This window comes from Phyllobates terribilis, unplaced genomic scaffold, assembly GCF_046119375.1.
Source record: "Phyllobates terribilis strain yellow unplaced genomic scaffold, ASM4611937v1 Scaffold_1__5_contigs__length_1240528914, whole genome shotgun sequence".
Taxonomy (NCBI): Eukaryota; Metazoa; Chordata; class Amphibia; order Anura; family Dendrobatidae; genus Phyllobates; species Phyllobates terribilis.
In genome coordinates, this window is record NW_027362761.1 from 736,893,090 (window position 1) to 737,037,268 (window position 144,179).

Sequence of the window (144,179 nt, forward strand, 5' to 3'; positions counted from 1 at the left end):
GTGGTGAATAAATAATGATATGTGCCATATACTGTATATGCACTATTAATTGTAATGGGTTGCTGTTCAACTTCGACTATATAGTATGGTCATGGTATGGATATATAGTGCCATCTGTTGTGTACATCTGTCCTGCCTATTTAAATCCCGGGTTGGATTGTTGTTACATGAGAAGAAGGACAGACGTATAGACATGGACCGGTCTTGAATTTAGGCTGTTTTTATATAGGCATAGACCCGTCATATCTATATACATGGGATATGGGAATGTGGTGTAGAAATATCCTTACAGTATAAGATGGGTATGTGTTGCCCACAGGGTGATCGTGTGGTAGTATTCCTTATATGCCCCTTTCATAGACATGCATATGAATTACCTTGGGTTGTGACCTGTTATTCATGTAGGTGTCGTATGGGTCTCCTATGTCCCTCATTAGCATAGTATGAGCGTCGCTACATCCATTGGTTAGGTCTGTTTAATTTAAACCAGGATGAGATACCTCTATCAGGCCATGGCGTTGTGTTCCTGGTGGCGCACACTACGCATGCGCTGCCTCGGTAGCGGCAGGGCTGAGCTCTAGAGTTGTTACGCGTCGCCGTGGTTACGGCACGGGTCAGCTGTCCTGCGCACGTGACCCGATGACGTAGGCACAGTGTGCCGGCCCCGCTGTGACAAGCCAACATGGCAAGCGCGCCAACATACAGGAACAGGGCATGCATCGGCACTGGGCGGGCACAACAAATAGAACACATGGGTGAGAGTTATTTGGGGACATATATAAATGGTGCTAGCCATGTGGTTACTTACCTCCTGATGAAACAGATGGTTGCAGTGAAACGCGTCGAGGTTTAGTGGAAATCACCTATCGGCTACCACACAGAGTTCCACCATGGCTTCATTTATAGTGACTGTTACCTGCTGCATCATAACTATACTAGCTATTGAACCCGTTCTATGCCCGGGTGGCGAGCATTTTTATTGGTATATGCTGCCCCCATCCTGCACCTCCATCCTCTTTTGTGCTGCGCCCCATCCTCATTTGTGCTGCCCCCATCCAGAGGCCGGGTGAGGATTGCGGCGCCGGAGTACGCGCATGCCCATAACACGCTGTCCAGCGTCATTTTGATGAAGACACACTGCAAATGCGTCTTCACTAAAATGGTGCCGGACAATGCGCATGCGCCAATTCCAGCGCTGCAATCCTCCCCCGGCCCGAACAGAGGCGCCGCGGCAGCACTCTTCCTGGTCAGTTATGTAGTTATGGTGCCGGAGAACGCGGTATCCATTCAGTGTCTATGCATACCGCGATCTACGGCGCTATACATTCCTCTTACCTGTAACGGCTGGATGTGTTCTTCTGTCTGGAGCTAGACTGCGCAGAAGCATCGAGCATGTGCAGTCTATAGAGGCTTCGGACAGAAGGACACCTCCCTGATTATATTATATTATAGATGTTCCCCAATTCTGTTAATATCCCCCATACTGGTATATATGCCCCCCTTCTTATATGCGGCTCTCATCCCCAACTCTGGTATGCATGGCCCCCCTCATCCCCAACTCTGGTATGCATGACCCCCCTCATCCCCAACTCTGGTATGCATGGCCCCCCTCATCCCCAACTCTGGTATGCATGGCCCCCCTCATCCCCAACTCTGGTATGCATGGCCCCCCTCATCCCCAACTCTGGTATGCATGGCCCCCCTCATCCCCAACTCTGGTATGCATGGCCCCCCTCATCCCCAACTCTGGTATGCATGGCCCCCCTCATCCCCAACTCTGGTATGCATGGCCCCCCTCATCCCCAACTCTGGTATGCATGGCCCCCCTCATCCCCAATTCTGGTATGTATGGCCCCCTCATCCCTATCCTGGTATGCATGGCACCCCTCAGCCCTATGCTGGTATGCACGGTACCCCATCCCTCATATGCACGGCACCCCTCATCCCTATCCTGGTATGCATGGCATCCCTATCCTGGTGTGCATGGCACCCCTCATCCTGGTATGCAAAGCACCCCTCATCCCCAATCCTGGTATGCATGGCCCCCTCATCCCTATCCTGGTATGCATTACACCCCTCATCCCTTCTTTTGATGCCCACACAGTCAGACTCTACCGGCCCTTCTCCCTGCGAGTGGCGGTTGTCTATCGCCCTCCAGGTCCCTCCCGTCAGTTCCTGGATCATTTTGCTGCCTGGCTCCCCATCTGCCGCTCATATTTTATAGCCAACCTCCTCCTTCGGCCTTTCACCGCTTGCTAATTCTCCTACACACGAAGACGGGAACACATTGGACCTGATCCTCTCCCGGCTTTGCTCAGTACATGACTTTACTAACTCTCCCCTTCCACTCTCTGACCATAATCTTCTTTCATTCCCTGTCAAGAACTGTGGCTACTCAAGAAACCCCCACTTTCCACACTTATAGAAATATACGCGCCGTTAACACCCAGAGATTTATGAAAAAGTTGCAATCATCATTTACCCAAATCTCCTCCCTCTCATGTCCCAACTCTGCATTGAAGCATTATAACGAAATATTGCTATGCGCCCTGGATGAAGCCGCACCTCCTACACAAAGAACAATTCGGGAAAGACGGCGACAACCCTGTCACACGCCGCAAACACGTTTTCTCCAGCGGTGCTCCACGTGCGCTGAACGGCTGTGGAGAAAATCTAATTTGCCCGAAGATTTCCTCCATTATAAATTTATGCTGAAAACATATAACTCTGCCCTTCACCTCTGCAAACAAACTTACTTTAACAACCTCATCATCTCACTTTCCAATAATCCTAAACGCCTCTTTGACACGTTTCACTCTCTCCTCAAACAGCACAGGCCCCAACCACCAACCTCAGCGCAGATGATCTGGCCAATTATTTCAAAGAAAAAATTTGCCATATCCGACAGGAAATTTTCTCCCAATCCCCAAATGTTATGCATGCTCCCCCCCCCCCCCACATTGTATCTTGCTCACTTTCTGACTTTGAACCAGTCTCGGAAGATGAAGTGATCAGGCTCCTTGCATCTTCTCGCCCTACCACCTGCACCAGTGATCCTATTCCCTCACATCTCCTTCAGTCCCTTTCTCCAGCTGTCACCACTCACCTAACTAAAATTTTCAACCTCTCCCTCTCATCTGGTATCTTTCTCTCTTCTTTTAAACACGCCAGCGTACATCCATTACTTAAAAAAACATCCCACGACCAGAACTGCACGGCCAATTACAGAAATGTTTCCAATCTTCCCTTCATCTCTAAACTCCTGGAATGTCTAGTCCATTCCCGTCTAATCCGCTATCTTTCAGACAACTCTTTTCTTGACCCTTTACAATCTGGTTTCCGCTCTTTACATTCTACTGAAACTGCCCTCACTAAAGTCTCAAATGATCTACTAACAGCTAAATCTAATGGTTACTATTCCCTGCTGATTCTCCTGGATCTCTCTGCAGCATTCGACACGGTGGATCACCAGCTCCTCCTCACTATGCTCCGCACTATTGGCCTCAAGGACACTGTTCTCTCCTGGTTCTCCTCCTATCTCTCTGACCGCTCCTTCTCTGTGTCTTTCGCCGGCTCCTCCTCCTCTCTCCTCCCCCTTACTGTCTGGGTTCCTCAAGGATCAGTCCTTGGCCCCCTTCTTTTCTCCTTATACACCGCTCCCACTGGACAAACAATCAGCAGATTCGGTTTCCAGTACCATCTCTAAGCTGATGACACCCAATTATACACCTCTGCTCCGGACATCACCCCTGCATTACTACAAAAGACCAGTGATTGTCTTTCTGCTGTGTCTAACATTATGTCCTCCCTCTGCCTAAAACTGAATCTGTCAAAAACTGAACTACTCGTATTTCCTCCCTCCGTTAACCTACCTGTGCCTGATATTGCCATTTCCGTTAGCGGGCTTGTTGCTGGGGAGTAATGGTTGAGCCGCAGTCTTGGGGTCATTTTTGACTCCGATCTTTCCTTCACTCCTCACATCACTCGCTCGTTCATGTCATCTACACCTCAAAAACATCTCAAGAATCAGGACTTTTCTCACCTTTGACTCGGCAAAAACTCTTACCGTAGCTCTTATTCATTCCCGTCTGGACTACTTCAACTCTCTACTTATCGGGCTCCCTCTTACTAAACTCTCCCCTCTCCAATCAGTCCTTAATGCAGCAGCCAGGATCATATTCCTCGCCAACCGCTACACCGATGCCTCTTCCCTGTGCCAGTCATTGCATTGGTTACCCATCCAATATAGAATTCAATTTAAACTTATCACGCTTACCCACAAAGCGCTCCATGCTTCAGTACCCCCCTACATCTCCTCCCTTGTCTCAGTCTACCACCCTACACGTGCCCTCCGTTCTGCCAGTGACTTAAAACTAAAATCCTCCATAATCCGAACTTCCCACTCCCGTCTCCAAGATTTCTTGCGTGCTGCGCCAATTCTTTGGAATGCACTACCCAGGACATTTCGATTAATTCCCAATACCCACAGTTTCAAGCGGACCCTAAAAATCCATTTCTTCAGACTGGCGTATCGCCTCCACACACTACCAGTCCATCCCAGTAGTCTGTCCCAGTTTTCCCCCATATTAAAATCTTCTTCAATTTCAGGTTCCTACCAATCATGCACATAATAGCCTCGGTCAGGACTGCACACATACTGGCAGGCGACCAGTCCATGTATTATTTATCCTATTTAGTATATTAAGGCTGCATTATACAATATATGTACATTCTACCTTTTGTGTCTACCCCATTTCCTCATAGACTGTAAGCTTGCGAGCAGGGCCCTCACTCCTTCCGATATGAGATATGCTTATCTTGTATTGTCTGGATAAGTCCCCCCTAAAATTTGTAAAGTGCTGCGGAATATGTTGGCGCTATAAAAATAAACATTATTATTATTATTATTATTATTATTATTAATAATCCGCTATCTCTCAGATAACTCTCTTCTTGACCCTTTACAATCTGGTTTCCGCTCTTTACATTCTACCGAAACTGCCTTCACTAAAGTCTCTAATGATCTACTAACAGCTAAATCTAATGGTCACTACTCCCTGCTGATTCTCCTGGATCTCTCTGCAGCATTCGACACTGTGGATCATCAGCTCCTCCTCACTATGCTCCGCTCTATTGGCCTCAAGGACACTGTTCTCTCTTGGTTCTCATTCTACCTCTCTGACCGCTCCTTCTCTGTGTCTTTTGCCAGCTCCTCCTCCTCTTTCCTTCCCCTTACCGTTGGGGTTCCTCAAGGATCAGTCCTAGGCCCCCTTCTTTTCTCCTTATACACCGCTCCTATTGGACAAACAATCAGCAGATTCGGTTTTCAGTACCTTCTCTATGCTGATGACACCCAATTATACACCTCTGCTCCGGACATCACCTCTGCATTATTACAAAAGACCAGTGATGGTCTTTCTGCTATGTCTAACATTACATCCTCCCTCTATCTAAAACTGAATCTGTCAAAAACTGAACTACTCGTATTTCCTCCCTCCACTAACCTACCTATGTCCGATATTGCCATTTCCGTTTGTGGCTCAACCATTACTCCCCAGCAACAAGCCCGCTGTCTTGGGGTCAGTTTTGATTCAGATCTTTCCTTCATTCCTTACATCACTCGCTCGTTCATGTCATCTACACCTCAAAAACATCTCAAGAATCAGGACTTTTCTTACCTTTGACTCGGCAAAAACTTTTACTGTAGCTTATTCATTCTCGTCTCGACTATTGCAATCTTTACTTATCGGTCTCCCTCTTACTAAACTCTCCCCTCTCCAATCCATCCTTAAGGCAGCAGCCAGGATCATATTCCTCTTCCCTGTGCCATTCATTGCATTGGTTACCCATCCAATATAGAGTTCAATTTAAACTTATCACGCTTACCCACAAAGCACTCCATGCTTCGGCACCCCCCTACATCTCCTCCCTTGTCTCAGTCTACCATCCTACCAATGACTTAAAAACTAAAATCCTCCATAATCCGAACTTCCCACTTCCGTCTCCAAGATTTCTCGCGTGCTGCGCCAATTCTTTGGAATGCACTACCCAGGACAGTTCGATTAATTCCCAATACCCACAGTTTCAAGCGGACCCTAAAAACCCATTTCTTTAGACTGGCCTATCGCCTCAACACACTATCTAACTGTCTCAGTTTTGGCCCATATTAAAATATTCTTCAATTTCAGGTTTATACCATCCATGCACTTAATAGCCTCGGTCTGGACTGTACACATACTGGCTGGTGACCAATTCATTATTTATCCTTTTTAGTATATCAAGGCTGCATTATACAATATATGTACATGTTACCTTTTGTGTCTCCCCCATTTCCTCATAGACTGTAAGCTTGCGAGCAGGGCCCTCACTCCTTCCGATATGAGATATGCTTATTCTGTATTGTCTGTATAAGTCCCCCCTAAAATTGTAAAGTGCTGCGGAATATGTTGGTGCTATAAAAATAAAAATTATTATTATTATATTATCCCTATCCTGGTATGCATGGCACCCCTCATCCCTATCCTTGTATGCATGGTACCCCCCCCTCCTCCCTATCCTAGTATGCAAGGCAACCCTCAGCCCCAATCCTGGTATGTATGGCCCCCTCATCCCTCATATGCACGGCACCCCTCATCCCTATCTTGGTATGCATGGCACCCCTCATCCTGGTACGCACGGCACCCCCCTCAGCCCTCATCCTAGTACGCACGGCACCCCCCCCCCCTCAGCCTGGTACGCACGGCACCCCCCCCCCCTCATCCTGGTACGCACGGCACCCCCCCCCCTCAGCCCTCATCCTGGTACGCACGGCACACCCCCCCCCCCTCAGCCCTCATCCTGGTACGCACGGCACCCCCCCCCCCCCCCCTCAGCCCTCATCCTGGTACGCACGGCACCCCCCTCAGCCCTCATCCTGGTATGCACGGCACCCCCCTCGGCCCTCATCCTGGTACGCACGGCACCCCCCTCGGCCCTCATCCTGGTACGCACGGCACCCCCTCGGCCCTCATCCTGGTACGCACGGCACCCCCTCGGCCCGGTCCGCACGGCACCCCTTCAGCCCTCATCCTGGTCCGCACGGCACCCAATCAGCCCGGTACGCACGGTACCCCCTCATCCCCAATCCTGATATGCATGGTACCCCCTCATCCCTATCCTGGTATGCATGGTACCCCATCACTCATCCTGATATGCATGGTACCCCTCATTCCTATCCTGGTATGCATGGCATCCCATGCCTCATCATTATATGCATGGTACCCCTCATCACTATCCTGGTATGTATGGTACCCCCTCACCCCTATTCTGGTATGCATGGTACCCCCTCATCCCTATCCTGGTATGTATGGCACCCCCTCATCGCTATCACGCTGCACACACACAAAAAAATAAACCCCAATACTCACCTTTCTTCCCTGTGCCCCAGTGCTGCGTCCCGTTCTGCTGGAGGCTGGGGGAGGAGTGTGGCGCTGGAGTACGCACGTGCCCATACCGCGCTGTCCGGCGCCATTTTGTTGAAGACACACTGCAAATGTGTCTTCAGTAAAATGGCGTCGGATAGTGCGGTATGCGCATGCGCCGATTCTGACGCCGTACTCCTGCCCCGGCCTCCGGCCAAAACACGGGAGCCGCGGCCTCCTCCCGATCAGGTAAGTATGCCCTTAATGAGCCGGAGATCGTAGTATGCGCTCAGTGACTACGCATATCGCGATCTCCGGAGCCATACACTCCTCTTACCTGTAACGGCTGGATGCGGTCTTCTTTCTGGAGCCAGACTGCGCAGGCTTTATAGAGGCTTCGGACAGAGGGACGCATCTAGCGTTATATTATAGATAGGGTTGCTTCCAGTTTGGTGACAATATAGAGTGGGTACTGTCCATTGTGCTATGGCACCTTAGTATCATCTAGCATACATGTCAAAACTCTCTATGCCATACATTATATGGGTCATTACTGTTATATCTGTGTCATCTCTGCATGAGAGTAGAATATACATGAGTGTATATTTTTGAGTGCTCCGAGAGACCGTTACATGAAACGGGTCCTTGTCTTTATTGTGATATTGGTGGTATCACTAATGATCATTATATGTGTGGTAAACATAGGGATGAGTTTCCATGAATATTCTTTTGTCTGTAGTCTGTCCTAATTATATCTTTGTACTATTCTCTGTTTTAAATTTTGGTGAATAAAGATTTATATATTTATACATATTTTATGGGTCATATACTCCTTCCTTGTTCTCTGTAGTGTACATGATGTATTTATGAAGGGATCCTCCGACTATACTGAGAGGACTACTATGGTGATCTTATGAAAAATGGGGCTGTCAGGAAGGTTAAAGGGGGGAGATAAAAACTTTTTGCACTGTCCCCACCCTCATACATTAGAAAGATGAGATGATCTGTGCACGTTAATGATCTTTATAACCCTTGTAATTCCGTGTGACAGGAGCTGCTCCTCACGGCTCCTCCCTCCCATCTGGGTCATTACATCATACACCAAGCGCTGCTCCCCCCCTGTAAGGAACAGCCAGCCTGAGAAGAGGGGGCGTGGTTTGCTTTCTGCTAGCAGCCCTGCAGACAGGAAGCGATTATCAGGGGCCTAATGAGACAGGAGCTGGTTTTCACTGGACTGCTTTGATCACTCCATCTGGGACATTACAGCAGTGTGCAGCTCCTCGCTGTTATCAGCCAGTCTCCTGATAATAGCCGATTCTCTGCAGAGAACATTGGGAGTGGCCACACCCCCTCTTCTCATGCTGGCTGTTCCTTTCAGGGGGGAGCTGAACACTTGTGTGTGATGTAATGACCCAGATGGGAGAGAGGAGCAGTGAGGGAGCAGATTCCAGCACACTGAATTACAAGTGTTATAAAGATCTGCACTGACCATCTTATCTTTATAGTGTATGAGTGCAGGAACAGTACAAAACTATTTTCTATCTCCCTGGAGTATCCCTTTAAGGCAACGGTCACACCATCAGTATTTGGTCAATATATTACCTCAGTATTTATAAGCCCAAACCAGGAGTGGAACAATCAGAGGAAAAGTATAATAGAAACACGTCACCACTTCTGTATTTATCACCCACTCCTGGTTTTTGCTTAAAAATACTGATGTGAAATACTGACCGAATACTGATAGTGTGACCATAGCCTAATACTGATTACCACGAGACAGGGTTAAGAAACATGTAATGATAATGTGCAGTACATACCAATGTTTGAAATGGCAGCATTCTCGCCCTCAGATTTCTCGTCTCGATTCCTGTATAGTAATGAAACACTTATTAGTCAGGGTGAAAATACAATAATATATATATATTCCATGCTCACCATAAAGGAGTAGAAGCCATTTGAAAAGTCATTGAATACAAGAACAATTTCAAACATTTTGACAAGACTTTGCTTCATAGAACATTTTTTTTTAACCCAAAACAAGAAAGTAAAGTTAATACTATAACTTTCATTACAAAATCTTCAGTTGTACTCAAATTAATTGATGCAAAAATGAGTACACCCCGCATAAAAACCCACAACATCTAGTCTTTTGTATGACCTTCATGATTTCTCTAGACAGCACCAAGGTTTCTAGGAGAGGAATGAAGACGTTACATGTTGATCAATATTAATTTGGGTTCACATTAGGAGACCTAGTTAGTGAATCATTTTCAATCTGTTCTTGAGAAACGCAACACGTGTGTTTTGGATCATAGCCAGGTTTGAACAGTGCATGTCAAGCAAGAACTTGAGGTAGCATCTTTTTCAATATAGACCAGTGCTGCATGTATTCATGATACCTACAATGAAAGGTAGCTCCCCCACACTAGCCGCACTTATGCAGACATACATAAGGACACTGCTGCCATCACCATGTTTCACTGTAGACATCATACATTTTTCTAAATTCATATTTCTAAATGCATAACGCCTACAGTAAAATATGGTGGCAGCAGTGTCCTTATGTATTGCTTCATAAGTACTGTGGTGTCGAGAGCTACATTTCATTGAAGGTATCATGAGTTCAAAGATGTACTGCTCTATAATGAAAGAAAAGATGCAACCATCACTCTGTGCCATTAGTAGACATTCAAGTTTCCAACATGACAACGATCCAAAACACACATACAAGGGGGTGCTACTAGATACTAACCATGCAGGGTTTTTTGCTTAAAATACAAAGGAAATGTGTGATCTTTAACTTTAGGCCTTTTAGAGATAATGTCATCTTCAACTTGCTTAACTGTTCACAAAAAGAGTAATTATGATCAGGGGTGCCCAAACTTTTACATACTACTGTATGTTGAATTTTTGATGAAGAAAAGGGTAAAATAGATTCAGTGGCCAAGAATTAATATGAACTCAACCAAAACACATGGGGAACTCTGAAGAGACAAGTTAAAGGGATTGTCCGGTCCAAATTGATAAGTCTGCAGTCACTCTGTGTGACTGCAGACTTATGAATGCCCCCACAGCACGCACTGTGAACTGCAAGAATTCGCTGGTTTCTGAGTCGGGACCAGAGGGTACGCATGAGCTTTACATACTTCCAGACAGAAGCCGTCTAGTGCGAGTGGCATCGCTCCATACACTTGTATTAAGAGAGGCCGAGCGGCTTTGCTCCATACAAGTGTGTGGAAGCGAGACCGCACCCACTAGCAGAGAGTACGCATAACTCATATATACCCTCTGGTCACGGGTCACAAACCAGCGGATCCCCACAGATTCATAAGTCTGCAATCACACATAGTGGCTGCAGACTTACCGATTTGGAGTGGACAACTCCTTTAACCCCTTCGCAACCTTGGGTTTTGTCGTTTTTGCTTTTTCGTTTTTTGCTCCCCTTGTTCCCAGAGCCATAGCGTCTTTATTTTTTGGACAATATGGCCGTGTGAGGGCTTATTTTTTGCGGGACAAGTTGTACTTTTCAACGCCATTACTAGTTTTACCATATCGTGTACGGGAAAAAAATTCCAAGTGCAGTAAAATTGCAAAAAAAGTGCAATACCACAGTTGTTTTTTATTTATTTTTTTTACCACGTTCACTGAATGCTAAAACTGACCTGCCATTCTTATTCTCCAGGTCATTACGAGTTCGTAGACACCAAACATGTATAGGTTATTTTATACTTAAGTGGTGAAAAAAAATTCCAAAATTTGGTAAAAGAAATTAAAAAAAAATAGCGCCATTTTCCGAGACCTGTAGCGTCTCCATTTTTCGGGATCTGGGGCTGGGTGAGGGCTTATTTTTTGCGCGCCGGGCTGAAGTTTTTATTGATAACATTTTGGGGTAGATCCGATGTTTTGATCGCCCGTTATTGCATATTATTGCAATTTTGCGGCGACCAAAAAACGTAATTCTGGTGTTTAGAATTTTTTTCTTGTTACACCGTTTACCGATCGGATTAATTCTTTTTTTATATTGATAGATGGGGCGATTCTGAACGCGGCGATACCAAATATGTGTATGTGGGTTGTTTTTTTTTTATATTTTATTTTGAATGGGATGAAAGGGGGGTGATTTAAACTTTTATATTTTTTTTATATTTTTAAAAACATTTTTTTTCACTTACTGCATGCTTCAATAGTCTCCATAAGAGACTAGAAGCAGCAGTTGTCTGATCGTCTCTGCTACATACAGGGGACCAGCAGATCCCCTGCATATAGCAGAAATGGTCCTGTGCTATGAGCGCCGACCACTAGGTGGCGCTCATAGCGACGAGATCATGACAACCACAGGCGTCTACTGCAGACCCTGGGTTGTCATGCACGCCCATCGGTGACCCGCGATCACGTGACGGGGTCGCCGGTGGGCGGGGCTTATGACGCGCAACCCGGAAGCGCGTGTTAAAGGTCGCTGTCGGAGATTGACAGCGGCATTTAACATGTTAACAGCCGCGGGTGGATCGCGATTCCACCCGCGGCTGTTGCGGGCACATGTCAGCTGTAAGAATCAGCTGACATGTGCTCGGTTCAGTGCGGGCTCAGCGCCGGAGCCCTCACTGAACCGGGGGTACGCAAATGTGCGTACTAATACGGCAAGGGTTGGAAAGGGGTTAAGCATCACTCTCAATCCAGCATCCAGGCTCTAAAAGAACTCATTTTTGAAGACTGGGAAACAATAGGTGTTGCAATATGTTGCCAAGTTGTTCATTCCATGTCTAGAAAACTTAGTGCTGTCCTTAACCCCTTTACGACGTGGTGCGTAATAGTAAGCACCATGTCGTAACCCCCCCGTTCAGCGCAGTCTCAGACGCTGAGCCCGCACTAAACCGGGCACATGTAAGCTGTATAAATCAGCTGCTGGTGGAATCGCGATCCACCTGCGGCTGTTAACTAGTTAAATGCCGCTGTCAATCTCTGACAGCGGCATTTATCAGTGCCGCGCCAGAAGCTGGTCACTTACCCCCGCCCATTGGTGACCCAGTCACATGATCTGCAGGAAACCCCTGTGGTTGTCATGTCCAGATTGCTATGGGAGCCGTCCAGCTTTTATTTATTTTTTTTTACAGTGTTCACTGAAAAGGTTAACTAGTGTGACAGTTCTATAGGTCAAGTCGTTCCAGAAGTGGCAATACCAAATGTGTGTACTTTTGTTTTTACTTCATGCATTGCAATGCACAAGCATTGCAATGCATGATACCTGGGAGATTACACAGGCAGATCCCCTGTTATATCCAGCCTTTGGCTGGGTGTAACAGAACACCGTACTTGGCACACCAGGCAGTTATTGTTTGACCTCCGGGTGCAATGACAACCATCGGCACCTTCTCCCTCTCACAACCTTTCAAATGTTGCGATCGCGGTATCTGGAGGGTTAATGAGTCCGGGGGTGTACTGGCACCATCCCTAGCTCTCAATGCAGGAGGGCTCCTGCAGTAATCATGCGGGAGGTGCTGATATTTTAATACTTCCTGCGGGATCACATTGACTGACCAATCACAGTGCTCTGACTGTGGGGACCAATTCCAAGTGCAGTGAAATTGCAAAAAAAGTGCAATACCAAAATTGTTTTTTCGGTTTACCATGTACACTATATGGTAAAACTGACCGGGCTGCATGATTCTCCAAGTCAGTCAGAGTACGCAGATACCAAAAATGCAGGGCTGGTGTCACCACCTGGAGCACCCAGGAAGCCAGATACCTGGACAAATGGGGAGGCCCACTCGCCATCCTAAGGGGGCGTAACTACCGCAGTTGCAGCTGCGATTGCTTGGGCCCAGCGAGTGAGGAGCCTGTCGACATCAGCAAATACTTCAGCTGGATGTGCATCCTTGGACGCACACTCAGCTAAAGTGTAGTGCAGTGCAAAGACTCATCGGGGTCTGTGCACGACAATACATACTGCCGGCCAATCAGGCAGCAGCTGATGTTAGCGTGCACGTGACCAGGGACGCATGGCAGTGGCGTCATGCACGCCCTTCACTTGCACGATTAAATCAGCTGCCAGCTTCGGAAGAGAACGCAGTGGCAGGGGAGCGGATGGGAGGTGAGCATTTATTTATTTTTTCAGTGAGTCCACGGTGGCTATACTAGTACATGGATGACTATGGGCTGTGCATTATACTATATGGAAAACTGCAGGCTGTGCATTATACTGTAAGGATGACTATGGGCTGTGCATTGTACTACACTGATGAAATATATATTTTTTATTTAAATGGTAAAAAAAAAAAATCTGAAATTTCTAACACAAAATTTCACCATTTTCCAAGACCCATAACATTTTTATTTTTTGGGATATGGGGCTATATGATGACCTATCTTTTGTGCCCTGAACAACGTTTTTACTGATGGCATTTTGGGGAAGATATAATGTTTTGATCGCCTCTTATTGCAATGTTACGGGGGCCAAAAAACATACCATATTTTTCAGACCATAACAAGCACCCCCCCACACACCCCCCCCCCAATTTGGGAGGAAAATGGAGGGTGCGTCTTATGGTCCGAATGTAGCTTACGGATAGTTGCAGTGGTGGTGTAGCGGGATCGCAGGGCCCTCCGTTCCCTCCCCTCCTCCAGGAATGCGGCAGCAGCAGGAGAAGAGGTGAGATGCTGTCGAATGTGCGGTGAGCCAGTGCGGCACAGTGGCTGTGAGGCAGAGCGGCTTTCCGGTGGCCGCAGTCATCTTTATGAAGCTGTGATCTACAGGAAAATGACGCATGCCTGTAGATCACAGCTTCAGGAAGATTGCCGCAGCCACCGGAAAGCCATTCTGCTGCACCGCCGCTCTGCCCTCACTGCCACCGGCCCCAGACAGAGCCAGGCTACGGACCAGGCAACGGCCCAAGACAGGCCCAGGCTACGGACCAGGCAACGGCCCAAGACAGGCCCAGGCTACGGACCAGGCTACGGCCCAAGACAGGCCCAGGCTACGGCCCAAGACAGGCCCAGGCTACGGCCCAAGACAGGCCCAGGCTACGGCCCAAGACAGGCCCAGGCTACGGCCCAAGACAGGCCCAGGCTACGGACCAGGCTACGGCCCAAGACAGGCCCAGGCTACGGCCCAAGACAGGCCCAGGCTACGGCCCAAGACAGGCCCAGGCTACGGACCAGGCAACGGCCCAAGACAGGCCCAGGCTACGGACCAGGCAACGGCCCAAGACAGGCCCAGGCTACGGACCAGGCAACGGCCCAAGACAGGCCCAGGCTACGGACCAGGCAACGGCCCAAGACAGGCCCAGGCTACGGACCAGGCAACGGCCCAAGACAGGCCCAGGCTACGGACCAGGCAACGGCCCAAGACAGGCCCAGGCTACGGACCAGGCAACGGCCCAAGACAGGCCCAGGCAACTGCCCCGCAGCATCTTACCTCTTCTGCTGCAGTCGCCAGGTTCCTGAGGGAGGGAACAGAGGGCCCTGCGATCCTGCTCCACCACCACTGCAATTCCCTGCTGCTGGAGCACTGCCTTCTCGCAACCAGGGTCCGCAGCATTACTCCACTTCCGCCAGCTTCCTGAAGGACCTGCCTCCTGTGACCCTCGCTCCACCGCCCCCAGGTAAGATACCTATTCAGACTATAAGACGGACCTCCATCTTATAAAAAATATTTTTTTCCCTATTTTCCACCCCAAAATTTGGGGTGCATCTTATGGTCTGGTGAGTCTTATAGTCCGAAATATACGGTAATTCTAGCGATTTTTTTTTCTCTTTACACCATTTGATGATCGGATTAATTTATTTTAGATTTTGATAGATCTGACTTTTACTAACGCAGAGTTCCCAAATATGTGTATTTTATTTTTGTAATTGTTTTATTTTTAACGAGGCAATTGAGGGGTGACTTGAACTTTTAAGGTTTTTTTTTTGTTTCGTATTTTTAAAAAACTATCCCCACTTTTTACTGTGCTTAAACGCTTAACCACGTTGCGATTTTCCATTGTGCGCTTTCATTTTTCCTCCCCTTCTTCCCAGAGCCATAACAATTTTTTAACTTTTCTGTCAATATAGCCGTATGAGTGGTTGTTTTTTGTGGGACAAGTTGTACTTTCGAATGACATGGATTTTACCAGATAGCGTTCTAGAAAAAAATTCAAGTGCGATGAAATTGCAAAAAAAAGTGCAATTCCACAAATGTTTTTTTGTTTTTTTATTTACCACTTCATTAAATGCTAAAATTGACTTGACAATATCATTTCCCAGGTCAGTACGAGTACGCAGATACCAATGGTGATATGTTTGAATCGCTCCCGTGTGCATGATTTGCGACTGACAGCTTTAATACATGTGAGGAATGTGTTTCTTACACATTCCTCACATGTATTAAAGCTGTCAAACAGTTGCAAATCATGCACACACGGGAGTGATTCAAACATGTCACCGAGCAACTGTAACCCGAGCAAACTCGGCGAAAGGGTTAACAAAACATACTCGCTCATCACTAGTCCTGAGCTGTTGTTATTATTGATACAATTTTGGGATAGATACAATGTTTTGATTGCCTATTACTGCATTTTATTGCAATGTTGTGGAGGCCAAAAAAACTTAATTCTTGTGTTTTGATTTTTTCCCAGAGGAGCATTGCGCCTTTAAAAGTCTCCTCACTGTGACATGCTTAACATGTCACTCTCCACAAGGAGAAAGGTTTCCCCTTAGATACCGGTTTGACGCCTCTCACCAAGCCAAACCAGAACTCACACTTTGCCCTGACGAGGGGCAGTACCCTGAAACACAGTGTCTGCAAATTGAGATCCTGGTTTTGGCTTATATCCTAAGTCATGTGATAAGGCTCGTTAAAGGGTCACTATTGACTTTTAGGATTGCTACTTCCTGTAGGTGGCACTAGAGTTCTGGTCTGAAAAGACTATTTGATTTTTTCTTGTTACGCCATTTACAGATCAGATTAGTTTACTTTATATTTTGATAGATCAGACATTTCTGAACGCAGTGATACCAAATATGTGTATTTTTTGTTTTATTTTGAATGGGGCAAAATGGAGGTGGTTTGAACTTGTGTATTTTTATTTTTTTAATATTTCTTAAAACTTTTTTTATTATTTTTTTATTTTTTACTTGCTTCAATAGTCCCCTTAGAAGACTTGACACTGCAATCATCCAATCGCTTGTGCTACACATAGAAAGTGATTTCTGCTACACTTAGCAGGGCTGAAGCCTATCTGCTATGAACACCGGACACGGGCCGGCATTCACAGGAGATTCATAATGACAGGTACGGGGATCTTCGGCAAACCCCTGGCTGTCCTGACAACCCATCGGCGCACTGCGATCACGTGACAGGAGTGCCGATGGGCGGGTCTTGTGACGTGCTTCCAGACATCGCGTGTTAAATGCCGCTGTCAGTTATTGTGTCACGGGTGTCTCAGGTGTAATAGACAGTCGCTCTGGATCTAGCTGTAGAAGGTCACTGTGCTTGGAATTGCAGACACCTACTTAAACCTTCTTCCTTTAAGACCCAGCGGCAACCTCCCTCCTGCTGCTGATTGACACATCCTTGCATGGGAGTTAAAAACCCTCAGTTTGCTCCAGGCAATCGTCGGTGAAACTTTCATGTACAGGCTTGGAGCACTAGTAGTTGGCTAGAGTCTTCACTGGTGCCCTTGGAGGATAGGTGGCTTTACTCCTCTGGTGTCTGCTCAAGCTAAGTTAATCCCCTTTGTTTGTCTACCTTGTTGTCTTTAGTTTGCAGTGGGGCCTGACCAGTGCTTACCCCTCCCCCTCCCTACCTAGGGCAAAGCTCTAGGGTCATCCAGGGTTTAGTGTCCTGCTCGGCGATAGGTGTGGAACCTCAATAGGGACGGTAAGGTAGGCAGGGTGATATTAGATCGGCCTAGGGTTCTCTATTCCCCCTTTCCCTAGTGTTTGGGCTTCCTCCCCCTCTTCCCTTCATGTTGCACTTAGTCTTCCCCACGCCTTGCGTGACAGAATGACAGCAGCATTTAACTGATTAACAGCCGCATGAGGATTTCGTATACATCCGTGACTGCTAGATCAGATCAACCATTAAGTGCAGGCAAAGATGCAGGCTCAGCATAGGAGCTTGTATCAAAGGCAGGGACATGACCTTGGACGTACCAATACGTCCAAGGTTGTGAAGTAGCAGTCCTATCAGTTTTAATCCTCTTAATATATTGCAATCATCATATTATACGGCACTGTGTACTTATAATTGATCATTTTGCTTTTTTCCTTGTACTAAATTTAGGTCATCATTATAATTTGCAACTAACTATGAATGTAACTGAAATTTTATGAAAATTTAGAAAATTTTAATTTGTATACCTTTAGAACAGATAGTCATTTCACATAATTAAGAGATAACTTTTACAGTATTAAACCTACATTAGGACCATGTTCAGTATTTAGTCAGTATTTTACATCAGTAAGCCAAAATCAGGAATGGAACAATAAGGCCACATGCACACGTGGAGTATTTGGTGCGTATTTTAGCTCAGTATTTGTAAGACAAAACCAGGAGTAGAACAATCAGAGGAAAAGTATTAGACTATGTTCCCATAATGAGCTTTTTGGGGAGTTTTTGATGTTGCAGAATTTCTGTACCATTTCTGCTCCTATTATTTAAATTAGGCCACTTGCGTTTTTTGAGCGTTATTATCGCGTTTTTGTCTCTGTCTGGTGTGTTGTTCGTTAAATAAAGCTGCCTTATTTTTTAAACTTCCTGGTATTTTGATTTCACTGAACTTTATTCATATAGTTAGGTGCGGATTACATGTGTTTTTGAAGAGTTTCCGCTGTGTAAACGCACTAAAAACACATGTGCGATTTTTAACTTGCAGATTTTCCGGATCTAATGTAAGTCTATGAGAAAAATCTGCACAGAAAGCTCTACCAAAACGTACCCAAGTGAAATTGACATGTTGCGGATTTGAAAAGCCAACCGCAGGTCAGTTTACGTAACATAAATAAGAACCACAGTGGGCATGAGATTTCTAGAAATCCCACCCACTTTGCTGGAACTGTAAGAGGTCGCGTTTTAGATGCAGGGAAAACACGCAGTGTCAAAAACGCAATAAAAGCTCATTGTGGGAACGTAGTCTGATAGAAACACGTAACACTTCGGCATTTTTCACACACTACTGGTTTTGGCTTACAAATACTGAACGTGGCCCAAATCTCCAAAACACACTACAACAAGACCCCTGATGAGATGAACTAAACCCAAAACAAACCAAATGGGACAAAAAAACAGTTAAAGGGGTTTTCCCACGAACAAAAGTTCATTTTAAAAATTGTCTGTGTCTGACCGTGTATGGAACATACCACAGCTCCTGGGCAGGGGAGGAAGCAAAAGACATTACAGCAGAGGATTCATTTTGTGAGGTAAAATGTTGTTTAAAAACAGGCAGTGAAATGTTTCACCTTACAAAAGGAATCCTCTCCGATCCCATGCTGTCCTGTCTGTATTGTCTTTTGCTTCCTCCCCTGCCCAGGAGATGTGATATGATCAGACCATGTTCCTGCACGGTCAGACACAAACAATTTTTAAAATGAACTTTTGCTCCTGGGCAAACCCCTTTAAGGGGTTAAGGTGGGCAGCATTATTATGTTGTTGAGAAGTTTGAATACAAAACTAGGACTCTGCAATGGTACACAATTAGTTGTAACATCATTGAATAGAAATGTTCTTGAGACAGAGATTTTAACAGGATCAGCTGAAGATAAGGCATACAGAGATTTCCACGCGATCCACCCTGGGAAATTCACTTTTTGAATAGGCGAACGTCTCTGTAATCTTCTAAATTTTATTTTTGTTTTCCGTAACGCCATTTACTAATTTGTTAATTATGACATCTTTGTTGTTTATCGTGTAAAAAGGCTGAAAGTTAATAGACATGGGTAATTTGAGTTAGTTTATATTATGTAGAGCACGCTTTTCTAGCTTCCGAAACGTATTTGTTTCGGAACTCAGGCTGCTAGTAATATAAGAGGCCAAACTAAAAAGAAAAGTATGAGGGGGAAGTCCTGAAAATATACTAGTCCACAAACAACAAAAGTCTCCCTGATGCAAGAGGTATTTGTTCCACACCTCCACATTTTGTAGCCATCGGTTTACAATAGTAATGTGGCACTAGCAATAATAGGAAAGGAATTTCTATATGATATCAATATAATTGTACATGTCATAAGAAATACTGAAAGTCACACAGTGGTAACTCGATGATAATAATAGATATAACTAAGATAATACCACAATCATGAAACCAAGAGCTCAAAGATGATCTAAAAAATAAAGGACCTTTATATTGATACAGTATATCACATAACAGTTAAACAGCGTAAAGAGCAACGAGCCTACTGTGAGACAGTGGCTGGAATCATATGCGAGGACCGATATTTATCCCCCAGGATGAGCTTAAAAGCATATTGAACCACTGGAGAGCATTGTAATCACAGCCACGGCTGTGTTCACTATACAAAATAAAAGTAAGTGTGGACTGGGTCAAGTTATTAGACCAAGTCAGTTTAGGAAAACCTGTACTGGGATTTTATTTTTGGAGAGATCTGTAGGATGGTAGTGGGACAGATCTCTGCATCTTATAAATGGCCCATGGCCACGGTTTTCATTTAAACCTGCAGTTAAGGTTTGGATTTCACATGTAGCAGAGCTGAAGGCACTGTGGACCTATGACTGGCTGTGTGAAGCTAACACAGACCAGAGCCAGCAACGTGGGCAGCCACAATAGCACCCGAGAACCTTACGGAGGTGCAAGTGCTAGCAACACTGGACTTTATTTAAGTACTCCCAGCTGCTAACCAGAGCAATTTCACGTGTGCAGTATTTGGACAATAAAGGACATTTTTCTTAACTTGCCTAGGTCACTGTCTCACTAAATTCACTGGTGCACACACTGCTGTCTTAGATATAGTGGAGAATGCGAGCAGTGAAAAATGAAGCATACCCTGAAGAAAACTGCATGTAGGTAATCAAGGCTGCAAAGTTACAAATCAGGCCAATATGAAGGAACTGCTAAAGCAGTTGGTCCTCACCCAGCAGCAGCAGTTTAAGCAGCAACAACAGCAGCAGCAACAGCTGTACTAGCAGTAGCAGACGAACAATCTGATTCTGCAACAGATTGCGGCCCTGCGAGACCCCAGTTTGTCTCGAGGCCAGAGACAAAGTCAGGTCGGCAGTGAGGAAGATGAGTACAGAGGACGACATGGAAGTTTTCCCTCACCGTGTTTGAACGCACAGCGGAGCGGGAGAGCTTGCCAATTTCCCTGTGGCCTGAAGTGGTGACTCTGTTCCTGACAGGGGTGTAAAATCATCCCTGTTAGTATACATACTGCAGGAGGTCACTGGGGTTCAAACGTTTGTAATGCATGGTAAAAGGGCAGCAATGTTCCCCAATGATAATCCGCATGTGCACATGCTGCGGAAATTTCCGCTGCGGATTATCATTGCAGAAAAAAAACGCAGAATTACCAATTATTTTGCAGAAGTGCTGCGTCTTCGCCGCTATTGACTTGCATTAGACCACATGGATTACGCATCACTGTATATTTAGATGCGTAATCCAAGCGTTCTAATGTGCTGAGGGTACCTGGGTGTGGAGGACAGGAGACTCTCCTCCAGACCCGGGTACCATTAAAAAATCTGTAAAAAAAAAAATAAACTTTTTAGAATTTACCAAATGGCTGCAATGAAAGAGTGAAAAATTTAAAGGGGTCTGAATACTTTCCTTACCCACTGTATAATGTACTGATAATACAGGGGGTGTACTCACTTATGCTTTGCGCTGTATATATAATGCATTGATAATACAGGGGGTGTACTCACTTATGCTTTGTGCTGTATATATAATGTACTGATAATATGGGGGTTGGCCTCACTTACGAAATTGTCTCTCTCTCGAGTCCTGGACATAATGTCGTTATTGCGCCACACTGAGCATGCTCAGTCTATAGAGGCTTCAGACAGAAGGGCACATCCCTGGTTATGTTATAGATTACCCCTTTGATATAATTACACCCTCCATAGAATATTAATTATAACCCATAATAGCATAGCAGGAATCATTCCCCAAAGGAAGTACAATCCACACCCCATAGCATAAATAGTTATCCACCTCCATTACCATCTCCTCACCCCATCCCTAAGGATCCAGAGCGCTGTTGTCAGTGTGACAACAAGACGCCCAATGACTGCAGCTCTCTACAACCATGTCATGTCCGTCTACATCTGTCTCATCCGGCCTGGCCCATGGACAAGTTAACACATGTGGAATTATATACTTAACAAAAAAGTGTGAAACAACTGAAAATATGTCTTATATTCTAGGTTCTTCAAAGTGGCCACCTTTTGCTTTGATGACTGCTTTGCACACTCTTGCCATTCTCTTGATGAGCTTCAAGAGGTAGTCACCGGAAATGTTTTTCACTTCACAGGTGTGCCCTGTCGGGTTTAATAAGTGGGATTTCTTGCCTTATAAATGTGATTGGGACCATCAGTTGTGTTGTGCAGAAGTCAGGTGGATACACAGCTGATAGTCCTACTGAATTGACTGTTAGAATTTGTATTATGGCAAGAAAAAAGCAGCTAAGTAAAGAATAATGAGTGGCCATCATTACTTTAAGAAATGAAGGTCAGTCTGAAAAATTGGGAAAACTTTGAAAGTGTCCCTAAGTGCAGTTGCAAAAACCATCAAGCGCTACAAAGAAACTGGCTCACATGAGGACCGCCCCAGGAAAGGAAGACCAAGAGTCACCTCTGCTTCTGAGGATAAGTTTATCCGAGTCACCAGCCTCAGAAATCGCAGGTTAACAGCAGCTCAGATTAGAGACCAGGTCAATGCCACACAGAGTTCTAGTCTAGCAGCAGACATCTCTACAACAACTGTTAAGAGGAGACTTTGTGCAGCAGGCCTTCATGGTAAAATAGCTGCTAGGAAACCACTGCTAAGGACAGGCAAAAAGCAGAAGAGACTTGTTTGGCCTAAACACAAGGAATGGACATTAGACCAGTGGAAATCTGTGCTTTGGTCTGATGAGTCCAAATTTGAGATCTTTGGTTCCAACCACCGTGTCTTTGTGCGATGCAGAAAAGTACACTCTGCACCCCATCTTGACTGAAAAAAAAACAGAAATTTTTGCAAATTTATTAAAAAAGAAAAACTGAAATATCACACGGCCATAAGAATTCAGACCCTTTGCTCAGGCACTCATATTTAAGTCACATGATGTCCATTTCCTTATGATCCTCCTTGAGATGGTTCTACTCCTTCATTGGAGTCCAGCTGTGTTTAATTAAACTGATAAGACTTGATTTGGAAAGGCACACACCTGTCTATATAAGACCTCACAGTGTATGTCAGACCAAATGAGAATAATGAGCTCAAAGGAACTGCCCAAGGAGCTCAGAGACAGAATTGTGGCAAGGCACAGATCTGGTCAAGGTTACAAAAGAATTTCTGCATTACTCAAGGTTCCTAAGAGCACAGTGGCCTCCATAATCCTTAAATGGAAGAAGTTTGGGACCACCAGAAGTCTTCCTAGACCTGGCCATCCAGCCAAACTGAGCAACTGTGGGAGAAGAGCCTTGGTGAGAGACGTAAAGGAGAACCCAAAGATCACTGTGGCTGAGCTCCAGAGATGCAGTAGGGAGATGGAAGAAAGTTCCACAAAGTCAACCATCACTGCAGCCCTCCACCAGTCGGGCTTTTATGACAAAGTGGCCCGACGGAAGCCTCTCCTCAGTGCAAGACATATGAAAGCTAGCATAGAGTTTGCTCAAAAACACATTAAGGACTCCCAGACTAGGACAAATAAGATTCTCTGGTCTGATGAGACAAAGATAGAACTTTTTGGTGATAATTCTACGAGGTATGTGTGGAGAAAACCAGGCACTGCTCATCACCTGCCCAATACAATCCCAACAGTGAAACATGGTGGTGGCAGCATCATGCTATGGGGATGTTTTTCAGCTGCAGGGACAGGACGACTGGTTGCAATTGAAGGAAACATGAATGCAGCCAACTACAGAGATATCCTGAATGAAAACCTCTTCCAGAGTGCTCTGGACCTCAACTTGGCCAAAGGTTCACCTTCCAGCAAGACAATGACTTTAAGCACACAGCTAAAATAACAAAGGAGTGGCTTCAGAACAACTGTGACCATTCTTGACTGGCCCAGCCAGAGCCCTGACCTAAACCCAATTGAGCACCTCTGTAGAGACCTGAAAATGGCTGCCCACCAACGTTCACCATCCAACCTGACGGAGCTGGAGAGGATCTGCAAGGAAGAATGGCAGAGGATCCCCAAATCCAGGTGTGAAAAACTTGTTGCATCATTCCCAATAAGACTCATAGCTATACTAGCTCAATAGCATGCTTCTACTCAATACTGAGCAAAGGGTCTGAATACTTATGACCATGTGATATTTCAGTTTTCCTTTTTTAATAAATTTGAAAAAATGTCTACATTTCTGTTTTTTTTCAGTCAAGATGGGGTGCAGAGTGTACTTTAATGAGAAAAAAAAATAAACTTTTTAGAATTTACCAAATGGCTGCAATGAAAGAGTGAAAAATTTAAAGGGGTCTGAATACTTTCCTTACCCACTGTATAATGTACTGATAATACAGGGGTTGTACTCACTTATGCTTTGCGCTGTATATATAATGCATTGATAATACAGGGGGTGTACTCACTTATGCTTTGCGCTGTATATATAATGCATTGATAATACAGGGGGTGTAATCACTTATGCTTTGCGCTGTATATATAATGCATTGATAATACAGGGGGTGTACTCACTTATGCTTTGTGCTGTATATATAATGTACTGATAATATGGGGGTTGGCCTCACTTACGAAATTGTCTCTCTCTCGAGTCCTGGACATAATGTCGCTATTGCGCCACACTGAGCATGCTCTGTCTATAGAGGCTTCAGACAGAAGGGCACATCCCTGGTTATGTTATAGATTACCCCTTTGATATAATTACACCCTCCATAGAATATTAATTATAACCCATAATAGCATAGCAGGAATCATTCCCCAAAGGAAGTACAATCCACACCCCATAGCATAAATAGTTATCCACCTCCATTACCATCTCCTCACCCCATCCCTAAGGATCCAGAGCGCTGTTGTCAGTGTGACAACAAGACGCCCAATGACTGCAGCTCTCTACAACCATGTCATGTCCGTCTTCATCTGTCTCATCCGGCCTGGCCGATGGACAAGTGAAGAGGCGTCTGCAGTGGCCCTGTCTTCTTAGCGGGAGCGCTCCTCTCCAGTGGGTAAGAGGAAGGCCTATCACATGATGCATTTTAAATGCGTTTCCGCGGCGTTTTTGCAGCTGCGTAAACGCCGCGGAAATGCATTAAAAACGCATGGTAGAAGGGCAGCAATGTTCCCCAATTTAAATCCGCATGTGCTGTGCCCATGATGCGGATTTTTCCGCAGCGTAAACGCTGCGCTCAAAAATCCGCAGCATGTCAATTAATCTTGCGTAAACGCTGCGTTTTCGCCGCCATTGACTTGCATTAGAACGCGCCAATCCCGCTAGACTGCATCTGTACTTGCGTAATTGGCGCGTTCTAATGTGCGGATGGTACCCGGGTGTGGAGAGGAGAGTCTCATCCACACCCAGGTACCATTAAAAAATCTGTAAAAAAAGAATAAAATAAAAAATAAATGTATACTTACCTTCTGTCGGCCCGTGCACCGCTCCTGCTTGGTTCCCAGCACTTTGCAGTGAGTTGAAGGACCTGCGCTGACGTCAGAGTCATGTGACGGGTCACGTGACGCTAACGTCGGCAGGTCTTTCAATTCAAAGTTGCCAGCAGCTGGGAGAACGGAGTGAGCAGGACAGCGCGGGCCATCGGAGGGTAAAGTATACATTTATTTTTTATTTTTACCACTCTCTCGGGTCACACTATATATGCCGGTTGCATGGATTTATATAGTGAGACCTAGTTGTCAAGCACTTTCCAGGTGATGCTAAAATCGCCTGGAAAGCGCTTGTCAATCCACATGCGGAAACGCAAGTGAATCCGCATGTATTCCGCAGGAAAAATGCATGCACAATCTGCATGCGTTTTTTCTGCCAGGGAGATGCAGAAATTTTCTGCTTCATTTCTGCATCGTGTGCACATACCCATATAGCGTGCTGTCACGTGCTCAAGCCTCAGTCGTGCTGATGCAGTGATTTAAAGCTACAATACAGTTATACTGCGCTGCGATCAGGGCTGCTAGGTGCTTTAACGGTTCTGTACTTTGCTTTCAATCACCTGTGGCCACATCACAATCTGTAAAATGTGCTGCGACCTCTTACAGATTATGGAGTGGCCACTGGTGATTTAAAAGTACAAAGTCCCTAATGCACAGGCGGCCCTGAACGGTTGCTAAAGGACTGGCCTGGGGGGAAACTACCCCTCTGTCCCACGGCCCAGCCCACCCCTGATCATTGCTGCCACACTGCTTGCTGGTTTCTTACTAACCTGAAGAGTTCATCAGTGCTGTCATCAGCACTTCTGCCTATATCACCACAAGAGAATGCCGGTGCAGGCGTTCAGGGTGTAAGCAGAGCTTAGCAGTCAGTCTGTGGCGTGCCCGGTGACGACGTTCAGGGTGTAAGCAGAGCTCAGCAGTCAGTCTGCACCGTGTCCGGTGACAGTGCTCAGGGTGTAAGCAGAGCTCAGCAGTCAGTCTGCACCGTGTCCGGTGACAGTGCTCAGGGTGTAAGCAGAGCCCAGCAGTCAGTCTGCGGCGTGCACGGGGCCGGAGCCCAGCAGTCAGTCTGCGGCGTGCACGGGGCCGGAGCCCAGCAGTCAGTCTGCGGCGTGCACGGGGCCGGAGCCCAGCAGTCAGTCTGCGGCGTGCACGGGGCCGGAGCCCAGCAGTCAGTCTGCGGCGTGCACGGGGCCGGAGCCCAGCAGTCAGTCTGCGGCGTGCACGGGGCCGGCGCTCAGAGTGTAAGCAGAGCTCAGAGTTGCCAGGACTGATGGCACTCTGCTGATGTAAGAACCAACATGCAGTGCTGCAGCGGTGACCAGGGGAGGGAGGGCTGGAGGTCATTCATACAAAATCAGTATTTTTTTCCTTTCATATTGCACCCCTTCCTGCTTAACCAGAGCTTGCGCCCTATGCAGCCGCCTTCTCTGCCTACCCCCTGTCCCGGCTCTGGGTAGATCGCACGGTGCTGTGCATACACTACTAATCTGAGGTACCATTCACCCTGCCAGGCCCATCACACGGCAGAGCAGGAGGACTGGGGTAAGAGATGAAGGTCTATTGCGGCTTCTTATCACAGGAGCTCACCACACAGCACCTCCATCTTGTTACTTACCATGCTTTGCTAGACAGCCATCTTGGAGCGGGTCACTAGCCACATGGTGGTCTCAGGATGTTCTGGTGCTGAAGAAGACGATCCCTGCTATAAATAAGATGATTCCGACCATGTGCTGGAGGTGGGGAAGACGCTGGCTTCTGGTAGCTAGCTGCCACAATCTCTCCTGACACCAAACACGCTCTGCTACACGAAGTGAGTACACCAGTGTGACTGACTGCCCCTGCGGTGAGTACAGCCTCTAGACTAAGCTCAGGGGTGACGTCATCGGGAGGGGCGGAGCCTGTCACATGGCTCTCACTGCTGTTACCAAGTGAGAACTGAAAGTGTCGTGAAACAACATGGGTCTGTGTAACATGGCTTCCTCCAGGGTCTCCATTCTACATAGAGGTGAATAGAGTGGCGGTGCTGAAGGGGAGGATGTCACAGCAATCATCAGATGTAGGCAGATCATCAGTGACAATGGCTGCGGGAATGGAGCGGATTTTACTCCATTCTAGTCTCTCCTGATGCAGAGAAGGTTCCTGTGCTCACAGTGAGGAGGAGAGAGCTAGTCCTCTGGAGCAGGAATGAGGCAATAACATGTATATAGCATTTTATATACACCAATGTATATACTCGCACAGACACACAGTACAGTCACCCACATGTGTATAGACATAGTACACAGGTGTGTATTCACCACTAGGCCCAGACAAAGGTGTATCTAGGTTCTCCTGCACCCTGGGCAAGAATTCAGTTTGGCGCCCTTCCCCCCCTCCTATACGCAGCTTAAAAGGCTTGAGTTGTAGTCATGTGACCACTCATATGCGATTTGCACACAACCGTATAAATCAGATGAGTGCAATCTGATAACAAAAATCCGATTGCACTCGGAACAGTTATTTAATGAGACCATGCAGATCTGTGTTTTTTTTCTCAGCCGTATTCAGCTTGAGAAAAAAATCATACCATGGTGCTAGTTCACTCCAAAATCAGATGGGTGCGATACGGATCATCAGAGTGGCTTCTGATTTTTACGGATACATTACCCATTCTATAATATAGGAACCTGTAAATGCTCCTGTAAAAGATTAATAGCTGCAAAGTAAAAAAACGGATTGCCATGGATGACTAGAGAGAAAAAAATCGTCCCACTCAGCAATTTGCTGTAAAAAAAAAAAAATATGTATGAGTTTTAGTAGCATTATTTTTTATGAAGGGTTTTGAAGAAAAACAGTTAACTCATATCTAAGGAGCAGAGGAGCGCATGCTCGTCCTCTGTTGCATTCATTGTGTACGGTACTGCTGGAAATAGCCACAAACAGCGCTTGGCGTTCTGTGACAGTCCCATAGAAAATGAATGGAGTGGAGGATGAGCGCGCAAACCCTCTGTTCCATTCAAAATGGGATTTTTTCCTGAGCGTTTCTGCATCTCCCTGGCAGAAAAAACGCATGCGGATTGTACATGCGTTTTTCCTGGCAGGGACAAGTGGATGTGAAGCGTTCTTCACTTGCATTTCTGCATGCGGGTTGTCAAGCGCTTTCCAAGCGATTTTAGCATCACTTGGAAAGTGCTTGACAACTTGGTCACACTGTATAAATCCATGCAACCGGCATGGATATATATATAGTGTGACCGAAAAAATGGTAAAAAATAAAAAATAAATATACTTACCTTCTGATGGCCCCCGGTGTCTTTATCAGATGCGTCTCGGCTTGCCGGCAGCTTGCGGTACACTAAAGGACCTGCCGACGTCAGCGGTCGCGTGACCCGTCACATGACTAAATGACGTCATGGCAGGTCCTTGAGTCCACCGCGATCTGCTAGCAAGCTGAGATCAGGACCCCGTGGGCCATCAGAAGATGAGTATAATATTTATTTTTTACTTTATTCTTTTTTTTACAGGTTCTATGGTACCCGGGTCCGGAGGAGAGTCTCCTCTTCTCCAGACCCGGGTACCATCCACACAATGAAACGCATGGAATCCGCATGTACAGATGCAGTGATGTGGATTCCATACGTTCCAATGCAAGTCAATGGCAGCGAAAACGCAGCACTTCCGCTAAATAATTGGTAGTGCTGCGTATTTTTCCGCAATAATAATCCGCAGCGGATTATCATTGGGGAACATGGCAGACCTTCTACCATGTGTTTTTTAAGCGTTTCTGCACCGGAATTGCCGCTGCGGAAACGCTTAAAAAACGCATCGTGGGCACACAGCCTAAATATATACACGTTTAGATAATGCATCAGCCACACACACACCACTAATACACTACACACATGAATCACACGTCACATCACAGTGCTATGCTTACCTGTCTTCTTTTCATAGAATCATAGAATGTAGAGTTGGAAGGGACCTCCTGGGTCATCTGGTCCAACCCCCTGCTCAAAGCAGGATTCACTAAATCATCTCAAACAGATGTCTGTCCAGCCTCTGTTTGAAGACGTCCATTGAAGGGGAACTCACCACCTCTCGTGGCAGCCTGTTCCACTCATTGATCACCCTCACTGTCAAAAAGTTTTTTCTAATATCTAATCTGTGTCTCCTCCCATTTAGTTTCATCCCATTGCTTCTAGTCTTTCCTTGTGCAAATGAGAATAAAGATGATCCTTCTACAATGTGACAGCCCTTGACATATTTGTAGACAGCTATTAAGTCTCCTCTCAGTCTTCTTTTTTGCAAGCTAAACATTCCCAAATCCTGCAACCATTCCTCATAGGACATGGTTTGCAGACCAGTCACCATTCTGGTCGCTCTTCTCTGAACTTGCTCCAGTTTGTCTATGTCTTTTTTAAAATGTGGTGCCCAAAACTGTACACAGTATTCCAGATGAGGTCTGACCAAAGAGGAGTAAAGTCCGATAATGACTTCACGTGATCTAGACTGTATGCTTCTGTTAATACATCCCAGAATTGTATTTGCCTTTTTTGCTGCTGCATCACACTGTTGACTCATGTTCAGTCTATGATCTATTAGTATACCTAAGTCTTTTTCACATGTACTGTTGCTTAGCTCTATTCCTCCCATTCTGTATATGCTTTTTTCATTTTTATTGCCCAGATGTGGTACTTTGCATTTTTCCCTGTTAAAAACCATTCTGTTGGTTGCTGCCCACTGCTCCAGTTTATTTAGGTCTTTTTGAATCCTCTCTCTCTCTTCTCTAGTATTAGCTATCCCTCCTAGCTTTGTGTCATCAGCAAATTTAATCAGTTTACCCTCAATTCCTTCATCTAAATCATTGATAAAGATGTTGAACAATACAGGTCCCAGGACGGAGCCCTGTGGTACCCCACTTGAGACATTCATCCAGCTGGATGTGAAGCCATTTACAACCACCCTTTGAGTCCGATCACTAAGCCAGTTATGAATCCACCTAACAGTTGCCTGGTCCATTGCATACTTGGTCATTTTTTTCAATAAGGATGGTGTGAGATACTTTGTCAAATGCTTTGCTGAAGTCAAGATATACTATATCTACAGCATTTCCCTGATCCACCCAGTCAGTGATTCTGTCATAGAAGGAAATTAAGTTAGTCTGACATGACTTGTTAGTTACAAACCCATGCTGACTCTGGTTAATCACTTCATTCTTATCCATGTACTTACCTACATGTTGTTTAATAATTTGTTCAAAGATCTTTCCTGGTATAGAAGTCAGACTCACCGGCCTATAGTTCCCTGGGTCCACCTTCTTCCCCTTTTTGAAGATAGGAACAACATTTGCTCTTCTCCAGTCTTCTGGGACTTCTCCTGTTCTCCAAGAATTTTCAAAGATTATGGAGAGTGGTTCTAAAATTTCTTCTACGATCTCCTTCAGTACTCTGGGGTGTAATTCATCTGGACCTGGAGACTTGAACTCATTTATGTTAGCTAAATATTCCCTCACAATCTTTCTGTTTACAGATAACTTGGATTCTTCTATTCCTTTAAAACGACAGTGAAGATCAGTTGATGATACATTTTCTTTCTGAGAGAAAACAGATGCAAAATAGGAATTAAAAAGTTCGGCCTTCTCAACATCCTCTCTTACCATTTCTCCATTTTCATCCTGTAAAAATCCTATAGCATCTTTGACTTTTCTTTTACTTTTGACATACCCCCAAAATCCTTTTTTGTTGCTTTTGACATCTCTTGCAAGCCTTAATTCATTGTCAGCTTTAGCTAACCTGATACGTGCCCTACAGGATCTGCAGACTGCATTATAATCTTCTTTAGATATGCCTCCCTCTTTCCATTTAATAAACATTTCTTTCTTTCTTTTTAGCATGTGTTTAAGTTCTGTGTTCATCCATCCTGGTTTCCAAACTGTTGTCCTTAGCAACCACCAAGCTTCCTTCCTGCACTAAACCGCGGGGTCTCTGTGAAGCCACGCCCCCTTACAGCCAGCTCTGCCCTTCACATGATGTTCTTTACATCCTGGTCACTGTGCTTTCTTTGACCCCTGTGCAGGTGAAAACAGCCCGGTCCCCTGAGCCGCCCCTCTGCTTGCAGCATTTGCACGGTTGAAGAAGCAGTGTCTGAAGAAAGCCTAGCACTGATTGGCTGATGCTCCGCCAACCAGCGCTAGGCTGCATTCCCACACACAAGCAGGGCAGCGACCGCTCTCGTGCAGAGGCCATAAGGCTATGTGCCCACGTTGCGGAAATGAAGCGGAAAATTTCGCATCATTTCCGCATGTCCTCTCCCGGAAAAACGCATGCGGAATTCTGCATGCGTTTATCGTGCGATTTACACATGCGGAATTGCCTTGCGTTTTTTATTGCATTGCAAAGGCAATTCCGCTTGCAGAAACGCAAAATTGGTTGACATGCTGCAGACTTTTGTGCGCATCAAAAACGCTGCGGAAAAATCTGCAGCATGGGCATAGAACTTGCGGATTCTCATTGGGGACCATGGGGTGCGGATTGACAAGCGTTTTACAAGCGTTTCCGCTGCGGAAATTCCGCAGCAAATACGCTTGTAAAACGCTACGTGGGCACATAGCCTAACTGTGAAATGATCAGCTGACAGCTCATCAGTGCACAGGGCAGTACTGCGGAGCTTTTCCCTGCTGATGCCCCCAGTGATGGAGCTTATACTTTTTCTCCCCATAAATCTGCAGCTGCTAATACTGACTGCTGAAGTGCCGGCCCCTCAGAAAATGTTTAAACTGCCGCAATCACGGCAAAAGTGGCCCTGCTAGCGCCCCCCTTGCCTCTGCGCCCAGGGCACTTACCCTGCCTCCCCCCCTTTAGGTACGGCCCTGGGCCCTGAGGTCCAGTGCTTAGGGAGCTTGTTGAAGGAGGCGGCGCCTGGATCAAGATTTAAAAAAATAATAAACCCCTTAACGACCACCAGTACAGATTAAAAAGGCAGTCATTAAGGGGCTTTACTTCTGTTTGTAATTTTAAAATGACTGTCAGGAATGAGTGAATAGCGCCGCAACCACAAATCCCACTGGGGACAGCTGTACATGACTTGTCATTATGTGGCATCGACCCCAGATGGTTTTAGAACTGGGGCTGATTAACCAGTTAAATAACGCTGCCAATCGCAACAGCATCTAAGGGCTTAAAAGACCCCCCCCCCCCCATCTGATGACCACAGGTTACCGTGACTTGTTAGATCTCTCCGACTCAGACTATGTGCCCATGATCAGGCCATAGCAGCATTTTGGAAGCAACGTATATTCATTGCGTCCAAAACGCTGCGTTCTAATCACGCAGTTACATCCGCATGTGTTCAGTGAACCATGCGGATTTAACGCATCTAATGACATTCTATTGTGCAAATTTCTGCTGCGGACTCTATTGTCTCCCCAACAGAAATTGACATGCTGAACCCACACCGTGGGTGAATTTACACAGCGTCAAATAGAAGCACAGTGGACATGGGATTTGTATAAAACAAATACATTTTTGGAAAATATTGTTTTTAGTGTGTAAAAGTAGCAAAACATAAAAACTATATACTGTATTTTTCGGACTATAAGACACACCGGACCATAAGACGCACCTAGGTTTTAGAGGAGGAAAATAGGAAAAAAAATGTAAGCAAAAAATGTGGTCATGATGTCCTGTTAAGGGGGAGGGGCCCTGCTGCTGACACTGTTATAGGGGTAATGTCCCCCAATTCTGTTAATATCCCCCATCCTGGTATATATGGCCCCCTCATCTTGTTATACGTGGCCCTCATCCCCATCCTGTTATTCATGGCACTCCAATCCCCCATCCTGATATGCATGGCACGCCAATCCCCCATCCTGGTATGCATGGCACTCCATTCCCCCATCCTGGAATGCATGGCACTCCAATCCTTCATCCTGGTATGCATGGCCCCCCTCATCCTGGTATGCATGGCCCCCCTCATCCTGGTATGCATGGCCCCCCTCATCCTGGTATGCATGGCACCCCTCATCCTAGTATGCATGGCCCCCCTCATCCTTCCTCCTGGTAAGTATGGCCCCCTTCATCCCTCTTCCTCGTATGTATGGCCCCCCCCCGCATCCCTCTTCCTGGTATGTATGGCCCCCCGCATCCCTCTTCCTGGTATGCTTGGCACCCCTCATCCCTCTTCCTGGTATGCTTGGCACCTCTCATTCTGGTATGTATGGCCCCCCTCATCCCTCTTACTGGTATGCTTGGCGTCACTGCCATGCGCCCTCACACTGTGAGATGCTCTGCCGGAATAGTCACTGCTCCCCACGCCGAGACTGTGTGCGTGGAGAGCATTGACCATTCACTTTCCTTAATAGCGCGTACACTGTACCCGCAGCGCGGCTCCTGCTGCGGCCGGCGGGCACGTGTGCCCGCTATTAAAGAGCATGAATATTCACTACAACCCATGGGAGTGGGTTGTAGTGAATATTTATGGTCTTTAATAGCGGGCACACATGACCGCCAAGCGCAGCAGGAGCCACGCTGCTGGTACAGTGTGCACTCTATTAAGGAAAATGAATATTCACGCCCATGGGCGTGGGGAGCAGTGAATATTCATTTTCTTTAGTAGCGGGCACAGTGTAGGCTGCAGCAGGCGGCTCCTGCCTCCTGTGCCCCGCTGCTGCTCCCCCCACACCACCCACAGCCATAGTATACATACATATATATTCGGACTATAAGACGCACCCCCCACTTTCCTCCAAAATTTTGGTATAATATAGTTTTCAATAATTAATTAAATATTATTGTGTGATTATTATTATTATTTTTTTTTTAATCTTTCTACTTAGTCCCTCTATGGGGCTTTCAGTTTCAGCACTTTGATCATTGTTATAAAGCATGCACGAGCATTGCAATGCTTTATAACTGTCAGTGCTGCACTGACACGAGCCTCTTAGACCATGACCTGAGCATGGTCTAAGGGGCTTGCCGTAACCTGGTTACCCGGATGTTATCATAATGACCTCAGGTCACCATGTCAACGATCGGGCCCTCGCGATGACATCGCAGGAGCACCAATCGGAGGAGAAAGGGGGTGCCCTCCCACTCCCTGCCTTCTAAACGCTGTGATCAATATCTCAATCGTAGCATTTAGTGGGTTAAAATGCCAGACACTGCTCCTAGCAGTGAGAGACAGGTGTTAGCTGAACACCTGTCAGCTGAACACCCGGTGGCAATCAGGTGCGCGCAGCTCCTGTGCGTGCAAAATCATCAGGACATAGTCCTTTCCTTCCATGACGTATGGATAAGCCCAAGACAAAACACCCGACAGAACCACACACTTACGAGGAAGATGGAGTCACTTTAAACTCCTTCTGGTCTGTGTTCCAGCCGTGTCCCATCATTTTAGGTGTCTTTTTAGCGCACAAGTTCAGTTCTGTGCACGTCTAAAAAGACAGATATCCCGACACAGCCGGCAAACAGAGTCCAAAGTGTATCCATTTGCCTCATTACAGTGAGTGGTTCTGTCAGGGATTTCATCTGAATCGCATTTTTGTGGGATTTACACGGGAACCCTGACATAAGTGCTCAGCGTAGAACACAAGACTGTGATCCCGCCTTATACTGAAAGCAATCAATAATGTTATATACCCTAAGCTGTCACGAATAAAATCCCTAACTTATCCTGCACAAAGCCAACCTCTACTCAGATCCGTCATCTGTCACTGGAACTATAGGGGGCTCCCATGTTACTGGTAGAATAAAGACTCTGGAAAAGCTACACAGCTCCCTTCCCCTCACATATAATCTAGTGAATTCTGCCCTGCCATATCCAAATGCCCCCTCCTCTTGAGCCCCACTGTGCCTAAACCGCAGTAAGCGGCCACATGTATGGCATTATTGTAGTGGGGAGAGCACTTAAGAATTTACGGGGTGCATGTCTCCAGAAGCACAAGCTGGGCACAATATATGGGGGCTCTACACTGTGTGGGGCACAATGTATGGGCACTAAACTAGCGGATTTGCAATTCTACAGAAAAAAAAAGTCTGGCTTGGATGTAACGAAATAGTCATTGTAGCCATAGATGAATTCATTGAGAAGTGCAATTTCTACACTGGGGTCACTTTTGTTTTTTTCTGCTGTTCTGGCACCTTAGGGGTTCCTCAAATGTCTCCGTCACTTGTTATACTTACCTCTCACTGTTCTTCCGCAGCTCCTGCCTCTTCTGACACTCTGACGTCTCAGGACAGAGGGCGAGTTGGCATCACAGTGCAGAGAGCCGGAAGACACTGAGGAGTCCGGAGCAGAGCAGCGGCCAGTGAGGAGAGGTGAGTATTTGATTTTTTTTTTTTTTTTTATGTATGGAGCAATATATGGGGCCCATAGTGCATGGAGCAATATATGGGGCCCATACTGCATGGAGCAATATATGGGGCCCATACTGCATTGAGCAATATATGGGGACTGTTCTGTATGGAGCATTATATGGGGTCCATACTGCATGGTGTAATTTATGGGGCCCAAACAGCATGGAGCAATATATGGGGCCCATATTGCATGGAGCAATATATGGGGCCTATACTGCATGGAGCATTACATGGGGTCCATTATTCTGTATGGGGCATTATATGGGGTCATTATTCTGTTTGGAGCATTATACGGGGCCCATTATTCTGTATTCAAGCATTAAACTACCGTCCAAAATTTGGGGTCACCCAGACAATTTTGTGCTTTCCATGAAAACTCATACTTTTATTTATTAAATGAGTTGCAAAATGAATAGAAAATATAGTCCAGACATTGACAAGGTTAGAAATAATGATTTTTATTTGAAAGAATAATTTTCTCCTTCAATCTTTGCTTTCGTCAAAGAATGCTCCCTTTACAGCATTGCAAACCTTTGGCATTCTAGCTGTTAATTTGCTGAGGTAATCTTGAGAAATTTCACCCCATGCTTCCTGAAGCCCCTCCCACAAGTTGGATTGGCTTGATAGGCACTTTTTGCGTACCATACGGTCAAGCTGCTCCCACAACAGCTCAATGGGGTTGAGATCTGGTGACTGCACTGGCCACTCCATTACAGATAGAATACCAGCTGCCTGCTTTTTCCCTAAATAGTTCATGCATAATTTGGAGGTGTGCTTTGGGTCATTGTCCTGTTGTAGGATGAAATTGGCTCCAATCAAGCGCTGTCCACAGGGTATGGCATGGCGTTGCAAAATGTAGTGATAGCTTTCCTTATTCAAAATCCCATTTACCTTGTACAAATCTCCCACTTGACCAGCACCAAAGCAACCCCAGACCATCACATTACCTCCACCATGCTTGACAGATGGTGTCAGGCATTCTTCCAGCATCTTTTCAATTGTTCTGTGTCTCACAAATGTTCTTCTGTGTGATCCAAACATCTCAAACTTTGATTCGTCTGTCCATAAAACTTTTTTCCCATCTTCCTCTGTCCAATGTCTGTGTTCTTTTGCCCACCTTTAATCTTTTCCTTTTATTAGCCAGTCTCAGATATGGCTTTTTCTTTGCCACTTTGCCCTGAAGGCCAGCATCCCAGAGTCGCCTCCTCACTGTAGACGTTAACACTGACTTTTTGCGTATACTATTTAATGAAGCTACCAGTTGAGGAGCTGTGAGGCGTCGATTTCTCAAACTAGAGACTCTAATGTACTTGTATTGTTGCTCAGTTGTGCAGCGGGGCCTCTCACTTCTCTTTCTACTCTGGTTAGTGCCTGTTTGTGCTCTCCTCTGAAGGGAGTAGTACACACCGTTGTAGGAAATCTTCAGTTTCTTGGCAACTTCTCGCATGGAATAGCCTTAATTTCTAAGAACAAGAATAGACTGTTGAGTTTCACATGAAAGTTCTTTTTTTCTGGCCATTTTGAGAGTTTCATAGAACAAACAAATGTAATGCTCCAGATTCTCAACTAGCTCAAAGGAAGGTCCATTTTATAGCTTCTCAAATCAGCCAAACCGTTTTCAGCTGGGCTAACATACTTGTGCAAGGGTTTTCTAGGGTTTTCTAAACATCCATTAGCCTTCTTACACAGTTAGCAAACACAATGTATCATTACAACACTGGAGTGGTGGTTGTTGGAAATGGGCCTCTATACACCTATGTAGATATTGCAATAAAAACAAGACGTTTGCAGTTAGAATAGTCATTTGCCACATTAACAATGTATAGAGTGTATTTCTGATTCATTTAATGTTAGCTTCATTGAAAAAAAATGTGCTTTTCTTTCAAAAACAATGAAAATTTTAAATGACCCCAAACTTTTGAACGGTAGGGATGAGAGGTACCATAGATACCAGAATAGGGATGAGGGGTATCATGCATACCAGGATAAGGGATGGGGTGCCATGCATACCAGGATTGGGGGATGAGGGGTTCCATGCATACCAGGATTGGGGATGAGGGGTACCATGCATACCAGAATAGGGATGAGGGGTACCATGCATACCAGAATAGGGATGAAGGGGCCATGCATACCAGGATTGGGGATGAGGGAGCCATGCATACCAGGATGAGGGATTGGGTGCCATGCATACCAGGATTGGGGTATGAGGAGCCCATACATACCAGAATTGGGATGAGGGATGCCATGTATACCAGGATGAGAGGTACCATACATTCCAGAATAGGGATGCGGGGTACCATGCATACCAGGATGAGGGACGGGGTGCCATGCATACCAGGATGAGGGGTGCCATACATACCAGGATAGGGATGAGGGGTGCCATGCATACCAGGATGAGGGATGGGGTGCCATGCATACCAGGATTAAGGGATGAGGGGTACCATGCATACCAGGATAGAGATGAGGGGTACCATACATACCAGAATAGGGATGAGGGGTGCCATGCATACCAGAATGAGGGATGGGGTGCCATGCATACCAGGATAGGAGGATGAGGAGGCCATACATACCAGGATTGGGGGATGAGGGGTACCATACATACCAGGATAGGGATGAGGGGACCATGCATACCAGGATTGGGGATGAGGGAGCCATGCGTACCAGGATGAGGGATTGGGTGCCATGCATACCAGGATTGGGGATGAGGAGGCCATACATACCAGAATTGGGATGAAGGATGCCATGTATACCAGGATGAGGGGTACCATACATACCAGAATAGGGATGCAGGGTACCATGCATACCAGGATGAGGGATGGGGTGCCATGCATACCAGGATTGGGGGATGAGAGGTACCATACATACCAGGATAGAGATGACAGGTACCATACATACCAGGATGAGGGATGAGGGGTACCATGCATACCAGGATGAGGGATGGGGTGCCATGCATACCAGGATTGGGGGATGAGTGGTGCCATGCATACCAGTATGAGGGATTGGGTACCATACATACCAGGATTGGGGGATGAGGGGTGCCATACATACCTGGATGGTATACCAGGATTGGGGATGAGGGGTGCCATGCATACCAGGATTGGGGATGAGGGGTGCCATACATACCAGGATGAGGGATGGGGTGCCATGGATACAAGGATTGGGAGATGAGTGGTTCCATGCATACCAGGATGAGGGATTGGGTACCATACATACCAGGATTGGGGGATGAGGGGTGCCATACATACTAGGATGAGAGATGGGGTGCCATGCATACCAGGATTGGGATGAGGGGTGCAATGTATACCAAGATTGGGGATGAGGGGTGCCATGCATACCAGGATTGGGGATGAGGAGTGCCATGCATACCAGGATTGGGGATAAGGTGTGCCATGCATATCAGGATTGGGGATGAGGGGTGCCATGCATAGCAGGATTGGGGATGAATGGTGCCTTGCCAACCAGGATTGGGGATGAGAGGTGCCATGCATACCAGGATTGGGGTTGAGGGGTGCCATGCATACCAGGATGAGGGATGGGGTGCCATGCATACCAGGATTGGGGGATGAGTGGTGCCATGCATACCAGGATGAGAGATTGGGTACCATACATACCAGGATTGGGGGATGAGGGGTGCCATACATACTAGGATGAGAGATGAGGTGCCATGCATACCAAGATTGGGATGAGGGGTGCAATGTATACCAGGATTGGGGATGAGGGGTGCCATGCATACCAGGATTGGGGATGAGGAGTGCCATGCATACCAGGATTGGAGATAAGGTGTGCCATGCATACCAGGATTGGGGGTGAGGGGTGCCATGCATATCAGGATTGGGGATAAGGTGTGCCATGCATATCAGGACGGGGATGAGGGGTGCCATGCATACCAGGATTGAGGATGAGGGGTGCCATGCATACTAGGACTGGGGATGAGGGGTGCCATGCATACCTGGATTGGAGATGATGGAGCCATGCATACCAGGAATGGGGGTGAGGGGTGCCATGCATACCAGGATTGGGGATGAGGGGGCCATGCATACCAGGATTGGGGATGAGGGGTGCCATGCATACCAGGATTAGTGGTGAGGGGTGCCATACATACTAGGATTGATTGGGGGTGAGGGGTGCCATGCATACCAGGATTGGGGGTGAGGGGTAACTTGCATACCAGGATTGGGGGTGAAGGGTGCCATGCATACCAGGATGGGGATGAGGGGTGCCATGCATACCAGGGTAGGGATGAGGGTGCCATGCATACCAGGATAGGATGGGAGGACAAGATGGGGGCAGCACAAATACCAGGATGCGGGGCAGCACATACCAGCATGGGAGACCATATACCAATAAAAATGCTCGCCACCCGGGCGTAGAACGGGTTCAATATCTAGTATATATATGAAAGCTTTCAGTGATGTTCCGGTGTAGTCCTGATGTTCAGTTCACTGACAACAGGACTAAATATAGCACCTGGGTTTATGACTCACTACATGGACACAATTCACACCTCCAGATAATTAAACATTCCCAAGGCCTCTCATTTTGCAACAAAAAAAACTAATTTGATCTCCCTAACTTATCAGTATGAGGCATCACAACTTACACCTCATGAACAAATGTCTTGCTGTAACATCTCTCCAATGTTGTGCCTTTTGTCTTATAAATTCATTTGTAATCTTGCCTGACGAAGGAGCCTCTGTGCTCTGAAAGCTTGCATATATATACTGTATATTTTTTTCTGGTTAGCCAATAAAGGTATCACTCCGAGAATAATTTTGTCATTTTTGGCATTAAAGTATTTACATTGATGAGACATTAAAACAAAGTGAGTTTCTTCTAAAAGGTGAATACTGAGTGGCATTGCTGGATCTGTCATATCCTGTGTTAAAAGAAGAAGTTAATGTTGAAATACCACAGTTTCTGCTTCCTTTTTTTTGGAGTCTTGTACTGAATTAGCAATAATTCACTTTACTTTGTCACTCTTGTATGCAGTGGCCATACAGACCACTGTGGACTCCATTTGCTGTACCTGTAAAAGAGGCAGAACTGAAACCTACGGTACGATACTGCAAAGAAATACAGCTACAACTTAATAGGTTAGTAATGTATATTTGAACAGAAATTACTAGGTATGAATAACTGCTGGTTGTGTTTTATGTATCTATGGAAAACTTTATTTGACAAAATGTTTGTCAAATTGATTGTTATGCTAATTGTCAAGGGGATTCTATTTTTTTCAGCCGATTAAGTATATACCGACTTATTATTATAGCGCCATTTATTCCATGGCGCTTTACATGTGAAAGGGGTATACATAGCACTAACAATTGGAATAATTTGAACAATACAAGTCAGCAACTGACACAGGAGGAGAGAGGACTTATGATAGCAAAGGTTATCATGAACGACAAACGCACCATCTTGTTAACTTGTAAAAGAAGGTTATCACACTTATTCCTCATTCAGATGTCCATTTTGCGCGTACGTCTTTTACCCGATATTTTTCATGGATAAAACACATATCCATTATAGTCTATGGGGCTGTTTACATGTCTGATTTTTCACAGACAGTGTCCATGTCCATACAAAACTCACAGAGACTTGTCCAGTTTTTTGGGGTATCACAGGTAAAAAGTGACAATACAAGCCTAAAAGTCTGTGAAAAACACGCACAGGACATGGATGGCGTCAGCGTTCCATCCGTGTGCTGTCCTTATTTAACATTGCAAAAGATGGGAGAAGCTTTGTTATTTATATTATATTTATTTATTCATATGTGAAGAACATTAGGAAAAATGGAGACATGGACCAAACACTTATGACATATGAATCTAAAATACTGATGACACCAGTACCATTTTTTTTTCACTTGCGTGTTTAAACACAGTCATGTGCATGAGGCCTTAAAAGAATTAAGATCATTCTTTTTCTCAGGGGTGGGAGGCAAAACCAGGAGTGGGTGATAAATGCAGAATTGGTGACTTGTTTCTATTATACCTTTTCTCTGATTGTTCCTCACCTGGTTTTGGCTCCCACTCCTGAGAAAAAAAATACTGACCAAATACTGATAGTGGGGCCGTGGCATTATACTGCGTATAGGGAGGAGACTGTCAGTTGGAATTGAGTGGCAGACGATAGACTGTCAATCAGCAGAGGGGACTAGTGAATAGAGCATTGAGCAGATATAACCATTTGCCTCAAGTTAACACTAATAAATAGGTGATATATCTTTGTAATCAGGGTCTTTGACAATACTTGATACTGCTCTCAGATAAATCAGTTGACATATTGTATTTAAGATATTGGCATTTTATTTCAATAATATAAATAGTGTACTGAATTGAGTATGAGTACAAATCCTGCAGCTTTTATCAAGGCCTTGAGCTTTAACACTGATGCATTAAGTACACAGCAGTTACCGATTGGTGACCTCATTATATCTGGTATTGATCAGTAACTATTGTGTACATAATGCATATTTCATCATACTTCAGCACATATTTACAAAATAATTCTGCCAGTATACCCCTTTTTTTGATATATCTTAAAGGGATTATACACTCCTTGGACAACCCCTTCTCAATTACTATATTCCCCCATGTAAAATAAATATAGCCTACACTTGCACCCAGTGCAGGCGCCATTCTAGTGATGTTGGCACTGGTTCTCCTGGAGCTTGCATCAGGTTGCTATTTCACGGGAGACCTGCAGCCAATCACTGGCCACTAATGAAACACTTCAGTCTCACTTACTTTGACGAAACTGAAATCTAGAAGAAACCAGAACTGCTACTGTCTCACTTCCTCTGGATGGCAGTTTCAATGTAGTAAGGGTGAAGTGGCCCATTAGTGAATGCTGATTACCTACAGGGCTCGCTGTTCGAGCCTCGCGAGAGGCACCAGAGGTGAATACGGGTTGTTTTCATTTTAAATGGGGCAATATACAGTAGTAATTGAGAAGGAGTTGTTGAAATAATGGACAACCCATGTAACATAAGTCTAAATACAGAAAGCCAAGAAACAAACTTGACTAAAACGATGATGAGAAGAGCATGTGATCATTTTTTGTGACTGCATGTGGTAATGCTTTGATCTATATTTTTAATGAGTCATGAGCAAATGTCATAAGAATTTCATAAGAATGTATTGTACGGTAAACTGTAATCCCTTTTAACTTCTCTTAAAGGCCAAATTTCAAATATCCTGCCGTAATATGAATAGGGAATTTACCACATTTGTATGCCAAAGAGGCATATGGGCTAAATGTTTGAGATAAATGGATTTAGCCATCATTGAAAAGTCAAAACTCTATAAGTCAAGTTTTGACTATTTCTCCAGAAACTTCATTCGTGTTCCATCTGCTCTATCTAATATTGCAGCTCATCCCTAATCAAATAAATTGGTCTGAGCTATATTTCTGGACGCAACCTATAGACAAAGATGTCAATGTTTCTGGAAAAATGCAGGCTCGTTCTAATCCTAGAAACCCCTAAAATAATGGCAATGCGACTTCTAAATATTTAAAAGATGTGAGAAATCACCAATAATGAATGGAAAGGTCATAAATATTAATAACATACCCAGTGGTGTTTCAGTGTATGTATTTTCTAGAAGTCATCAGTGCTAATTGGTAGCACAAATAATGCTAGTGGGTCAATTACTGACTACAAAGGAAGAAACTGAGGATTGTAACTTCTATAAAGAAAAATGCAGGGGAATTTGTATCTTTTTTTGGACTGTAGTTATCACAGTCATTTATGGTGTCTTTGTAAATTTAGTTGTTCAATGACATGCTTAGATTTAGGACAGGTCATAGACAGAATGTTATGTTCTGCTACCAAAGCTAAGGAAAGAGAGGAGATCTGTCCCTACTATAAGACTCAGCTGAATCCCTACGATGTAACAGGGAACCTGATCCTGCGATCAGACCTGCTAAAGTCCTAATCTAGTCTGTACGGAGACCTATAGATGTGAGGAGGGAATCCCTACAAGTACTAAGGACTGGGAGGAATATGGGACACCTCCTAACAGAAATAGTAGCAGACAGACGAACAAACAAAATAGATAGAACATAGAGGTCCGTAGACCAAGCAAACTAACAGAGTTAGATACAGAGCACAGGCTAGCTAGAAAGTAGATATACAATGAAGTCCAGCAAAGCCAGAAGGGCGGAGCAGGATTAAATAGGCCAACAAGGTCATGTGACCAGCAAAGGAAAAAAAACCTAACAGCAAGGTTCTAACAGTACCCCCCCTTCTAAGAGGATCCTCCGGATCCCCTAGGACCAGGCTTATCAGGAAATCTCCTGTGAAACGCTCTGATAAGTCTGGACGCGGAAACATCATCTGACCTCACCCAAGAGTTATCCTCGGGTCCGAAACCTTTCCAGGCCACAAGATACTGCAAACTACCTCTATACCGTCTAGAGTCAAGGATGCGAGAAATTTCATATTCCCCGTCCTCCACCACCGGAGGAACAGAGGCAGAGGCGTCACCATCCGACACAACAGCTTTTTTTAACAGAGAGACATGAAAGACCGGATTAATTCTCCAGGAGGTAGGAACCTCCAACCTAACAGCAGATTGGTTGACAACCTGAAGCACCTTAAAGGGCCCTACAAACTTGGGACCCAATTTCTTAGAAGGAATCCTCAACCGCAAATTCCTAGAGGACAACCAAACCATGTCACCAACAGCGAACAAAACCTCCTGTCGTTTCCTATCAAAGTAGTCTTTAGATTTTCTGTTGGCCTCCTGAAGATTACCACGCACATCCGTCCAAACTCTTTCCAAATCACCGGAAAAATTCTCCTCCTCAGGCACGGCAGATCCCAACTTGGAGAACGACCCAAACGACGGATGTCTCCCAGAACAACAAAAAAAAAGGCGAACAACCAGCAGAAGAAGATCTATGATTGTTCAGAGCAAATTCGGCAAGTGGCAGAAACTCAGACCACCCCTCTTGATTGTCTGCCACAAAACAACGCAAGAACTGCTCAACATCCTGGTTTTTCCTTTCTGTCTGGCCATTAGATTCAGGATGATATCCGGACGAAAACGACAAATGAATTCCCAACCTGTCACAAAAGGCACGCCAAAAACGAGCCACGAACTGAGGACCCCTATCAGAAACAATGTCAGTAGGAACGCCATGAAGTCTGACAATTTCCTTGACAAAGGCCTTAGCGAGAGTTTTAGCGCAGGGCAGTTTGACGAAGGGAACCAAGTGACACATCTTGCTAAAACGGTCCACGACCACCCAGATGACAGTAAAACCCTCAGAGGAGGGAAGGTCAGTTATAAAGTCCATAGCCAAATGTGTCCAAGGAGCACTGGGGACCTCCAAAGGACAAAGCAACCCCGCAGCAGGAGTATGTGAGGACTTAGATCTAGCACATATAGTACATTGGCGCACCCACTTAATGACTTCCTTCTGCCATCCAGGCCACCAAAAACTGCGACCCACCAGTCTCTTGGTCTCAGAGATTCCGGGATGACCTGCCAACCGAGATTCGTGACACTCAACAAACAAATCTCTCCTAAAGGTCCCAGGCACAAACAACCTCCCATGAGGAGTGTTAGATGGGGCATTCTCCTGAGCTTTAAGAATCTCATCTTCCAAAACGGAGTCTAAAGCAGCTATCACAACACCTTCTTGTAAAATGTTTTCCTCTTTCTCAGCACCGACTATGGGAGAAAAACTGCGAGACAAGGCATCCGCCTTAACATTCTTAGTACCAGGGATGTAAGTAACGGAGAAATTAAACCGCGAGAAAAACAGTGCCCACCTAGCCTGACGGGCATTCAGGCGCTTGGCAGCATCAAGATATATCAGATTTTTATGATCCGTAAGAACCTGAACGGGAAATTCCGCACCTTCCAAGAAGTGGCGCCAGTGTTCAAATGCGAGTTTAATAGCCAATAATTCCCGATTACCAATATCGTAATTCAGTTCAGTCTCCGAAAATTTTTTTGAAAAAAAGGCACAGGGATGTAATCCATCCCCGTTATCCTGAGACAATACTGCGCCAACCCCCACAGAGGAAGCATCAACCTCAACCAAAAACGGCCTAGTAACATCAGGCTGCATAAGGATGGGAGCAGAGGTGAACCTCTCCTTGAGATACACAAAAGCTTCAATGGCCTCAGAAGACCACTGAACCGCATCAGCACCTTTCCTGGTGAGATCAGTCAGAGGTTTGACAATACTAGAAAAATTTTTTATGAATTTTCTGTAGTAATTGGCGAAACCCAAAAACCTCTGTATCGATTTCAAACCAATAGGCCTAGGCCATTCCTGCACAGCCTGAACCTTAACCGGATCCATCTCAAAACCTTTGCTGGAGATAATGTAGCCCAAAAAACTAATTCTCTGTACAGCGAACTCACATTTCTCCAGCTTAGCAAAAAGCGAATTGTCCATTAATAACTGTAATACCTCACGCACGCTCCGCCAATGAGACTCCAGATCTGGCGAATAAATCAAAATGTCATCCAAATACACAACCACATTTTTACCGATCAAAGGTCTAAGGATGTCATTAATCAGATTCTGAAAAAATGCAGGAGCATTAGTAAGACCAAAAGGCATAACCAGATTCTCAAAATGACCCACAGGAGTGTTAAAAGCAGTCTTCCATTCATCACCCTCCTTCATGCGCAACAGATTGTATGCCCCCTTAAGGTCAATTTTAGAGAACCACTTGGCCCCCAATAACTGGTTAAACAGATCAGGAATCAATGGCAGTGGGTAAGGATTGCGTACCGTAATTTTGTTAATCTCACGAAAATCCAGACAAGGACGTAAACCGCCGTCCTTTTTTTTTACAAAAAAAAATCCAACCGCCACAGGAGACTTAGAGGGCCTAATGTGACCGGCGGCCAAACTTGTCTGTATGTATTCCTCCAAAGCCTTCCTCTCAGGAATGGTAAGGTTAAATAAACGACTTTTAGGAAGAGTCGCTCCAGGGACAAATTCAATAGAACAATCATAGTCTCTATGGGGAGGCAAAACCTGTGATTCCTTCTCAGAAAAAACTCTCCAAAAATCCTGAATAGGAACAGGCAATTCTCCCCTATCCAAAGCTGCAATACGCCCGTTACAACACTTGTCATAACATTTATGGCTCCAGGATTTAATTTCACTGGTAGACCAATCCAGTACAGGATTGTGAAATTTTAACTAGGGCAAACCCAATATTACTGGAGAAGGCAAGTTATTCAACACTACCAAATCCAATTTCTCATGGTGAACACCATTAATAGTGAGAGGAAATTCACTGACCTTGAGAGTAATATTCTTCAAAGGGGAGCCATCCACAGAAACCACAGCAATGGGGGATGATAAAGGTTCAGGTTTTAAATTGAGTTTTTCCACGAATCCCCCATCAATTACATTCAGTGTAGACCCGCAATCAACAAACACCCGAAATTCCATTAATTTTTCCTGAGCAATCGTGGAAGCAGCTAAAAATATACCCTTGGAATTTAAACAGGCAATACGGGCGTGACTGACCATTTTTTTTTCTTTCTTCATACGAAGCTCACAGCCTTTAATCAAATGACCAGATTTTCCGCAATAGAAACACAAGCCTTCTGAAAAACGACGGTCTTTTTCTTGAGAGCGAGGTGCCACCGATCCAATCTCCATCGGTTCACCACTGTTAGTACACACATTATCATAACCAGAAACTGACATAGCAGAGGATTTGCTCTCATTAACCCTAGCACGCAGTCTTCTATCCACCCGTATAGCTAATTGCATAGCCTGTTGCAAATCCTCAGGTGTAGGATAAGCAATTAGCAGGTCTTTAACCCTTTCACTGAGCCCAGCAAGAAATAGACTTTTCAGAGCAGAATCGTTCCACCCTGTTTGAGTGGACCAACGACGAAAATGAGTACAATATTTTTCGACATTACCTGATCCTTGTTTTAAACGTCTCAACTCAGTCTCAGCTGATGCCACACGGTCAGGATCATCATATAATAGTCCTAAAGCAGAAAAAAAACTATCCACTGATCTGAAGCATGTATCACTAGGTTGCAAAGAAAAGGCCCACTCCTGAGGCTCTTTGCGCAAAAGTGACATTATGAACCCTACGCGCTGGGATTCATCCCCAGAGGACTTGGGTCTCAAACGAAAATACAATAAGCAAGCATTTTTAAATGAAAAAAATTCTCGATGTTCACCAAAAAATAAATCCGGCAAACATACCTTAGGCTCCAAGAAATATGCTCCAGGACAGTTACTCACGTGCTGACGGAGCTCGGCCACTTCCAGAGAGAGTCCCTGCAGGTGTTTAGCCAAATCCTGAACCGACACCATGATGGAACAAAAAAAAAAAAAAAAAATCTTTCCTTAGAGAATTTGCAGGCTGGACTTACTGTTATGTTCTGCTACCAAAGCTAAGGAAAGAGAGGAGATCTGTCCCTACTATAAGACTCAGCTGAATCCCTACGATGTAACAGGGAACCTGATCCTGCGATCAGACCTGCTAAAGTCCTAATCTAGTCTGTACGGAGACCTATAGATGTGAGGAGGGAATCCCTACAAGTACTAAGGACTGGGAGGAATATGGGACACCTCCTAACAGAAATAGTAGCAGACAGACGAACAAACAAAATAGATAGAACATAGAGGTCCGTAGACCAAGCAAACTAACAGAGTTAGATACAGAGCACAGGCTAGCTAGAAAGTAGATATACAATGAAGTCCAGCAAAGCCAGAAGGGCGGAGCAGGATTAAATAGGCCAACAAGGTCATGTGACCAGCAAAGGAAAAAAAACCTAACAGCAAGGTTCTAACACAGAAAGGTTGTGATACCATTGGGTAGTAAAATGTGAAATGCAAGCAAAAAGGCATATATAACAATAGAAATAAAGAGTAAAAGATGCCAAAAACACCACCACCATTTGCTTTCAAATGTTCTGAGGTTTTTCAAGTTTTCTGGACAAGAGGATGTAGCCTAGTCTAGCAGGTGATGCACATTTGTGCCTTTGGCGCCTTTTATACAGTTCTCTGAGCTGCTCTGATAAAACTCCTTGCTCTATTAAACATGTCAGGAAGAACTAATCAGAAGTCCGAATGCAGACATTGTCTAGTCCACAATAAGGCCACGGCTCCACTATCAGTATTTGGTCAGTATTTTTTCTCAGGAGTGGGAGCCAAAACCAGGAGTGGGTGATAAATGCAGAATTGGTGACTTGTATCTATTATACCTTTTCCCTGATTGTTCCTCACCTGGTTTTGGCTCCCACTCCTGATAAAAAAATACTGACCGAATACTGACCAAATAGTAATAGTGGGGCTGTGGCCTAACTTACTAAATAGGACAATAGCATAACTGAGTATGATTTGCTACTAAGGTTTGGGAACCTCAGCTGTGATCCAATGTCAGTATCCTCTAACTATTGCTGCGCCGTCCTTCAGTTGTATGCATTATTGGCAGCACTTGGTCTAGCCCAGCCGCTAATTACCTTACTCGGGTTTGACTAACCTGTCAAGGAAGGAGTATTCAATGCATACTCTGATGTTATACATACTGTCTTTTTTAAAAATTACTCCACTTGCTTTTGCTGGTAAAGAAAAGATAACCAACACTGCTCCTCCAATAATGGCTGGGCTGGTGGTTATTATCAGCCTGCTCACAAATGTAGCTGGCAGCCTTGCAAGGTTTCCACTTGTCATCCCTTTCATGTCACCATATTCATTTTAGATCCTACTAGTGGACCTGTTCTCCACCTTTTTTCTTACTGGGTGTGTCACTTTTAGATAATAGATTTCAACCCATCAGACAATAGTGAAAAAAAAATTAGAGATAGCACCCACGTTCCCTCGATCCAGTTCCGGGTTCCCACTGCTGATTCGGTGTCTGTGTTTAGGCTGCAGTAGTGACATCATGACAAAAGCGCACTTCATCGCTGCAGCTAATCTTTGAGTTCAGTGGTTTTGCAATTGTTGATGGCACAGGCCAAACACATTGTCGTAATGTCACCACTGCAGCCAAAACATAGACACTGGAGCAGTGGTGGGGAGCCAGTGTAGGGGGTCAGCCCTACTGGACATTGATTGACACTGCGGCTTTAAGAGACCATGCTCCCCTCTGGGTTTTCTGCTTTTGGAGTAGTCGACCCCCCCCCTTCCCTCTCGGGCTTCTTGGTGTGTGCTGAGAGAGGGAAATGAACCAGGAAGCAGAGAGATCTGTGTGTGTCTGAGAATACAGAGAGACTCCTTGGTTCCCTGATAAGGAGAAACTATAAAAAGAAACTGTTAATCTCTGGAAAGATAAGAGTACAGACTATAGCAAGATTTGTTGCCAGGACTGTGTCAAAGAGAAGAGAAATTCATCCTTTTTGAAGAACGGTTTTCCTGAAGACTGGTGACATGAGGTAACAGACAACACAGAGTGCCAGCCAGTTCTCAACAGTGAAAGTGAAACAAGATTTGCCTGCCTGCAGAGGAAGGAGATCCAATATACAGGAGAAAGGACTCAAGTGAACTCATTCGGCTCAGTTACACCAGGAACAAGCGCGGCTACCATCTGTGTCTGATCAGCACAATTGTGAGTGACTCAATGGTGGTGAACTGTGTTAGGGTTTAGTGTAGTTTTCTTTAGCTAGGACGCTGTAGCAGTGTGGCCCGATTAGCAGAAAGCCAGATAGAGAATTAGCCTAGAGTAGTTTGTGAAACTTGATTTGTACTGTTTGCATTGAGCTTTCATTGCCATAGCTGGAGCATAGTTTTGTAACTCGCTTCAGTTATATCTTCCTATATACATGTTATTAATATTATCTTTGTAAATACTGTTATTCTCATATCCCAGCATATAATCCCTTTGTACATAATAAAGCCGGAGTTTTGTTTCTTCCTCCTCGCCTGCTGTGTCGTACTTGAATCCTGCCTTGCGGTGTTCTTTGGACACCGCTTAACCAGCGCTAAACCGAGGAACGATGTGTACTATCTTTGTGTTTTTTAATACTGTCTGATCCGGTAGGATAGACTTTTCTAAAGATGTGAAACCTCTTTAAAATGTTCCTTAACCCTTCTTGCTTTTTGCATTTTCTCTTCCTCCTTGAACCTTCTCTGTCTTGTTCTTTGGTTTCCTCTTTCTTAAAATACTCCTCTGGGAGTCTTTTGTGTAATGTTTATTTCTTTTCTATAGTAAATGGTGGTACATAGTGGTTCTTAAAGGGAGTGTGTCAGCACAGAATGACTGGGCAAACATTTAAGTGCACCTACCCACCTTCTTGTTTTCCCTCTTTCTTCACCCCGTCTCTTCTGTGATTGACAGTTTTGGCTTTACAGAAACAGGGAAGGGTGGAAATAAATGGAAATCAAGTAGTTGCGACGGTGCATTTAAATTTTTAGCCACTCTGGGGCCTGTACTTGGTTTGAACAATTATTCTTTTCTGACATACTCCCTTTAAGCTGTCCATACACATGAAATAGATTTCAGATGAACAACTGTTGAGCAAACACCTAAAGTGAATCTCACTAAATTAGAATATCATCAAAAAGTTAATTTATTTCAGTTCTTCAATACAAAAAGTGAAACTCATATACTATATAGAGTCATTACTAACCAAGTGATCTATTTCAAGTGTTTATTTCTGTTAATATTGATGATTATGGCTTACAGTCAATGAAAACACAAAAGTCATTATCTCAGTAAATTAAAGTAATTAACAAAAAACACCTGCAAAGGCTTCCTAAGCATTTAAAAAGGGTCCTTAGTTTGTTTCAGTAGGCTCCACAATCATGGGGAAGACTGATGACTTAACACATGTCCAGAAGGCAGTTATTGACACACTCCACAAGGTCCCACAGTTCCAATTTTCATTTGGAAATCAAGGTCCCTGAGTCTGGAGGAAGAGTGGAGAGGCACACAATCCAAGCTGCTTGAGGTCTAGTGTGAAGTTTTCACAATCAGTGATGGTTTGGGGAGCCATGCCATCTGCTGGTGTAGGTCCACTGTGTTTTATCAAGACCAAAGTCCGCAAAGCCGTCTACCAGGAAATTTTAGAGCACTTCATGCTTCCCTCTGCCGACAAGCTTTTTGGAGATGGAAATTTCATTCTCCAGCAGGACTTGGCACCTGTCCAAACTGGCAAAAGTACCAATACCTGGTTTAAAAACAACAGTATCACTGTGCTTGATAGGCCAGCAAACTCGTCTGACCTTAACCCCGTAGAGAATCTATGGGGTATTGTCAAGAGGAAGATGAGAGACACCAGACCCAACAATGCAGATGAGGTGAAGGCTGGTATCAAAGCAACCTTGGCTTCCATAACACCTCAGTAGTGCCACAGGCTGATCGCCTCCATGTTACACCGCATTGATGCAGTAATTGATGCAAAAGGAGCCCCAACCAGGTATTGAGTGCATTTACTGAACATACATTTCAGTAGGCCAACATTCCAGATTTTAAAAACATTTTTCAAGCTGTTGTTATAAAGTATTCTAATTTACTGAGATAATGACTTTTGTGTTTTCATTGACTGTAAGCCACAATCATCAACATTAACAGAAATAAACACTTGAAATAGATCACTCTGTTTGTAATGACTCTATATAATATGAGTTTCACTTTTTGTATTGAAGAACTGCAATAAATTTACTTTTTGATGATATTCTAATTTAGTGAGATGCACCTGTATGTCTGTTGACTTCCTCATATACAGTGGGGAAAATAAGTATTTGATTCACTGCCTATTTTGCAAGTTTTCCCACCTACAAAGAATGGAGAGCTCTGTAATTTTTATCGTAGGTACACTTCAACTGTGAGAGACAGAATCTAAAAAAAATGCAGAAAATCACATTGTATGATTTTTACATAATTAATTTTGCATTTTTTTTTGCATTAAATAAGTATTTGATACAATAAAAAAACAGAACTTAATATTTGGTACATAAACCTTTATTTGCAATTACAGAGGTCAGCCGTTTCCAGTAGTTCTTGACCAAGTTTTCACACACTTCTTGACCAAGTTTGAGGGAAACAGGTTATTGGCCAAAATCTTGCAATACATGACCCCATCCATCCTCCCTTCAATACAATGCAGTCAGCCTGTCCCCTTTACAGAAAAGAACCTCGAAAGTATGATATTTCCCCCACCATGATCCACGGTTGGGACAGTGTTCTTGGGGCTGTACTCATCTTTCTTCTTCCTCCAAACAGAGAGTAGAATTGATAACAAAAAGTTCTATTTTGGTCTCATCTGACCACATGACCTTCTCCCATGCCTCCTCTGGAACATCCAGATAGTCATTGGCGAAATTCAAACAGGCCTGGATGTCAGGGATTTATGATCCCTAATAATCACAGAGACCAGCTACTGTGATCTTTGGGGCGAACAGCTCTCTGCTGCCCACTATCGTTCGGACAATTACACGATTGACCGACGATCAACCGAGGGGACCGCAGGCTGTTCTCACTAATTAGTTATCGGAACGATAGCGGTGAGCATATGGCATATACACCTCTGAATTCCCGTACATGGAATATACACTGCTCAAAAAAATAAAGGGAACACTCAAATAACACATCCTAGATCTGAATGAATGAAATATTCTCATTGAATACTTTGTTCTGTACAAAGTTAAATGTGCTGACAGCAAAATCACACAAAAATCATTAATGGAAATCAAATTTATTAACCAATGGAGGCCTGGATTTGGAGTCACCCCCAAAATTAAAGTGGAAAAACACACTACAGGCTGATCCAACTTTGATGTAATGTCCTTAAAACAAGTCAAAATGAGGCTGAGTATTGTGTGTGGCCTCCACGTGCCTGTATGACCTCCCTACAATGCCTGGGCATGCTCCTGATGAGGTTGCAGATGGTCTCCTGTGGGATCTCCTCCCAGACATGGACTAAAGCATCCGCCAACTCCTGGACAGTCTGTGGTGCAACGTGACGTTGGTGAATGGATAGAGACATGATGTCCCAGATGTGCTCAATCGGATTCAGGTCTGGGGAACGGGCTGGACAGTCCATAGCCTCAAGGCCTTCATCTTGCAGGAACTGCTGACACACTACAGGCTGATCCAACTTTGATGTAATGTCCTTAAAACAAGGCAAAATGAGGCTCAGTATTGTGTGTGGCCTCCACGTGCCTGTATGACCTCCCTACAACGCCTGGGCTTGCTCCTGATGAGGTTGCGGATGGTCTCCTGTGGGATCTCCTCCCAGACCTGGACTAAAGCATCCGCCAACTCCTGGACAGTCTGTGGTGCAACGTGACGTTGGTGGATGGAGCGAGACATGATGTCCCAGATGTGCTCAATCGGATTCAGGTCTGGGGAATGGGCGGGCCAGTCCATAGCTTCAATGCCTTCATCTTGCAGGAACTGCTGACACACTCCAGCCACATGAGGTCTGGAATTGTGGCACTTGAAACACTTGAAATTGATCACTCTGTTTGTAATGACTCTATATAATATGAGTTTCACTTTTTGTATTGAAGAACTGAAATTAATTAACTTTTTGATGAGATTCTAATTTAGTGAGAAGCACTTGTATGTCCCATTGTGTTTGACTGTGAACACGCAAATCTCTCTCATTCTCTTTTCACTAGAATATTACTGCTTAACTTGCTGTTTTTAACTATAGGGAATTCCCCATTAATGTGCTGAATTGAAACATACAGTTTTTTTATAGTATTGGTAGGTAATTTTTACATTAAGCTTATTGCAAAAATAGGAAAAATACTGTTGTGTCTTTCTTTTCTTACACAAGTATTGCACATAGTATGGTGACATATTTTGAGCAACAGGAAGAATGTTGCTATGCTGTTGGAGGAATGTACATGCACAATACTGCATTTTGTAAGTTTAGTATCATGGAAAAGATGTGGGTCAAAGCTTGCGAAATTTTTCAATATCATTCTTTTTACAGTGTTCAAATGTGTACTTTTCCAACCCAAACTACAGGGTTATGATATTTCATAATAATTAAAATTGGGCTAAGGTTATAGAGGATTTATTATCTTTTAGCCTATGGTAGAAGGGGAGGGTTTTTTTTGCCCAGGTGACCTATGGCAAATAAGGGATTGAAACATATGATTTATTCACTTTTTCATGCTTCAGATCACTGTCAGGCTAGGAGAGAGAGGATACTGTACTTCTTTTAAAAGGCAAACTGTTATGTTTCTAATCTGTCAGAGAGCTTGATAGGGAACACTAAACTGAGAAGCAAAGGTTAAAAGAGTAGCTGTTTTATTTTTATCTCACAAGTCAATAGTATTAAAAAAAAAAAAAAACTTAAGATATATTTTCAGAGAAATCTGCTTCTTTCTCTGCCATTGCTCATCATTTTTTCTCAAAATTCTCAATTCCTGGGTGAAATCTGTATTCAGTGAAGACAGCTTGTTACATTATTGAGATAGGAGATGGCAGCTGCTACAAATAAGATTCTACGTAGACAGGAGAAGGAGGAGGATGGAAGAACTCTGCCTAGTTCCTTCCTTCTACAGAAAATCCTATCAATAGCAACTGTATTCTCCTATCTCAATAATGTCACAATCTTTCTTCACTGAATACAGGTTCTACCCAGGAATTGAGAATTTTGAACATGATTAGTCCTGGCAGAGAAAGAAGCAGATTTTTCAGATAAGATATAGTATGAAGTATTATTCTTTTTAAAGGTACTATTGATTTATGAAATAAAAAAAATTAAAAAAGGTGGTTAAGGTTTATTTACACGGAACAAGCAGCGGCACAATATGACTGCGATTGGTAAACTTTTACCAATCGACGTTCATTTGAGTGTTTACAAAGGCAGACCAAAGTAAACAATGCACATTGAGTGACCTACACTAGATTGTTCTGTGTGCATATGCTGCCATAGTCCTTGTCAGTGCGAGTCCTGTTTACACAGGACAATGCACTGCTGAGAATGATGATCCTGTGCCCTGCAAAAAGGATCGTTTCACCCAATGAACAAGTGTTGTGCTCGTTAATAGGGTTATAAGCAGCCTACTTACATTGCAAGATAATTGGGAACATTTTTAACAACGCCTGTTCACAAGTAGTTTAAATTCCCCTCAATGCCCAATTGAATAAACAAGAAATAAAAAGTAGTTTGTCTCTTTGCAACCTTTTCTGCATAATCCAGAGTTAATTTTGTAGTACTGATGCAGAGAACAAAGAGGTAATATCCTGCTAATAAGTTTTATGTTTGCCTGCAGGCAGGCTGCAGCTCTGCTGTATGTACAGGTGCTTCTCACAAAATTAGAATATCATCAAAAAGTTAATTTATTTCAGTTCTTCAATAAAAAAAGGTGAAACTCCTATATTATATAGTCATTACAAACAGAGTGATCTATTTCAAGTGTTATTTCTGTTAATGTTGATGATTATGGCTTACAGCCAATGAAAACACAAAAGTCATTATCTCAGTAAATTAGAATACTTTATAACAACAGCTTGAAAAATGTTTCTAAAATCCGAAATGTTGCCCTACTGAAATGTATGTTCAGTAAATGCACTCAATACTTGGTCGGGGCTCCTTTTGCATCAATTACTGCATCAATGCGGCGTGGCATGGAGGCGATCAGCCTGTGGCACTGCTGAGGTGTTATGGAAGCCCAGATTGCTTTGATAGCAGCCTTCACCTCATCTGCATTGTTGGGTCTGGTGTCTCGCATCTTCCTCTTGACAATACCCCATAAATTCTCTATGGGGTTAAGATCAGGCGAGTTTGCTGGCCAATCAAGCACAGTGATACTGTTGTGTGTAAACCAGGTATTGGTACTTTTGGCAGTGTGGACAGGTGCCAAGTCCTGCTGTAGAATCAAATTTCCATCTCCAAAAAGCTTGTCGGCAGAGGGAAGCATGAAGTGCTCTAAAATTTCCTGGTAGACAGCTGCGCTGACATTGGTCTTGATAAAACACTGTATACCTACACCAGCCGATGACATGGCTCCCCAAACCATCACTGATTGTGGAAACTTCACACTAGACCTCAAGCAGCTTGGATTGTGGCCTCTCCACTCTTCCTCCAGACTCTGGGACCTTGATTTCAAAATGAAATGCAAAATTTACTTTCATCTGAAAACAACACCTTGGACCACTGAGCAACAGTCCAGGTCTTTTTCTCCTTGGCCCAGGTAAGATGCTTCTGGTGTTGTCTGTTGGTCATGAGTGACTCAAGGAATACAACACTTGTAGCCCATGTCCTGGATACGTCTGTGTGTGGTGGCTCTTGAAGCAATGACTCCAGCAGCAGTCCACTCCGTATGAATCTCCCCCACATTTTTGAATGGCCTTTTCTTAACAATCCTTTCAAGGCTGCTTGTGCACCTTTTTCTACCACATCCTTTCCTTCCACTCAAATTTCCATTAATATGCTTGGATACAGCACTCTGAACAGCCAGCTTCTTTAGCAATGACCTTTTGTGGCTTACCCTCCTTGTGGAGTGTGTCAATGACTGCCTTCTGGACATTTGTCAAGTCAGCAGTTTTCCCCATGATTGTGGAGCCTACTGAAACAGACTAAGGGACCTTTTTTAAACACGTAGGAAGCTTTTGCAGGTGTTTTTTGTTAATTATTCTAATTTACTGAGATAATGACTTTTGTGTTTTCATTGACTGTAAGCCATAATCATCAACATTAACAGAAATAAACACTTAAAATAGATCACTCTGTTTGTAATGACTCTATATAATATAGGCGTTTCACTTTTTGTATTGAAGAACTGAAATAAATGTACTTTTTTGATGATATTCTAATTTAGTGAGAAGCACCTGTATATGTATATTTACATATACTGTATACATACATATGGCTTAGTGATCTTATTTAATCCTATTGCATAAAGTGTACATCAAAGAGGGTTCTACTGTACCCACACCCACAGCACTAAAGAGGAGGGTTGGGACATGGCTGAGCGCCTCAGACACACAAACTTGATTTCTCTATATATTTCTCTGTTTAAATTGTAATAAATAGGTGACAAGATAGAGCCAATGAAAAGGGTTAAAGGGAATCTATCAGTTGGATTAACCCTACTAAGTGATCTCTATGGGCATGTAGTTCATAGAAAGTTGAATATAATGATACTTTGTTATCTGTAATCCACTGGTTTTTTTCCCGAGAAATCCACATTTTTTTTATATGTAAATGAGCTGTTCAGGGCTATTAGCAGGACATAGATCTCCCCAATAATCTGCCTCCAGAGCTTATTTTAAATGAGAGGAGGCATTGCCAGTGTGAGGCATGTAGATCAGGAGAGCAGACTGTCAGTCCTTACCTGTCACACACTGGTAATGCTCCTTTGATTTTTTCCAGCCCATAGATTTTAACAACTCATTTACATATTAAGAAAAATCTGGATTTTTTTAGAATAGTACATTGGATCACAGATATCAAAGTATTTATTAAACCTACGACTTAGGTGGGTTGTTCCCACTGGTATTTTTTTAAAAGGGTAATTGGGCTTAAACTAAACTACTGCAGTCATTCCAGTTACTCTAGTGCGCTTCGCATACTGTCAGGATTTTTTTAAATTGCCAGATTGAGTGTACCATGTGTCAATTAGATTTTCGACAACTTCTCTCATCATTCAGAGCTGCAGAAATTTAGCTCAAGCCCAGAAAACCCATTTGGAGCCTGGTGTTTAGGGCTTGTTTTTTACAATGCGTTTTTGCCAAAGGAAAAAAATGCAGCATTTTACAGTACCAGCAATGAGATTTCAAAAATGTCAGTGTCAATTATTTTACTGTTTTTGCAGCATTTCTCACCTTCAAATGAATAAGAAAAAGCTCATTTAAAAACTAATAAAAAGCTCAAGCAAAAAAACATTAAGAACGCACATATTTTACTCAACCTATTCCTGCCAACACTCTGTATTTTTCTGCAGAAAAAATCTGCTGCAAATACTCCACTTGTGTACATATCCTTGGTCTTCTGTGCATTTTTCTGTGTTTTGTATTTTATTAAGTGCATTAACTCCTGATTGTAAGAGACACTTTTCCTTTGCTAGCAATTAATTAATATTAATTATTAACCCATTTACCCAGAAGGCTGTTTGTACCTTAATGTCGTAAAATGTGTTTGTCGTAAAATTTCTTCTATGTGACTTGCATTTATTTGTGAAATTTGCAATTTTCAAACTTTGAATTCTTATGCCCTTAAAAAAAAACATTTTTTAGGGATCACATCTCATTTGAGGGGTCTATATGACATAAAATACCCAAAAGTGACACCATTCTAAAAATTGCACCCCTCAAGGTGCTCAAAATCACATTCAAGAAGTTTATTAACCCTTCAGGTGCTTCACAGGAATTTTTGGAATGTGGAAGAAAAAAATGAACATTTAACTTTTTTTCACAAAAATTTTAGTTTAGACCCAAATTTTTTTTATTTTTGCAAGGGTAACAGGAAAAAATAGATGGTAAAATGTGTTGTGAAATTTCTTCTGAGCATGCCGATACCCTATATGTGAGCAAAAACCACTGTTTGAGCACATGGCAGGGCTCGGAAGGGAAGAAGTGCCAATTTGACTCTTTGAAAGAAAAATTTGCTGGAATAATTAGCGGGCGCCGTGTTGAGTTTGTAGAGCCCCCAATGTGTCTAAACAGTGGAAACCCCCCCCACAAGTGACACCATTTTGAAAACTAGACCCCTCAGGGAACTAATCTAGGTGTATGATGAGCACCATGAACCCCCAGGTGCTTAACAGAACTTTATAACATTGAGCCATGAAAATAAAAATTTCACATATTTCCCCCAAAAATGTTTTTTATCTCCAAATTTTGCATTTTCATATGAGTAACAGATTGCACTGTTCAATTTGTTGTGCAATTTCTCCTGAGTATGCCGATACCCAAAATGTGGAGGAAATGTTTGGGCGCACAGCAGGGCTCGGAACGGAAGGAACAGTGGAAACACCCCACAAGTGACTCCACTAGACCACTCAGGGAATTTATTTTAGATGTGTGGTGAACACATTTTCACAAGCGTAACATGAGAAAATGGACCCCAAAATTTGTTGTTCAATTTCTCTTGAGTATGCTGATACCCCATATATTTGGGTAAACTACTGTTTTGGGCACATGGCAGAGCTCAGAAAAGGAGTGACTGTTTGGAACTCAGACATTGATGTAATGGTCTGCAGGTGTCATGTCACATTTGGAGAGCCATTGATGTGTCTAAACAATGGAAACCTCCACAAGTGATGTCATTTTGGAAACTAGACCCCCTCAGGGAACTTATTTAGATGTGTGGTATATTTTTCCCACAAATATGTTGTTTTAGCCCCCAATTTTTTAATTTCCACAAGGATAGCAGAAGAAAATGGCCCCCATATGTGGTTGAAAACTAGTTTTGAGGCACATGAGAAAATTCAGAAGGGATGGAGTGCCATATTGGAGTTCATATTTTGCTGGACAGATTTGACGGTGCCATGTCACATTGGCAGAGCCCCTAAGGTGCTAGAACAGAATAATCCCCCACATAAGAGACCCCCTTTTATAAACTATACCTTTTAATGAATTTATCTCGGGGGTCCAGTGAGCATGTTGACACTACATGTGCCTCAAAGAATTTTACACCATTGGGTGGTGAAGAAAGAATTATTACATTTTTATCACCAAAGTTTTGTTTTAGCCCCAGATTTTACATTTTCAAACTGGGAAATGGGTAAAAATGGCACCAACATTTGTCACACAATTTCTGCTGAATGTAGAAATACCCCCTATGTGGCTGTGCTTAGTCACATGGCGAGACTCCAGAGGGAATGAGCGCTATTTGCCTCCTGGAGCGCAGATTTTCCTAGAATAGTTTGCGGACTCCATATACAGAGAACCTAAGTACTAGAAGAGCAGAATCCCCCCTCAAGTGAGCCCACTTTGGAAATTATACCCTTTTGGGAATTTATCTACTGGTGTGGTATTTTTAGCTAAATGGGTGTTTTCCAGAAACAAGCAGCAGCGAATGTTTGCTGAGTAAAAATGTAAAACTTCCGTTGTAGTGACCAGTACATTGAAGTGACCAGTACGTTATTCCCAGCTCATGCTTCTGGAGACATGCACCCGTAAATTAGGTGGGCTCTCATCACTACAGAAATGCCAAACATGTGGACGCTAACTTTGCTTTAGGAGCACTCTGGTGCCCAGAAGGAAGGGGGAATTTGGATTTGGGAGCATAGACTTTGCTGAATTTCTTTTGGGGGGAAAGCGGCAGTTCGCTTTTCCAGAGCCATTGTGCTGCCAGTAACGTGGAAGCCCCTTATATTTCCATTAACAGATGACGAACCTGAGCTGGGGACTTGCTTTTTTTTGGATTGAGTTGAAGCTTGTATTGTGATCCAAACTGTTATGTGAAATGTTCCCATTTATTCTGTGCGCTACACTGAGCAATGATATTGGGGTTTCAATTTAAATCTCTGAGTGATGTAATTCAGATGAAACAATGAGGCAGCAGAGTTACTCTGGACTTCATCTGACCTCTGTTCAGCGGTGTCCTTTTTTTCAGCGGTGCACAAAACTGTGGCCGACGGCGCTTTTATGCATGCCTAAAAGATGGACACTGCCAGATCATATGCCAGACGGCGTACACCGTGCCTCCATCTGCTCTGTTATAGGGAATCTTCTGCCTGGGGTTGCGTCTGACTAACATATTTCAGAGATTTACATGGAAACCCTGGTGTAAGCGCTCACCGCAGGATATATGTGAGCCGAGCCCTAATGCGATCTTTGGGAGGCAGAATTAACAAATCAACAGCAGGTGAAGAATTGGTTTTATTTATTTTTTACGTTGTTCCTATTGCGGTATAAGTGATTAGACGACTTTATTCTGCGATTACAGTGATGCCAGATTTATATTAGATTTTTGTGTTTGACTGCTGTCACACACTAAAAGACACTTTTTTTTTGCAAAAACTGTTTTTTACATCGCCATATTATGAGAGCTATAATTTTTCCATATTTAGGCCGACAGAGTCATGTGAGGTCCTATTTTTTGGGGACAGGTTAACGTTTTTATTGGTACCATTTTTGAGCACATTTTTTGATCGCTTTCTTTTCCGATTTTTGGGAGGCAGAATAAAGAACAATTCAGGAATAGATTTTTTTTTTATGCCCTTCTGTGTGTAGTAAAATTGATAAAGCAGCTTTATTCTTCTGGTCAGTACAAATACTTCAATACCACATTTATATGTTTTTTATGTTTTGTGCTTTTACACAATAAAAACTATTTTATTGAAAAAATAATTATCTTTGCATTGCTTTATTCTGCACCGCTCCTGGCATTGAATGCCGGTTGTCAGCATCAGCTGACACCCGGCGGCAAAATCGCCTGGACGTATCCATATGTCCCTGGCCAATAAGTACCAGGCCACAGTTACATATGGATATGTCCCATGTCAGAAAGGAATTAATATTAATTATGAATATGATATTATTAATTAATCTATTAATGTCATGTATTTTCGTTTGTGCCATTTTAATAATGGTATTCCCTTCATGTTTTTTTTGTGCCATTTACTTCCATGATGCTGTACTGAAATATAGAGGAGATTAAGTATATAACTGTCATGTACACACTTCTCAGCATGTAACGTGGAATGTGCCTGCACGGGTTAATCTATCTCCTCTCGCTCAATCCAGCTCTCAACCTCTGTTTTAGGCTATAAAATGAGCATAAAGCAAACCCCAACACATTCAGAACACCCCAACTTAATGCTGCCACCACTCTTCAAACACACAGGGTGATGAGTCCTCGAAATCTATATCACTGTCAGACAATCAAAAGGACATAGTGCCATAACATCCTGCCCAGGTCTGTGCCTAGCAGCACATTGGTAGGGATGGTGTCTGATACACCCACTTCCCTCAGTCCTTTCCCTGGTCCCCAGTCCAGATACACACATGCCATAAGCACAGCAGGGTGACCCTCCCCAACTCTGGTTTCAGACATAGTCTTTTCTGGAATTATGTCCGCAGGGGTCACCATTTCTGAACGCACCAGAGTTACTTGTGCTCCGGTGTCTCTGAGGCCAGTGGTAACTTTATTGCCCACAGTGACAGTTTGACAGTTCTCATTATTCCTCACATCAGAGCCAGCCACAAACAAGACAAAAGGTGAGGGCTCCTGTGGCTTGTTGGTCATACTGGGGCCTTTCTTCCTATCAGGACAAGCAACACTAACATGTCCCACTTTGTTACACGTAAAGTAGCAACGTGTATCATTAAAATAATGGCTCATCCCAGGGGCCCCAGAGGAAGTAGATGTAGAAGGCTCTGGGAGCCAGCTGGAAGAGGGAGAGGGGGTTCCCCAACTGGATTGCCTCATTTCCAACTGAATCCCAATGGCTTCTGGGCTTCTGGCATCCTGTTGGCTGCATAAGAGTCAGCAATCTTTGCAGCCTGATAAACAGTCTTTGACTCTCGATGGCACACAAATTGTCGTACATCCATGGGACATGTGTGGAGAAATTGAGCCTTAACCATAAGATCCTATAGTTATTCAAAGCTGGTAACAGACAGTCCTCAGATCCATTGACGGAACGTGGTCCTTAAGATGCTCACAGCATCCGCATAGCTGTCAGTTGATCCCCACTGTAGATTATGGAACTTTCTCCAATACACCTCTGGGGGAGGTTGTATTTCCTTACCAAAGCCTCTTTTATAGAGTCATAGTCCCCATCTAGCTCTGGTGAAAGGTCAGAAAAAACTTCCAAGGCTTTGCCTTTCAGTCCTGGAGTTAAATACTGTGCCCACTGATCATGGTATTGCCTGCAGGTTTTTTCAAACCCCCCGAAGAAAAGTATCTAAGTCTCCATCTTTCTCCATCACAGAGAAGTTTTCCAAGCGCAGTCTCCTTTGATTTATATCCTGGAAATAGGGTAGTGGAAAACTGTTACCCCCTTGGTAGTTGGGCTATCATAAGCTGGAAATCTCTCTTGGCTTGGCGTTCTTGCGCCTGTTTGCACTTTAGAATAAGCTGCAGGTGCATACTGGAATCACATTCTCCCAGCTATTGTAAGGCAATATGCAAATAAAAGTCCCTGCTCGCCTCTGAACTCGCATTGTTGGTACCCCCAGAAGTTATTTCCAGGCCATTGCTTGGCGTCTCTGAGTTGGGCTTTCACTTTGTCCAGGTTCCACGGTTCACTGCTCTGTGTCCTGCTCCATCAATGCACCAATCAGCAGATTCTTGGATTTGTCTGCTGTCTCTATTTTTTATGCTCACACAGGCTAATCACAGCCTCGTTACTCTGCTTTTTATATAAGGCTGCCATATCTGTAAACAGCCTTTTGACAAAAGATAGGAAAGAAAAATGGGAAGGGAAAACTGTTTTCATGTATGTCTAAGTAAGCACTGTGTTGGACCTTGTAGAACTGGTGCACTCCTCACAAGGATACCAGCTCTTTAGAATGGGGAATAATTGCTTAAACCAAGTACTAATGCTCTAATAGAAGTAAAAAACTCTATCCCACCACCTGCCACCAAGTTGTCACGTACACACTTCTCAGCATGTGACTTGGAGTGCGCCTTCACCGGTTAATCTATCTCCTCTCACTCAATCCAGCTCTCATCCTCTGTCTTCGACTATAAAGTGAGAATAAAGCACTCCCCGACACATTCAGCACATACCAATTTAACGCTGCCACCGCTCATCAAACACACAGGGTGATGAGTCCTCGAAATCTATGTTACTGTTAGACAATTAAAAGGTCACACAATCTCTTAAAGGCTATGGATTCTTTTAGAGCGAACAAGGGTCAACTTATTAAAAGTTTTAAGCTTTAATATAAAAATATACAGTGCTTACAATAAATATATAAAAAAGGTAAAAATACAATAACACACAAATATGCAAACAGTTATAAAATAAAATGGGAGAAACAGCAGAAATACCTACAATGTTTCCATCTGCAGTTATCCTGTTTCCTGAGGGAAGAGAGGGAATCATTGAACACATCAGTCTTTAAGCTGCCCCCACATGTTAACATGTCTCTTTGTTTAACCCAGCTTTTTATAGACTTGACCACAGACTGATATTTCCAGAACAACCTGAATTGGTCTATGCTGTCTGTAAATTGCCAATGAGCCAAATTTTTGCATTTCAAATATCCTGCGTCTCCCTATACAGACAATAGGAAATATTCTGCCTAGTGCAGACCATTTGCTAACCCCTTTGAAGCTCATAGTCCCAGAGATAATGCGCTAGATTTAACACATCCAGCATAAGCCCCTTTGTGCTTACAATACTGGTATATCCAGTTCCCCCATTTCTCCACCAAATGTAATTCTACTGCTGTTATGATTTTTCCCTTATTGATTATATATTTTCCTTCACAATAACAGTTTATGTTATGGCCCCAGTACACATTAGACTAAGTCCTCTGAGCCTGCCAATATCAACAGGATCGACTGACAATCTAATGTGTATAGGGACCTCCCAACTCTCTCAAGACATACTTGGAATTCCAACAGCCGGATCCATTTGTTCTGTACATAGAAAAGCCATTGTCAGCGGAGTCTAGCCGGGATTCTTTTATGGCGAATACAGGAGCCGAATGTCTATGTGTATGTGGGCATCAGAGAAATTGAAAATGATAGTTATCAGCCGAAACTAACTAATGTATATAAATACTTTTAGGCTACGGCCCCGCTATCAGTATTTGGTCAGTATTTTTTCTCAGGAGTGAGAGCCAAAACCAGGAGTGGGTCAAAAATGCAGAAATGGTGACTTGTTTCTATTATACGAGGAACAATCAGAGAAAAGGTATAATAGAAACAAGTGCACCACTTCTGCATTTTTGACCCACTCCTGGTTTTGGCTCCCACTCCTGAGAAAAAATACTGACCAAATACTGATAGTGGCTTTACTCTCTTTTTATTTAACTGTTATAAATGCACTTGTCAAATTTATGAAGACTTCTCCCGAGAGGGGACATATCACCCTCACATTGAACATATGGGATTAACTATAACTGGGGAAGTGAAAAAGAGGTGACATTTCAACCTCCATTGAACTAGGACCTGCTGCCGTGTACTACCTGTCTGGGATCTGCTGAGAGCCAGCAACCAAGTCTAGGATACTCAGCGGCAGGGAAATACAGTTTCCGAGGCAGGGTCTTCTTCTGTTCAAAGGAATTATCTCAGACACTCTGGAGCCGGTGGTCAATGATGAATATTAGGGTTTGCATCGATCCGATATTTATGAGAGGCATATTTTTGGCAAAGTGATGAACATAACACATTCACGAACATCACCGTAAGGCCAATCTAACACCTTCAACTTAATATCAGGAAGATGTATGATGCTATCCATGCCATGTTCCATCTCTATAGAAAGGTAAAATTGTGATAGAAAACATGACAATAATATCTCCAGCCTGGGACCTCCAGGGGTGAAAATATCCTGAAAGTTGGGGATCTCATAATCTTCTAAAGATCGAGCACATCCCACGACCAGCCCCTATATGAGCTCACCAAGGGGAGGTATGTGGGCATAACCTTGATCTATTAAAAATCAGAGTTTGGGTTTTTGTCTTTGGTCAGGTCTGCAAGATACAGTGCTTTGTGCTTCTGTTCATTGTTCTAAGGAGTGCTTCCCTCCGCTAAGCTCTGAGCCATTTCTGCGACACAGGTTTAGTAGTTTTCTTTTGTTATCCCTTTTATTTGATGTGATTTATACAGTACAGACCAAAAGTTTGGACACACCTTCTCATTTAAAGATTTTTTTTGTATTTTCATGACTATGAAAATTGTACATTCACACTGAAGGCATCAAAACTATGAATTAACACATGTGGAATTATATACTTAACAAAAAAGTGTGAAACATCTGAAAATATGTCTTATATTCTAGGTTCTTCAAAGTAGCCACCATTTGCTTTGATGACTGCTTTGCAAACTCTTGGTATTCTCTTGATGAGCTTCAAGAGGTAGTCACCGGAAATGGTCTTCCAACAATCTTGAAGGAGTTCCCAGAGATGCTTAGCACTTGTTGGCCCTTTTGCCTTCACGCTGCGGTCCAGCTCACCCCAAACCATCTCGATTGGGTTGAGGTCTGGTGACTGTGGAGGCCAGGTCATCTGGCGTAGCACCCCATCACTCTCCTTCTTGGTCAAATAGCCCTTACACAGCCTGGAAGTTTGGGGTCATTGTCCTGTTGAAAACTAAATGATGGTCCAACTAAACGCAAACCGGATGGAATAGCATGCCGCTGCAAGATGCTGTGGTAGCCATGCTGGTTCGGTATGCCTTCAATTTTGAATAAATCCCCAACAGTGTCACCAGCAAAGTACCACCACACCATCACACCTCCTCCTCCATGCTTCACAGTGGGAACCAGGCATGTAGAGTCCATCCGTTCACCTTTGCTGCGTTGCACAAAGACATGGTTGTTGGAACCAAAGATCTCAAATTTGGACTCATCAGACCAAAGCACAGATTTCCACTGGTCTAATGTCCATTCCTTGTGTTTTTTAGCCCAAACAAGTCTCTCCTGCTTGTTGCCTGTCCTTAGCAGTGGTTTCCTAACAGCTATTTTACCATGAAGGCCTGCTGCACAAAGTCTCCTCTGAACAGTTGTTGAAGAGATGTGTCTGCTGCTAGAACTCTGTATGGCATTGACCTGGTCTCTAATCTGAGCTGCGGTTAACCTGCGATTTCTGAGGCTGGTGACTCGGATAAACTTATCCTCAGAAGCAGAGGTGACTCTTGGTCTTCCTTTCCTGGGGTGGTCCTCATCTGAGCCAGTTTCTTTGTAGCGTTTGATGGTTTTTGCAACTGCACTTGAGGACACTTTCAAAGTTTTCCCAATTTTTCGCACTGACTGACCTTCATTTCTTAAAGTAATGATGGCCACTCGTTTTTCTTTACTTAGCTGCTTTTTTCTTGCCATAATACAAATTCTAACAGTCTATTCAGTAGGACTGTCAGCTATGTATCCACCAGACTTCTGCACAACACAACTGATGGTCCCAACCCCATTTATAAGGCAAGAAATCCCACTTATTAAACCTGACAGGGCACACCTGTGAAGTGAAAACCATTTCTGGTGACTACCTCTTGAAGCTCATCAAGAGAATGCCAAGAGTGTGCAAAGCAGTCATCAAAGCAAAATGTGGCTACTTTGAAGAACCTAGAATATAAGACATATTTTCAGTTGTTTCACACTTTTTTAAGTATATAATTCCACATGTGTTAATTCATAGTTTTGATGCCTTCAGTGTGAATGTACAATTTTCATAGTCATGAAAATACAGAAAAATCTTTAAATGAGATGTGTCCAAACTTTTGGTCTGGACTGTATATCGTATTGTCTTGTTCCCATTTTGTAAAATCTTTGCACATCTTTATATACACTGCCTACTTTTCTGTGTTATATACAGTGCCAACAAGTAGTATTCAACCCCCTGCAGATTTAGCTGGTTGACACATGCGGAATTAACTTGGCATTGTGACATTTGTACTGTAGATCAGCCTGGAAGTGGGAAATGCACTGCAGCAAAATTTGTTTTTGTTTTTTTTTGTTTGTTTTTTTAAAACGTTAAAAGTTAATTCAGAGTGTCATTTATTATTCAACCCCTCAAACCACAAGAATTCTGTTTGGTCCCCCTAAAGTATTAAGAAGTAGTTCAGGCACCAAGAATAATGAGCTTCACATGTGTGGATTAAAGATCTCTTTTGCCAGCCTTTTCTGACTATTTAAGACCCTCCCCAAACTTGTGAACAGCACTCAGACATGGTCAACATGGGAAAGACAAAGGAGCATTCCAAGGCCATCAGAGACAAGATCGTGGAGGGTCACAAGGCTGGCAAGGGGTACAAAACCCTTTCCAAGGAGTTGGGCCTACCTGTCTCCACTGTTGGGAGCATCATCCGTAAGTGGAAGGCTTATGGAACTACTGTTAGCCTTCCACGGCCAGGACAGCCTTTGAAAGTGTCCTCCCGTGCCGAGGCCAGGCTTGTCCGAAGAGTCAAGGCTAACCCAAGGACAACAAGGAAGGAGCTCCGGGAAGATCTCATGGCAGTGGGGACATTGGTTTCAGTCAATACCCTAAGTAACGTACTCCACCGCAATGGTCTCCGTTCCAGACGAGCCCGTAAGGTACCTTTACTTTCAAAGTGTCATGTCAAGGCTCGTCTACGGTTTGCTCATGATCACTTGGAGGACTCTGAGACAGACTGGTTCAAGGTTCTATGGTCTGATGAGACCAAGATCGAGATCTTTGGTGCCAACCACACACGTGACGTTTGGAGACTGGATGGCACTGCATACGACCCCAAGAATACCATCCCTACAGTCAAGCATGGTGGTGGCAGCATCATGCTGTGGGGCTGTTTCTCTGCCAAGGGGCCTGGCCATCTGGTCCGCATCCATGGGAAGATGGATAGCACGGCCTACCTGGAGATTTTGGCCAAGAACCTCCGCTCCTCCATCAAGGATCTTAAGATGGGTCGTAATTTCATCTTCCAACAAGACAACGACCCAAAGCACACAGCCAAGAAAACCAAGGCCTGGTTCAAGAGGGAAAAAGTCAAGGTGTTGGAGTGGCCTAGTCAGTCTCCTGACCTTAACCCAATTGAAAACTTGTGGAAGGAGCTCAAGAATAAAGTCCACATGAGACACCCAAAGAACCTAGATAACTTGGAGAAGATCTGCATGCAGGAGTGGGCCAAGATAACTCCACAGACCTGTGCCGGCCTGATCAGGTCTTATAAAAGACGATTATTAGCTGTAATTGCAAACAAGGGTTATTCCACAAAATATTAAACATAGGGGTTGTATAATAATTGACCCACACTTTTATGTTTAAAATTTAATAAAATTCAACTGAGCAACATAACTTTTTGGTTTGTAAGATTTATGCTTCTGTTCATAAAACCTACTCTCGTTTGCAGTTTGAAGGCTCTAACTTATTTGCATCTTATCAAACCAGCTAAATCTGCAGGGGGTTGAATACTACTTGTAGGCACTGTATATAAAATATAATAGCTTCGTTCCTCTTGCCCTATAAACCGCACCTCTGAAGTAATACGTTATCTCAATGGGTGTCCAATTGGCCTGTATAAACGATTGGTGGTGGCAGCTAGTTCCTTTTGGTAATTCTGGAGTTGGCAGTGACCGTACCGGGGCATATATATATTCCATGCATTGAAATTGAAGGTGTATATGCCATACACTCACTGTGAGTTCCCCAATAACTGGCCAAGTAGGGAAAACAGACACGGCTTGTCCATCATTTATTGGTCAATTGCGTAATTGTCCTGACGATTGAAGGCAGCAGAGTTGCGTCCCCTGACAGTAACATTATGGGGCTCACATAGAGAAGATATGTGTCCAGGTTCTTATACAGTGTATATAAAAAGTCTACACAACATGGTAGGATTTTTGTCATGTAAAAAAAATCATACCAAGAAGAATCATTTCACAACTTTTTCCACCATTTTTTACATGACGAAAATCTGGCAGTTTAACAGAGGTGTGTAAACTTTTTATATTTACAGTATCTTATTTCACCTATTACTGTATCTGATATACTAACTTCATCTGGCATATATCTCCAGCGGCAACATCTATTTTATTGCATTCTGGTTTTTGATTGTGTGTTTTGGTAGTTTTCTGAACACTTGTAGAATTCATAAAACTGTGTGACAATAGCTGCTACTGAGCACGCACCGTGGCCATTTTGCTGGAGCAAAAATTAATAAATTTAGCTCCAGCAAAATGCCAGCTGAGCCATTAGCAGTAGCAGCTATCAGCAAGCGATCACTGCTACTGCGCATGCGCGGGAACCAGCGCCATTTTTGCTGCATGTAAATTTTTTTTTACCCCGTATAGTATCTGCATTATAGGTGCGCTTTAACTATAGTGGATATAGAGGTTACAGATGCATAAGGCCCTAGTGTCGGTGGGGCCCAATAGGTTTATTTGGCCCATATGAGAAGAGCACTTCTACTAAAGATCTGTGATAGTTTGAGGCCCTGTTGGAGATTTTGCATTGGGGCCCATAAACTTTCACTATGCTTTGTCTAATCCATATAAAATATATGCAATTTGCATGTGTGTGTGTGTATATATATGTGTGTATATGTGTGTACTGTATATACAGTACAGACCAAAAGTTTGGACACACCTCATTTAAAGATTTTTCTGTATTTTCATGACTATGAAAATTGTACATTCACACTGAAGGCATCAAAACTATAAATTAACACATGTGGAATTATATACTTAACAAAAATGTGTGAAACAACTGAAAATATGTCTTATATTCTAGGTTCTTCAAAGTAGCCACCTTTGGCTTTGATGACTGCTTTGCACACTCTTGGCATTCTCTTGATGAGCTTCAAGAGGTAGTCACCGGATATGGTTTTCACTTCACAGGTGTGCCCTGTCAGGTTTAATAAGTGGGATTTCTTGCCTTATAAATGGGGTTGGGACCATCAGTTGTGTTGTGCAGAAGTCAGGTGGATACACAGCTGATAGTCCTACTGAATAGACTGTTAGAAATTGTATTATGGCAAGAAAAAAGCAGCTAAGTAAAGAAAAATGAGTGGCCATCATTACTTTAAGAAATGAAGGTCAGTCAGTCCGAAATATTGGCAAAACTTTGAAAGTGTCTCCAAGTGCAGTTGCAAAAACCATCAAGCGCTACAAAGAAACTGGCTCACATGAGGACCGCCCCAGGAAAGGAAGACCAAGAGTCACCTCTGCTTCTGAGGATGTTTATGCGAGTCACCAGCCTCCGAAATCGCAGGCTAACAGCAGCTCAGATTAGAAACCAGGTCAATGCCACACAGAGTTCTAGCAGCAGACACATCGCTACAACAACTGTTAAGAGGAGACTTTGTGCAGCAGGCCTTCATGGTAAAATAGCTGCTAGGAAACCACTGCTAAGGACAGGCAACAAGCAGTAGAGACTTGTTTGGGCTAAAGAACACAAGGAATGGACATTAGACCAGTGGAAATCTGTGCTTTGGTCTGATGAGTCCAAATTTGAGATCTTTGTTTCCAACCACCGTGTCTTTGTGCGACGCAGAAAAGGTGAATGGATGGACTCTACATGCCTGGTTCCCACCATGAAGCATGGAGGAGGAGGTGTGATGGTGTGGTGGTGCATTGCTGGTGACACTGCTGGGGATTTATTCAAAATTGAAGGCATACTGAACCAGCATGGCTACCACAGCATCTTGCAGCGGCATGCTATTCCATCCGGTTTGCGTTTAGTTGGACCATCATTTATTTTTCAACAGGACAATGACCCTAAACACACCTCCAGGCTGTGTAAGGGCTATTTGACCAAGAAGGAGAGTGATGGGGTGCTACGCCAGATGACCTGGCCTCCACAGTCATCAGACCTGAACCCAATCAAGATGGTTTGGGGTGAGCTGGACCGGAGAGTGAAGGCAAAAGGGCCAACAAGTGCTAAGCATCTCTGGGAACTCCTTCAAGATTGTTGGAAGACCATTTCCAGTGACTACCTCTTGAAGCTCATCAAGAGAATGCCAAGAACCTAGAATATAAGACATATTTTCAGTTGTTTCACACTTTCTTGTTAAGTATATAATTCCACATGTGTTAATTCATAGTTTTGATGCCTTCAGTGTGAATGTACAATTTTCATAGTCATGAAAATACAGAAAAATCTCTAAATGAGAAAGTGTGCCCAAACTTTTGGTCTGTACTGTATATGTGTGACTCACGCGCACCTTCTGTAAGCCCTACCCTGGGAGATGAGGGACTCAGAGTCGGGGACTGTGATGTAGATGGGGTGCTGCCATGGCCCGGACCCGCTCCGTGCCCAGGGTCGTCACACTAAAACAAAGAGATGGTACGGGCTTATACGGGTTGAGTGGCTGATCTTAACTACGCCACCTGTGGCACCTGGTGAAGGCCACCAGCGCTGCTGCAGTCCGCTGAGGCATGGTGTTACCGCAGTCGTCGTTGTTACTACTCCCCACAGGCGGAGCAGGGCCTCAGGGCAGAGGGACAGGATGGAGGGGGTAGTAGTCTAGGAGGTCTGGTGCTACGTAGTGCGGTGTAGTGCAGAATAAGAGTCCGGAGGCCATAGGGGTTAACTTCCAGGGTTTTTACTCACGATGGAGATGGCAGTAGGAAGGCGTCTCCCTGCTCCTCGCGGAGTTCTGCGGTCACCAGAGACGGGGGGGGGGGTCCGACAACCTCCGAGTAAGTCCAGTGTTCAATCAGGACCCCGCACCAGAGTGTTCCTAGACTTAAGACCGGGTCCCTTCCTGTCTGTGTGTGTGTGCATAGGCCGGGTCTCCCTCTGAACTTCTCTCAGAAAAAGGGTACGGGTGGCAGCTCCGCTCCTTCCGTTACCTGGTGGGATCCTCAGGGCCTACCGGACTTTCCTGTCCAGGACATGGAGTAGCAAGGTCGGGTATCGGGGGCCGGTACCCCTCTTGCAGCCGGAATCCCTCTGAATATATCAGGTTGGCGAGGACAGGTGGCGTATACCGCTCCGTCTGCATCCTCCCTGGGATCCATTTGCGGTGGAGCTACACTCCTGAGCTCCGGGCCTTCTTGGTCATGGTCCTTGACCGGGCTGAGACATTCATTATCTGCAACCTGCCCCTCGACCGAAGGCCAGGGTACGAGGGCTGTGACTCCATCCACTGTAGGTCCACACAGGATCCACGTTCAGCGTGGGAGATCACAATACAAGAGGCAGTCAAAGAACCATCAAAAGACCAAGAACCAAAATGGCTGTGTATTAAATATAAAATTTAAAGTGTCACAAAAATGTGAATCCTCCACCCTCACCTACTAATTGGTTCCCCTATCTCTTGGTTCCCCAGTCTCCCAATTTCCAGCAGGGGCAACACCTGGTGCCTTCTAGCCCCCTCTGGTGGGAGTAGTGTGGTGTTGAATGTGAAGGAAGGGTCCTGACCATCGCACTGTTCTTACCTCAGAGGAGGAACACCACACTCCATTAGAGAAGTGCAGCATCCCTGTGGCGGTTGAACCCTCAGGGGCGACACATATATTTATATATACATATATATAGATAGATAGATAGATATTTCTATATATTTATATATATACATATATACTGATTGGTATTATTGGTAGTATTAGTGGTAGTAGTTATATTACTCATAGTATTATAATTCTCATGGAAATGTATTAAATGGAATGTCTGTAATGAGGCAACCTCTTTAAAGCACCACTCCAGCGTTTTTTATATTTCCTCGCTGCAGTGATGTCACTAATCCATGTTCCCTGTCCCTAGCATTATACTCACCATCTTCTGTTATCAGCTCCGCTGTGGTAGTTTTCTGCAGATTGTGTCCTGCCGGATCGCTTCAACGTTTGATGGGCGATCCGGAAGTCACTGCTCAATGTAACCCTAGGAGAGCCAGAACAATGCCAGAATGAGTCCTTTATAGACTTACATTGAGACTTGTGACTAGTGTTGAGCATTCCGATACTGTAATATCGGGTATCGGCCGATATTCGCGGTATCGGAATTCCGATACTTAATTCCGATACTTTTACAATATCGGATACCGGAATCGGAAGTTCACATAATGCCTGCGCTCTGCAGTGTCTGTGAAGGATGACAAGTTGGATGGCAGCGCGATCCAGCCTGTCATCAGAATGCCATCCCAGCGGGGGAGAATTCTCCTGATTGTTTAAAAGCCGGCGCGCGGTAAAAAGCCGCCGGCTTTTAAACAATCACACAGCCCCATACTGCTTCCCCGCAGCCTCCCACCCCGATCCTCCGCTCCCCTCGCCACCTCCAATCCCAATCGTAAATTAGGACCGGGCGGGGAGCGCAGCACCAAGGAGCGAAGGACCCGGGCGGGGAAGCCGGCAGTGAAAAGACTTCACCGCCGGCTTTCCCGTTCTGTGCTGCGCTTTCCCGCCGGTTATTTCAAATGAACAGCTGAGGTATCAGGTGATGCTGATCAGCTGTTCATTTGAAGTCGCCGCGGTGCCCTCAGAGGGTTCATGTGAGTTCATGCTTGACTGCATTGCATGAACTCACATGAACTTTCCCACGGCCGCACAGGTCAGCCTCACCTCCCAGACCCGTCATGATTAGTGTGTGTGCGGGGTGTGTGTGCGGGGTGTGTGTGCGGGGTGTGTGTGCGATGTTTGTGCGGGTGTGTGCGGTGTCTGTGCGATGTGTGCGGGGTGTGTGTGCGGGGTGTGTGTGCGGGGTGTGTGTTTGGGGTGTCTGTGCGATGTTTGTGCGGGTGTGCGCGGTGTCTGTGCGTGCAGGCAGACATAGGCCGATGTGACACTACTACTCCCATCGGCCTATGTCTGTCCCCCGTCCACTCCTGCCAGCAGGATCAGCTCGATGGGAGCAGTAGTTCCCATCAGCCTGATCCTGCTATTTAAATTGCCCTACTGTGTCCCCAATAAATGTTAAATACATGTCATTGGTGGCCAGTGGTTACCTAAAAGAAATTAGTTCATACATTACCTGTCCCCGCCGATCGCCACCTAAAATAAAGTAAAAAATAAAAAACTACACCTATACTCACCTAGACACCTAATTCCCCGAAGCCATCGATCTCCTGTAATAAAATGTAAAATAATAAACCACAACCTTATCCTTACCCCTCCGTAGTAGTCCACGAGTGTCCCACGAAGATCTCCAGTTCAGAGCAGCCACATAGAATGTGACCGCTCTGAACCGCTGCCGCGCTAGAATGATGGGGCCGTAAGGGTTCACCGGAGTTCAGGCAGCGCTGCTCCGGTTAGCTCCTTTACGGCCCTGCTGTATCGTGAGAAATTCCCACGGTACAGCAGTGCCGTAAAGGAGGTCTCCGGAGCTGCGCTGCCTGAATGCACTCCGGTGACCTCAGTCAGTGGCTCCCGCTGCCGGGAGCGGACGTGTTCCCGGCAGCGTGAGCTTACAGCAGCCATGACAGCTGTCACCATCTCCAGATGTGACAGCTGTGCATGGGAGATCAGCGCAGGAACGTGGACAGGTAACTATTATTTTTAGTAAACTAAGAATTAAATAAAATTGTGTGTTTTATTTCAAATAAATTATTTTTTTCTGGGTGTAGTGTGTGTTTTTTCTTTTTAACACTTTGTAGGTTAGTAATGGGGGTGTCTTATAGACGCCCATCATTACTAACCTGGGCTTCATGGCAGCTGGCGCTGACATGAACCCCACCACTATTACCCCCTGCCACCGCACCAGGGCAGCGTGGAAGAGCGAGGCTAAGTGCCAGAATTGGCGCATCCTATGGATGCGCCATTTCTGGGGCGGCTGACGGCTGGTGTTTCTAGCCTGGGAGGGGGCCATTATTCATGGCACCCTTCCTGGGCTATTAATATCAGCCCCCAGCTGTCTGCCTAGCCTTTGCTAGCTATTAAAATAGGGGGGACCCCACGTCATTTTTTTTGGGGGGGTCCCCCATTTTAATAGCTAGTAAAGGCTAGGTATTCAGCTGGGGGCTGATATTAGTAGCCTGGGAAGCTCCGTGGGTTTTACCCCCTTCCCAGGCTTCAAACATCTGCCCCAGCCGTCTGCTTAACCTCCGCTAGAGACTAAAATTATGGGGGATCCCACGCCATTTTTTTTTTTAAATAAATCCTTTATTTTAACACTAAATGACATTTGAGGAGTTAATAAAGATGCAGTCCCTAAATTATTATTTATTTTTTAATTAATTTTTCCCAAAACTTTTGACGTGGGCTTCGCCATATTTTTGTATGCCAGCCAGGTACAGCATCCAGCTTCTATGAACGCGCCATTTTCCGGGGCGGCTGCAGACTGCAATTTTCAGCGGGGGGGCAGAAAGCTTGGGCCTCCCTGCGCTGCAGATTCCATCCCCCAGCTGTCTAGTTGTACCTGGCTGGACACAAAAATAGGGAGAAGCTCCACGTTTTGTTTTTTTTAATTATTTCATGAAATTCATGGAATAATTAAGAAAAAAAGGGCTTCCCTATATTGTTGTGTCCAACCAGGTACAAATAGGCAGCTGGTGGTTGGGGGCAGCCCGTTCCTGCCTGCTGTACCTGGCTGGACACAAATATAGTGCAAAGCTGGCTGGACACAAATATAGTGCAAAGCCCCACGTCAATTTTTTTTTAATTATTTCAGGAAATTCATGAAATAATTAAAAAAAAATTATGTGGGGCTTCGCCCTATATTTGTGTCCAGTCAGGTACAGCAGGCAGGAACGGGCTGCCCCCAACCACCAGCTGCCTATTTGTACCTAGCCGGACACAACAATATAGGGAAGCCCTTTTTTTCTTAATTATTCCATGAATTTCATGAAATAATTAAAAAAAAAAATGCGTGGGGCTTCGCCCTATTTTTGTGCCCAGCCAGATACAACTAGGCAGCTGGGGGCTGGAATCCGCAGCGCAGGGAGACCCAAGCTTTCTGGGCCACCCCCGCTGCAAATTGCAGTCCGCAGCCGCCCCAGAAAATGGCGCGTTCATAGAAGCGCCATCTTCTGGCGCTGTACCCAACTCATCCAGGGCCCTGGTGCGGTGGCTCACTGGGTAATAAAGGGGTTAAGGCCAGCTTGGCATTATCAGCTGGCCCTAAGCCCGAAATTCATGGGGTCACGCCAATATTAGACATGACCACCATGAATTTCTAGTAAAGTATTTAAAAAAACACAACACCCAGAATAAAGTCCTTTAATTGAAATAAACACACAATTCTTTATTGTTCTAAATTAAACCATACTTACCATCACGCCCATTCCAGCTGAAGCCAACGATCTCCTGCAATAAAAGTAAAATAATAAAGCAACCTCATCCTTACCTTTCCATGGCTCCCACGACAGCTTCAGCTCTGCTGCATCGAGATGACAGGCTGGACCGCAGCAGAACGCTGCCATCCAGCCTGTCATGCCGCAGACACTGAGAAGAGCAGGCATACTTCCACTCCTCAGTGTCTGGCTGTGACGGCATCCAGATGAGCCGAGGTCATGTCCAATGAACTCAGCTCACCTCATGTACGTCACTGACAGCGTGGGAAAATTCTCCTGCACTCAGCACTTCAGCGTGAGAATTTTCCCACGCTGTCAGTGACGTGCATGAGGTGAGCTGAGTTCATTGGACATGACCTCACCTCATGTATGTCACTGACAGCGTGGGAGAATTCTCACGCTGAAGCGCTGAGTGCAGGAGAATTTTCCCACGCTGTCAGTGACGTGCATGAGGTGAGCTGAGTTCATTGGACATGAACTCGGCTCATCTGGATGACGTCACAGAGAGACACTGAGGAGCGCAAGCATGCCTGCGCTTCTCAGTGTCTGCGGGATGACAGGCTGGATGGCAGCGTTCTGCTGCGGTCCAGCCTGTCATCTCGATGTAGCAGAGCTGGAGCTGTCCTGGGAACCATTGAAAGGTAAGGATGAGGTTGGTTTATTATTTTTCTTTTATTGCAGGAGATCGTTGGCTTCAGCTGGAATGGGCGTGATGGTAAGTATGGTTTAATTTAGAACAATAAAGAATTGTGTGTTTATTTCAATTAAAGGACTTTATTCTGGGTGTTTGTGTTTTTCTTTAACTTTGACTATGGGGTTAGTAATGGGGGTGTCTTATAGACGCCTCTCCATTACTAACCTGGGCTTGATGTCATCTGGCATTATAAGCTGACATCAACCCCAGCCCTATTACCCCACTGCCACCGCTACAGGGCAGTGGGAAGAGCGAGGCTAAGTGCCAGAATTGGCGCATCCTATGGATGCGCCATTTCTGGGGCGGCTGACGGCTGGTGTTTCTAGCCTGGGAGGGGGCCAATATTCATGGCACCCTTTCTGGGCTATTAATATCAGCCCCCAGCTGTCTGCCTAGCCTGTGCTAGCTATTAAATTAGGGGGGACCCCACGTTATTTTTTTGGGGGGGTTCCCCCATTTTAATAGCTAGTAAAGGCTAGGTATTCAGCTGGGGGCTGATATTAGTAGCCTGGGAAGCTCCGTGGGTATTACCCCCTTCCCAGGCTTCAAACATTTGCCCCAGCTGTCTGCTTAACCTCCGCTAGAGCCTAAAATTAAGGGGAACCCCACGCCATTTTTTTTTAAATAAATCCTTTATTTTAACACTAAATGACAAGTACAGTAATCAACACTATCACTGTACTTCATATATATGTGACTGACATGTTTCTATCTATCTAATCTATGTGTGAAGCTCTATTCTGTCTGTTATAAATTGTCGGGTACAGATGCTGAATTGCCGGCCGGCTTTTTTAAAGAGACGGTGCACAAAAACACTAATATTTTTTTAAATAAATCCTTTACACTAAATGACAAGTACAGTAAGCAGCACTGTCACTGTACTTCATATATATGTGACTGACATGTTTCTATCTATCTAATCTATGTGTGAAGCTCTATTCTGTCTGTTATAAATTGTCGGGTACCGATGCTGAATTGCCGGCCGGCTTTCTTAAAGAGACGGTGCATGAAAACACTAATATTTTTATAAATAAATCCTTTACACTAAATGACAAGTACAGTAAGCAACACTGTCACAGTACTTCATATATATGTGACTGACATGTTTCTATCTATCTAATCTATGTGTGAAGCTCTATTCTGTCTGTTATAAATTGTCGGGTACAGATGCTGAATTGCCGGCCGGCTTTCTTAAAGAGACGGTGCACGAAAACACTAATATTTTTTAAAATAAATCCTTTACACTAAATGACAAGTACAGTAAGCAACACTGTCACAGTACTTCATATATATGTGACTGACATGGTTCTATCTACCTAATCTATGTGTGAAGCTCTATTCTTTCTGTTGTAAATTGTCGGGTACCGGTGAATGCCGCTGATGAATTGCCGGCTTTTCATGTCATTCTACATTATTCTTAGTTGTTTTACTTCATGTAGAATTAACCTACAAGGAAAGAAAGGGTTTATTTTCATTCCGATATTTGTGTCGCATTGACTTGCATTGGTTTCCGGTATCGGAATCGGCGATATCCGATACTTTTTGGGTATCGGCCCGATCCAATCCGATACGATATTTCCTGATATCGGAAGGTATCGCTCAACACTACTTGTGACCATTATTACCTCTGACTTCTGTTCAGTCATTAGTTGCGGTCATAAGATAGCAGATTGGGATCTTAGTGACACCAGGGACTGTTGAATATGGCGGCTGGTAAATAAAACACTAGAGGCAGGGAACTTACATTAGTGGCACTACTCCAGCACTGAAATAAAAATACTGGAGTGGTGCTTTAAAGAAAGCCTAAAGTGTAGAGGCAAATGAAAAAAAAAAATCTATTTTTTTATTTCACTGATTTAGAAACATGAGCATTTAGAATTCTCAGCATTAACTGGAACAATAACCTTGCTTGCTTTATAAATATTTATTAAAACAAAGAAAACCTTGTCTTTTGCTCTTTGAATAACCTGTGTCCGTTCATATGAACAATAATCCTCATTGCACAATATCCATCACTAGGGTTCATTTACAGTAAAACAAAAAAGGAAGTACTTTTTACTGTGTCTAAAAGGTATTTCTTTTATGTGTAAAATATTTAGGAACAGAATAAATATATTAATTCAAATTCTCAACACCATTTGCTCAAATAAAGTCTCAAACTTGCACATAATCTCCACCATGCCTCACTGTTGCCTGTAGATACTCATTATTGTGAAGCTCCAGCAATTCATCAAACAAACTGAGAAAATATTTTCAAAAGGACGTATCATCAAAAATCCATTTTATTTTATAATAAAAAAATGTATTTACAGCGGGTAAAATAAGTATTGAACACATCACCAATTTTCTCCATAAATATATTTCTAAAGGTGCTAATGACATGAAATTCTCACAAATGTTGGTAACAACCCATCCAATCCACGCTGCAGTGGCGTATCGCTAATGGTGGCAGACCACGCGACTGCTATGGGGCCCGTGAGTGCATGTGTGCGTACTGTGTATGTGCATGTCTGCGTACTGTTTGTGTGCGTGCATATCTGCATACTGGGTGTGTGCGTGCATGTGTGCGTACTGTGTATGTGCATGTGTGTGTGCGCATGTCTGCGTACTGTGTGTGTGCGTGCATGTCTGCATACTGTGTGTTTGCGTGCATGTCTGCGTACTGTGTGTGTGCGTGCATGTCTGCGTACTGTGTGTGTGTGCATGCATGTGTGCGTACAGTGCATGTGTGCATACTGTGTGTGTGCATGTGTGCGTACTGTTTGTGTGCATGTGTGCGTACTGTGTGTGTACATGTGTGCGTACTGTGTGTGTGCATGTGTGCGTGCATGTCTGCCTACTGTGTGTGTGCGTTCATGTCTGCGTACTGTGTGTGTGCTTGCATGTCTGCGTACTGTGTATGTGCATGCATGTCTACGTACTGTGTGTGTGCATGCATGTCTGCGTACTGTGTGTGCGTGCATGTCTGCGTACTGTGTGTGTGCGTGCATGTCTGCGTACTGTGTGCGTGCATGTCTGCGTACTGTGTGTGTGCGTGCATGTCTGCGTACTGTGTGTGTGCGTGCATGTCTGCATACTGTGTGTGTGCGTGCATGTCTGCGTACTGTGTGTGCGTGCATGTCTGTGTACTGTGTGTGTGCGTGCATGTCTGCATACTGTGTGTGTGCGTGCATGTCTACGTACTGTGTGTGTGCGTGCATGTCTGCGTACTGTGTGTGTGTGTGCATGTCTGCGTACTGTGTGTGTGCGTGCATGTCTGCGTACTGTGTGTGTGCGTTCATGTCTACGTACTGTGTGTGTGCGTGCATGTCTGCGTACTGTGTGTGTGCGTGTCTGCGTACTGTGTGTGCGTGCATGTCTGCGTACTGTGTGTGTGCGTTCATGTCTGCGTACTGTGTGCGTGCATGTCTGTGTACTGTGTGCGTGCATGTCTGCGTACTGTGTGTGTGAGTTCATGTCTGTGTACTGTGTGTGCGTGCATGTCTGCATATGTGAAGGATGAGGGGACAGCCTGGGCCCTGTGTTGTATACCTATATTTCTTTGCCGTATCTATGCATCATGAATCGTGTATGTGTTAAAGAGGCCCACTGAGACTCTTTCGCCCGGGGCCCACGAAAACCTGGAGCCTGCCCTGGTTGAAAGCAATGCTGTAGGAGGGAGCGTCATGTGACACTCCCTCTCCCATCATTCCTTCTCTGCGTCTGACGCAGCGGCTTGATGACGCGCCATGCTGTGTCAGACAGTGGAGCTGTCAGCTCCTGAGCTGATGAGAGAGATGCGCTGCAGAGACTGAAGCGCTCAGTATGCATTAATTTATTTATTTTTGTAATCAATGCGTACTGATAATACTTGAGGACTGGGGCTGCATTTTACCCTATGGGGGGCTGCATTATACTGCGTACAGGACCATGGCGAGTGCATTATACTGTGTGGAGGACCATGGGGAGCGCATTATACTGTATGGAGGACCATAGGGAGGGTATTATACTGTGTGCAGGACCATGGCAAGTGCATTATACTGTGTGGAGGACCATGGCGAGTGCATTATACTGTGTGGCGGACCATGGGGAGTTCATTATACTGCATGGAGGACAATGTGGAGTGCATTATACTGCGTCGAGGACCATGTGAAGTGCACTATACTGTGTGGAGGACCATGACGACTGTCTTATACTGCATGGAGGACCATAGGGAGTGCTTTATACTGCATGGAGGACCATGTGGAGTGCATTATACTGTGTGGAGGACCATGGGGAGTGCATTATACTGCATGGAGGACCATGGGGAGTGCATTATACTGTGTGCAGGACCACCGGGAGTGCATTATACTGTGTGGAGGACCATAGTGAGTGCATTATACTGTGTGGAGGACCATGGCAACTGTCTTATACTGCGTGGAGGACCATAGGGAGTGCATTATACTGCATGGAGGACCATGTGGAGTGCATTATATTGCATGGAGGACCATGGGGAATGCATTATACTGTGTGGAGGACCATGGGGAGTGCATTATACTGTGTGCAGGACCATGGGGAGTGCATCATACTGTGTGGAGGACCATGGTGAGTGCATTATACTGCATGGAGGACCATGGCGAGTGCATTATACTGCGTGGAGGATCATGTGGAGTGCATTATACTGCATGTAGGACCATGGGGAGTGCATTATACTGTGTGCAGGACCATGGGGAGTGCATTGTACTGTGTGCAGGACCATGGGGAGTGCATTATACCGTGTGGAGGACCATGGAAAGAGCATTATACTGTGTGGAGGACCATGGGGAGTTTATTATACTGCGTGGAGGACCATGTGGAGTACATTATACTGCATGGAGGAACATGTGGAGTGCATTTTACTGTGTGGAGGACCATGGGGAGTGCATTATACTATACAGAGGACCATGGGGAGTGCATTATACTGTATGCAGGACCATGGGGAGTGCATTATACTGTGCAGGATCATGGGGAGTCCATTATACTGTGCAGGATCATGGGGAGTGCATTATACTGTGTGGAGGACCATGGCTAGTGCATTATACTGTGTGGAGGACCATGGCGAGTGCATTATACTGCGTGGAGGACCATGGTGAGTGCATTATACTACGTGGAGGACCATGGCGAGTGCATTATACTGCGTGGAGGACCATGGCGAGTGCATTATACTGTGTGGAGGACCATGGGGAGTGCATTATACTGTGTTGAGGACCATGGGGAGTGCATTATACTCTGTGGAGTGTGGAGAGGTGTGGGGGCTATTATACTGTATGTAGGCGCATTATACTGCATGGAGGGCTATGTGGGGGTCACAGTTGGGGGATCATACTGTGTTGGGGTCACCATACTTTGCCCTGGGAGCTGAGGTGGGGTACCTACCGTAGGCAGGGCTGTGGAGTCAGTAAGCCAAACCTCCGACTCCTCAATTTCCATGACACCGACTCCAATTCCGACTCTCTCATACATGGCTCATGTTTCAGTGATAAATTTACTGTAGCACAGATTCATGTCAGCTAAAAGTCTAGACCCTTAGATCAGAAATTGGACAGACATTTATAGGACATTTCATAACTTTCCCAAATTGTTCTGAATAAAATATTCCCCACAAACTGCATTGAACTACTGTACCCAATTTATTATATATATTAGGAGTCGGAGTCGGTCCATTTTATACTGACTCCCACTCCGACTCCACCAAAATCGACACCGACTCCACAGCCTTGACAGTAGGGTCATTATACTTTGCATGTAGAGGCTAAAGAGGAGGAATGCACCATGGGAGTATCATACTGTGTTTAGGGGGGGCACTTTTGTTGGCATCACATTTTATGGGGCACTGAAAGAGGAATCTAGGAGTTCAGCAGGAAGAAAGTTGCTATGTAAAGGCTGGAAGGTTGAGGGATCGGCTCTTCTGTGACCCCGACAATTATTTACTTTTTTTTTTGGGGGGGGGGGGCCCAATTAAAAATTCTGCAATGGGGCTCCATGATTCCTATGTACACCCCTGCCACGCAGGTGAAGAAATCAAACCATAGATGTTAATAAGTTATGTTATGTGTAATAATGAGAAATGACACAGGAAAAAAGTATTGAACACATGAAGAAAGAGAGGCAAAAAGCCATGGAAAGTGATGACACCAGCTGAAATCTATCAGTAATTAGAAAGCAATCCTGCCACTTATTGAAAAATAATATCAGCTGGTTTAACTTATTGCCTATAAGAATATGACTCATTATCAAGGTGCCACACAAGAAACATCTTATGATGGGTAAAACTAGTGAGCTGTCTCAAGGTCTTCGATGCAAGACCTTCGATACTGATGGCATTGGTTACAGAAGAATTTCTAAACTACTTAAGGTTCCAGTGAGCACTGATGGGGCCATAATCCAGAAGTGGAAAGAACATCATTTCACCATAAACCGGCCATGACTAGGTGCTCCTTGCAAGATTTCAGACAGAGGAGTGAAAAGAATTATCAGAAAAGTTGTTCAAGAGATAGTGGCAAGTTTCAGCAGATAGTCGGATTTGCATACCATGTGCACTCCCTTCCCAAGGTATGCAAATGCCTTTTACCTAGTGATTTTTTAATTAATTATATTATTTTTTATTTATGTTACTCCCTTACATCGCGCCATTAATTCCACAGCACTTTACAGACATTATTATCACTGTCCCCATTGGGACTCATAATCTAAATTCCCTCTCAGTATGTCTTTGTATGTTTTCCCCGTGTTTGCATGGGTTTCTCCAGTTTCCTCCCTCATGCCAATACTTGCAGATGTTGTCCTTGGGATATGAGCCCAGGACCATAGTGCTGCACAGCAACAATGCTAACCACTGTTAGTTATAAGTCATAATATAAGATTTCAAAACATCAAAACTATTAATATGAGGCATACAGGTATTAATAGATTTACAGTTCTATCACCTGTATGCCCATATTAATAGGTTATATACTGTGCAGAGGAGACTAAGTGCCGCTAATGAAAGAGACATCATGCTTACTTCCCTTTGAAAATATCCAGCAGTGCAGTCAGCTCAAGGATTACTGGAATCAATGTTATATCCCCTGTGACAAAGTTACTGGCAAAGTACTGGAGGGGAGATATGCAGCACCGAGGATGTTAGCTCCAGTAATTAAAAATAAGAAAAAGGTTCCAGCACACGAGTGGGTTAAACAGCCATCTTGGGTGCTAGGGTGATTGAACACCTGTAGATAGGGAGGAGGTCAGAGGATAAAATCCCAGCCTTTAGAGCATTTGGTGTGGGGTGGGCCTGGAGGTGAAAGCTCTGAGCTGTTTGTTTCACACATGCTGGATGTATGGTATCCTGGTTGGAATCCCTTTGTTAAAGGACATGGAAGCTGGACTTAAAGCCAGGTGGGCTAACCAGCACTATTGTATGGACTTGTTATTTTATGTTTTACCTTCTGCTGGACAAAGGCTGTATTTACACTTTCTGGTTATGTGATTTATGAGGACTGCAATAAATCAGCCGCACTTTAAATAGAAATGGTTCCTGTGTCTGCCTCTTTAAGAAGCTGAGTGAGTCGATCTACCACATCCTCCACACAACAATGACCTCAACATCATCGGGTCTGTCTGAGATTACACGAAAAGACAAAGATTTGTGCAGGCCAACATCCACAGAAGATCTGTGGTTAGTTCTAAATAAGCTACAGAGTTTTTTTCCACACCAGCCTATAACTTTTGCACAAAGTAAGATTTTTTTCAAATATAGAAGTGTTAATAGGTTACTTTTATCAAGTAACAAAATGCAAAGTGAATGAACAAAAGAGAAATCTAAATCAAATCAATATTAGGTGTGACCAGGAGATGAGCAAAACAATCCGATGAGGAACTTTCTAAAATTTGCGGTTTCACTCAAATTAAAACATTCGAGATTTTATTAGCAGTTCAAAAAAAACAACATGTGCCATCAAATTCAAATTTGCTGACTTGGCATAATTTTCCACTAAAATTTGATTTTTGTTCAATAAATTAGCAACAATTGTATTGCTGGTAAGCTTCTAATAGCTCAAAAAATATACGTGGGGGAAATGAGGGAGAGAAAGAACCTTGCTGATCATAAGAGCTTACACTTTAAAGGTGAATGAGAGCGAAGACTCCGCTGACCACAAGAGCTTACACTTTTTAGGTGAGAGAAAAAATGTACTTCGCTGACCATAAGAGCTTACACTATACAAGCGAGAGAGAGAGGACCCCGCTGACAATAAAAGCTTACACTGTACAGGTGACGGACAGAGAGGGAGGAACCAACTGACTATAAGAGCTTGCACTCTACAAGCAAAAGAGAGAGGACCCTGCTGACCATAAGAGCTTGCACTCTACCAGCGAAAGAGAGAGAACCCTGCTGACCATAAGAGCTTGCACTCTACAAGCAAAAGAGAGCGAGGGAACCCTGCTGACCATAAGAGCTTACACTATATAGGCAAGAGAGAAAGACACAGAGGGAGAGAGAGAGGACTCTCTGACCATAAGAGCTTGTGAAGGAGGTATAGGGCCGGTGTTCTGTTGGCCCTGAAACCCCTCTTCTAAACAGGAATTTGAGTGGAGTGTACTGTGTTGTGGAATTAGTTTTTTACTCACTGTTACTTTGGGAGTCCTCGTTACCTCTCCATCCATGGGACCGCATCCGGCTACAAACAAGACAGGAGACCTTGGGTCTGGGTTAGCAGGGTCGGCTTTACTGTGCAATTTATTTACACAGAGCTGCAGCATACAGATTAAGACAGAGTCTCTTGTTAGTGATGTCCCCTTGGTTCTGTGTCCTAACAGTTCTTGCCCCCGTCCTGTCGTGAGACCCAACATCTTCCTCTCCTTTTGCAACTCGGCCAACATCTTCCTCATCAGGGAGACAGAGGTCTGCTTTCTAGTACCTCTTCGGGACTTAGGCCTAAGACTGTCCCGGCATCCAGATGGAGCTCCAGATGTGTCCACATTCTATTAAGAAACTTGCACTGGCAGAACACTTTCCGTTACTGCTGCATCTACTTTCTGGAACCTTTTTTATGTGATATCTAGTCTTCCTTCTCTCCACTCCAGTCTTCTTCACTGACTAGACTCCACCTTGAACTTGAATTGTCTGAGTCATAGACTCTTCTGACTAACCCAGAAAACATTTTCTGTAAAAACTCCTCTAACCCCTCCCAACTGTGGGCGAATTCCAACTGTTAACTATCTATTCCCTGTGTAATGCAAATTGTATCCCTATCTGCTGTATGGTTCCCCTAGTGGACAGACCTCCCACATACCCAGAGACGACCTCAAGGCAAAGCCTAGAGGAGAATCAAAATACAACACCAGCCATAGGGATAAAATATAACATTCTCTTTTATCAGACATATAAATAGAACATATTATCACATCACATTATATAACAAATCACAAACAAAATCACATAACCCTCCTGTTGCCACAGTGTCTTCATCTTCCCTGCCACCCTCCTACACATGCACACTACATGTGACAGAGACTTACTCAGTGACTCTGGAGATTGAAAAAGACTCTGCCGTAGAAACTGTGCTCTAATGGGAACCTCTGATTTGTGATGGCCCAGGTACTGTACAATATAATAATCTGTAAGTTGTCACAGCTACAGGGCATTGTGGTGGGGCTTGCACAGCAACACAAAGTGATGTTATTCTTCTCAGTGATGAATCAGCAGTGTGGGAAATGGTGCTGGGCAAGTTTTTTTGTTATGTGAACCTCAAATCGAATCTCAAAATGTTTGAATTTGTGCAAGACCATGAATTATTCGAAATTTAACTCAAATTCAATCCTCAGCTCATTACTAATAAAGACTGTGGTTTAGATGTAGGCTCGTGTAAATCTTTCTGCCTCTTCATGTAATCCCAGACAGATTTGATGATATTGAGATCACGTCTATGTGGTGGCCATATCTTCCCTTGATCTTCTTTACCTGAAGATAGGAAGATAGCTTTGATCACTGCTGTTTATTCACTTAATTACTGACAATCTCTAACAGTAGCATTTAAGTGGCTTCAGCCTAAGGAGAACATTATTGCAGGGTACTAATCTGTTACCAAGGCAGTCGGGGACCTACTGTAGGTTCCAGTTGTCACTATCTTGGTACATCTTTGAGAGCCTAGCCCCTGCAAAAGTTATAAGCAAGTGTGGAAAAAATAGCTGGAAAGTAAAAATGATTAATTCTATTGAAGGGTTTTTTTGTGTTATAGTAAGGTTACATTTTGAAAACCTGCTGCCTCTCATATTCAAATTAAAAAGGTCACTAACCCATAGCTTCCCCCAGACTAGTCGTGTTTCAGGTCCACATGCCTCCCTGGCCATGACTGACTGAATATAAGCCCTGTTACAGTAGGAAAGTTATTTTGGACACTTAGGGGACCTGACTGGTTCAGAGGACTTTTCAACAAATTTTCCATGTTAAGCTGGACACACAATGGCTATTTTTTTAAATTCTGCCACTCCATTGTTGAGATATTAAAAATCCAAGTATTTGGCACCAAATTACTTAACTTTAGTTAAGTCCAAGTGGGCGTTATTAGATACTTTTCACTGGGGCATATACTTCTTCCTGTATAAGTGGCTTTCTGTAAGCACCCACTTAGAGTTAATAAAAGTTAACTCATCAGTAACCAGCCAATTTTATTGCAAATCTCTTTGCAACAGAGACCCGAAATTTGAAAAAAAAAGAAAATGTTTTATTCTGCTCTGCAGCCACTATTATTAAGTTATATGTTTTGCAATTGTTCAAATTATGCGTTTTGCTTGCTCCATATTTTGCAACACGGAAATCATTTATTTAATTTCAGATATTTCTGTTTCATGGCCCATGTTTTTTTTTACCCCTAAATGTATACCGCTATGATAAGGGTCGCATGTTTTCAATATCACATTTCAACATTATTTATAATTTTGTTTATTAATGATTCCATAACTTTTTGATAAAATATATTTATTATACCAGCATAAAGCAATATATTATCTATATAACGCATTGTATTTCTTAAACTAACAATCAGTATAGATTTTGGATCTGTAATGGATATGTAAAGAAACATACCCGTATGAGTTTATATTTTCACTTTTATATTCATGCTTATTTTTCCAACTTTTATTTCTATTTGTTTCTCTCAATTAACGTTTTCTAAGCTGTACAAGGTTTATGTATTCAATATATGTCATTTAAAGCCCAGTAGTTTCTTGTTTGCCATTTTGTGATTATATCCGCATGATACTTCGCAATCTAAATTGTTACATACAAGTTCCTTTACAATTCAATTTAATCCTTATGCATCTACGAATAAGAGTTGGATTGACTTGAAAGTGTCAGAATTTGTGTCTTCACTTTATATCTAATAGCTAACTTAAAAAAAGAATTTTGATGTTTTTTAACTGGGTACTGGGCTTGAATTGACTATTTGGACTTCATCAAGTGTGCTTGAAGTCCCACAAGGTTGGTCCATACACCAATTTGAATCACCTACAGATTTGGGTAACATATGCACATTGAGCAGGAGTGAACCGTATCTAGAAATATTATTTTTTTCAAGCATGAATAAAGTTGCCACGCAGTTAAGAGATTAATAGTAGCAAACCTAAGTTAACAAAGGGGTTAATAGCAATTTCCAAACTTGTCTAGGTTATTAAAGGGGTCAGGTTCTCTTTATACTGTACTATGAAAGGTGTATGTCGAGAGATATAACAGGGGCATTATCTATTAGACTTCCTATAACACTGAGAGGCTTCATTATAAACTGCTCCACATAAGTAGTGCAGTATAGGGTGGTGCTTGAAACTTTGTGAACCCTTCAGAATTTTCCTTACTGCAGCATAAATTTAGCCTAAAACTACGTTAATTTTTCACAATCCTAAAAGTAGATAAAGACAACCAAATAAAACAAATGAGTCTAAAATATTAGACTTTGTCAGTTTTTAAATAAGCAAAATGATCCAATATCACATGTCTGTGAGTGGCAAAAGTATGTGAATGGGTTAGCAGAAAATTTGAAGATTACATTAGAGACTAGTGAATTAAATTAATGAGATGACAATTTAAAGAATCTTCATTCATCAAAAAATAACAGATTTTATTGTATAGTGCGGTCCAATGATGTGCAAATTGTGACGTTTCGGTCTCTGCTACTTTTCTCAAACATGCACTGTGAACGATAACAATGTTACATAAAACAAACAAAATAAATAACCCAACATACATGTACAATACATACAAATACACGCATGCATAAACATATATGACAAAATGAAATACATGAGATGAACAGATAACACAAAAAGCGCATTAACTTCAGGTTAAAGTAGTCCCTTTGGAGATCTAAAAAACAGACCACAAAAGTTGAATGTATGAAAAAGGGTCTAAAACAAATAAAGTCGAGACAGCAGTCTGTAAATATGGATGTACAGGTACAATATATGTTAAGGTATCCTGAATAGTGGGAATATCTGAAGAGATACTGTAAGAAGTAAAATAGGCAAAGGATCTCTTTGTGCCCATCCATGTTTGTTAATCATGCAGAGGTTCTGGTTGTCACAATAAAACTTAAGAAATACAAAAAAATAAAAAATAATGAAAATTAATGAAAGAAATAAAAATAAAAATTGGGGAGAAACAGGACGGTCGGTAGAGAACATATATTATACCAATATAATACTCAGTGATATCAGTAGATGGTGTCTCAGGAAGGGAAACAGGTTGTGAGTGTTGCTGTGAATAAAGAAAAAGATATATCAGTTTAGGAGTTAAAGTTAGAGATCTCAAAATCCCTATTCAGACCTCTAGGTTCCAGGGTTTGTAGTTTAAAAATTGAAAAGACCTCCCTCTTTTTGAGCTGCTGAGCTCGGTTATCACCTTTCCTATGTAATGGGATTTGCTCCAAGACCTGAAATTTTAGTTGTGACAGTCGTGACTAATTTTGTGAAAATGAGATGGCAGGGGAAGCCCCAACCTTTCAGACCTAATTGTGAACTGGGAAATACGATGCCAGACCGATTGAGTAGTTTCCCCGATATACAACAGATCACAGGGACATTTAATTGTATACAGCCGGTGTTCATAGATGGAGCCCATGGAACCTTCAGGATTTGAAGAGTGTTTGTGTGAAACAATGGGACAAAATCACACCTGAGTAATGCATGCGACTAGTTTCTCCATACAGGAGGCATCATCACCAACAAAGGCTTTTGTGAAAAGTATTAATTCATAGAATCACAGAATGTTAGAGTTGGAAGGGACCTCCAGGGTAATAGTGTCCAACCTTCTGCTCAATGCAGGATTCACCACTCCATCTTAGACAGATGTCTGTCTAGCCTCTGTTTGAAAACTTCTATTGAAGGAGAACTCAAGTCACCAACTTTCGTGGCAGCTGTTCCACTCATTGATCACCCTCACTGTCAAAAAGTTTTTTCAAATATCTAATCTGTATCTTATACCTTTCAGTTTAATTTCATTGCTTCTTGTATTTTCATGTGAAAAAGAATAAGGATGATTCCTCTATACTGTGAAATCCCTTCAGATATTTGTAGACAGCTATTAAATCTCCTCTTAGCCTTCCTTTTTGCATTGTAATATCCCAATGGTTACATATAAATCCATGTATTTTATAAGCAAAGGGATGATACCTATGTATAAATGCCAACTGGCTACTGCTATTAGATAGGAATACACAAAGGAAGGACCAATCTTGTCATGTCTTGAGGATTCTGTCGGGGTAATCCCTAGTTCTGAATTGTGAATAACTCTTCCCGATATGCTCGTTCCTTTTGTCCCCTGTGACAATTCTGTTGATATGTGTCAACTGAGAAACCGGTATGGATTTTTTATTGGCTGTTGGATGACAACTGGTATAATATAAGAGATTATTCCTATCCGTTTCTTTAATGTAGAGGATGTAAGGTGCACCTTCCCTTGAGAAAGCATTATGTAAAAAGTGAGTCGGGCAGCTGTGGTGGGCTCATCCAATCCTCCCTCATTCATGGGTAAGCACTACATCAGATACTGAACAGCACATGTCACTTTAGACTTCGGTCACTTTATTATCTATATTACTCTATTTTCTTTTGTCTATCCTTAATGGTTTATTACTGGGATTGACGTACACAGTGTTTGCTGCTATCAACTCCATGTTTTGGATTGGATTTTGATGCTCTCCTATTTATCTCCTCCTTACTAGACCTGTCTATATATCTGTATTGGTGATACATTTTTTAATATTTAGCAAATAAAAAGTGATTTTTAGGCAATATTCCTGTTTGGTGGTCCATTTTTTTTTTTTTTTGGTTCTTCTTCATAAGAAATGTTTGTGCATGTGTATTATAGCACGAACAAGAAATATTTATGAGGACTTTAGAATAAGATTTGTTACGCTCATGAGTTCACCATCAGGAGAACACTAAGCAATAATGGTGTGCACAACAAGTTTGCAAGGAGAAAGCCACTGCACTCCAAGAATATTCCTGCTCCTCTACAGTTTGATAAAGATCCAAAACTTCCCAAACAATATATTTCAGCATTTAACCATCAATACTGACAAAAAATCATGAACTTCACTTTCAAGCCTACCTCTATTTTTTAGAATATATTAATTGCACATGTTGCTTTAAAAACAGTAGCACATACCGTATTTTTCGGACCATAAGACGCACTTTTTTCCCCCAAAGTTTGGAAGGAAAATGGAGGGTGCGTCTTATGGTCCGAACGTTACTTTACCAGTGGTGGTGTAGCGGGGATCGCAGGGTCCTCCGGCGGCAGCTGAGGTGAGATGCGGCTGGAGCGGGGCCTGTACCTGTGCTTGAGTGGCTGGTGTCATGTGGTGAACTAGAGGAGCCGGGGCCTGTGCCGGGCTGTGAGTGGCGTCCGGCAGTGAGGCAGAGGAGCCGGGGCCTCTGCCTGGCTGTGAGAGGTGTCCAGCGGTGCGGCAGAGCAGCGTGTGCGGCTTCTGGTGGCCGCGGTCATCTTCCTGAGGCCGTGATCCACGGGAAAATGGCTGCCTGAGCCAGCGCATGCGCCGACTGGGAGCTTCAGCGGCCATTTTCCTGTAGATCACGGCCTTCTGGACCGCAGAGTGAAGGCAAAAGGGCCAACAAGTGCTAAGCCTCTCTGGGAACTCCTTCAAGATTGTTGGAAGACCATTTCCGGTGACTACCTCTTGAAGCTCATCAAGAGAATGCCAAGAGTATGCAAAGCAGTCATCAAAGCAAAAGGTGGCTACTTTGAAGAACCTAGAATATAAGACATATTTTCAGTTGTTTCACACTTTTTTGTTAAGTATATAATTCCACATGTGTTAATTCATAGTTTTGATTCCTTCAGTGTGAATGTACAATTTTCAAAGTCATGAAAATACAGAAAAATCTTTACATGAGAAGGTGTGTCCAAACTTTTGGTCTGTACTATATATATATATATATATATATATATATATCTATATATATATATATATAGATATATATATATATTCAGTATTTTTCGGACTATAAGACGCATCTAGGTTTTAGAGGAGGAAAATATGAAAATAAAATGTAAGCAAAAAATGTGGTCATGATGCCCTGTTATGGGGGAGGGGGTCTGCTGTTGACAGTGGTATTGGGGTAATGTCCCCCAATTCTGTTAATATCCTCCATCCTGATATGTATAGCCCCTCCTTCCTGGTATACGTGGCCCCCATCCCATCCTGGTATACGTGGCCCTCATCCCCATTCTGGAATGCATGGCACCCCTTGATCCCCCATCCTGCTATTCATGGCACCCCTTTCATCTACCATCCTGGTATGCATAGCACCCCCTGATCCCCATCCTAGTATTCATGGCACCCCTTGATCCCCCATCCTGGTATGCATGGCACCCCTTGATCCCCCATCCTGGTATGCATGGCACCCCTTGATCCCCCATCCTGGTATGCATGGCACCCCTTGATCACCCATCCTGGTATGCATGGCACCCCTTGATCCCCCATCCTGGTTTGTATGGCACCCCTTGAGCCCCCATCCAGGTATGCATGGCACCCCTTGATCACCCATCCTGGTATGTATAGCCCCCCTCATCCCCATCCTGGTATGCTTGCCATCCCTTGATTCCTCCATCCTGGAATGCATGGCACCCCTTGATACCCCATTATGGTATGCATGGCCCCCCCTGATCCCCATCCTGGTATGTATGGCACCCCTTGATCACCCATCCTGGAATGCGTGGCACCCCTTGATCACTCATCCTGGTATGTATGACACCCCTTGATCACCCATCCTGGTGTGTATAGCACCCCTTGAGCTCCTATCCTGGTATGTATGGCTCCCCTTGATCACCCATCCTGGTATATATGGCACCCCTTGAGCTCCCATCCTGGTATGTATGGCACTCCTTGAGCTCCCATCCTGGTATGCATGGCACCCCTTGATCACCCATCCTGGTATGTATGGCACCCCTTGAGCCCCCATCCTGGTATGTATGGCACCCCTTGAGTCCCCATCCTGGTATGCATGGAACCCCTTGATCCCCCATCACGCTGCCCACAAAAAAAAATAAAACAATTATACCCACCTCCTCTCTCCTCCAGCGCTGTCCCGCTCTGCTGCCAAGACTCTCACTGTGCGAGCCGTGCATGGCAGGGGGCGCATGGCATCCCTGCCATGCTCCCTCACACAGTGTGAGATGCTGTGCTGGAATAGTCACTGCTCCCCACGCCGGGACCCTGTGCGTGGGTAGCAGTGACTATTCAGTCTCTTCAATAGCCGGCACACTGTAGCCGCAGTGCGGCTCCTGCTGCCGCTCTGCAGTCAGTGTGCCTGCTATTAAAGATCATGAATATTCACTACAACCCATGGGAGTGGGGAGCAGGAAATATTCATTTTCTTTAGTAGCGGGCACAGCGTAGGCTGCAGCAGACGGCTGCTGCCTCCTGTGCCCCGTTGATCCCCCGCTGCCGCTCCCCCACACCTCCTACCTCGCAGAGCCACAGTATATACAGGTAGATAGTATTCGGACTATAAGACGCACCCCCCACTTTCCTCCAAAATTTTGGAGGAAAAAAGTGTGTCTTATAGTCCGAAAAATACGGTATATATATACAGTACAGACCAAAAGTTTGGGCACACCTTCTTATTTAAAGATTTTTCTGTATTTTCATGACTATGAAAATTGTACATTCACACTGAAGGCATCAAAACTATGAATTAACACATGTGGAATTATATACTTAACAAAAAAGTGTGAAACAACTGAAAATATGTCTTATATTATAGGCTCTTCAAAGTAACCACCTTTTGCTTTGATGACTGCTTTGCACACTCTTGGCATTCTCTTGATGAGCTTCAAGAGGTAGTCACCGGAAATGGATTTCACTTCACAGGTGTGCCCTGTCAGGTTTAATAAGTGGAAATTCTTGCCTTATAAATGGGGTTGGAACCATCAGTTGTGTTGTGCTGAAATCTGGTGGATACACAGCTGATAGTCCTACTCAATAGACTGTTGGAATTTGTATTATGGCAAGAAAAAAGCAGCTAAGTAAAGAAAAACGAGTGGCCATCATTACTTTAAGAAATGAAGGTCAGTCAGTCCGAAAAATTGGGAAAACTTTGAAAGTGTCCCCAAGTGCAGTTGCAAAAACCATCAAGCGCTGCAAAGAAACTGTCTCACATGAGGACCGCCCCAGGAAAGGAAGACCAAGAGTCACCTCTGCTTCTGAGGATAAGTTGATCCGAGTCACCAGCCTCAGAAATCGCAGGTTAACAGCAGCTCAGAATAGAGACCAGGTCAATGCCACACAGAGTTCTAGCAGCAGACACATCTCTTCAACAACTGTCAAGAGGAGACTTTGTGCAGCAGGCCTTCATGGTAAAATAGCTGCTAGGAAACCATTGCTAAGGACAGGAAACAAGCAGAAGAGACTTGTTTGGGCTAAAGAACACAAGGAATGGACATTAGACCAGTGGAAATCTGTGCTTTGCTCTGATGAGTCCAAATTTGAGATCTTTGGTTCCAACCACCGTGTCTTTGTGTGACGCAGAAAAGATCAACGGATGGACTCTACATGCCTGGTTTCCACAGTGAAGCATGGAGGAGAAGGTGTGATGGTGTGGGGGTGCTTTGCTGGTGACACTGTTGGGGATTTATTCAAAATTGAAGGCATACTGAACCAGCATGGCTACCACAGCATCTTGCAGCGGCATGCTATTCCATCCGTTTTGCATTTAGTTGGACCATCATTTATTTTTAAACAGGACTATGACCCCAAACACACCTCCAGGCTGTGTAAGGGCTATTTGACCAAGAAGGAGAGTGATGGGGTGCTACGCCAGATGACCTGGCCTCCACAGTCACCAGACTTGAACCCAATCGAGATGGTTTGGGGTGAGCTGGACCGCAGAGTGAAGGCAAAAGGGCCAACAAGTGCTAAGCATCTCTGGGAACTCCTTCAAGATTGTTGGAAGACCATTTCCGGTGACTACCTCTTGAAGTTCATCAAGAAAATGCCAAGAGTGTGCAAAGCAGTCATCAAAGCAAAAGGTGGCTACTTTGAAGAACCTAGAATATAAGACATATTTTCAGTTGTTTCACACTTTTTTGTTAAGCATATAATTCCACATGTGTTAATTCATAGTTTTGATGCCTTCAGTGTGAATGTACAATTTGCAAAGTCAATAAAATACAGAAAAATCTTTAAATGAGAAGGTGTGTCTAAACTTTTGGTCTGTACTGTATATATATATATATATATACACGCATATACACACACACACACATTATATATATATATATATATACAGTACAGACCAAAAGTTTGGACACACCTTGTCATTTAAAGATTTTTCTGTATTTTCATGACTATGAAAATTGTACATTCACACTGAAGGCATCAAAACTATGAATTAACACATGTGGAATTATATACTTAACAAAAAAGTGTGAAACAACTGAAAATATGTCTTATATTCTAGGTTCTTCAAAGTAGCCACCTTTTGCTTTGATGACTGCTTTGCACACTCTTGGCATTCTCTTGATGAGCTTCAAGAGGTAGTCACCGGAAATGGTCTTCCAACAATCTTGAAGGAGTTCCCAGAGATGCTTAGCACTTGTTGGCCCTTTTGCCTTCACTCTGCGGTCCAGCTCACCTCAAACCATCTCGATTGGGTTCAGGTCTGGTGACTGTGGAGGCCAGGTCATCTGGCGTAGCACCCCATCACTCTCCCTCTTGGTCAAGTAGCCCTTACACAGCCTGGAGGTGTGTTTGGGGTCATTGTCCTGTTGGAAAATAAATGATGGTCGGGGGGCGTGTCTGAAGGCCGAAGGAGACGGACTTGTGGAGCGGACCTCCTGCTGACACCCGCATCCTAGCTCGGCCCTACCTGGCTGCTTACCGCTTCACCCTCCGGGAACAGCACCGAGTGGAAGTCGGGAGTCGGTGGAGACGTCGGGCGTGAGTCCGGAGCTCTTGAGGGGCCGTTGTGGAGCATTGCGGAGTCGGCGGCATGGTCGGGTGGCCTCCTGGATCACTGCTTCTGCTCACTTTCCCCCCGGAGCGGTCCGTTGCTCGGTGAGCTCTATGGTCTCTGGGAGATCAGCAGTAGCGGAGGTGACTGCGGGGACCGGCACCGGAGTCCTGCGTTCGGAGTCGGTGGTGGTGAGTGAGGAAGTCAGCCGGGGAGAAAGAAAAGACGGCGGCCATCTTACTCGGTCCCTCTCCTCTGGATGCGGAGAGCGGGGTTTGCAGCACTCCGCTCCCCATTCCTCAATAAGGGCTAGACGGGCCAGAATTGTAATCGCAATTTAACCCCACATAGGTTGGACCCCCACTTTGTTTGTTTTTTTATTTACTCTGTGGTTCCATCCCTGTGGAGACAGCTGCGTGGAGTTGCCTATATTATGAGCTACAATCTCTACGCTACTGCTGTGAGACTCTCTCCCTGTGTTTTATAACACAAGTCTGCCATCTGCTGGAGCTTTTGGGAATAGTAGATAATACCAAGTCATTCCCAATATATAGTAACATGACTTTGTCCAGTGCTTAACTCACTATGTTAGCCCCAAGATGAGGTGACTCCTACTGCATAGACCTCTAAAAAAGCGGCACGACGCATTTCTTCTCACAGAGAAGCTAATTCTCCAAGACAGAGAACACGTTTAATACTTTTATATCTTAATCCCATTAATAAAATCAAAAAAGACCAGGGGCAGACCTCGTAAAACAGCGTCCCCTACTAAACTGACTGAATTTTTCCCACGAGGTGCGTGCCGCACCTACATCCAATCTGAGCGAATCCCAACGAGTCTCCTCGCCACCCTCTGGTCGCTCCTCCCGTGAAAGTTCAACTACGGGAGAGGACCTAGGGACTGCAGATGCTCCATTAACCAAAAACACGATGCAAGAACTACTGAGCACTCTGCGTAAGTCTTTAAAAGATGACATGAAACAAATGGTGAGTGCCTTGAAAAAAGATGTGAAAAACCTGGAGGAACGTACCTCACGGTTAGAGGACAAAATGGTGGATTTTGCGGATTCTCACAACTCTCTGGTCGATGCATACTACGAACTAAAAGATACCTCAGAATATCTCAGAAATAAAATAGGAGACCAGGAGGACAGGTCTCGTAGGAATAACGTGAGACTTCGTGGGATTCCTGAAAGCGTTAAAATCTCTGATTTATCCCAATTTTTTCACAATCTTCTGCAGTCCGTACTCCCAGACGCATCAAACTCTGAGTTGGTGGTGGACAGAATTCACAGGGTTCCTAAACCTAAACACGTAAATCTCTCACTGCCTAGAGACACTCTGGCAAGGATTCACTTTTTCACCATCAAAGAAAAATTTCTACGCTGCATCAGAGATAAACCAGATCTACCTGCTCCGTTTCAAGGGATTACTATTTTTCAAGATCTGTCAGCCGCCACTTTAGCAAAACGCAAAGAGTTTGCTCCTTACACAGCAATTTTGAGAAACGTCGACATTTCCTACCGCTGGGGACACCCAGTCAAATTGTTAATCATTAAAGATGATGACGTGGTGGTCTGCCTATCACCGCGACATGCAGAAAAACAACTTGCCAAATGGAAGCTCCTTCCGGAAGGGTTTGTTTCACCTCTCTCCTCAGAGCAACAGTATAAAAAAATCCCAACTGATTGGATCACTGTAAATCATTGAGGTCTGCAATTTTTCCTTTTTAGGAGTTCACCTCTAATCTCTGAATCTGTACTTGCTGTTTCCTTTTGTTGCCTTCCGGCACGGGAGTACGGTCTTGACAGCCTCGGTTGTCCTCTTCTGTTATGGCTGTGCTCTTTGAATACCCCCACTCGATAGCGTATATCCAGATGGTTTGCTATCATTTGAACATTTATTTCATATATGTGTTTTTAGTTGCTCTATTTTATTTTTTCCCTAAATGTGTTTATGTTTGGTTAATTAACCTTCAACCATTGGGTCCCTATTCTCCAAATACACGATATTGTATTGTTCTATTTCTCTCCATGTCAGTAATATGTATTGATGTTCAAATGCTTTATTCTTTGATCATATTCGAGAACTTTGAGCTCCACCATGGGTATTAAGATCTTATCTCTTAATGTAAGGGGTTTAAATTCCCCCTTTAAAAGGTCTCTCCTTTGGAAAGAGATAACTTCGCATTTGGATTATCATATCTGTTTACAGGAGACCCATTTGCTTTCCCAAGACGCACCTAGATTATCCAACATGCACTTCCCCACAATAGTTCAGGCTAATGCTCCACATAAAAAAGCGGGTGTTGCGATACTCATAAAACATACCATAGCATACTCCATGTTGTCCCTTTATACTGATCCCAGAGGGAGATATATAGTCCTATCCTGTTTACTAAATAATTCCAAATACACGATTGTGACCTTATATAGTCCTAATGATAAGCCCAAAATTTTCTTCTCTAGAAGTTCTTAAAAAAATTTGTTCCGTTTCTCAGGGATCATTGATAATTTGCGGAGATTTCAATGCCCCTGTATCTAGAGATTTAGACACGGACTCGGCTCAAAATACGGGTCGGGAGGAGTTAAAAGGTATTATATCAGAAGAAGCTCTCCACGATGTCTGGAGATACCATCATGCTAACGAAAGGGACTATACATATTTTTCCCCTAGATTTTCATCACTTTCTCGAATAGACTATTTTTTAGTAAATAAAACAGCCTTACCATTATGTAAATCCTCACATATAGGTTCGATAACCTGGTCTGATCATGCCCCAATTACATTGGAACTCGCTGATGGCGGCTCTTCACCCTCTGCGTTTACTTGGCGCTTGAACACTTTTCTTTTAAAATCTGCTCATAATAGGGAATATCTCTCTAATGAACTGAAACATTTTTTTGAAATTAATGACAATGGAGAAGTTTCCGATGAGACTTTATGGTTATCGCAAAAAGCATTTATGAGGGGTTTATGTATAAAATTGGCTTCGCGAGAAAAGAGACGCAGAGAGTGCGTAATAAATAAAATTAAAATCTTGGAGATCAACCAAAAACAAAACAAGTCCCCGGCAGTTAATAATGCTTTGCTGGAGTGTAGAAATGACCTTCGGAAACTCTTATTATTCAACTATGAACATAATCTAAAGCGGGTTAAAGCAAAATACTATGCTTTGGGTGATAGAGCAAGCGCTGTATTGGCCCGTAGAGTGAAAAAACTGACTGCTAAGGGGAGAATTGAACATTTGCTACAGCCAAACGGGGATAAAATTTATGACCCAATAGAGATTGCCAACGCATTTGCGGACTATTATTCCCATCTGTACAATCTGAACTCGGACCATACCATCCGTTACCCCTCGACTCCACATATAGAACAATTTCTAAAATCTATAGACTTACCGAAAATCTCACAATCCCAACTTGAATCTTTGAACTCGCCCATACAGATTGGTGAAATAAAAAGTGCAATTAAAGCGTCTAAACTACACTCCACTCCAGGGCCAGATGGCTTTGCTAACGAATTTTATAAATTGTTTTCGGAGCAGTTATTCCCATACTTGCAGCGTCTATTTTTACACTGGAGAAACAAGGGTAAAATCAACCCATTATTCTTGGAAGCAACTATTGTTACCCTCCCAAAACCAGGCAAACCCCCAAATAGACCTGAGAATTTTCGACCTATTTCGCTAGTGAACTGTGATCTTAAATTGTATTCTAAGATCTTAGCTCAAAGAATTAATACGGTCCTCCCCCAGCTGGTAGCGCCAGATCAAATGGGTTTTGTGCCTGGGAGGCAAACCAGAGACTCTACTCGACAAGTTTTAAACCTGATCCACAGAGCAGAAAAATCTGGGGTCCCCAGTGTGCTAGTTTTGTTAGACGCAGAAAAGGCGTTTGATCGAGTACACTGGGGATACCTCCAAGCAGTCTTGACTAAATTCGGGTTAATTAGACACATACAGAAGGATATAATGGCGTTGTACTCCTCCCCGAGTGCGAAGGTATTAGCAGCAGGCTTTAGCTCAGACCAGTTTCATATCTCGAATGGAACCCGCCAGGGGTGCCCGTTGTCGCCTGCAATTTTTGCATTGGTAATGGAACCCTTGGTGCAGGAAATTCGTACTTGTAAAGATATCTTTGGAATAAAAATAGGGTCTGTGGCCCACCCAGTTGGTCTGTATGCAGATGACGTAATTATCTCTGTAACACACCCCGAAACTTCCCTCCGAGCACTGCTATCCATTCTTTCTCAGTTCTCAGAAGTTTCCCTTTACAAATTGAACTCTGCGAAATCAATGGCCCTTCCAATTGATTGTCCCCCAGAATTAATTTCAAATTTAAAAAAATCTCTGCCATTTACATGGGCTAAAAACTCTATTATCTACCTAGGAATTCACCTAATCTCCCCCTCAAAAAACTTAGTCACTAAAAATATTTCAGAGCTACTAAATTCAATCAAGCCAGAGCTCAAAAGACTGAGCACCTTAGAACTTTCTTGGATGGCCCGTATAAAAACGTGTAAAATGACCTTTTTACCCAAAATTCTATATCTTCTAAGATGTATACCACTTCCCATAAAAAAAAACTACTAGACGAAATCCAAACTCTACTACTTCGTTTTATTTGGGGTGGCAAAAAATCTAGATTTCAGAGCTCCTTGCTGTTTTATAAATTGGGAGAGGGAGGTTTGGGACTACCGAATATCCATCTTTACTATAAAGCATGCACGATTGATGCTCTTAGAGAATGGTGGGACACTAAGTCCAATCTCTCTTGGGTTCAAATGGAAAAATCGGATACCAAATTTCATTCCACTAGACTCATGTTGGAAGAGGAATTTCTGCTCCCGAAGTCTCAATCTTGCTCCCTCCCTACAATGACACATGCTCTTAAAATGTGGAGAGAGCTGATTTTTAAAAAGATTATACACATTCCGTTGAAATATATCTCGCTTAGGAGCGTTGATTTGGTGATCCCATTCTCTCACTTCCGCCGTTGGGAAGATTACGGCATTTCTAATATACAATCTATGTTCTCAGCTAGTTCTATCAAAGCGTTTGACGAATTATCCTCCATATATCAACTCCCCGGTAATCTTCACTTTTCCTATGTTCAACTGAAGAGTTTTCTATCTTCTTCTCCAACAATTGTGCCACGGCTAGCTCCATCCACAATACAACACTTTATTTTGGGGAAGAAAGGATTCTCCAGGGGTGTTTCGGTAGCATATTGTAATGCACACGCCCGGGCTGAGCGGCGTGTGCGTGTGATTGTAGTGATTCCACTGGACCGTGCCGGAGAGTGAATGCCTGGAGGGGCGTAACTAGGTATTCACCCGATCCGACCAGGGTCGCACGACGGCATACGATGCCAGTGCACCAAGGAGGAACCGAGCAGAGGGACCAGGTGCTACTCCAGGACAGACCCCGGACACGGCTGTTGACCCACACAGGGGAATACAGGAACAGACTGGTAGGCTGGCACACAGACTGGTGGGTATAGGCAGGCACGACTGGTATGCAGGCAGGCGGGTATGCAGGCAGAGGGGTACAGGCAAGCACAGCTAGAGTGCAGACAGGGAGGCACTAGCAGGTAGGGACACTGGCGGGATAGGACCCAGTACACACTGGGACTCAGGAACAGAACCACAGATGTGGCGGACAAACACAGCAGAGTGAGGCCGCCCAGAGAGGTGAGTGAGAACAGGGCAGGACAAGGCCGCCTGGAGCGGTGAGCAAGAGTAGAGCAGGACAAGGCCGCCAGGAGCGGTGAGCAAAGGGTCAGAGCTGAGCGAGACTGCCGGAGCAGTGAGCAAGAGTAAAGCAGGACGAGACCGCCTGGAGCGGTGAGCAAGAGTGGAGCAAGACTGCCGGAGCAGTGAGCAAAAGGATAAGAGCGGAGCGAGACTGCCGGAGCAGTGAGCAAAAGGGTCAGAGCGGAGCAAGGCTGCCGGAGCAGCGAGCAAAGGAGTCAGAGCAGGCTAGAACCGCCGGAGCGGTAAGCAAAGGAGTCAGAGCAGGCTAGAACCGCCGGAGCGGTGAGCAAAGGAGTCAGAGCAGGCTAGATCCGCCGGAGCGGTGAGCAAAGGAGTCAGAGCAGGCAAGGCTGAGCAGGGGGGACAGGGCTCTGTTCACACGGAACAGACAGGAAGGGAAAGGCAGAGCCAGATACCCACAGGGTACTTGCAGTGAAGTAGCGAGTGGACCACAAACTCACAAACGGGAGTACAGAGACAACAAGCAGGAGTTAGGTACGAGTTCAGACTCTGCAGAGAAAGGAAGGGAACGGACATAGAGGCAAAACAGGTAAAGGATAGGAGAGAGTTCAGACTGGGACTGAGTGTACGGAGGAGACCGACACTGCAGCGGAATACAGGAGCGGGTCTGGGAATACGGCCCCCAGAGAGGCAGGATGAACAGGCAAGGAGCGTGTTCAGGCAGGACAGACAAGATACAGGAGCGGGTCTAGGTAATCGGCCCCTAGAAGGCGGGAGGAACAGGCTAGGAGCGTGTTCAGACAGGACAGACAAGATACAGGAACGGATCTAGGTAATCGGCCCCTAGAAGGCGGAAGGAACAGGCTAGGAGCGTGTTCAGACAGGCCTGGAAATACAGCCTCCAGGATAGGCAGACAAGAGAACACAGACAGGACTCAGTTCAGACACGGGAACTGATACCGCAAGGCAGGAGACATAGACAGGACTCAGTTCAGACACGGGAACTGAAACCGCAAGGCAGGAGACATAGACAGGACTCAGTTCAGACACGGGAACTGATACTGCAAGGCAGGAGACATAGACAGGACTCAGCTCAGACACGGGAACTGATACCGCAAGGCAGGAGACATAGACAGGACTCAGCTCAGACACGGGAACTGATACCGCAAGGCAGGAGACATAGACAGGACTCAGTTCAGACACGGAAACTGATACCACAAAGCAGGAGACAAAGAACGGGACCTGGCACCTTCAGAGTGCAAGCACACACTGAATGAAACACTATGCTCAGGCAGGGATAGATGGGAGCAGCTGAGCTATATACCAGGTGACATACAGCAATAGGCTGAGGACGCACAAGGGGTGTGACCCACAGCAGGTACAAAAAGCAGGAAGTGATCGGGCGCCGCCCTTAAGCAGCAGAAACAGACACAAACAGACAGCATGGAGGGAAGCCAGAGAGACATTCTGGACTGGAGATCAAGTGCGCGCTCTTGCACAGTGGGAGATGGACCACCATGCAAGGACGCCGCCAGGTATGTTACACATATAACTTTCTCAATTCTCCCACTAATAATACTAAGCTCCCGTACATGGTTAAATGGGAATCGGATTTGGGCACTTTGTTTACTCTTGATCAATGGCAATTAGCCTTATCATGGCCCCTTAAAAGTTCATCATGCATAAACCACCTAGAAATTGCAAAAAAAATCCAACTCCATTGGTATTTACCACCAAACCGCATAGCTCACCTTTCTCAGGGAACATCTCCCTTATGTTGGAAAAAATGTGGAGGAATGGGTTCACTTTTGCACTCTTGGTGGTCATGTCCTAATCTAAATAGCTTTTGGAAAGATGTATTTAAGATATTATCATCCTGTGCGGGAAATGACGTCCCAATGAATCCAGCATTGGCCCTACTGAACATTGGCATTACCGACCTCCCGTATAAGAACAGATGGCTTTGCTCTTTTGTATTAACTGCGGCCAGACAAGCCCTCGCTTCCAAGTGAAAATCCCAATCTGCTTCATCAACGGATGACATCTGGTGGAGAATGGACTCATATAACTCTTATGAAATGATTCTGTCATGGGACGCTTCGAAAAAAGACCAGACCCAACAATGGTGGTGCGCATGGCCGGAAGTTAAAGCATTTTTTCTTGGCCAAAAATCTTAGGTGTAATTTGTTCTCTGTTACCGGTATACCATATTTTGCTTTTCCATGCAAACTAGTTCTGACGGCATTTATTTTGGAGAATATACCCTTTCCTGGTCTTCCCCCTCCCTTCCCTCCTCCTCTGCTGAGAGGTTAGCGTAGATTTTGCCGCCTTTCCTCTCTTGTTCCCCAGGTTCATAACTCTAGAAGTTTCTTGGTATTTTCTCTCAAATGCGTTATTATACTCTAAATGTCACATGTGATGTACCTGATACCCCTTTTCCCATGTTATGTTGAAAAACTTCAATAAAAATTTATTGTTAAAAAAAAAAGAAAAATAAATGATGGTCCAACTAAACGCAAACCGGATGGAATAGCATGCCGCTGCAAGATGCTGTGGTAGCCATGCTGGTTCAGTATGCCTTCAATTTTGAATAAATCCCCAACAGTGTCACCAGCAAAGCACCCCCACACCATCACACCTCCTCCATGCTTCACGGTGGGAACCAGTTATGTAGAGTCCATCCGTTCACCTTTTCTGCGTCGCACAAAGTCACGATGGTTGGAACCAAAGATCTCAAATTTGGACTCATCATTAAAGATTTTTCTGTATTTTCATGACTATGAAAATTGTACATTCACACTGAAGGCATCAAAACTATGAATTAACACATGTGGAAGTATATACTTAACAAAAAAGTGTGACACAACTGAAAATATGTCTTATATTCTAGGTTCTTCAAAGTAGCCACCTTTTGCTTTGATGACTGCTTTGCACACTCTTGGCATTCTCTTGATGAGCTTCAAGAGGTAGTCACCGGAAATAGTTTTCACTTCACAGGTGTGCCCTGTCAGGTTTAATAAGTGGGATTTCTTGCCTTATAAATGGAGTTGGGACCATCAGTTGTGTTGTGCAGAAGTCAGGTGGATACACAGCTGATAGTCCTACTGAATAGACTGTTAGAATTTGCATTATGGCAAGAAAAAAGCAGCTAAGTAAAGAAAAACGAGTGGCCATCATTACTTTAAGAAATGAAGGTCAGTCAGTCTGAAAAACTGGGCAAACTTTGAAAGTGTCCCCAAGTGCAGTTGCAAAAACCATTAAGCGCTACAAAGAAACTTGCTCAAATGAGGACCGCCCCAGGAAAGGAAGACCAAGAGTCACCTCTGCTTCTAAGGATAAGTTTATCCGAGTCACCAGTCTCAGAAATCGCAGGTTAACAGCAGCTCAGATTAGAGACCAGGTCAATGCCACACAGAGTTCTAACAGCAGACACATCTCTACAACAACTGTTAAGAGGAGACTTTGTGCAGCAGGCCTTCATGGTAAAATAGCTGCTAGGAAACCACTGCTAAGGACAGGCAACAAGCAGAATAAACTTGTTTGGGCTAAAGAACACAAGGAATGGACATTAGACCAGTGGAAATCTGTGTTTTGGTCTGATGAGTCCAAATTTGAGATCTTTGGTTCCAACCACCGTGTCTTTGTGTGACGCAGAAAAGGTGAATGGATGGACTTGAACCATACTGAACCATCATGGCTACCACAGCATCTTTCAGCGGCATGCTACTCCATCCGGTTTGCGTTTAGTTGGACCATCATTTATTTTTCAACTGGACAATGACCCCAAACACACCTCCAGGCTGTGCAAGGGCTATTTGACCAAGAAGGAGAGTGACGGGGTGCTACACCTGGCCTCCACAGTCACCAGACCTGAACCCAATCGAGATGGTTTGGGGTGAGCTGGACCGCAGAGTGAAGGCAAAAGGGCCAACAAGTGCTAAGCTTCTCTGGGAACTCCTTCAAGATTTTTGGAAGACCATTTCCGGTGACTGCCTCTTGAAGCTCATCAAGAGAATGCCAAGAGTGTGCAAAGCAGTCATCAAAGCAAAAGGTGGCTACTTTGAAGAACCTAGAATATAAGACATATTTTCAGTTGTTTCACACTTTTTTGTTAAGTATATAATTCCACATGTGTTAATTCATAGTTTTGATCCCTTCACTGTGAATGTACAATTTTCATAGTCATGAAAATACAGAAAAATCTATAAATGAGAAGGTGTGTCCAAACTTTTGGTCTGTACTGTATATATATATATATATATATATATATATATATATATATAAATATATACTTCAACTGAAGTTGTCTCATCTGACTGAGAGGCTCCTGCCAGTAATAGGAGTTTTTCTCAGATTTGGTATATGCTTTGCTTATCAGTTTTTTGTCAAATCATTAATAATACTACATCATCTTTTAAAATAAATAACAATTTTAGTGATAGGTTCTCTTTAAATTAAAAAAATGCAAGTTTAATATTGCCGTAAACATATTGACTAGGAGACCTAGGAGAATCATATTGCCAGGTAAGTTTTACTGCACCAAGAATGTAATCAAAACGAATAAAAAAGTGCGGAATTGTTTTTTTTATGGCAATTTTACTGCAGTTGCAATTTTTTTCCCATTTTTCAGTACATTGTATGTTAAATTGAATGTTATAATTCAAAAGTATGACTTGTCCTGCAAAAAAGACCTCATATGGCAATGTCAGCGGAAAAATAAAAAAGTTATGGCTCTTGGAAGGCGAATAATAGACCAAAGCATAAAAGCAGAAAATCCCCTGTTCCTTAAAAGGGTTGTCCACTACCCCTTCTTAAAAACTATATTCCCCTTTGTATAACAAAACAAAAATAATTGATACTCAGCACCTGCATCGGTACCATTCCAGCAATGTCAGCGCTGGCTCTCTTGAGGCCGGTGTGACATTGTTATGCCATGTGACTACTGCAACCAATCAGCGGCTGCTATTGAACTGCTGTGCTCTGACTTTGGACAAACCTTGGACATTTGGGAGAGGTGTGAGTAATGCAGACCCCTAGCAGCCACTAATTGGCTGCACTGCTCACATGGCATAACATTGTCATGTGAGCCTAGGGAGACCTGGCGCAAACATTACTGGAAGGGCTCCGGTATGGGAGGTGTCTGCTTTATTTTATAAGGGGGACACAATATTTAAGAAGAAGTTATCCTATTAGTGGACAACCAATTTAAGTAGATAATGGTCAGGTATGATCCGCAAAAGGGATGACATTAGGACATGATCCGAGTCTCACAGACCAGTAACCTGAATCCATTTTCAAAACAGATGTGTGTGTATGGGTCAATGAAACTATTACTCTGTGCTCTTTCCAAGAAAACGGACAGTACTAGGACGTATCACAAGGATTTGTGAATGTAGCCTAAGTCCTCATTCAGACATACCGTATTTTACAGACTATAAGACGCATCGGAACATAAAATGCACCCCAAATTTTGGGGTGGAATATAGAAAAGAAAATATTTTTATAAGATGGGGGTCCGTCTTATAATCTTAATAGGTACAGTATCTTACCTGGGGGGCGGTGGAGCGAGGGTTACAGGGTCCTTCAGGAATCCGGTGCTCCAGCAGCGGGGAGTTGTGGTTCAGCAGGATTGCAGGGCCCTCAGTTCCCTCCCTCAGGAACCTGGCAGTTGCAGCAGAAGAGATGGCTGGGGCCCAGTGCCTGGCTGGGGCCCTATGCCTGGCCAGGGACCAATGCCTGGCTGGAAGCCGGGGCCTGGCTGGGAACCGGGCTGGGGGCCTGGATGAGGCTCGGTGCATGGCTGGGGCCTGGGTGGGGATCGGGCCCTGTGCCTGGCTGAGGGCCGGGGCCGGTGTTTGGCTATCGGAGCCTGCCTGAGGGCCAGGACCGGTGGTGGTGGCGGCGGCAGCAGCAGCAAAGGAGAAGGAGGTGAGATGCTGCGGGTGTCTGGCTGGGGGCTGGCGTGGGTTGGACTGGATGCGGGCAGTGTCTGGCTGCGTGCCGGGGTCGGTGAGCGGCGCATGTTTCCGGTGTGCGTGGCCATCTTCCTGAAGCTGTGATCTACAGGAAAATGGCCGCTCAAGCTACAAGCCAGCGCATGTGCTGGCTCGGGCGGCCATTTTCCTGTGGATCACAGCTTCAGGAAGATGGCCACGCACACCGGAAACCTGCGCCACTCACCGGCCCTGGACCGCAGCCGGACACCCACAGCATCTCACCTCCTCCTCCTTTGCTGCCGCCGATGCCACTGCCACAACCACCACTGCCGGGTTCTTGAAGGAGGGAGGCCCCGCGATCCTGCTCCACCACCACCGCAGGTACGCAACGTTTGGACCATAAGATCCGTTTGGACCCCCCATTTTCCTCCCAAATTTTGGGGAAAAAAGTGCGTCTTATGGTCCGAAATTACGGTATGTGATTTTTCACATATGCAAAAATGGTCTGAGTTTTATTAGTGTTTTGTCAGTGTGTCAGTTTTTATCAGTTTCATCAGTGATTTTCACATATGGAAAGATAAATAAATTACAAAGATTCTCCTATACATTGAAAAGTTCATAACATACAGCACATGGACTGCACACTGATGCCATCTGTATGCTGTCAGTGATATTCACAGACCATAGACTTGTATGGGTAAAATTTGATCTACACAGAAACCTATGAGGCAAAGCCCCACTGAATAACTCCTCTCTGACAGGTCAATAAAATATAACTTTTATTATATTAATTTAAAAATTATATTAGAAGGTTTCCATTAAAATAAATTCATAATTGCCTATATATAATTGTAAGAAATCTTTTGGATAGTAATCTATTTCTCAAACTATGGCATAGCACCCCGGGGTACCATGCATGAATATATACCATTGTCCAATCTCCTGATGATGTAGTTTCTGTTGTGAAACATGTAGGGGGACATTTGCGATGTGTTTTAATTTTAATATTCATTATATTTGCTATACTCTTCATGAATAGTACCCCTGGGTGATATCCCATAGTTTGAGAGATTTAATAAATCTATTGGATAGTAATCTATCTCTCAAACTATGAAATAGCACCCTGGGGTACAATCCATGAATAGAATGGCAAATAGTGAATGTTAAAATTAAAACACATAGCACATGTCCCCCCAACATGTTTCACTGCTGAAACGGCATAATCAGGGAATGGGACAATTGTGTATATTCTTGGTTGGTACTGTCCCATAGTTTGAGAGCTAGATTACTATCCAATAAATTAATTACAATTATATACAAGCAATTATGAATTTATTTAATGGGCACCTCCTAACATAATGTTTAAATTAATCTAATAAAAGTTATATTTTATTCACCTGTTAAGTGATGTGCCATTCAGTTGGGCTTTACCCCATAGGTTTTTGTATATATAAATGTATCCTTGCGGCCTGTTTTTTCTCCAATACTGTATACAAATAAATAACTAAAATTTGATCTATAACTCAAAAATGGACTTGTCTCCATTATTGTTTTTGCAGACACATTGATCGCATAAACAAGTACATGTGAATAGCACTATAGAATTTAATGGGAAGGTTTTCTAGATATGAAAATCACAGATGGAACACGTAAATGATTCAATGACATCTAAATGAACCCCTATTCTGTTATAAAATCAGAAAACATCCTCATAGAATAAAACTCACCAGGATCAAACAAATTATGTATGCATTGACTGAAATTATTAAGAGCGGGTCCAGAGGACGTAGCATCATGTCTGAACCCCTAATAATGAAAAACACTGTTTTTATCTTACAGAAAAGAAGATGTGTGCAGCATTTATGTTGATGATCTTTCTGTATATGGCTGTTAACACCAAAGGAGCCAGCCATCAGTGTAACAATATAGATGGTACTACACTTATTTGGTCAAATTTCAACAATTGTTCAGATGTAATTTTAAAAAATAAAAGCATCAATGAAATTGTAATAAATGATCAAAGCTATTATGGTAGTGTCTCAAAACTGGATCTCTCCCACAACAAAATTAAAGTTCTTCCTGGTGGATTTTTATCTAATGCTATTATATTGAAAGAAGTTCATCTACAAAACAATAATTTGGAAGATTTGCCAGAAAAATTTCTCAAAAACTCATCTAAGCTGCAAGTTCTTAACCTTGAAGGTAATCAACTGTCAACAATTCCTGCAAGTATTTTCCATGACACTCTTTATAACCTGACTGTAGACTGCCAGTGTAATTTGGTCAAGGACATAAACAATGCTTCAAAATACCCAAAACTTAATGCAATTTGCAAATTGTCTTCAGGGTGGACTAACCCACAGGATTTCTATGAAGAAAACTGTCGCAAACAATATATGGCCCTGTTCATTGTTTTACCAATATTGGTGATAGCTTTGATTGCTGGAGGAGTGGCTCTGTATATGTGGAAGAGGAAGACAAGTTCATCAAGTCTAGAAAGCAAGAGTGCTGCAGACATGTCACCTGTTCATGGGCAACCACGCTACATGTCAACGAATATGGAAGGTAGTGCAACAATGGTAAATCCAGGCCAGAAACAAGATTATGAAAACGTTTTTGTTGGTTACTTGCCAACTACTGAAACAAAACCTTATGGCTATGGGAAAAATGAGCTTAAACCAGGCACTCACAGGTAAGTTTTGATTTAATCTCTGAGCCTTATGCTATTCCATAATATTACAGACTTCTTTTAACTATTTTTATTAAGGTAACTTAATGGGTTGTCCCATCAGGCCATCTTTTTTCCATTCATTCTACTGAGGTACAACGTATTTAGAAATCACAGCAAGGGACCGCCAAAGAGAAAAGACTCTAAAAAGTGCCTCCCACACTGGAGAACTAAGTACAATCATGTATTGCAATGTATGAATCGCAGACTTTTTAAAAGGACACTATGTAATATGGTAATTAGGGCACACTCTGTCTCTGGTATCCTTGATGGTGGGTGTGATGAAGTTTCCGTCCACTGATGAGACATTTAATTGGCTTACTCCTGTAACAGTGCAATCATTAAAGGGTTAGTCCTGTATCACTCACTTCCACATCCAGAGATAAGTGATTTCATGTCTATTGATACCTGCAAGGATGTGTGCACACCTGGATATATTGTGCACATGTCCCATTATAATAAACACATCATTAGAATTGGAAAATCAGGCTCATGTCCCGGCAGGTATCAGTAGACATACCTTAATCTGCTACACTCACATCTCGATGCAAAGTGAGTGAGGCAGGACTATTCCCAACAAGGCACAGTACTTGTAAAATAAGGGCATACCAGCCACAAAATGCATTGGCTTAACAATTTTAACATTACTGAAATGTCCAGTTAGCTAGATAGCTTCATATATGAACTGTATATGCATATAAATATGTATATACTAATCTATCCATCTAAAAAAGAAAAAGACAAAAGCAGCACCAGCAAAGTAGGGTGCAAAGCCTCCCAGGTACATACCAGTGCTCAAATATAGTAAAAAATTTGGAAGCAGCACACCATATTATGCATAAAAAAGGGCTATTTAATAACCCATGAGGTGACGTTTCAGATCCAAGTGTGAGCTTTTCTCAAGCAATATACAGGTGCATGTGCAGAGTATTTAAGATCTACCATTAGCAAAGTATTTAACAATTACAATAATACGAGCATATCATAATATCAAAACATGATATACAGTGCCTACAAGTAGTATTCAACCCCCTGCAGATTTAGCTGGTTTGATAAGATGCAAATAAGTTAGAGCCTTCAAACTGCAAACGAGAGTAGGCTTTATGAACAGAAGCATAAATCTTACAAACCAAAAAGTTATGTTGCTCAGTTGAATTTTATTAAATTTTAAACATAAAAGTGTGGGTCAATTATTATACAACCCCTATGTTTAATATTTTGTGGAATAACCCTTGTTTGCAATTACAGCTAATAATCGTCTTTTATAAGACCTGATCAGGCCGGCACAGGTCTGTGGAGTTATCTGTCACGCTGTCTCTGTATACTGGAGGTAGGGGGCCTAAGCTGACCCTAAGCTGGGGCCCTGACTAATCCCTCAACCTGGAGGTACTGTTAAAGGTACAGAGGTCCAGGCCGCCAGCGTAACCCCTACCTCCTGAAGATCCCTGCACCTCAGTAATCTAGTCCTGAGAAGGACCCCGATCACAACCAAAGGGAACAAGAAATAATATGCCCAAACACAGTATTTAGACGAACGAGACAGTACAAGGGAAAAACCAAAACCACCTTGCATACAAACAACTTCTCAACTACAACAGAGGGAAAACCAACGGGAAAGGAGATAAATGATAAAGAGAGGAAAGGGAAAAAACACTTCCAAATACACTTATCTCAGCAACTCCAAACACCACGATCCGCTCTGTCAGTCAGAATGAAATGCTTTCACCGACACCTCCCAAACAGACCAGCAGGTATATGAAGGAGTCTCACTACAGAAGTATTGATTGCAGCTGGGCGAGGCTGGACCTCATCTAGCCCAGAGAGAGAGAGAGAATTAACTCCCTCACTGCCGAGAAACACAAAGCACCAACAAGTCAGCTGCGAGAAGTCAGGCTGTGTACTCGTGACGATCTTCGTGGCAACACACCTGTGACAGTACCCCCCCTTCTACGAGGGGCCTCCAGACCCTCAGGGCCAGGTTTACCCGGGTGAGTCGTGTGGAAGGCCCGAACTAATCGGTCTGCGTTAATATCCGACGCAGGAACCCACATCCTCTCCTCAGGACCATACCCCTTCCAATGAACCAGGTACTGAAGGGACCGGCGATTAAAGCGTGAATCAATGACCCTCGATACCTGGAACTCCAAGTTACCATTGACAACCACTGGAGGGGGAGGTAAAGGTGACGGTACCACCGGCGCCACATACCTCTTAAGCAATGATCTGTGAAACACGTTGTGAATTTTAAACGTAGGGGGGAGGTCAAGACGGAATGCCACCGGATTAATAATAGAACTGATTCTGTACGGCCCGATGAACCTGGGACCCAGTTTCCAGGAGGGAACCTTAAGTTTTATATTCCTGGTAGACAACCATACCCGATCGTTCACACTTAGGTCCGGACCAGACACTCTCCTCCTATCAGCCATACGTTTGTATCGGTTCCCCATAGTATTCAGATTCTTCAGCACCCCTCTCCATACTGAAGCGAGTGATGAGGAAAATCGTTCCTCCTCAGGAACCCCCGAAGAGCCCCCCCCACTGAAAGTACAAAACTGGGGGTGAAAACCATATGCCCCAAAAAAAGGGGACTTACCAGTGGACTCGCTCCGCCTATTATTAAGAGCAAACTCTGCCAGAGGTAAGAAAGAAGCCCAGTCCTCCTGGTTCTCTGACACAAAACACCGGAGATATGTCTCCAAGCTCTGGTTCATACGTTCCGTCTGACCATTGGTCTGAGGATGAAAAGCCGATGAGAATGACAACTGCATCCCCCGCCGTGCACAAAACGCCTTCCAGAACTTAGACACAAACTGAGACAGTACAAGGGAAAAACCAAAACCACCTTGCATACAAACAACTTCTCAACTACAACAGAGGGAAAACCAACGGGAAAGGAGATAAATGATAAAGAGAGGAAAGGGAAAAAACAATTCCAAATACACTTATCTCAGCAACTCCAAACACCACGATCCGCTCTGTCAGTCAGAATGAAATGCTTTCACCGACACCTCCCAAACAGACCAGCAGGTATATGAAGGAGTCTCACTACAGAAGTATTGATTGCAGCTGGGCGAGGCTGGACCTCATCTAGCCCAGAGAGAGAGAGAGAATTAACTCCCTCACTGCCGAGAAACACAAAGCACCAACAAGTCAGCTGCGAGAAGTCAGGCTGTGTACTCGTGACGATCTTCGTGGCAACACACCCGTGACATTATCTTGGCCCACTCCTCCATGCAGATCTTCTCCAAGTTATCTAGGTTCTTTGGGTGTCTCATGTGGACTTTATTCTTGAGCTCCTTCCACAAGTTTTCAATTGGGTTAAGGTCAGGAGACTGACTAGGCCACTCCAACACCTTGACTTTTTCCCTCTTGAACCAGGCCTTGGTTTTCTTGGCTGTGTGCTTTGGGTCGTTGTCTTGTTGGAAGATGAAATTACGACCCATCTTAAGATCCTTGATGGAGGAGCGGAGGTTCTTGGCCAAAATCTCCAGGTAGGCCGTGCTATCCATCTTCCCATGGATGCGGACCAGATGGCCAGGCCCCTTGGCTGAGAAACAGCCCCACAGCATGATGCTGCCACCACCATGCTTGACTGTAGGGATGGTATTCTTGGGGTCGTATGCAGTGCCATCCAGTCTCCAAACGTCACGTGTGTGGTTGGCACCAAATATCTCGATCTTGGTCTCATCAGACCATAGAACCTTGAACCAGTCTGTCTCAGAGTCCTCCAAGTGATCATGAGCAAACTGTAGACGAGCCTTGACATGACGCTTTGAAAGTAAAGGTACCATACAGGCTCATCTGGAACGGAGACCATTGCAGTGGAGTATGTTACTTATGGTATTGACTGAAACCAATGTCCCCATTGCCATGAGATATTCCCGGAGCTCCTTCCTTGTTGTCCTTGGGTTAGCCTTGACTCTTCGGACAAGCCTGGCCTCGGCACGGGAGGACACATTCAAAGGCTGTCCAGGCCGTGGAAGGCTAACAGTAGTTCCATAAGCCTTCCACTTACGGATGATGCTCCCAACAGTGGAGACAGGTAGGCCCAACTCCTTGGAAAGGGTTTTGTACCCCTTGCCAGCCTTGTGACCCTCCACGATCTTGTCTCTGATGACCTTGGAATGCTCCTTTGTCTTTCCCATGTTGACCATGTCTGAGTGCTGTTCACAAGTTTGGGGAGGGTCTTAAATAGTCAGAAAAGGCTGGCAAAAGAGATATTTAATCCACACATGTGAAGCTCATTATTCTTGGTGCCTGAACTACTTCTTAATACTTTAGGGGGACCAAACAGAATTCTTGTGGTTTGAGGGGTTGAATAATAAATGACACTCTGAATTAACTTTTAACGTTTTTTAAAAAAATAAATAAATAAATTTGCTGCAGTGCATTTCCCACTTCCAGGCTGATCTACAGTACAAATGTCACAATGCCAAGTTAATTCCACATGTGTCAACCAGCTAAATCTGCAGGGGGTTGAATACTACTTGTAGGCACTGTACATACAGATTGTGTAAATACGCAGGAGTGACAATAGTATAAAGTGCATATTAGTGGTACATACGACAATAGAATCATACAAGGATGAATAATATTTCAATTGATAATCAAAAATAGCTGTAGAAGATTATTATATAACATGACTCACCCTATTCATATTAGCGCCGATATCGGCGTTCTATTATGCTGAATGCGCATGTCAGGAAGTAAAAAAACAAGGCAGAAAGAAAAAACATCGTATCGCGCATGCGAGCTCACGCTCTGAAGTGTCCAGCGCCATCTTGGTATAGGAAAAGGTTTCTATTGAGGTTTTAAATGCCATCTTAATTAAGAGAAAAAGGTATCTAAGGCGTTTGCTTCGATTTACGCAATTAACGGCCCAATATGAAATATAAAACATATAAAACCAACCAGTGCTCCAGATATACAGTACCTTCCACATGTTATATTAGAGTCCACTGACTCCTTCCTTACAAAAAAGTTACAGCGTCTGGGTGAGGAAGGTTTTTAACTGTTTTATAGACACATGCACCTTGAAGTAGACTTTATTTAATCTGAAAACTAGTTTCCAAATGGAAATTGGCTATGGATTCACACCAGTTGGTACAGGAACATGCCCTACTAGCTTGGGCTGGTAACCTGTTAACCAAAGGAGCAGTGTGAGATATGCATCCTGTGAGGAACGCAATTCTCAACTTCAATTTCCAATTGGATAAGAAATCAATATTTTAGCCTTCATATATCAGATAATGTTCTCAGAAAGTTTGTTCACTTCGTGCATAATCTGTCCAAAGAAATGCTAAAAGGAGCCTTTTTGCTTATATAGAAAATCATAGAAAAAAAGCATAGAATTGAGCAAAATATTTCTTATAAAGAAATAAAAAATGGAAAAAGGACATGCAACCATATAAATCTTTAACTCTTCATTAATGGGATGAGTCATGTATCTTAGGTAAATCCACAACAATTATGTAATCTGAAAAAGAATTAATACCTAATAGCAATACCACAAAAGGGAGAAAAATCCTATGTAGGAAATCATTGGAAAACAGCATTACTTATAAAATGACACTCAATTTGAAATCTACATTAACCATATGGTTTCAGTGTGTTTAATCTTCTTATCCATTGAAGCGCTTTAGTTTTAAGTAACTTGACTCTATCACCCCCTCTTCTCAAGGGGGAAACATGGTATATGATTTGAAATTTGCATTTTTTTTCAGAGTGTCCACATTTGGTACTCTGAGGAACAATTATGGATGTGATCAACCTTTTGCAGTGTCCACGTAATCTTTGGTTAGTAGGGGAAATGACATGGGACTTTAAGACAAGAATAAACCATCGTAAATATACATTATGTAAAAAGAGGTTGGATTTACTAGTGCCTAAACATTTTGTTGAATATGAACACTGAAAAAAATGTAACATTTCGAATCATTGACCATGTATCCCCCTTGAGAGGAGGGGATGATAGAGTCAAGTTACTTAAAATTAAAGAGCTTCAATGGATAAGAAGATTAATATATATACTATATATACTGTACATGAGGATAGAAAATCATTTTGGCCGCAACTTAAGAAAAAACTGCAGGAAGGCGCGACCAATGGATGTTTATTGCAAAGACACTTCATTTGATAATAACACTTTCCATGAGATTACTTTTTCAAATATATTCTTGATATGATTAGCATATGTTCGTGATCAACTTTAATACTGTTCTCTTTGTTTCATCAGCAGCAAACATGCAGCAGAAGGCAAAATACAACTGGAAAGTGACGACAATGAGGCTGACCAGCCTATTTACACAAACACCCAGGGGATTTATTATAACTACTCAGAACCTAGATTAATGAAAAGCAAGGGCAAAGAAGAAGAAGAAGATGTGTACATATTACCAGATCAGTAAATGAAAATCTCTCTTAAGGAGTTGTCCACTACTTTCACTACTTTTAAGATAAGGCATCAATGTATAATCGGTCGGGGTCCCGCATGCTGCACCCCCGCCGATCTGGTGATATCGGTGCCGGCGTCGCCGGCCGTAAGTCCTTACCTGCGGTTCTTGGCCATCAAGTTGTAGTGGCCGGTGCTTGTTGCTGCATATCTGCCTCCCATTCAGTTGAATAGGAGGCGGATGTGCAGTACCCCGCGCTGGCCACTACAACTTGACGGCCAAGCACAGCAGGTAAGGACTTCCGGCCGGGACCGACATCGCCAGATCGGCGGAGGTGCCGGATCCGGGACCCCGACCAATCATACATTGATGCCCTATTCTACGGATAGGGCATCAATGTGAAAGTAGTGGACAACCTCTTTAAGAGCACGTACAATGGGTCAAGTATTATGTTAAGTCAATTATATACTTGTCTTGTTGTTTTGACATTTGTGACCTGTGCTAATAAATTACTATTCCTTCTGACATCACTATGAAGCTACTATTAATTTTACACAATATGTATGCATTTGTAGCACAAAGTGCAAATTGTAGAACTAACATTCAGCTATTTCTTTGGTATTAAACATCAACTATGTCATGCTTGTATAAAGTACAAAAAGGAAGTTTTTCCTGATGGGTTACTGACCGGTTACCATTTACAACTTATGCAACTATTATTTTAACATATTAAATTGCCTTAAAGGGATTTTCCAGGATGAAAAGAAAGGTCTGTGTGACTGCAGACTAATGAATTGTGCAAGTGCCAGTGACAATAGAGTGACTGCAGACTTTTAAATCTGGAAAACTCCTTTAAAATCATCAGAATGTGGACAATTCCAAAGGCAACACTGAACAGTTAACTTCCCACTTAGTAATAGCAAACAAATAAAAGGAAGTTCAGCACATCCATCCGTTAGTAATATTTAAAAAATTGATTACTTTGGTCCATTTTAAAACAAATACAGGGGGCATTAAAATTTGATGATTAAGGGAGTTTTGCCGCCAGAAACGTATCCGATTTTAATGTTCCTGTATTTTTGTTTTTTAATGGACCAACAATAAAGTAACCAAATTTTTAAATATTACTAACAGATGGACATGCTGAACTTCCTTTTATTTGATTGTTAATGATGAGTTTGCCAGTTGGATATGGCCCCCACCGTTTAGGACTATATGCAGCGGATTGCATCATTAGCAGTGTTGGTGAGCTTCTCCCTCTCCTTTTTTCCGTAACTTCCCACTTAATATTTATAGTTAGATATGTAGTAGAGACTGTATATAAGACAAAGTCTGTATATATTGTAAATAAGTCTCCTATGTCTTTTTTATTGTATCTTTACTAAAGCTACCAGTCAGGCAATTTATAGTGTCCAAACCATAGTCAGCAAGCCTGGCTGCACAATAGCAGCTAGTTGTATATTTCTCGGAAATGCTCCAGGGTAACATAGTTAATATAGTTTGAAAATCCGACTGGCCATTTTTTCCCAGCACCGCTCTAGTTGATTAACAGGCCTTTCGCTTTGGTAGAGATCAGTCAATCCTCTGGAGCATCACTGGGAGAAGTCAGCCGGAAGCTGCATGGGACTAGTCTCATCTCTGGCTACGGTCCAAGGTCGGATCTTCAAACTATATACCTCGCTGTAATCATGCATCCACACTCTAATTCATGCTGCTTGTGTTTTTGAGAATCATGTGACAGGTTCCCTTTAAATTTATGATGGCATTGATGACAGCATGGTGGCTCGGTTGTTAGCAATGATGCAGTGCTGAGATCCTGGGTTCAAATCCCACCAAGGACAACATCTGCAAGGAGTTTGTATTTTCTCCCCATGTTTGAGTAGGTTTCGTCACACATTCAAAATACATACTGATAGGGAAAATAGATTGTGAGCCCCAAGGGGACAGTGCCAATAATGTCTGTAAAGCACTGTGGAATTAATGGTGCTATATAAGTGAGTAAAAAAAATAAATCAATTTAGGAGTCCAGTAATTCAATATAAAGCTCACCTAATATCTGTATGTGTCTATATGTAAGCAGCTCCAATCCAGAAAAAAGGCAATCAAACAAGATAGGACACTTTTTTTTAGTTATTGCATGTTATTCCCCCTTTATCATTATATAGTCACTAGCTATTGAACCCATTCTACACCTGGGTGGTGAGCATTTTTATTGGTATATGGTCCCCCATTCTGGTACATGCTTCCCCATCCTGGTATATGCTCCCCAATCCTGGTCCCCCATCCTGTTTTATGCTCCCCCATCCTGGTCCCCCATCCTGGTATATGCTCTCCCATCCTGGTATATGCCCTCCCATCCTGGTCCATACTCCCCCATCCTTGTCCATGCTCCCCCATCCTGGTATTTCCGCTCCCATCCTGGTCCCACATCCTGGTATTTGCGCCACCATCCGGGTATATGCACTCCCATCCTTATATATGCACCCCCATCCTTGTATATGCTCCCCCATTCTAGTATATGCTCCCCCATCCAGGTATATGCTCCACCATCCTCCCCCATTCTGGTATTTGCTCCCCCATCCTGGTATTTGTGCCCCATCCAATAATTTGCTCCCACATCCTGGAAATTTGTGCCCCTATCCGGGTCCCCCATCCTTGTATTTGTGCCTCCATCCTGTTATATGCTCCCCCATCCTGGTATTTGCACCCCCATCCTTGTACCCGATACTGGAATATGGTCCCCCACCCTGCTCCCCCATCCTGACATATGCTCCCCCATCCTGGTCCTCCATCCTGGTATATGCTCCCCCATCCATCCATAAATTAAATAAAAAAAAAACACTCCTACTCACCTTTCCATTGCTCCCCTGCAGCTCGTCGCCTGGGTTATTTTACTAAAATGGTGCCGGAAACAGCGCCTGCATAGCGCGATTTCCGGCGCCATTTGTGCAGTGTCGTCAACAAAATGGCGCCGGAGTGCGCGCATGTGCATTCCACACTGTCCTGCGCCATTTTGTTGAAGACACACTGCAAATGTGTCTTCACTAAAATGGAGCCGATATCACGCTATGCGTAGGCGCTGATTCATTACGCCACACTCCTTCCCCGGCCTCTGGCCTGAACAGAGGTGCCGCAGCCACACTCCTCCCGGGCAGGTATGTGCTTATGGCACCGGAGATCACGGTATGCGTTCAGTGCCTACATATTCCGCGATCTCCGACGCCACACTCCTCCACCCTTTTACCTGTAACGGGTGTATGTTTTCTTCTGTCTAGGGCCAGACTGGCAGGCGCATGTGCAGGCGCAGTCTATAGAGGCTTCAGACAGAAGGACACATCCCTGGTTATATTATAGATATAGCCATATATATAGCCATATAGCCAAGAGATCAAATAAGTTCAGCTTACAATATACTTTTTCATCAGACACTCACTAGGTTTCTACATTAGCTTCTTCTCATACCCGTGGGATAGGAGCAATCCCGGCCATTGTTTTAGTTGCACATAACAGATATGGTTTATATCAGGGAGATATCTTGAAAATGGTGCACAACTGGGGAATAGCTGTCACTGGCAGAGTTGCTAAATGTCAAGAAATTCCAGGACAGTCCATAAAAATAAGGCACTTTTTTGCTCTCTCTGCAAAAAATATTTAAGGCGTTCATGATATTTTTGAAGCTGAAGAAACTTATACAGTTTAATTTTATTGTAATTATCATCATTTTAAAGTTTACAGTGAATGCAGCTTATGTCTTCATATCAGAATTATGGGTTGTAGACATGTATCACTGCTAATCACGACTTATTATGGTTTTCAATGTAAAAAATACTGTCTGTCCGTGATTTTTTTGGTTAGCTGTCCAGAAAAAATAAAAAGTCAAGTTGGCAACTTTGGTCCCTGGCGGTTGAATGCTGGCATCCTCTGTGTGCTCTCTACTTAAGTTCTGATAAGCCACAAGCTGCCTGTGACCTACAAATATGTATTGAGGCAAGAAGCCAATTAATCTATAACCAGCCATTGTTCTGAACTTGATCCGCATTTTGGGGATAGTTGAGATGAATGACAACTGGTGGGCCCCCCTTGTCTTGTGGGCAGGTAGCAGTAACACTCCCTCCCGCTGCAATCATTGCTCAACTGCTAGTGGCCAGGGTGAAGACTGGGATGTACAACCCTCAATTATATGCAAAGTCTTTTTAAGTCAGATTAAAAATATTAAAAATAAAAAAATGTATTTTTTTCATAACATATTACTTTTAAGATGTGTGCAGAAGGTGAATGTATGAAATATATGCGGAAGGTAAAATGTATGTAGAAGGTAAAGCAGGAATCTCCTTTGGTTATATGATAAAATACCTGACTTTTTAGGTGATAATTTGACTTGATTTTTTGTATGTAACCTAAATTCTGCACTGCAAAACTGATGTTTTGTGTTGTATACAATCTAATGTTTTCAATAAAGCAAATAAAATAAGTATGTAAGTATGCATTTATGTATTTGTTAAAGATTAAAATAAAACAGACATAAGATAACCATCCAAAATAGTGAGTTGCCCTCTTTCGTCAATCTGTCCAGCTGCATGCTAGAAACCAGATAAACTAAAATACAGTTAGTTATCATGAGGCTCATGGAGCTTCGTGGAAGTGTGTAGCCTGGTGAGACTATAGGTGTTGCCTTTGTCTCCAAATTTTAATTCCGGTTCGAGAATGGTGCAGTTATGGACATAGACACTGCATGGTTCACTTGAAACATCATTAGCAGGCAGGCAAGTATACCAGTTAGGCTATGTTCACACATTGCGTTTTTTCAGCGTTTTTTTTCTGCAGAAAAATCTGACCTCGTGGCAGGAGGCTTGTTCAGGATTTTTCTTGTTTTTTTGCTTGGTTTTTGGTGCGTTTTTGGTGCATTTTTTTCACTGTCCTTTTGACTCTTTATGCATGTACATAAAGTTCAGTGAAAAAAAAATCTCATTCTGGTTTGGCACAAAAAACGGTGAAAAACGCTGAAATACCTGACACCTGCATTTTTAGTACATTTTTTCACCATCCATTACTTACAATGGGTGAAAAAATGCAGAAAAAACGCTGAAAGAAGTGACATGCTCTATTCTGCAAAAAAAAATGCAAAGCACAAAATACTGATCAAAAAAATATCAAGCTGTGTACATGAGATTTCTGGAATCTCACAGACTTTGCTGGTACTGTAAAACACAGCTGAAAATGTGCATGAAAAATACATAAAAAAACGCAATATGTGAACATAACCTAACAGTGTCTCAATTAGTCTTGGGCGGCAAAGTGATTTTTCCCACAACACAAATCACGTTGCCTAAAATCTCTGCATGCCGCTACCATATCGCAGAGTATTAAATGGGTTCACACTCTGACCCACAAGCAGGGACTGGCTGGCAAATTTTAGCCTGGGGGGCAAGCACACAGCAGTGGCCCATGAGTAGCGGTCCATCCTTAACATGTTTATTTCCATTTCCATCATAAGCTATATTTACACGACTGTATTGTTTGTCTAAGTGCTGCCCGTGGAAAATACTGACAGCACTTAGACCAGTTCAGATGAGCTTTTGTAGTGGTCAGACATAGTACATATTATGCTCATGTATGACCATTTTTAAAGCGAATATACCTTTTTGAGGTGCAGTAAAGCAAGGTACGCTGTGCTACGCTCCAGAGTAAAGGAGGTCAAACATAAGCACAGGTCTGCTAGATAGATACCTATGAATTATTATTTTGTGTATGTTTTCAAACATACTTGACCAAGCAAATCATCATTGTAAACTTCCACTCCACATTATAGTATATGATGTACCAGTCATTAATTATCCTGCGTGTACCATCTGATGTCTGATATATGTAAATCTCATGCCGGTTGCATGGATTTATATAGTGTGACCAAGTTGTCAAGCACTTTTCCAAGTGATGCTAAAATCACTTGAAAACGCGCTTGATAACCCGCATGCAGAAATGCATGCAAAAACGCTTGACAAACGCTTCTACCTGGCAGGAAAAACGCATGTAAAATCTGCATGCGTTTTTCCTGCCAGTGAGATGCAGAAAAGATATGCAGCATTTCTGCATTGTGGGTACTTAGACTTAGCATTCAGTGAATGTGGTAAAAAAAAAAAAAAAAAACAACTGTGGAATTGCATTTTTTTTGCAATCTCACCTCACTTGGAATTGTTTTCCCGTTTTCCAGTATACAATATGGTAAAACCAGTGATGGCGTTTAAAAGTACAACTCGTCCCACAAAAAATAAGCCCTCACATGGCCATATTGAATGAAAAATAAAAAAGTTCTGGCTCTGGGAAGAAGGCGAGCAAAAAATGAAAATGCAAAAACGGAAATTGATCTGGTTATGAAGGGGTTAATATTGGAGGTATAGAACTTTAGATATTACATATTTTGTGTCGGTGCCGGACAGACTGCAGATTTCTGTTGAATTCTTTTAAAGCCAAGAACTAAATCTTTTTCACCGTGAGGGACTACTGAGGAATATGCCGAGTCCAAGTAAAAAAAATCTCCTGGATCCGCACATTCCTCAAACAAGAATCTGCAAAAACAATTGTGCATGCCCTTATCATCTCCCGCCTCCACTACTGCAAGCTCCTGCTATGAATCTCCCTTCTACCACTCTCACACCCCTCCAATCTATCCTAAACTGTGCTGGCCGACTAATCCATCTGTCATCCTGCTATTCCCTGGCTTCTCCCCTCTCTCAATCCCTGCGCTGGATCCCCGTTGCCCAGAGACTCCAGTTGGAAAGCCTAACTTTGGCATTCCGAGCTATCCAAATACGGTCTCCTCCATACATCTGTGACTTAGTCTCCCTGTACTTACCCGCGCGCAATCTCCCATCCTTAAAACATTTCCTTCTCTACTTCCTTCTTATCTCTTCGTGCCACATTCGCATACAAAATTTGTCCCGTGCATCTCCCCTACTGTGGAATTCTGTACCCCAACACATCAGACTGTCGCCTACTGTGGAAACCTTGAAAAGGAAGCTGAAGACCCACTTCTTATGACACGCGTACAATCTGCAGTAACCCTCGCTACGCCATACCACTGCACGACCAGCTGTACCCTCTCCTACTGTATCCTCACCTATCCCTTGTAGATTGTTTGTGCGCCCTCATGGGCAGGGTCCTCTCTCCTCTTGTACCAGTCAGTGACCTCTTTTAACATGTAAAGCGCCATAGAATAAATGGCGCTATAATAATAAATAATAATAATTATACTACTTGTACTCTGGGTCAATGGATGGCACTTTCCTGGAGTCTGCCCCTAATTTGATGTGTTTTGGCAGCTTTTGGGCCTGTTTGAAGGTGTTGTGTATGCGTTTGGTTTTGCCCCCCATTGAATCCAATGGTGTTCGGCGAATATTCAACAAATCGGCAAATATTGCAAAATCGGTGATTGTAATACGAACCGAATATTGAAATATTCGCTCATCTCTAATCATAATCACTCTTAAAAAAATTATGTGAGCATTGCATGATGGGCACCCTGGTTATATGATGATGAAGGATGAGGAGGAGGGCGACATAAAATAGAAGAAATACTGAAGCGTATACCCATGTCTGGGTGTGAAGGGTTGCATGGGAATAGATCCCCCCCCAGAAAAAAACACTGGATTTGAGTTTATGTTCCGATGCTATCATCCAGTGGTGTTGAGAAGTCTGGCCCAATCCAGCCCTTGTTCATTTTGATAAGAGTAGAAAAAGAGCATTTTCAGTTGACAGGCGGATGCTCCTATCAGTTATAATTAGTGATGAGCGAGCACTAAAATGCTCGGGTGCTCAAAGCTCGGGTCGAGCACATTGGAATACTCGGGTGCTCGACCCGAGCAACCAGCCCAATGTAAGTCTATGGGAAACTCGAGCATTTTTCTGGCGGTCCCCCCCGGCGGTCTGCAGAAGGTCAAAAATTGCCCAAATCGATGGGAACAGTGCTCAATTAAACGTCAGGCAGGCCGAATATATAGACAGACAGGCAGGCAGGGTATATAGGAGGGTGCATGAAAAACATAGCAAGGCACTTGGAACACACTAGTGCCCTCCGATTTTCATGCACCCTTCTCTTTAAAAAAGCCGTCCGGCAATTCAGCAGTGGCATACACCGGTACCCGACAATTTAGAACAGAAAGAATAGAGCATCACACATAGATTAGATAGATAGAAACATGTCAGTCACATATATAATAAGAATAGTGACAGCGTTGGTTACTGTACTTGTCATTTAGTGTTAAAATAAAGGATTTATTAAAAAAAAAATAATAGTATTTTCATGCACCCGTCTCTTTAAAAAAACCGGCCGGCAATTCATCTTCGGTACCCGACAATTTAGAACAGAAAGAATAGAGCATCACACGTAGATTTGATAGAAACATGTCAGTCACATATATAATAAGTACAGTGACAGTGTTGGTTACTGTACTTGTCATTTAGTGTTAAAATAAAGGATTTATTTAAAAAAAAATGGTGTGGGGTTCCCCGTAATTTTAGTCTCTAGCGGAGGTTAAGCAGACGGCTGGGGCAGATGTTTGAAGCCTGGGAAGGGGGTAATACCCACGGAGCTTCCCAGGCTACTAATATCAGCCCCCAGCTGAATACCTAGCCTTTACTAGCTATTAAAATGGGGGACCTCCCAAAAAATGACGTGGGGTCCCCCCTATTTTAATAGCTAGCAAAGGCTAGGCAGACAGCTGGGGGCTGATATTAATAGCCCAGGAAGGGTGCCATGAATATTGGCCCCCTCCCAGGCTAGAAACACTAGCCGTCAGCCGCCCCAGAAATGGCAGATCCATAGGATGTGCCAATTCTGGCACTTAGCCTCGCTCTTCCCACTGCCCTGTAGCGGTGGCAGTGGGGTAATAGGGTTGGGGTTGATGTCAGCTTATAATGCCAGCTGACATCAAGCCCAGGTTAGTAATGGAGAGGCATCTATAAGACACCCCCATTACTAACCCCATAGTCAAAGTTAAAAAAAACACAAACACCCAGAATAAAGTCCTTTAATTGAAATAAAGACACATTCCTTTAATGTTCTAAATTAAACCCTACTTACCGTATCACCCATTCCAGCTGAAGCCAACGATCTCCTGCAATAAAAATAAAATAATAAACCAACCTCATCCTTACCTTTCCATGATTCCCAGGACAGCTTCAGCTCTGCTACATTGACATGACAGGCTGGAGCGCAGCAGAACGCTGCCATCCAGCTTGCCATGCCGCAGACATTGAGAAGCTCCTCAGTGAAGCTCCTCAGTGTCTGGCTGTGACGGCATCCAGATGAGCCGAGTTCATGTCCAATGAACTGAGCTCACCTCATGCACGTCACTGACAGCGTGGGAGAATTCTCCTGCGCTCACCGCTTGAGCAGGAGACTCCTCCTCTTCTTCTAGGACAACCACCTCCTGCCGCACGCTATTCAAAGTCTTCTACAGCATGTAGATGACCGGAATAATGATGCTGATGATGGCATTGTCAGCGCTAACTAGTTTAGTAGCCATTTCAAAACTGTGCCGGACACGCGCGCGGGACAGCGAGGGGCCGGAGAACACGCGCACCACCAAGATAAGAGAAGAAGACACTACGTTTGGAATAAGGGGAAGAGACAAAGAGCATTTATCCAAATCTCAAAATAAATGAGAGATTAGGTAAAATGCGCTCAATCCCAACAGCATAACAGAATAACCTAGTGGGGCATCCATACAATAGAGTTCACCATAAAATCTCATACATAGGTCCCTTATATTCCCAGGGGATCACTCAAAAGGTATATAAACCAGATACATTAGTACAGTTCAACGTGAGTCAATTTCCCTCCAAGGGAAAGAAAAGGACAATGAGGAAGTCTTGAAAGATGCTCCATCTTGTCAGCTGTAGAGTGTCTTGAACATCAAATTAAAGGAGGTCCATAAAGAGGGTGCACAATGACAATTAGTTAGTAGCCCAACATCTAAAAGAGTGAAGAAAAGCACAAAATTAAAAACAAAAGTAAAAACGAGCTAAAAACTGAAGCACGGACTGAAAGATCAGAGAAAGAGTAACACTGAGGGAGAGCACCACAAGACAAAAAGGCCATATCATAAAAATGAGGAGAAACCCAAATTTTCATTAAGACCACGCGGTACCAGGGTATCCAGGACGCTAATCCATCCGGCTTCCTTTTGCGCAAGGCAAAGTTTATAGTCACCGCCCCGAGAGCCCAGATGCACCACATCAATGCCACGCACCATCAGGCTGCGTGGGTCACAACCATGAACTTTTTTAAAATGTCGTGGTAGTGTTCTAAGCTCCCGGGGGTCCGACACAGATTTGGCTGCGCCAATGTCCCGCACATGCTCCCGCACCCGAATCCTTAGTTCCCTCGTAGTAAGTCCTACGTAGATTTTCTGGCAACTGCACGTGGCATAATAAACCACGTGTGTTATACTACAGGAGATGTATTTCGAAATTTGGTAGGTGCTGGAGCCATCCGAAGTCGTAAAGGATGAGCAGCGAAGGACATTGGCGCAAGCCAAGCAGTGGCCACATGGATAGGATCCAACCCTGGGCCGGCGTGACCCAAAAGGGTTAGGTGCTGGTGGGATGTAGTGACTAGACGTAACCAGATCGCCCAAAATTTTGGCTCATCTGGCAGTCATGAGTGGAAATTGTCCCACCACGTCCCTAAGGGAGGGCTCCGCGCCAAGAACATTCCAATGTCGCGAGATGACCCGCCTCATAGTTTCCCACTCATGGTTATAGGTGGAAATGAAGCGGGTCCTCTCAGGGAACCCAGAAGGGGGTCTCCGAGAGGGGTAAAGGAGATGACTGCGGGGGGTGCTGCGGGCTCTACCGTAGCCACGGCCAATGCATCGATTGCTGTAACCTCTCTGTTTGCAACGTTCCGTCAGGTCCGCCGCCTGCTTCTCAAATTTAGCATCCGTAGAACAGATGCGCTTAATCCTAAGGAACTGTCCGACCGGGACGGCCCTAATTGTTGAAGAAGTATGTCCAGAGGCAGCATGCACCAACGAGTTCACAGCCGTGGGCTTCCTGTAGATGTCAGTCTGGATGGAGGAGTGTGAGTCCACCTCCAGAGTGACGTCCAGGAAGTCCATACGTGTGAGGCTGTGAATATACGTGAGTTTAATCCCCCACTCATTGGCATTTAGCTGTCTCATGAAGTCGTCAAGCTCCTCCACAGAACCCCGCCAAAAGAATAAGACATCATCGATATACCTGAGCCATGTCACAACCTGGCTGGCACAACATCGCCCCCAAAAATTTCCCTCTCCCACGCACCGAGGAAGAGGTTTGCATACGAAGGCGCACAGGCCGCACCCATGGCTGTGCCACGTCGCTGCAGGTATACCGTGTCTTTGAAAAGAAAATATTTATGGCAAATGATAAAGCGGAGGAGCTCGAGGATAAATTCACGTGAAGGGCCGTCCAGGTCGGAGGTCCCAAGGAAAAGACGAGCAGACGCTAGGCCAAGGTCATGACCAATGCAGGTATACAGACTCTCGACATCGGCCGTGACAATGATAGTGCCCGGTTCCAAGGAGACGCCATCAACCCTAGTAAGGACGTCCGTCGTGTCCTTGACAGAGGATGGAAGGGTCTCTACAAGTGGTCTCAAGAGACTATCAACATATTGAGAGATTGGACCACAGAGACCCCCAAACCTGACACGATCGGACGTCCTGGAGGGCTGGTGGCGTCCTTGTGTACCTTAGGAAGTAGATAAAAGGTAGCTGCTTTGGGGGAACGTGCAGTCAGAGCCTCCACAGTCCTCTTATCTATAATACCCCTCTCGCAGGCCCGAGCCAGGATTCCCTGTAGGGTAGCGGAGAAGGAGGTCGTGGGATTGTACGGCAGCCTAGAGTAAGTGTCCTTATCTCTCAGCTGTCGCAATGCCTCCCTCTCATATTTATAGTGGGGCCACAGGACGATGTTTCCTCCCTGGTCTGTTGGTTTAATAACCATGTCCTTAAGTTTTTTGAGTTAACCAGGGATTGAAGCTTGAAGAGGACAATTTGCATATTCCAGGTGCCTTCTGGGAAAAGCGAAGAGTCTCCTTCAGCTAGAAGATCGTTGGGTACAGCCGGGACCAGCTGCTTGGAAAGCATCGCCAAACCGCCAAAATTTGTTTAATTTGTTTGTCCTAGGGTATCACAAGAAAGAAGACAGACATCAAGTCAGCAGGGACAAGGAGCAGCATGGCAGATGTGACAACCTACATGGTGAGCTGCAACATGTGCTACATGTTCACAGATCGACCAGAAGCTGAAACCAACTTCACCTGCCAGAAGTGTAGACTACTGGCTCTTTTAGAAGAAAAGGTGCGGGGACTGGAAGAAAGAATTGCGACATTAAAACTCATCAAGGAAAATGAAGACTTCCTGGACAGAACAGAAGCGTCACTACTGGTCACGGAAAGTCAAGGAAGCATCAGAGAACCTCCAGAGGCAGACAAGTGGAGGCAAGTGACCAAAAGAAGCAAGAAGACCATGGAGACACCACCAACCACACAACTGAGAAACAGATTCCAAGGACTAGTGGAGGACGAAGATGGCACACCTAAGGATGAGGAACTACCAGCAAGCAAAAAAGGAAAGAGCACCCAGAAACACCCAGAAGCGACAAGAAAAAGGACAGCCAAGAAGGGAAGAAGAGTGGTGGTGGTGGGAGACTCACTACTGAGAGGAACAGAAGCAGCTATCTGCAGACCGGACATAACCGCAAGAGAAGTATGCTGCCTCCCAGGGGCAAAGATCAAGGATGTTACCGATAGGATACCGAAGCTCATCAGTTCCAAGGATGTCCACCCATTTCTTCTGATACATGTTGGCACCAATGACACGGCAAAGAAGGACCTACCGACAATCTGCAAGGACTTTGAAGCATTGGGGAAGAAAGTAAAAGAACTGGATGCGCAGGTAGTTTTTTCTTCTATCCTTCCAGTAGACGGGCATGGCGTCAGGAGATGGAACAGGATCCTTGAGGTGAACAACTGGCTGAGACGATAGTGCAGACAACAAGGATTTGGATTCCTGGACCACGGTGTGAATTACCTCTATGACGGACTCCTTGCCAGAGACGGACTACACCTCAACAAACCCGGGAAACACACATTCGCCAGGAGACTCGCAACACTCATCAGGAGGGCGTTAAACTAGAAGAAGAGGGGATGGGAAGAAAAACGCCGGACACGATCATGCAACCAGAGAACATACTAATGAAAGATATGAAGTGCGACAAAGAAGGTCCAAGACAAGATACTTGGAAGGGAGGTAAGAAAATTTCTAATACAATCCACAGGGAGAAGATTGGAACAAAACAAAATCGTGTAAACTGCGTGCTAGCAAATGCCAGGAGCCTGACAAACAAGATGGATGAACTGGAAGCAGAAATATCTACAGGTAACTATGACATAGTGGGAATAACCGAGACATGGTTAGATGAAAGCTATGACTGGGCAGTTAACTTACAGGGTTACAGTCTGTTTAGAAGGGATCGAAGAAGTCGGAAAGGGGGTGGAGTCTGTCTATATGTAAAGACGTGTCTAAAGCCTACAATACGGGAGGATGTATGGGAGGGAAATGAGGAGGTCGAGTCCTTATGGGTGGAGATACATGGGGCAAAAAACAATAATAAAATTATCATAGGAGTCTGTTATAAACCACCAAATATAGCAGAAACCACGGAAAGTCTATTAATGAGACAAATAGACGAAGTAGCAAAAAATAATGGGGGACTTCAACTACCCCGATATAGACTGGGAAACCGAAAGCTGTAGATCTCAGAAAGGAAACAGGTTTCTGTCAATTATCAAAGACAATTATTTGTCACAACTTGTGCAGGAACCAACTAGAGGGACGGCCCTTTTAGACTTAATATTAACTAACAGGCCAGACAGAATAACTGAGGTGCAGGTCGGGGGGCACCTGGGAAATAGTGACCACAACATTATACAATTCCACATGTGCTTCAGTAGGGTGCCCAGCAAGGGAGTCACAAAAACACTGAACTTTAGGAGGGCAAAGTTTGATCAGCTAAGAGATGCCCTTCACCTTATAGACTGGGATAGTATCTTTAGTAATAGGAGCACGGATAGAAAATGGGACATTTTCAAAACAGTCCTACATAGTCACTGTAGAAGGTACATACCTTATGGGAATAAAAGGGCTAGGAATAGGAGGAAGCCAATGTGGCTAAATAAGGAAGTCAAGAGGGCAATGAAAAACAAAAAAAGGGCTTTCGGTAAACTTAAACAAGAAGGCAGCGAGGAAGCGCTAATATCTTATAGGGAAAAAAACAAAATCTGTAAGAAACAAATAAGAATAGCAAAAGAGGAGACAGAGAGACTAATTGCCAAGGAAAGTAAAACGAATCCCAAACTGTTCTTTAACTATATAAACAGTAAAAGGATTAAAACTGATGGAGTTGGCCCATTGAAAAATAACCTGGGTAAAATCATAGAGGGCGATGAGGGTAAAGCAAACCTACTCAATAGCTTCTTCTCCACTGTTTTCACAAAAGAAAACAATTTATCGGAGGAAATGCAGAGTGATAAAGTAAATGCTCCGCTAAATATCACCCACCTAACCCAGGGGGAAGTTCAGAAACGCCTAAATAATATCAAAATAGACAAGTCACCAGGCCCAGATGACATACACCCCCGGGTACTAAAAGAATTAAGTAATGTGATAGACAGGCCGCTGTATCTTATATTCAAGCACTCTTTATGGACAGGGACTGTCCCACTAGACTGGCGCCAAGCAAATGTGGTACCAATATTCAAAAAGGGGTCTAAAAGTGACCCTGGGAACTATAGACCAGTCAGCTTAACGTCTGTTGTGGGTAAATTGTTTGAAGGATTTCTTAGAGATGCTATTGTAGAATATCTTAATGATAATAACTGTCTAACTCCATATCAACATGGATTCATGAGGGATCGCTCCTGCCAAACAAACCTGATCGCCTTCTACGAGGAGGTGAGCTCACAGCTGGACTGCGGAGAGTCAGTGGATGTTGTATACCTTGACTTCTCCAAAGCGTTTGATACCGTGCCACACAAAAGGTTGGTATATAAAATGAGAATGCTTGGTCTGGGGGATAATGTGTGCAAGTGGGTAAATAGCTGGCTGAGTGATAGAAAGCAGAGGGTGGTTATCAATGGAGTAAGCTCAGGGGGTGTCAGGGTTACTAGCGGGGTGCCTCAAGGGTCTGTCTTGGGCCCTATATTATTTAATATATTTATTAATGATCTAGTGGAAGGGTTGCATAGTAAAATAGCAATATTTGCAGATGATACTAAACTTTGTAAAGTAGTTAATACAGATGAGGACAGGGCACAGCTACAGGAGGATTTAGATAAATTGGGGAGTTGGGCCAAAAAATGGCAAATGGGGTTCAATGCCGATAAATGTAAGGTCATGCACATGGGAAAGAAAAACAGCAGTCACCCATACATATTAAATGGGAAACCGTTGGGGAAATCTGACATGGAGAAGGACCTGGGCGTCTTGGTTAACAGCAAATTAAATTGGAGTGCCCAGTGTCAGGCAGCAGCTGCGAAGGCAAATAGAGTCATGGCATGCATCAGAAGAGGAATAGGGGCATATGATGAGAACATTGTTCTTCCTCTGTATAAAGCGCTGGTAAGGCCGCACTTAGAATATTGTGCACAGTTCTGGGCTCCGGTGCTCAGGAAAGACATATTGGAGCTAGAGAGGGTACAAAGGAGGGCAACTAAGGTAATAAAGGGAATGGAGGGACTAGAATACCCAGAGAGGTTGTCAAAATTAGGCCTATTTACATTGGAAAAGAGAAGGCTTAGGGGAGACCTCATAAACATGTATAAATACATCAGGGGGCAGTACAGAGATCTCTCCCATGACCTGTTTATACCAAGGATAGTGACAAAGACGAGGGGGCACACTATGCGTCTGGAGGAAAGGAGGTTCCTGCACCAGCATAGAAGGGGATTCTTTACGGTCAGAGCCGTGAGACTCTGGAACTCTCTGGGAGAGGAAGTGGTGATGTCCAACTCACTTAATGAGTTCAAGAGAGGCCTGGACGCCTTTCTTGAGAACAATAAAATTACATCTTATGCTTAGTTAATTAATCCAGGGATTTAATCTTACTGCCAGATTGGTGTCGGGAAGTGAATTTTTCCTCAGTGATGTAAATTGGCCTATACCTCATGGTTTTTTTGTTGCCTTCCCCTGGATCAACGCTGCGGAATAGCTGCAGTGCACAAGAAATAGGCTGAACTGGATGAACGCTTGTCTTTTTTCGGCCTTATAAACTATGTAAATATGTAACTATGTAACTATGAGTTGTTGAATCGCTTGACGTTGGGCGGAGGTTAAATTGTCAATCTTTCTCCGTGTGGAGAGTTTTATAAAATCCTCCGCCACTAAGTTGACAAAAATTTCCACTGCCGGACAAATAGACAAGGGAGGGAACCTCGTTGATTTGGGGTTCCTAATCTGTGGTAACCCACCTGTGGGAGGAGTCGTTTGTTTCAAAAAGAGGTCCTCCAGATGTTGTAGGGCCTCCTCCTCCGCCACCACCGGGTCATGATCACCATCCGACCTGAAATGGAGTTTTTTTAGAATCAGTTTCCGAGCAAACAGATGGAGGTCCTTAAGGGCCGTGAAATAGTCAAAAGAATTTGTAGGGGAAAATGACAGGCCAATACTAAGGACCTCCATCTGTGTCTCAGTCAAAACATGATTGGTTAAGTTCATAACACGGAGCCCCCCCCGGGGATCACCAACCTGGTATGGGGTTGTCCGCTTCCTCCTATTGTTCGGTCTCGTTTGGATACGTTCAGTTAGTTGAGTAAAGGAGCCACCCTGGGAGTCCACGCTAGTAACTGGTATCTGATTCTCACTAGAGGTTCCAGAGGCATTTGAAGTGGACCTGGACCGTACATGTGAGTTGTTGCGAGACCTAGGCCTTCGATTTTCAACTGGTGATCGCCACCGATACACTCTATGGGTGAACTTATCCTGTGTATCGCGTTGAAATTTTTTTATTTTCATTGTTTGGATTTCTTTAACAAGTTTCTGACAATCCACGTCAACCTCCTCATTAAGTTTCTTAAGGTCATCACTAGATAGATCCTTCCTAAGTTGTCCTTGTAGGAGATCAATCTCTAATTCTAACTCCCGAAGAGATTTTTCATTCTGCTCTTTGAGGAGACCCAAAAAGCGCAGAGAGCAGGTGTTAGCCAGAGATTCCCAGTTATTTTTAAATGACTCATCTTCAATTTTAAAAGAAGGAAAGATCAGTATACTCAGGCCTCTGGGGATCAGAGCTTTCTCAATATATTTGGTTAGAAAGGCATGGCTCCACCAGGTTCGACATCTCCGTTTAATTAAGACCTTGAAACTGGTAAAGCTCTCCCTCAGTCTCTGATCTGTGTCCAGCACCACCAAACTCCCATTGCTAGATAAGTCATCTAACTGCGCGAGCCAAGTGGTGTCTCGTGCACGAAAATCCATTATGGGCCAGGCAAGAACTGTAAAAATACAGAGAAACATATATGTAAGAAGAAAACTGGCCAAATGCATAATATAAGACGAACCATGGTGCTAAGACAATTTGTCAAGCACCAGGTTCGTATTGCCTACTCATTAGTAACATGCAAAAAAAGGGGAGAACACAAGAGCAACATGGCAAAGAGACAAAATCTTTATTAATAATAAATTACCAAAGTGATAAAAGTTATACAAAAATGACAAGGCAAGGGGATAAGGAGAGAAGGTGCCAGAGACAAGGCATTTCCTGGAAATCAAACGCTGGGCAGTCCAAACCTTATGGGTACATGTAGGTATAGAGACAATGGAGTAAGACATGGATATATAACCAAATAGATCCGAGGGTATGGACAGTCCATCAGTAAAGAGACCACCCCACTATGAGACAGAAAACAGCTCGGCAAACATAAGAATAAATATCATGTGCAAATTGCAAACAGTAAATGGTAGCCGAGATAAGATTCAAGTCTGAAAATTAGGTATATACATATCTTACACCATATTTATATGGGTTGCAGTGTCCAACAAGTACCCAGAGTATGGTTTAAATTACTCACCCAGCCAAAATAAACACAGGTGAGGGAGAGCCCGCGGATGCCAGGAAAGCCCCAGAAAGTGCTGCCAGTAAGGAATGCGCCCCGACGCGTGTTTCGCCTATCTTTATCAAGAGGCGCTGCATAGTGCACCTAAAAGGACCTGATTATATACGCCCCCATCCAGTCACATGATTCAGTGAGAGAGGGGGACTCATTGGTGTATAGCGGCGCGTGTGCCCGGAACCACGCCCCCCCGCTGCACGCGTCACAGCCGTCAGGTCCCGACACGCGCCCGGGGGTGCGCCCAGGAAACGCCCCCAGAGGCGTGCCAGGGACGGAGAGACAGCCGGACACGCGCGCGGGACAGCGAGAGGCCGGAGAACACGCGCACCACCAAGATAAGAGAAGAAGACACTACGTTTGGAATTCTAACTAGTTTAGTAGCCATTTCAAAACTGTGCAGAAGGGTACAGAGGTCCTTAATATGGTCCCATTCCATAAACGTGATATGCCCCACGTCCGTACTGCATTGGATTAGGCTATACGACATGACATACTGTGTCAGGGCTCGTGCCATAGTTGCTGCAACATGTGCAGAGTGGAATTCCACTGCGTCGGCAACATTGCATATCAACCTGTTAACTGACATAGACAAAGACCTCTGTATTGATGCAAATCGATGACATGAGGCATGCGAACGGCGGAAGTGAGCACACAGCTTCCGTACTTTCTGAAGCAGTTCATCCAGGCCGGGATAGTGGTGAAGAAATCACTGTACCACCAGGTTGAGGACGTGAGCCATGCAAGGCACGTGTGTGAGTTTGCCTCGGCGTAGGACCGCCAACAGGTTCACACCGTTATCGCACACGGCCTTTCCTGGCTCCAGGTTCAGCGGAGACTGCCATTGCTGAAACTGAGCCTGGAGAGCCATCCACAACTCTTCAGCTGTATGACTGCGATCTCCAAGGGATATTAAATTGAAGACTGCCTAATTGCGGTGAGCACTGGCTGCGCAGTACGGAGGTGGTGTTGATTCGCTCAGCACTGTTGAATGCGTGTCTCGTTAAGGCAGAGGTTGATTGCGCAGGTGGAGGCCCTAGAGGAGGTGGAGGATGCAGAAGCAGTGGAGGAAGTGTGAAATACAGAGGTTTCTTCTGCAAGCCTTGGGGATTCCAAGATTTGTGGAGCAGCCCCTTCCCAGACTGTCCCCACAGCCACCAGAGTCACCCAGTGCCCAGAAAGCGAGATGTGACGCCCTTGGCCATGCTTACTCGTCCAGGTGTCTGTGGTTAAATGCACCTTGGCAGATATAGATTTAGTCAAGGAACGGGTGATGTTGTCTGTGACATGCTGGTGTAGCGCAGGCACAACTTTCTTAGAGAAGTAATGGCGACTGGGCAACTGGTACTGGGGGACTGTGATGACCATCAACTTTCGGAAACAGTCTGTATCTACCGTCTGAAAGGCAGCATTTCCGTGGCCAACTGATTTGAGATGGTGGAATTCAATTTCTTAGCTTTGTCATGTGCAGGATGAAACAATCTTTTACGTGACCACAACTGCGGGACCGAGGGCTGGCTGCGGTGCTGAGAGAGGGCGGAGTACCAAGCTTATTCCTCCTTCCACCACAACCTCTCTTTTTCCCACTCATGTTGCTCAGATACTGCAGTAGGAGCACGCTATTAGCAAGACAAAATTACATATTTTCCTCTGCAACAGTTCTGCACACCTGAATTTCAGTGGCACTAAATGACAAGGTAAGATATGTCTTCCTGTATAATCACAAGCAAGAATAGAAGGAAAGGCAGCACTCACCCAGTCTTCTTTAAAACGTTCCTTTATTTTTGTGTGCGGAGCATTTCAGCGTGCAGCTTTGGACTGAGACCCCGAAGGGTATGCGGGGGAGAGGAAAAAAGGGACAACGGCCGTTTCGCTGCCTTCCGGCGCTTCAATGGGACCCGTTGACTTTGGACCCGTTGAAGCGCCGGAAGGCAGCGAAACGGCCGTTGTCCCTTTTTTCCTCTCCCCCGCATACCCTTCGGGGTCTCAGTCCAATGCTGCACGCTGAAATGCTCCGCACACAAAAATAAAGGAACTTTTTAAAGAAGACTGGGTGAGTGCTGCCTTTCCTTCTATTCTTGCTTGTGATTGAAATATTTCTTGGATGTGCACCACCGTTTAAGTCTTGAAGCACACAGTCTGAATTATGCCCTGGTGATTGATCCTCTGAAAAAAACAGCGTGGTGCCAGAATGTTTCTCTTGCATTTGAACTGATATGTCTTCCTGTATAACATTACTAACCGAACAAAGTATTTTTTTTTACTGTGGATGACGCCTATATAACATAGGAGATCTTCTCCAAACTATTTCAACCTGAGACGTTCCTGCTGTATAGTGCTAAGAACAGAACAAATATTTTTTTTTACTGGGGATGACGCCTGTATAACATAGGAGATATACTCCAAACCATTTCAAACTGAGATGCTCCTGCTGTATAGTGTTAGGAACCAAAGTATTTTTTTACTGTGGATGACGCCGGTATAACATAGGAGATTTTCTCCAAACTATTTCAAACTGAGATGTCCCTGCTGTATAACTTTAGGAACCGAACAAAGTATTTTTTTTACTGGGGGGTGACGCCTGTATAACATAGGAGATATTCTCGAAACTATTTCAAACTGAGATGTCCCTGCTGTATAATGTTAGGAACTGAACAAAGTATTTTTTTTAATGTGGATGGTGCCAATATAACATAGGAGATATTCTCGAAACTATTTCAAAATCAGATCTAGCCTGCTGTATAACGTTAGCAACAGCACAAAATAGATTTTTTGACTCTGCACAAGCTCTGAATACAGCTGAATTTCACCGCCACTAAAAGGACTAGGTGGCTTATAGCAGAGTGTAACACGTTTGTGACAGAAAAAAATATTTTTTGGACTCTTGTCTAGCAACAGAAAAAAATATTTTCCTTTACTTTGAAAACAGCTGATGTTCACCACCACTAACGTAGTAGCTGACGTATAGCAGAGTGTATGACATTTGCCACAGAAAAAAATCGTTTGTGGACCCTGCCTAGCAAGACAAAAAATCTATTTTTTTACTTTGAAAACAGCTTAGGTTCACTGCCACTAAAATAGTAGGTGGATTTTAGCAGACTGTATCACGTTTGCCACAAAAAAAAATCTTTGGTGGACTGTGGCTAGCAATAGAAAAAATCTATTTTTTTTTACTTTGAAAACAGCTGAATTTCACCCACCCAAAAAATGACAAACTGGGCTAACACAGCTTGCACTATCACATTAGCAAATGAAAAAAAAGGTTTTTGTGCTCTGCACTCAGAAGTTCTGCACTGACAAGCTCTGCAGATAGCTGAATTTCAACCCTTCAAAATCAAAAAGTGGCCTGCCAAGGCTTGCTTGCTTGCTTTATCACATTAGCAAGTGCAAAAATAGATTGAAGGTCTGCATGGAGCACAGACAGTACAACCAGTGCAAAACACTGTTCTATGCCATAGGCCCTGCTCTTCCTGTCAGAATCTCTGTAATTGCACAAGAAAAAAAAAAAAGGCTGCAAGATCGATTAAAAAGGTACACAGCACAGGACTAGTGATGAGCGAACCTGTTCGCCACTGCTCGGTACTCGCCCGAGCATCACTGTGCTCGACAAGCTTGGTGCTGCCTGCAGGGCAGCTATTTAAAACTGTCGTTTTCCATCACACGTATCACATATAAGTGCGCTCCAAATTCAGTCATTTCTGGCCTCAATGTAAATTTTGTTGCAGTGTGTCAGTGAAGTTATTGACACCAGCTTGCTGTGAAAAATAGTAACCTACAGGCCAGTTATTTAAAACTGTGGTTTCTCGTCACACGTATCACATATAAGTTCACTCCAAATTCAGCCATTTCCGGCCTCCACTTAAATTTTGTTGCAGTGTGTCAGTGAAGTTATTTACATGAGGTCGCTGTGAAAAATAGTAACCTACATGCCAGCTATTTAAAATTGTGGTTTTCCATCACATATATCACATATAAGTTCACTCCAAATTCAGCCATTTCCGGCCTCCACTTAAATTTTGTTGCAGTGTGTCAGTGAAGTTATTTACATGAGGTCGCTGTGAAAAATAGTAACCTACAGGCCAGCTATTTAAAACTGTGGTTTTCCGTCACACGTATCACATATAAGTTCACTCCAAATTCAGCCATTTCTGGCCTCCATTTAAATTTTGTTGCAGTGTGTTCGTGAAGTTACTGACACGAGGTCGCTGTGAAAAATAGTAACCTACATGCCAGCTATTTATATACATGCCGTCACACATATCACATATCACTGCGGTTCAAATCCAGCCATTTGTAGTGAACGTGGAAAATATTATTCTCCATTTAAAATGGGCAAGGCGCGTGGCAAGGGATGGGGAAGTGGATGTGATGGTGCATGCAGAGGACGAGTTCGAGGCCGTGGGCAAGCTGAAATTGTGCCACAACAAACACCCACATCTTGTCGCTCGACCTTCCTGTCCCAATTAATAGGGGACCGCAGAACACAACTATTGAACACAGAGCAGTGCCAAAAGGTTATTGGTTGGATATCAGATAATGCTTCCAGTCACTTAGCCACCCCCACCACCACCACCCTGTCTTCCACACGGTCAAGTCTCAGCAGCGGTGAGTCTGGACTGCATATTCCTCACCCTAATCCTCCTTCCTCCCACCATGCCGAGTGCCCGGAGACAACTGATCCCACATTTGGACACTTCGAAGAGCTGTTCACTTTTACATTTATAGATTCGGGCCTCTCGCCCGGTCCACTTGAAGCGGGGCAAGAGGAGATCGCATGTAGCGATGCCCAAATATTTGAGCAGCCATGGTCACATGAAGGCGACGGTGGGAAAGTGTCACAAGAGGTGGACGATGATGAGACACAATTGCCAGAAAGTCAGGAGGAGGACCAGGGTGCGGAAGTGGAAGATGAAGTGGTGGACGATGAAGTCACTGACCCAACCTGGCAAGGAGGGAGGCGTAGCACCACAACAGGCAAGAACAAGCAGTGTGGTGGCCACAGACAGAACGCGGTCAACCATTCCCTGTTTTTAAAGACTCTGCCGATAACCACAAAAAGGCCATTTGCACAACCTGCCAGGCCAACATCAGCAGGAGTAGCAAAACTAGCAGCCTGACCACCACCAGCATGATCAGGCACATGGCAGCGAAGCACCCGACTAAGTGGGCCGAACCCCAGGGTCCAGCTACAGTGTCTGCGGGTGACACCACTGCATGTTCCGCTGTTGTGCGTGCACACCAATCCCCTGTTCATGGCGCATAACAAGATGCCTCCCGCCCTGCACCTGTCGTTGAACACTCTCAACAAGCACCATCAGCAAGCACGTCCTACACCAGTCCTTGGAACGCAAGCGCAAATACGCCCTAACGCCCCACAGGCCACACTACTAAATTCACACATTTCGCGAATCCTTGCGCTCGAAATGTTGCCTTTTAGGCTCGTGGAGACGGAAGCTTTCCGCAACCTGATGGCAGCGGCCGTCCCTCGGTGCTCGGTCCCACCACTACCATTTCTCCCGCGTTCCGTCCCCGCATTACACAAGCACGTGTCCCACAACATTAGCCGTGCCCTCAACAATGCAGTTACTGGCAAAGTCCACCTAACCACGTACACGTGGACAAGTGCTTGTGGGCAGGGACGGTACATCTCGCTGACGGCACACTGGGTTAACATAGTGGAAGCCGGGACCCAGTTGGACCTTGGGATGGAACACGTCCTCCTGATGCAGAGGATTGCGGGCCCTGGGTCATTCAGGGTTGTCCCCACATTCTACAGCTCCTGCACCTCCTCCTCCTCCTCTTCAGCATTAATCTCTGAAATGACCACATTAGTCGCAAGCTGGAAGCACTGCAGCACTGCCTCGGCCAAGCAGCAACAGGCTAAAGCTAATATGCTTAGGTTACAAACCACACAACACTGAAGAGCTCACACAAGTACCATGCCTGACCCATGTTCTTAACCTCGTGGTTCAGCAGTTTCTCAAAACCTACACAGATCTGCTGGATCTGCTTGTCAAAGTGTGCTGCCTGTGTGCCCATTTTAGAAATTCAGCTACAGCTTCCGCCGCCCTTGCCGTGTTTCAGCAGCATTTGCAGCTTCCGGCTCATCAACTGGTGTGTGATGTTCCCATGCATTGGAAATCTACATTGAAGATGTTGGGAAGGATTTGAGACCAGAAGAGGGCAGTTGTTGACTACTTGCATCAACAAGGCCGTCGGTATTCAAGTCAGACTCCACACATAAAACCTCTGGAGTGGACATGGATGTCAGACATCTATACCATCCTCCAAAACTTTGAGGACTCCACCAAGATGATGAGCGGTGATGACGCCATAATTAGCATCACCATCCCGCTTTTTTGTCTTCTGAAACGCTCTCTGCTCTCAATTAAAGAGGATGCATTGCAGGCGGAGCACGATGAGATGGAGCAAGGAACCATACAGGGTGATTCCACACAGCCCAGCCTCATCTCTTCCAATTGTCGTCCTCTTGGTGACGACACGGAAGTCTTGCCTCTTTGCAGTCTGGCACACATGGCTGAGCTTATGTTACACTGCCTTTCCCGTGACCCTCACGTTGTCCAAATTTTGGGTGACAGTCATTACTAGTTGTTGACGCTTGTAGACCCACACTACATGGAGAACTTTATGTCTCTTATTATCTTGCAGGACAGGCCTAAAAAAATGGTGCAGTACGAGAAGGCCCTTGTTGGGTAATTATTGAAAAAATTCCCATATGAAAAAGCTGGTGGCAGAGGTCACAGTTCGTAGGACAACCAAGGAGTACAGGCGAGAAAGCCACAAATGCAATCCAGCAGAGGCAGGGGAACACTGTCAAAGTTCTGGGACAGTTTTCTCAGACCCTCCCATCGCACAGGCCCTGAGGTGCATAGTTCTCTCACAAGGAGTGCAAAGTTTCGGTGGTGAGGGAGTACCTTGCCGACCATACCAACGTGCTCTGTGATTCCTCATGGACGACTGACCATGCCTACTCATCAGCTCTGATGTGCGGAGGCTGACTTGAATTCTGACAGGCGCGTTGAAGCTGGTACTCAACAACTGCCTCTGCTGCTCATAAATCCTTCTCAACATATGCAACATTGAGTTCCAACGCGTGGTGACATCGCACACCAGTCGGTGAGCTGGAAGCTGTAAACGCTGCTGAAGCACGGCGAGGGCGGCGGAAGCTGTAGCTGACTTTCTGAAATGTGCACACATGCAACGTACTTCCACAAGTCGCTCAGGCAGATATGGGTAGGTTTTGAGAAATTGCTGAGATTGAGCACATGGGCCAGGCATGGTACATGTGCGAGGTTGCCAAGCCTCAGAGCCGCCACCAGGTTCCGGCCATTGTCACACATGACCATGCCTGGCTATAGGTTCAGCGGTAAGAGCCACAGATCTGCCTGCTCTGTTACAGCTTTCAACAACTCTGCAGCAGTCACCTAAGCATACAGTCCTGCTGATTGTTATTGGCACCCATGAAGTTTAAGTACCTAATGTGGAATATCGCCTGAAAAAAATGAATCAAGTGAAACAGTTTTTTTGTATAGAGCACTCGTGTTAAATACAAAAGAGCAAATGATAAACAATAATTTAAAACAAAAAACAATAGGAGGGAAAAATAGAAAAACATAAAGCTTGCTGTTTCACTAGTATTGGCACCCTTTACATTAATTTAGGTTGGAAACACATTTTGATTCACCTGTGGAAAATCACAAAACAGATTGTGATTGTGATTAATTGTCGGTGCCCATGTGACATGAATTAGCCAATGAATGATGACTTGAGTGTTTTAAAAAGCCACATGTTAGGCCCTGTTCCTTTGTCATAATGGCAAAGACAAAGGAGCTGTCTGAGGACATCAAAACTCCTATTATTAGCAAACACAAGACTTCCAGAGGCTATAAGGCCATCTCCAAAGACCTTGGTATCCCAGTTTCAAAAGTGCGCAATGTTA

General features: G+C 44.0%; 1 protein-coding gene across 3 annotated transcripts; it reads left to right on the plus strand.

The window, feature by feature from the left end:
- The first annotated feature begins 40,421 nt into the window (after nucleotides 1-40,421).
- On the plus strand, nucleotides 40,422-120,433 carry LRRC25 (leucine rich repeat containing 25). Of its 3 annotated transcripts, none has more exons than XM_073686389.1 (3): nucleotides 40,422-40,575; nucleotides 110,788-111,640; nucleotides 117,915-120,433. In XM_073686389.1, exons 2-3 carry the CDS (start codon nucleotides 110,796-110,798, stop codon nucleotides 118,084-118,086), a joined length of 1,017 nt encoding a protein of 338 aa, XP_073542490.1. In that variant the 5' UTR covers nucleotides 40,422-40,575; nucleotides 110,788-110,795; the 3' UTR covers nucleotides 118,087-120,433. The 3 variants fall into 3 exon arrangements, with proteins under 3 accessions (XP_073542490.1, XP_073542492.1, XP_073542491.1); XM_073686391.1 differs by having other exon boundaries at nucleotides 117,918-120,433; XM_073686390.1 differs by having other exon boundaries at nucleotides 40,431-40,537.
- The last annotated feature ends 23,746 nt before the right edge of the window (nucleotides 120,434-144,179 follow it).

Coding starts and splice junctions, on each gene's coding strand:
- LRRC25 (XM_073686389.1), top strand. CDS start 110,796: ATGTGTGCAGCATTTATGTTGATGATCTTTCTGTATATGGCTGTTAAC. Junction 111,641..117,914: donor CTTAAACCAGGCACTCACAG/GTAAGTTTTGAT, acceptor TTGTTTCATCAG/CAGCAAACATGCAGCAGAAG.